This window comes from Chelonia mydas, chromosome 17 (assembly GCF_015237465.2).
Source record: "Chelonia mydas isolate rCheMyd1 chromosome 17, rCheMyd1.pri.v2, whole genome shotgun sequence".
Classification (NCBI taxonomy): domain Eukaryota; kingdom Metazoa; phylum Chordata; order Testudines; family Cheloniidae; genus Chelonia; species Chelonia mydas.
Window position 1 is genome coordinate 1313737 of NC_051257.2, and position 136103 is coordinate 1449839.

The window sequence follows — 136103 nt, forward strand, 5'->3', positions numbered from 1 at the left end:
TACTTTTCACTATACTTTTCTTTTGTGCTTTGTAATGCTTCCATCATTAGTTTAGTTTTCTGGTAGTTATACACTAACAGAAGACTGGGCTGCAAATACCGTAACGGAATGTTTAAATCCGAACAAGGCCCAGCTCTTCATTAAAAGGTTTCTAGTGGTGCTGTAGAACACCACACTTCCATGCTAAAGCGGAATAATACACCATTCAACGCAAAGAACCAAACCACCATTTTTAGGATCAATAATTTACCTTTAATTTTTTTAAACATTTCGCAGTTTGTTACAGGAAACAAAATACTTGCTAATGAAAGATACACATTTTAACCCCTTTTCCAAAATAATAGAAATATTTAAGCATATTCCCTAACCTAAATACTGATGACTGAACTGGCAATATTAAATAGCTTTGAGTGAGCGAATTCACTCACTATTTTGACTCCTTGTGTTCATTACTTCTAACATCTACACTCCTACCCCCTATAGGGAGACCTTAAAATCATATTCTAATTTTCTTTATTCTGAATTATTCTCATCCGTCTCCTCCCCCGCCGCCCACAATTCAGTCTCTGCAAACAAATAAAGCAAACTAAGTGCTCAAACCAATGCCAGTCAGGTGGATTGACTGCCAGGGCTTAAATTCTTCATGGCAACTTGCTCAGTTTCCCTCAATTCCAGAAGGAAAAACAATCCTAATTCTTCCAACCCCAGGTTCTCTGCATGGCAGTGCAATGCGTTTCTACTAAGCGAGCTACAGTGGATGTTCTTACTGCAAACTGAAGTTAGACAACTAACAAGATACAAACATTTATAAAATAAACTTGATAAAAATGTTGCTAACATTATCCCAATGGAATTATGCCTAGATTTTTACTTTCCTTCCACCAAAAATATATTTTTATTTTATAAATACATATTTTAATAGACAATCCAATCTGATTTTATGCAAAAAAAGTCACATTCAGATAGGTATTCTCAGTGTAGCATTAAAGTAAAAGCAGACATTACAGTAGGAAGGCATTAGCACAGTGATTCTAGGGAAGTGTTCACTAAATCATATAAATGGATCTACAAACGTACAGTACCATCTGTTTAAACTATGCCATGATTCAGAAGATAATGCATCTGGCATTTCATGCCCAGCATATCACTCTTGTGTTTGCATGTTGATAAAGAGCTGTCAGAGAATTTAAGTATAAATCTGATTTTAAAATTAAAACATTTATGTAAACTTCACTAGTACTTACATTTGGGGTTCAGAAAAACAATTGCTAACAGAAGCTATGAGCTAAGGTTTTCCTTTAACAGAAAAACAGTTAAAGCTGTCAGGACCTTACAGTTCTTAGCTCCAGTTAACCAAAATCTACCGTGTAGTTTCTCAGTTGTTCCACTTCTGTTTCTTTCAAGTGGTAGCACTGGTTCCTGGAATCCAGCTCCTAGTCAGACCTGGTTAACTGGAGCTATTTGCCAATTCAACTTTTCACAGAGATTACAGAGACTTATTAACAGATTATTTTTACAATACATACGAGGCATGGAGGTTGAATGTCAGGAGCACCAACGAAACGCTAGGTGCTGTTCAACCAAAAACAAACAGTTTCTACAAAGCGTTCACAATTTAAGAGGATAGTTCAATAGACACCCCTAGACATGCACACTCTTCAACAGTGTCTTTTATAACAGTACAGGGTCTTCAAATTTTACAACCAAGGGCAGCACTGGCCACTTCCCTGAGCCAAAGGATTGCATCTAACGGTCATAAAATGGAGCATGTTGCACTTGTTTTCTTCTTTAAGAAAGGTTTGACCCATAGAGACCAGGTTCTGACACACAGTGCTCCATCCTTGATGCAAGTGAGTAGGCAGTGTGGATTAAGATGAAGCTTGCATGTTGGGACTTTTAGCCTGTATCTCTATATTAAAGATATGTGCAGCTGCAGGTTGCACTTTTGCTACCCTGTACGAGCATTTTCAGTGTGACCCAATGGCTGACAGACAAGCCAAGCAGTTCCATCTTACTGATCTGCTCATACAAGACTTTTTATTACAAAAGAGACTGTGAGCAAGAACATTAACATAACATCTTGTTTTTAATCTTGAAATGAAGAGACTGCCTACATTTAATCAGGCTCAAAAATCCTCCCCAGTCAACGATGATAATGGAATAGTCAATTAATGCACAAACCATCTCACAGCATGAAGGACATATACTATATCTGCAGGAGTCTTTTCTCTTGATCATCATTGGTCCAAGGCCAGAGCATGTAAAAATGTATTGGTCTTGAAAGCATTTGTCCCGTTCCAACAATATGTTTCTAGTCTAGCAATCTGTGAAATATTGGACCATATAGTACAGGTATTAATTTAATTTATGTTATTTTTGTTATTTGAAAACCTCCCTATATTTCCAAGGAACTTAAATTATAAAGATCTAGAAAAGAGAAAGTCCAATACTTTGTCCACTTAGAATAACTAAATTGAGACATAATTGATTTCCTTATTTCAAGAAGAGTTATGTCAGTGCAGGTCTGACTAGATGATTATGAGGGTCCCTTCTGGCCTTAAAGTCTATGAACATTAGCAACAGCAGGAACTCCTACAGCATCAAACTTCACTTAAGTGAAGCACAGTGCAGGAAAATATTAACGTGTTCCCAGAGAGTACTAAGGGTTTTACAAAGTTAATTCAACAAATAAGAAAAAAGACATGATCAATATATTAATAATAAGGAACATCTAATCTCTAAAAGCTCGTCATCTTGATTACCCTCTTGCTCTTTTATCTCGCTTCAGTTCCAACATTTAATAGCCAGTGGCTTACAAATCAATAACGTTAGAGATAATCCTTTATATCATTGCAAACTAGGGTCCCAGACTCTCAAATGGTACTGTCATACATGGAATTCTCGATACAGTGGCTATTAAAATCATATGTGGGGCTGGGGAAGAGGGTGCAAGAGGGTAATTAGAACACCCCAATTTTAAGAACATTTTTGTTAGTCTCTAAGGTGCCACAAGTACTGCTTTTCTTTTTGCGAATACAGACTAACACGGCTGCTACTCTGAAACCCAATTTTAAGGTGTACTGTCTTGGCTTGACCTGCTGGGTGTAAAGTGAATGCAATACCCATCTGGAAAGCTAGGATTTCAGAGCCTGGAAAAGGTAAACCCAGCATGGATTAATAGTCAATACAGAGTAACAGCTACAGGGAGAGTAACTAAGAGCCTTCTGGAAACAATGAATGAAAAATGTTTTAATTTCAATTCTACCTTTTGCCAAAAATAAGGTATCAATTTTTAAAAGAAGTCATGGGCCTGATTCTAGAAGAGTGCCAAGTGCTTTTAATTCCCATTCAAACCAATGGTAGTTGAAGGCACTCAGCATCTTATAAGCATTTGGTTTTAAAATGATCTCTTATAGACAGTTTCTTTCATATGTAACTCTGCTCCTTCATATCTCAAAAAAAGTGACCCATCTTAAGATCAGAGGAAAGATTAGAAGTTTGTTACAAAATAAGCCCCAGAAGAAGGAAAAAAATAATAATTTCCTCATAAAATTGCACTAAAACTATGAATATATTGGAAATGCTCCTACTAGATTTTTCATATATATTTCACAGATATCATGTGCAGTATGATTCGATGGATGTTGCATCAATATTACACAGCATATTTCTGCATGAGCAGCCAGAGTAGAAATGGAACCTGTCCATTAGCCAAGGCCTTTCTTTTTCTTTTTGAATTAATCTTAGATTATTTACAAGTTGGAAACAATTTACGACAGCATACAGCTCTCTAGGTGAAAAACTGTTTGCAACTACAGAATGACAGTTACAGTGGACTGTAAAATTCTGTCTTCATAACACTTCTAGAGAAAGCTTCATACTGGTCTAAAGAATTCATAACTGTATCTCAGGCTGTCTTGTAATATTAGCACTTTGACAGTTTTTTTTCCACATTTGATTTTTGAAAAGAATAACTTATAAAGCAGCCATTGAAAACCCAAAGCCAAAAGATAATCAAGTAATTTACTCCATTAATGGCTGAAAATTTTTCTCCTCTATTTTAAAGGATATCAGCATTTTTATTTATAGGACTGGGCAAACTAACTAGCTGTTAAACATTTCTACATAAATCATGATTGGATTTTTTTCTAGCCTGAAAATATAACCCCCCTGAACATGGGTCATGATCAGTTTGCCAAACTAGTCCCAGAATCTGGTCATGAATATTTCATTCTTTTACACACTTAGCCTCCCACTTGCAATAAAATGCAGTGTACCAAGAAGCTCATTCTGTAACTTATTGCACTTCTGGGAACGAAGTACCTTTTCTCTAGCTTCTTGTTCCTATAATTTGATAAAAGCAGGCAACCCCACAGCATGTTTTGTTTAGCCACTTCCCATTTCAAAAGATATAACATTTTTAATCCTATAATCAACTAACACTTCAAGGGAATCTTTAAAAAGAGCAACAAGAGGTCGCAAAAAGAGTGTGAAAAGGAGCTGGGGACTAATGAATTTGAGTGTTTCCCAAATGGCTTGTTACAACATCACATACCAAGAAGATCCTTGAGATGACACCCAATATATGAAAAGATAAGCTAAAAGGTGACATGGAACTGACATCACTTTCACAGCAGTGGACTGAGACATTAAAAGATGATGACATTTTAACTCTCTGCTCCTGGACAGGCACACTTGCTGTATGTAGCTGTTATAATTAAGCACAAAAGAGGTTAATATGGACAATGAATGAGTGATGGAAGATATTAGTATAGGGGAAGTATATGGAGTAATGGCTAAAAAGACTCTACTGTCTCCAAATAACAGTGTATTTTTTATATATTAATACATATTGACTATTTCAAAAGCTGTTCAATATTTCCATGAGTTTGGAAAGTCTCTTGATTTGCAAGACAGTATAACAGCCCTGATGCAAAAAAAATACAAAAAACAATTTTAAATTGTCCAACGTTTTTTGTAAACTGTTTTTCATTTTCGGATGATTCACTGTGCTAAGATACCTGGCTGATCAGACTCGAATATAAAAATAATTGGGAAAATTCCTTATAACCATCTTAAAATGGACAAGTCAGCCCTGGGCTGATTTTGCAGTTAGATACAATACAAAGAAGCGGTCATGATGACCGGTCTCATCTGGGTAGTATTTGCTGTTTTGTTATAGCAGTGAACTGCGTACACACACTTTGGCTACAGTTAATTTTTTAAACTAAGAATGATCTGTGTTGTGTCCCCACCTGCTGCAGTTGCCTCAGAAAACAATCAACTGTCAAACGTAAAAAACAAGCCAACTAAGAGCAAACAGTGACCCTTAGTATTATCACAATCCCACTGATGGCAGCTTTCTCAGACAAGGCCTCCCTTTTCAGGTGATGGACGGTTACATTTGGAATAGTTTGCAATTTTCTTGGTTGAGTAGGCTGTGACTGGAGGAAAGGTGTTAGTAACAACTGGAAATGGTATTTTAAAAAATTATTACAATCGCACCTGTCTGAGGCTAATGTATAATGTTCCACTTAACTCACAGAATTAGACATGAAGACAATGTATTCATAGAAATAGCTATAAACTGCAAGCTTAATTTTTCTGATACCAGTGAACCAAATTTTTTGAGTGAGGGTTTCATGACCATCAGTCGCCTGCAAACAAAAGGAAGAAAGCTTTCTTCCTTTGCTTCTGTTCATTTTGGACCTTTTAATTGATTTTTATCTATTCTAATGTACAGTACAGCAGATTCTCTCTGATTCATTAGCTTGCTTTTGCCTCTCCTCTCAACTTCCCTGCTCCAAAGAGCAGCATACTATGAGAAACTTGGGCAAAACCATTCCTAAACGCCTTACGCAGGACTGGAATGGGCGCCATCATTTTGGCTAACCTGTCTTGTACACTGACCGTAGATGCACAGTGTCAAATTTATGATCTCTGAGACATTAATAGCTGGCCCAAAAAATTTTGGACAAAAACCAAACACACTTGACCATAAAATGCTTCAAATTCAGACATAAAAGAAAAACCAGAAAGTCCATTCGCTCGAATCACCTTTGAGAAACGGAGCTACTTTCCTCTGACAACCCTACTGAAGCATCTTGTCTCTACAGGTAGCTAAAGAAGAAATCTGATTCAGGGAAGAAAAGCTTACACCAGGTACAGGCTGAAAATTAACTGCCTGATAATGCCAAGCTAAACTAAAAACATATCTACTTCTTGACTGGAAGATTCAGCAAAGAACACAGAAGCTGAAATGAAAGAGGACAACGCTTGTGGGGACTTGCAGACCCTCAATAATAGGTTTCTAACAGAGGCAGAAAAAAAGGGCAGTTTAAGACAGACCCGTCATTGAATTACTGTCCTTCAGTGTGAGTTTCATTGTTTCCAGGATACCTTACAGGAAATGTTATGTGGAGGTAAAACATGTGCTGAGTTATAGATTTAGAGAGGTGCTCTCTCTCTAAAATCACACTTACATTTTGCTTCTCAGGATTAAAGACAAGACATTTTTATGTGGATGTACAAATGAGTTAGGATTAAAACTGTGCCCTTTGAAACATTCATAAACAGAATCAGATAAAGATATGCATCTCTGTATTTGCATTAGACTTCTGCTTGTTCACAGGCTCTTCCACCCCACATTCCAAGAGAGAGCAATTGTGCAAAGAGAGGCATAATAATGAAAACATGGATCTGGAGAATTTGGGCCCAGAATTCCTGGATTTATACTAACTGGATGATATATCAGGACATTTTTACACAGAACTATTTAAAGAGCCCTAGACTCTGGTGACCAAAGATCACTCATTGGAGTGGAACTGTGTTTAGAGTTCTTGAAGGACTGGGTTCTGCTTCAAAGCTCAGGGAAGATGAAAGACTTCAACAAGTTTAGTCATGAAACTCCTACAAGCAAAGAGTCCTTGGTTCATGGACCTGTGCTCAGCTGACCCTGGAAGTCAACTGCAGGAAGGTGGTAGAATCCCTGACAATTTCTACAGGAAAGGAAAGGCCAGCACGGCTCTGCTGTCCACTCAGTACTCATGGTCCTCCACTGTACGAATAATCTGCCTTGTTGTGCATCACCAGCTTGTTGTCTACAAAGTAGAAACTGTCCGACTGTGTCTCATAGGGGTGAAGGATCATCTCTCGAACTGCAAAAGAAGTTGCACATTGGTAAATTTTTGTTTTTACCTCACACAATCGATAGACTGTAAATCTGGTGTTTTCTTCAGCAGTTATACCAGGATGTATAAAGATACAGTTTACATGGTTGTTCTGGTAACAACTAATGGCCATCCCGAAGCAAGTGACCAGGAGAAATTGTACTGTCTAGGTACTTACCTGCCCTCCGCAGTAACTAAGCGCCTCATGCGTAGGGTGCTGAGAAAAATCAAAGATTTGTTAAAGAAAGTTCACAGCAGTGTCATGGGTCCAGTACTGATTTTCATGAGATATGCATGGAATACAGTCAGCAACAGGTCACTGCTGCATTCTTTTGTATAAAACCGGCCACTGAGTCCCTCATGAATTGCTGCGATTTATTCTGGTGGCTGCAAATTACAATCTGCCTCTCTTCCTATCTCCTACTTTGTGCCCACCCATCTGCTCAGCTGCTCACCTGCAGACGGTTTTCTGGAACATGAGCAGCCACAGCGTAAGTGGGGAGGTGAAGTGTGCACCAGCTGCCAAGTCCCCCCAAACGGCTGCAATTTTCCCATCAGCAGGCACTGGTCTCATGCTCAGTGTGACATCAGAACAGTAGTTTGGGGGGATTCAGTAACTGGTGCGTGTCTCCAGCTCCCCACTCAGGCCGCTCACATTCCAAGCAGTGGCCTTGCATAAAACTAGCTACCAAGTGTGCAGCAGATGAGCCAGATTGGTGCCCGCCCACCCGGCAGAAGAAAGGAAGAAAGGGAGAAAAAAATCTGCAGCTGGCAGAGTAAATGAAAGCAGTTTGGGGGGGAAGCGATTTAGCAGACGGTTTTACACAAGGCAGCACTGCTGCCACTTCCACGGCTGCTCCGACAGGAGGCTGCCACACACCATGAGCTGCGCCAAGCACCAAACTGCACATGCAGAGGCCCCCTCTCTGCTGTTGGAAAAATCGCAGTACTGGACTACTTTTGTGATTTCTGCACAGTCCATCAAACTATAGTTTCTCAGGGCCCTATTAATAAGCATTAATGAGCTTCTCCTTGCAACACTTCTGTGAGATGGAAGAATCATCTCCATTTTACTGATGGACAACTGAAGCACAAAAAAGCGAAGTGATTTGCTCAAGATCACACATAAAGTCTGTGACAGGGCAGGAAGTGAACCATGATCTCCTCGGGTTCCAGTCTAGTGCTTTAAGCATAAAGCCTTCCTTTCTAAGCAAAAGGTTTAAAAGGGAGCTAGGGGTGAGGGGAGCAGAGGGGTGCAACGCTCAAAAAGTGACTAGGGACATTCCATTCTTACTCAGAATTTGCTTCCTGTGAGCACGTCTGACACTCTAAAGTGGATACCATTTCACAGGCAATACAGAAATCTCTTCATATTAAGGTTCCACTTATAAGCTTTTCAATAAGCGACTGGTAGATGTTTTAATAAATGGGTAAACAATTATTAGTGTCGAACAGGTTGCTTATAAACACTTTCCACTGATATGCTGATAACCACCTATATATAACATACTTCTCAGGCCTGTTACATGCTGACAACATCTATCAATCAGACCCTGCACAGCCTGTTTATAACTGAAATTAATATAGTTTGACCAATACATCTACAGAAGAGTGAGCACTCTCTGTTGATCATTGTCAGCGATGGTAAACTCTGAGTGCAGAATCTTATCTCTGAAGAAGAGGTAGAAAAAAAAAATACTGCTCCATTTTTGAGTCCTAGGTAGTTTGCAGAGCTGGCATTTAGGCAGAAAAACTCAAAACTTGGCACATTTGACATGACTGTTGTTGAAAGAATAAACATGAAGCTACAACCCCCTGCCCCAGAGTTACTCTTTTGCTGATAGCCAAAGCCCCAGAGACTTGGGCCAAATCATTTACATCTAATGTGCAACAATCCTGATTTCTACAGCTCAGCTGCACTAAGTTATACAGCAATGTTAAGTGATTTTGTAATTACTTAGGTCTTCACAGTTTGATGGAAATAATTCTAAAAATGCACCACAAAACGAAATGTTGTAGCCGCATCAATCCCACCATATTAGAGACACAAGATGGGTGAAGTAATATTTTTCATTGGACCAACTTCTGTTGGTAAGAGACAAGCAGAGCCATTTCGGCGGTGGCTGTACATCTGGCACAAGAATATGATTTCTCTATTAACACTGATGCTTCCAAGTAGTTTTTGTACTCTCCCATTCCCACTTCACAATAAATACATAGATCCATTTGGGATGGAGTCCTTCAAAATACCGCCATTTATCGTCCCTCCCTGGCAACCCATTGACTGGGAGAACTTACTGAGATCCTCCGAGAGCTGTGGGAATTCATAGATGTGTTCACAAGTGTTTTTACTGCTGGGGATGCAGAACCCAAATTCAAAATCAAAGCTCTTGAGCAGCTGATCCCGGAAGTAGTGCCTCTCAATCATGCGGAAGTTATTAATAGGCTTGTCCCCTACTGTGAACTCTACCCTGCAATGGAGAAAAAGGAAGATTGAAACAGGGAGTTTTGTTCCTGGCCAAAAGTTTGCTGCTCACCACCACACACAACTGCATCCTTTTAAACGATGCTGAAAATCTTAAAGTAACTGCTCCTAAAACATGCTTGTATAAAGGCACACAGTGTGATGCTACAAATCAGCCAGGAAACAAAGCAATCAGGATTACACAATGCACACAACTATTTTTCCTGCACAGAAGTGAAATACAAGTGTGAATTTCACAGTTTAAATCACCATCAGAAGAGGAAAAGCTGCTCAAACATACTGCATAAACAGCAGAGCATTCAGCACAGCTTCCTTGGTATAGGTGGATTTTTTTCAAAAGCCATTTTAATTAGGGCTCTCAAGCGATTAAAAAAATGAATCATAATTAATTGCACTAAAACAATAGAATACCATTTATTTAAATATTTTTGGATATTTTCTACATTTTCAAATATACTGATTTCAGTTACAACACAGAATACAAAGTGCACAGTGCTCACTTAATATTTATTTTTGATAAGTATTTGCACAGTAAAAAATGAAATAGTATTTTTCAGTTCACCTAATATGAGTACTGTAGTGCCATCTCTATCATGAAAGTTGAATTTACAAATGTAGAATTATGGACAAAAAAACTTGCATTCAAAAATAAAACAAAGTAAAATTTTAGAGCCTGCAAGTCACTCACTTCTACTTGTTCAGCCAATTGCTCACACAAACAAGTTTGTTTACATTTGCAGGAGATAATGCTGCCCACTTCTTGATTACAATGTCACCTGAAAGCGAGAACAGGTGTTCACATGGCACGGTTGTAGCTGGCATTGCAAGATATCTACGTGCCAGATGCACTAAAGATTGATATGTCCCTTCATGCTTCAACCACCATTCCAGAGTACTTGAGTTCATGCTGATGATGGGTTCTGCTCAATAACAACCAGAGCAGTGCAGACCGATGCATGTTCGTTTTCATTATCTGAGTCAGATGCCAACAGCAAAAGGCTGATTTTCTTTTTTGGTGGTTTGGGTTCTGTAGTTTCTGCATTGGAGTGTTTTTCTTTTAAGACTTCTGAAAGCAAGCTCCACACCTCGTCCCTTTCAGATTTTGGAAGGCACTTCAGATTCTTAAACCTCCAGTCGAGTGCTGTAGCTATCTTTAGAAATCTCAGATTAGTACCTTTGTGTTTTGTGAAATCTGCAGTGAAAGTGTTCTTAAAATGAACAACATGTGCTGGGTCATCACCCGAGACTGCTATACCATGAAATATATGGCAGAATGCGGGTAAAACAGAGCAGGGGACATACAATTCTCCCCCAAGGAGTTCAGTCACAAATTTAATTAAAGCTTATTTTTTTAAATGAGTGTCATCAGCATGGAAGCATGTCCTCTGGAATGGTGGCCGAAGCACGAAGGGGCATATGAATGTTTAGCATATCTGGCATGTAAATATCTTGCAATTCCAGCTACAAAAGTGCCATGCAAATGTCTGTTCTCACTTTCTGGTGACATTGTAAACAAGAAGAGAGCAGCATTATCTCCTGTAAATGTAAACAAACTTGTTTGTCTTAGCGATTAGCTAAATAAGAAGTAGGCCTGAGTGGACTGGTAGGCTCTGAATTTTTACATTGTTTTGTTTTTGAGTGCAGTCATGTAACAAAACAAAACAAAAATAAAAATCTACATTGTCATGAAAGTGCAACTTACAAAAGAGATTGCACTACAGTACTTGTATGAGGTGAACTGAAAAATACTATTTATTTTGTTTATCGTTTTTACAGTGCAAATATTTGTAAGCAAAAATATATACACACTTTGATTTCAATTACAACACGGAATATATACGAAAATGTAGAAAAACATCCAAAATATTCAATAAATTTCAATTGGTATTCTATTATTTAACATTGCAATTAAAACTGCGATTAATCGTGATTAATTTTTTTAGTTAATCGCGTGAGTTAACTGTGATTAATCAACAGCCCTAATGTTAATGCTTTTTAATGGTGCTAGATGAAGAGCTCTAAACTAGAAACTCACATCCTCTGTCTACAAAACAATCCCAGAAGAGAGAGAAGCAGGACAAGCTTCTGATCACGGCTCCTCACTGTGCTTCTATCCTAACCAGGAGGCATGACCACTTAGGGTTAGAAGGAAATTATTCACGTAGGCTCAGCTGTATGCAACGCTGGCACACTTTACCCTGAGTGCAATCAGACAGCATGTCCCCACCCCAAATGAAAGTGAGTATTTATTGCTTGAACAGAGTAGCAGGCAACAGGATGAAGAGGTTGGCAAGCAACTTTGATTCTTTGTCCCAAACAGTAAGGATGTGGATTCTCAACCAAAGCACAACGTTGGGGGTGCTTGTTTTAAGACTCTAGAGGCAGAAACCTTCACTTTGTTCCTAAACCTTCTACCTATAAGTTCTCATTCTTTAAAATTCAACCTTTAATTAGCATTTAATCAGACACCCTAAGAGCATCAAAAATGCTGTTTGTCTTCTTTAAAAGTTAGATTAATGCAAATCTCTTATTAGAATAGCCCTGCTTTGAAACTGGAAGAGTTTCCCAAATTCCAGTCTGACATGAATCCAGATGAGTGACTTCTACACACCTGAAACATGGGATTGGTACTGAAACAGCAGCTGCTGTTTATTTAATTAAAGTATTGTAGATGTGATGCTATAATACTGATGGGCATGAAGCACTTTGCTGTACTAATTTATACGTAAGTGAACATGGAGAAAACAAGGAAAACAAAAGGATCAGACACAGCCTGTTCTTCTTCGAGTGATTGTTCATGTCCATTCCAAGCAGGTGTGTGCATGCCAAGTGCACGCCAGCTGGAAGATTTTTCCCCTAGCAGCGTCCATAGGGTTGGCCTGGGCGCACCCTGGGGTGGCGCCTTCATGGCGCCCAATATCGAGCCCCGCCGACCCCCACCCCCTCAGTTCCTTCTTACTGCCCGTGACGGCTAGCTGGAACTTTGCTCGCTCTTGCGGCAAGCGCCTTAGCAGTGTCTTTGTTCTTAGTTTCAGAGTAGCAGCCGTGTTAGTCTGTATTCGCAAAAAGAAAAGGAGGACTTGTGGCACGTTAGAGACTAACAAATTTATTTGAGCATAAGCTTTCGTGAACTACAGATGAAGCATCCGATGAGGTGAGCTGTAGCTCACAAAAGCTTATGCTCAAATAAATTTGTTAGTCTCTAACGTGCCACAAGTCCTCCTTTTCTTTTTGTACTTATCACATAGGTAGTAGTGTTTGGTAGATCGTTAGTTTCCCCTCTGGGGGTATGCCCGGGTCTCCAGGGTTTAAACTCTGAGTCCTGTGGCAAGTTTATGCCCAAGAGTGATCCTCACTCATCCTGCCTGCGGTGCCTTGGTGAGACTCACCAAAAGGACAAGTGCCGCATTTGCAAAGGTTTTCCGCCCAAGAACCTTTAAGGACAGAGAGCAGAGACAAACTCCTGCTCCTGGAGACAGCTCTGAGACCGCAGTCCGAGCCGGGACCCAACGACCCGGCACCGAGCACGTCCTCTTCGGTGCGCAGCACTCTGGCGCCTACGGCGTGCGAATCGGGCCAGACTAAGGACTCTAAAGCCCACCGGCACCGCCACTCTTCGGAACATAGGGCGTCGGCATCAGTTCGGCACCGTTCTCCATCTTTACCGGCACCAGAGAAGAGGCCAGTGAGGGGCCAATCACCCTCCCCGAAGCCTAAGGGGCCAGTGCCATCTGCGAGTGGCTCAGCACAGACCGCTTCCACCCAGGGTCTCGTCGACTCCTGCCCCGGCCGGGGTCCAGTCGAGGCTGAACCTTCCTCAGTCCCTGGACCATCTGGTGGACATACAACCACCATTGACGCCAGAGGCATTCGAGGCGGCAATGGACCTAATGCGCCTCCCGGTGCCGGCCTCCTCCCAAAGGAGGGACAAGTCCCCGGTGACCGCACGGCCCCTGATTCACTCCAGGGGCAAGCCAACCACGATGGCTCGTCGGTCTCCATCTCCGGCACCGCCTGCACAGACGCAGGAAGCGCGCCGCCCCCCGGAGTCGAGTCGTCGTTCGTTGGCGACCCAGGGGACTGCTCCTCCGTGGTCTTCTTATTCGGAGACCTCGGAGGCGGAGGTAGACTCGGCTCGATCGAGCAGATTGCGCAGCAGAAGATCCCAGTCCCGGCGCAGTCACCAACCATACCCGGCACAGTGGCAACCACCTGCTCAACGGCCCTTCTGGACACCCTGGGCGTACCATCAGAGCCAGGGTCAAGTCCATGGTCCGCGCTCCAGAACGGTGTCGGTGTCCTTGGCGTCGTTTGTGCCACAGTCAGTGCCGGCACGGACGATGATGGCGCCGCCCTTGACTGGAGTGGCTCTGCCGACTCACATGATTTCAGCACTGATGCCTCAGCCAGCCCTGGCTCCGGCTCCCCAGCTGATGGCACCGGTGGAAGCCTCAGCTCTGTCCCTACCAGCCTCGACGGTCTCGGTCCCACCAGTTTTACCTGCCTCGGCTGCAATGGAGAGTTCTTCATCGGCGCCGGTTCCTCAGACAGAGTACCACATGCCGAGGGACGCTGGGGGGCTGAAGGCAGTGAACTGGGTCCATCTCCGGTTCTCTCTTCCTCGTCTTCACCCAACGAAGCGGTCGCGGGGACTTCACCGGCCCCAGCTTTGGAGGACAACCAGGTTCTTCAACAGCTTTTGAAGCGGGCCACCCAAAGCCTGGGGATTCAGGCAGAGGAGGTAGAAGACGACTTCGACCCGGTCATAGATATCCTGGCTCCCTCCGGCCCATCCAGGGTTGCATTGCCATTCATCAAGTCAACAACTGAAACATCTAAGAACTTGTAGCAAACCCCTGCTTCTCTGGCACCTATGGCCAAGAAATCTGAGCGCCGCTACTTTGTTCCCTCTAAAGGGTATGAACACCTTTATACCCACCCTCCTCCGGGTGGTCGACGTGGCCAATCAGAGAGAACGTCAGGGGTTTCAAGGCTCCACCCCTTAAAACAGGGATGCCAAGAAATTGGACCTGTTTGGCCAGAAGGTCTACTCCACAGCAGGTCTACAGCTTCGATTAGCCAACCAACAGGCCATAGTAAGCCGCTACGGACATAACACCTGTTCGTCCATGGCAAAATTTACGGAGCTTCTGCCCCAGGAAGCTCAGGGGGAGTTCTCTGTGCTCGTGGAGGAGGAGAAGTTGGTCTCCCGAGCGTCTTTACAAGCGGCCCTGGACGCGGCAGATGCGGCCTCTCGCACTTCGGCCACAGGGGTGGTTATGAGGAGAGGCTCCTGGCTACAGGTCTCTGGTCTTCCCCACGAGGTCCAACAGACCATTCAAGACCTTCCCTTCAAAGGTGTAGCTCTCTTCTCCGAGAAGACAGATAAGAGACTTCACAGCTTGAAGGACTCGAGGGCTACCCTTCGTTCGCTGGGGCTTCACACGCCTGCTACCCAGCGCAGACAGTTTAGGCCTCAACCTGCTCCTCATCCTTATCAACCCCGGAACTGCCAGGACACTCCACATAGGCGGAACAGGAGCACTCTGAGAAGGCAACGTCCTCCCTCTGGGCAAAATTCAGGCCACCCTAGGGCCCCACAGGGCTCTAGACCACCCTTTTGAGGGTACGGTCGAGGACAGCTTGCCAGTTCGACCTTTGGATCATTCCCATCTTACTTTCTTATCCCGTCTCTCCCCTTTCTACCGTGCCTGGTCTCAAATTACTTCGGATCGCTGGGTGCTCCGCACAGTAGAGGTGATATTCCATCCAATTCTGTACCCTCTGACCCCCCCCAACCCCTTTCAGGGACCCCTCTCACGAGCAACTTGTGTGTGAAGTGGTGCAGTCCATCCTCTCGGTAGGGGCAGTGGAGGAGGTTCCTCAGGAGCTAAGGGGCAAGGGTTTTTATTCCCAGTACTTCCTAATACCAAAGGCCAAGGTGGGGCCTCAGACCCATACTGGACCTGCGACAACTCAACAAGCACGTAAAGAAACCAAGTTTCGCATGGTCTCGCTAACCTCCATTACCCCTCACTGGATCCAGGAGACTGGTACGCCGCCCTCAACTTGAAGGATGCGTATTTTCATATCTCAATAGTCGCACATCACAGACGCTACCTCAGGTTCGTGGTGAACATAGGCCACTACCATTTTGCCGTCCTCCCATTCAGACTGTCGACTGCCCCGCGAGTATTCACAAAATACATGGCAGTCGTCGCGGCGTTCCTGGGCAAGTGCCAGATACAGGTCTTTCCATACCTCTATGACTGGCTGATCAAGAGTTGCTTGAGGGCCGAGGTGGAGGCTCAGGCCGAGTTTATAAGGAGGACCTTCCTCGACTTAGGTCTCCTCCTGAACGAGGAAAAATCCACTCTGTCCCCGATGCAGAGGATAGAGTTCATCGGCGCGGTCCTGGACTCTACTCAAGCCAGAGCATACCTCCCGGAGGCCAGGTTTCGCTCACTTCAGGACATCATACAAGGCCTCGGACAGTTCCCCACGATATCTGCAAGAAACGGTCTAAAGCTGCTGGGACACATGGCCTCCTGCACTTACGTGGTGCAGCATGCCAGGCTCAGGCTGTGCCCACTCCAGTCTTGGCTGACGTCAGTGTACCGACCAGCCCGAGATGCATTGGACAGGGTAGTAACCCTGCCCCGCCTGGTACTGGACTCCCTCCTATGGTGGCTCAACTCTCGAATGGTTTGCACAGGGGTACCTTTTGCCAGCCCTCAGCCCTCGCTCACCTTGGTGTCAGATGCCTCAGATCTGGGTTGGGGGGCTCACCTAGGGGACCTCAAGACCCAAGGCCTCTGGTCTCCGGTGGACCTCGCTCTTCACATCAATGTCAAAGAGCTGAGGGCAGTGTGTCTGGCCTGCTACGCTTTCAAAACGCACATAACGGGGAGATGTGTTTCAATCCTCACGGACAACACCTCTGCGATGTTCTATACCAATAAATGGGGCGGGGGGGTTGCACATTCATTCCTCTCCCCTGTGCCGAGAAGCCCTTGTGCTGTGGGACTTCTGCACAGAGCACTCGATCCACCTGCAGGCCTCATACCTCCCATGGGTGCGAAACACACTGGCGGACAGCCTCAGCCGCACCTTCAACAGCCACAAGTGGTCCCTTTGGCCAGATGCGGTGAGCTCAATCTTCCGGTACTGGGGCTCTCCCCAGATAGACCTGTTCGTCACTCCAGACAACAAGAAAAGTTAGACATTCTGTTCTCTAGGGAACCACGGTGAGGGGTCCATCGGGGACGCCTTCCTTCTCTCGTGGGAGGGCGGCCTGCTATATGCTTTCCCACCCATCCCGCTAGTCCACAGGGCGCTCCTCAAGATCCACAGGGACCGGGCCCGAGTCATACTAACAGCGCCGGTGTGGCCGCGTCAGCAGTGGTTCACCTCGCTCCTGAAAATGTCCATAGCGGCCCCACTCACCTTACCGCTGGTTCCCGACCTGATCACACAGGACAAGGGCCATCTCCAGCACCCGAATCTGGAGTCGCTCCATGGCTAAGTGCCACAGAGCTCTCTTTTGTTCGCACCAGGTCAGGCAAGTCCTCCTGGGAAGCAGAAAGCCCTACACCAGGGCTACTTACCTGGCCAAGTGGAAAAGGTTCTCCATCTGGGCAGAGCAACGTAGTTAGCCACCGCTCCTCGCCCCCATGCCATTTATACTGGACTACCTCCTTCACCTAAAGCACCAGAACTTGTCCCGGTCGTCAGTAAGGGTCCACTTAGCCACTATCTCCGCCTTCCACCCGGGTGCAGACGGTCTCTCGGTCTTTACAGACCCTATGGTCAGTCGTTTTCTCAAGGGTTTGGACAGGCTCTTCCCACACACGCATCAGCCTGTCCCTGCCTGGGACCTCAATTTAATCCTCTCCAGGCTTACAGGCCCGCCATTTGAACCTCTGGCCACCTGCTCCCTGCTATCTCTCTCATTCAAGGTTGCGTCCCTCATAGCAATTACCTCAGCCCAACGGGTCTCAGAGCTCAGGGCCCTCACGTCTGAGCCCCCTTACACAGTTTTTCATAAGGATAAGGTTCAGCTGAGGCCTCATCCGGCTTTTCTCCCGAAGGTTGTCTCCCATTTTCCCATGACCCAGGACATCTTCCTCCCAGTGTTTTGTCCCAAGCCACACTCCTCCAATAGGGAGCGCAGGCTGCACTCACTGGACGTGCGTAGGGCCTTAGCCCTCTACATAGAGAGAACTAAGTCGTTCCAGAAATCCGTCCAACTCTTCGTAGCCGTGGCAGACAGAATGAAGGGCCTTCCAGTATCATCTCAACGCATATCATCCTGGATAACGTCCTGCATTAGGGAGTGCTACCCTGGCAAAGGAGCCCGCTCTGCAGATAACCGCTCGCTCTACCAGGGCCCAGGCCTCCTCTGTGGCGTTCCTGGCACAAGTCCCTATTCAGGAAATCTGCAGGGCAGCCACGTGGTCCTCGATACATACATTTACATGGCACTGTGCAATTACACAACAGTCCAGGGATGATGCGGCTTTTGGGCGAGCTGTGCTCTTTTCTGTGGATAACTCCCCACCTCCTGAGCTCTAGCTTGTGAATCACCTGCTTGGAATGGACATGAACAATCACTCAAAGAAGAAAAAACGGTTACTCACTTTCTCATAACTGTTGTTCTTCAAGATGTGTTGTTCATGTCCATTCCAATACCCACCCTCCTACCCCTCTGTCGGAATGGTCGGCAAGAAGGAACTGAGGGGGTGGGGGGTCGGCGGGGCTTGATATTGGGCGCCATGAAGGCACCACCCCAGGGGGCACCCAGGCCGACCCTACGGATGCTGCTAGGGGAAAAATCTTCCGGCTGGCGTGCACACACCTGCTTGGAATGGACATGAACAATCACTCGAAGAACAACCGTTACGAGAAAGTGAGTAACCGTTTTATCCAATATCCTGCCGGCAATCTCCGAGGAGAGCAGAAAGGGGCCTCCCACCCAACCCAGAAGGGAAGGTGTGGGCATCTCAGCCAAAACCTGCACCTCTCAACACCCCACCACAGATACATTGCTACCTGTAAGGGAAGGACACATTTTGAACGAGCTAGGCTCAGCTGGAATAAATTAATACACAACCAATTCCCTGCACCAGTTGGTTTTTTCAGTTTCAGGATATGCCCCCCACATACTTGCACATCTGCACTTTACAATGTAAAAGTCAGCGGCGATATTCCTCGACTGACGTTTTACAGAAAAACCTGTTTTACTGGTGCTGCACATAAGCATCACTTATTGACCCGCACCAGGTCCTACCAGACCCACCAAAGGCAATGCAATGGTGCAAATGCTGATGTGCTTTAAATGTTCTCATTGGAATTCATGATTCCATTCACATCCATGGAGTGAGGCTGGGAACGAGGGAGGCTGCAGAGTCCTCTTTCAAAATCTGAGCAACGGGGACAGCAACTGCCAAGCCACACTTCTCCGAAGAGCAGCTGGGATACCTGCATGTAGCCTGTTGGTTCTGCACCGCCGCATGAGACCCTAGCGTTAGTCTCTTAGGCCCCATTTCTCGATACGGTACAAGCACTGGGCAGGCTGAATGTTCAAACCTCAAGGTGTTAGGAGATCCTTGTCACAATCAGCAAAAAGCCCCTACGAAACTGACTTAAGTTGCAAACCTATCTGGTACCTACAGCAAACTAAAGACGCTTTCACCCCAAACAGTAAGAGTGCAACCGCTTTCAGTACTAGGAAGAGCAGCATAATACCCCAGGTACTTACGTGGCTCCAACCTGCCGAAGTCTAAGGAAAGCTGGGGTGAACTGATAGCGAACAAAGCGTCCGGCATTAGGGTCAACATCCTTTTTATCACCATGTTCACGTTCTGGAATGGTACAAATCAAATCTTCATAATTGTGGACTGAGAAACAGGAACCTAAGGAGAGCACCTTTATGTGGTACCCTGAAGTCCGCCCTCCCCCTCAGAGATCCTCCATTCCTGATACTGCCTGTCTCCTCAGTTTGAAAGCCCAGCCAAAGACTGCGTAAGATGTTTGTGGACAAGTCAGGCAAACTCAGGCACTGAAAAGTTAACTATCTGCAGACAGTGGCTAATGTTTACTTACCTACTAGGGGTCCTGTGCTGTGTATTTTCTGTAAAGAGCTTGGAGAGCCTCAGGTGGAAGGTAATACACAAGTACAGATTTAATAATTTTATTAAGGTAATGTTGCAGAAAAAATGGCTATGTTCAGTATTACACATCTACCCTAAACACTTCGAGGTCACTGCTGCTATGTCAGCTAATCTATTTGCTAGTTTGTATCCCTAACGAGTATGAATACATCCAGAAAACTAAAGACAGATCTACCACCTGTCTGCTTCTTGAGGGAAATGTAGTGACAGAGATAGCAGAGTCCACCTTTGCAGCAGGAATTTCTTTGTGAAGGAATCAAGTCAGTTGGGGCAGTAGAGAATGTGGGGGGCCTCTCTCTGGATCTCTGCAACACGTTCTCATTATTGTATTTTGGTTCTTCAGAGTTGATTTCATCATGGGGCGATCAGTGTGGGGCTGTAGTGTTGCTTCAGAGCCATAAAGTTTGGCTCTTCAGCTCTGTCCTCCTCCTCATGCCATTCCATAGGGATAGCATCCCTAGCAGAAAGGGGTAACGCACACACTGGATTCCAGCTCTATAAACATGGAAGAATCTGAAAACAGTTACACAAAGTACATGTTTGCAGAAGAACCTGGACAGTGGAGGCCAGATCACTAGCTTCTCTCTCCCTCTCTCTCAGGAGTTGGCTCACAAGTATAAGACAGTCACAGTTTGGAATGACTGGCAACCTCTGCTCAATGGAGACTTGCTGCTGGAACAGTAGGAGAGTTGAAGGCAAGGACCCAGGTGATTTAACAGTGGAAAGTAAGGCCCAGAACTGGAAGAACCACTGGGGCTGCAAGTGTGTTAGCAAAGACACATATGGGAAGCTTGCACAGCACCTACCCACACTATCCCTGCCTAGAGCCAGACATAAGAAGCCTATTACTTTCCATAGCACCAAATTCAGTAACATTTGGAGGGTTTGGGGGAGGAGCAATAAACACACGATGGGAGCGGACATGCAGAAAAGTCCAGGAATGCTAGATTTCCCAATTCCCATTTTCCTTCTGAGTGGGCACAGACTTGCCACTTCTGCCACATCTGCTGTTGATTCTGTCCCTCACAGCGTTAAGATTGCCCTGCAGCCAAGCACAGCAAATTGGCCTGCCTGCCACTTCTGAACAGCTCCCTCTATTCACTGGCTGCTGGGAAAACTGTTTACAGGTTACGTTCGTTCTCTGTCACTGAGCAGGTAAGAGCTTTACATTCAGGGAACAATATTTTAAGTTATTTATATGACTGAAATATAAAGGATTTGTTCCTCAAATGTAAACGTTGATCTCAATCCCAGCTGCAAAGTCATGCTGCTAGCCAGCGCTGCTCTACCCTGGCAGGGGGAAGGATGGATCTAACTTACGCCATTTCAGCTACGTGAATAATGTAGCTGAAGTCGACGTACTTAGATTTACTTACTGCAGTGTCTTCACTGCAGCAGGTCGACTGCTGATGCTCCCCTGTAGACTCCGCCTACGCTTCTCACTCCGGGAGAGCGCTCGGTGGTCAATTTATCGCATCTTCCCTAGACGTGATAAATCGACCCCCACTGGATCAACCACTCCAGAGGTGAGAGTGTAGGCAAGCCCCCATTAGTGTCCCAACTCTTACACTTCTGTGTCAGTAAAGATTTGAGAGTGTTTGGAGTCACTTTGCTGTCTCCTGTAGAGCATAAGAACGGCCACCGTGGGCCCGACTAGTGGTCCACATAACCCAGCATCTTGTCTTCCAGCAGTGACTGGTGCCAGGTGCTTCAGAGGAAAAGAACAGAACATGGCAAATATCGAGTGACCCATCCCATCACCCAGTCCCAGCTTGTGACAAGTCAGAGGTTTAGGGACATCTGGAGCATTGGTGGTGTCCCTGACCATCTTGGCTAATAGCCATTGATGAACCTATCCTCCATAAACCTGTCTAATTCTTTTTTGAACCCAGTTATACTCTTGACTGCAGGACACTGAACGAGCCATTTCAGCTCTGTGCTTCACTTTCTCCACCTGTAACATAAAGAAAAAACTCCATTTCACGTGCAGGGAGACAGAGGTTCAAAGGGACACAACTTAAAATATAAGTCATGCTTCTGTCTGAATTGTCATCATCATTTATGGTTACAAGTAACACCAAAGAGCCGACAGAGATTAAACAAACCCTGTGTGTTTCAGTTTGCTTACTTTGTGCCTTTGATAGTACTTCACATACACTCAGTTCCTCCTCTACAGAGAGTCTCCCTTTGGAGAAGTGTCTCTTCACTGCTGCTGCGTGAAAGACATTTTAAGCGATAGGAAAATAGGATTGTGAAACCACAGAAACTGGCAGGGGCACTGAGAAGCTGGTGTCAAATCTGAGACTACTGCTTCCAATTATGCGAACCAGTGTCACCAGGACCTCATATCGCCGCTCTCCCATTTATGTGCAGCATCCACCTGTCGCCTCTTGTCACATGTAGCGAATTAAGAACACTGTGGAAGGGACTTGCTTTTTTATCACGTCCGTATTGGCACAACGGGCACTGATGAAGGCGAATGCCTAGAGCAGGGGAGGGCAAACTATGGCCAGCGGGACAGATCCGTCTGGTCAGGGCTTTCAATCCAGCCCGCGGGATTGCCAGCTGCGGTGCAGCGGGGCTAAGGCAGGCTCCCTGCCTGCCCTGGCCCCGTGCCGCTCCCAGAAGCGGTCGGCACCATGTCCTTGCAGCCCCTGGGGGAGGGGGGGGACAGAGGGCTCAGTGTGCAGCCCCTGGGGGAGGGGGGACAGAGGGCTCTGTGCGCTGCCAGGCACCGCCCCCTGCAGCTCCCATTGGCCAGGAATGGGGAACTGTGACCAATGGGCGCTTCGGGGGTGTTACCTGCAGGCGAGGGCAGAGGGCAGCACGTGGCAGAGCTGCCTGCCCCATCCCACCCCCAGGAGCCACTGCCGGACATGCTGGCCACTTCCGGGAGCAGTGCGGGGACAGGGCAGGCAGGGAGCCTGCCTTAGCCCCACTGCACACCACTGCCACCCCAAAGCTGCTCGAGGTAAGTGGCACCGGGCTGGAGCCTGCACCCCAACCCCCTGCCCTGAGCCCCCTGCCACACCCCTCCTGCACCCCAACCCCCTGCTCTGAGCCCCCTCCCACACGCTGCACCCCAACCCCCTGCCCCAGCTCTACATTCATGGCCCTGCATACAATTTCCCCACCCAGATGTGGCCCTTGGGCCAAAAAGTTTGCCCACCCCAGCTTAGAGACCCAACTTCGATAGGAAGATAATTTTCTTTGAAGTGACTAGATTTCAAGTTGACAGTGTCTCTTTGCTATTTGGGAAGTGCTTGGAGAGAAAGAGGCCGGAGAAAGGCAAAGGTTATTTCTGAAGAAGAGAGGTATGAAGTGGCATTTGTTTATTAGTGACAACATTCTCTGCACTCACCTGAGGCAGGTGGTTTGGTGATTTCAAACAGTACCGTGCCAGACTCCATGTCTCGGATTTTAAACCTGGTGAAATCTATCTTGTACACATTTTCCTCAGGAGTGCACAAATAATCTGTGGAAGGAAAGCAAATTCAGTAAGGAAAGGGTGTGTTGCATTGGCTTGGACTTCAGACTGCTCTCTGGGATCACAACCAGCAGTGGGGGTGGCCAAATGCACCCCAAAAACCCCTTTTCTTTAATACAGAGCTGCAGCCTACAGAGGCTACAATTCCCAGTTTGCAGCGCTCCATGTTGATCTAAATGGAAAGATGAAAAGATGGAAAAATGCCTTCTCCGAAGGCATGGAGGAGTCATTGCCATGCCCTGACCCTGGCCCTCCACCTTCTGGATCCCTTTTCGTCCAGGGCCCTGAAAAGCAGGCAGCAGTCGATCGAGCTCTGGCCTTTTCCATTTAAGAAGTCTGCCAGAGTGCAAATGCTAAACAGCTTCGCAGGCACTAAGCTGACTTCATCTAAACAGAACAAGTATTCCCAAGACACAATACTGCCTCACCTCGCCATTCACACTAGTCTGGGGGTGAGTTCTGCTACCTTTTCCTCAGGGCTCATGGAAGCTAACAGCAACCGGCCTGCAGCTATTTTTAACTAGAGGTGGATCTTGACTAGACTGTGGTCTGCTAATGCGGCCCTTTCCTGAGTCAACCACTGCTAAGTTCTGTGGCTGAACACCACTCTTTCCAACCCGTGTCTTGCTTTGTCTTGGGACCAATTCCAACTCCCTGCCACTAGACAGCAACTTTACCTTTGTGCTGGGTGCGGGAGGGGAGATCATTAGTCCTGTGGTTACTCTCCATGTTACAGAGGCACAGAGTAAAGGCAGCTCTGAAAACCTATTTTATGCTGGCAAAATCTAAATCAATTTAGACCACCAATATACATAAGTGAACTTAGCTTGCAAATGCATGAGTGAAGAACAGTGTCTGGGGCATTTCTGAGAGACCTGCTCTAGAGCAGTGGTCCCCAAACTGAGGAGCGTGGAGGAATGTTCTCCACCCCCAGGCCAGCTCCACCTCCTCCTCCTCCATCCCCAGTTCTGCCTTCAGCCCAAGCTCCTCTGCTGAGCTAACTGTGCAGTAATGGCGGGGGGGGACGGGGACGGACAGATTCCATTACTAGTGGGGGCGGGGGGAGTGACAGGAAAAATTTGGGCACAACAGGTCTGAGGTTTGAGCACAGCTGGAATCTATAATTCCTGAGTTCTAATCCCAGCTCATCACTTAGTGGCTGTGCCTGCTTCCCCACTTCTAAAATTGGGATCATATCCACCTCCCAAGGGTGTAGTAAGGGTCAGCTAGCTAAGGACTTATCTACACTTACATTGGGAGATTTAGGTTGGATATTAAGAAACACTATTTCATTATGAGGGTGGTGAAACACTGGAATGGGTTACCTGGGGAGGTGGTGGAATCTCCTTCCTTAGAGGTTTTTAAGGCCTGGCTTAACAAAGCCCTGGCTAGGATGATTTAGTTGGTGACCTCCTGAGGTCTCTTCCAACCCTGATAGTCTATGATTCTATAAATGCTGCAGCTGTGTGCTAGTCCATAGTGGAGACTATACCTATGTCGATGGGAGAGCTTCTCCTGTTGGCACTGGTACTCCACCTCCTGGAGAGGTGAGACCTATGTGGACGGGAGAAGCCCTCCCTCCCATTGACATACTGCTGTCTACACCAGAGATTAGTTCAGAATAACTATGTCGCACAAGGGAATGGACGAAGTTATATCGACATACGTTTATAGTGTAGTGTAGACAAAGCCTAACACATGTGAGGGAATTACTGTAGGTTTCAGACAGGAGGAGCGTGCTTTAGAGGAAGCACAAATGAAGTGCGTATACTAACTACTGTGTTGGTCAAATCCTTGGATAGAAAGTGACCGGTGTGATTCAAGACTGCCCCAGTACATTAAGAATGTGTCTTAAATCAAGCACATTGTGACTAGCAGGACAGAAAGATATCCTATGATCTCTGCACAACAAACTGTACCAGAAGCCAGACCACAAAGCCCTCAGGCTGGGATTTGCAATCACAGGAACTAGATCCCAGCACTCTAGAGCAGACACAGACATGTGTTTGATCATTCCCAGGTTGCTAGCCTGTACCATGCATGTAATCTGCGGTTTTGTGTGACTATTTTCAGCTGTTGTGTTACTGAAAGTTAACTGCACATTCTGTGCCTTTCCTCTTCCAGGAGCCTCTTTGCAGATGCTCTATCCAGAGAACTGTTTGAGCACTCAACAGCATAAAGAACATGAGCATTAGACTTACCCTCCACAGGATTTTACTGCGGGGTGCCATCACCAGCAGACAGTGGAAGTTCATAGGAAATGGAGTCCGTTAGGGATGCTATTAAGCACAAAGCTTTCTGTTGGCATGTGGCAGTGACATTTCCCTCTCAGAGTATCAGCACAGAACAAGTGGAAACACTAACAGCAGCTCTTTGATTGTTGGTTTGGCCAAAATAATTTTCTTCCTATCCAAGAGCTGTGCAGAAGCTCAACTATGTCAGTCATTGCTGGTTATCACAAGTCTAGCTGAGGCCCACTGCTGAGAGAAGAACCCTATTAAAGCAAAGCATTCTTTCAGCTGCATAAAACCCCACATTTCCTGGTGACTCTTGAGGCAGAGACAGTCCAGGCATTTAAAGCAACACTTCATTCTGGACTCCAACAAGGAAACCCTAAACTTGAATACGGGGAACGTGTCACGTGAAGATACATGAGGGTTAAGGGTCAGCGCAGGGCCAGGCCAAACTGTTAGCAAGGCTGATCTGGCTGGAACATTCTAGGATACTTACGTAAGTTAATTTGTGCCCCATAGGCACATATTAATATCACTTCTGCCCACTATCAAAGGCTGTGCACCCAATTGCAGAGAGGCAGCTGCTTCTGAAAGGTGTAAGAGCCAGTCAGTAACATGATCAGACCACATGCTCCAGACAAGTGAACTACTTGCTAACAGTCTGGAAGGGGGAGGGGATGCGATGGGCAAGTCCTGTTTGTCCACAAGTTAATAATTAACTGTTTTTCTTCTGCAGAATTCTTCCCCAGCTAGCACCATGGCAACAGTTATCCCCATCCTAGGCAGCGGTGGTTGCTATAGTAACGGTGTCCGTGGATCACCCAAATGAGAGCAGAGCTACGGGCAAAGAGCTACACAGAAGGCCGAGTGCTGGCCACTCCGTCTCTCTGGCACTGAAAAACCTTCGCCACCTTTTCCAGCTCTGCAGGGGAAGTCTTTGAAACACCCTCATCTTTACCAGTACTCTGGTATCTAGCTGGACCACCCCCAGGCAGGTTAGCTGCCAGGGGGAAGGTGGGATTTGGTGTAATTGGTAACAGCTTTCCTGCCCTATCCCCTAGAATGGCATTGTCCAATCTCCTAGTGGAGACACACACACACACGCACTTGACGTGGTATCAACCCAGCTCCTCTCAGAGTCTGCACGGAGATATTTGCTTCCTCCAAGTCCTGCTCAGAAACAGGCTCTTTCCCAACAGCTCCCATTATTAATGATGGAGACACTTGCTAACTGCACAAACACTGCCTCCTCTCCCAAGGCCTGCTGTATTTAAGAACCACCTAGGACATTATGTAAGAAATGTGTTGTCAGAGAAGGAATCCAGCACCTCATGTAAACCACTGGTGAGACCCTACCCTGACCTTCTCTTTACAGATAAATATTTCTACAGAACCAGCAGAAACCCTGTCCACAGCCTGCAGCCACAGAGTCTGAGCTTCGCTCACCTGCAAGCAGAAGTGTCAGGGTGCCAGAAGGCCAAGGTCATACCTAACTAGCCTAGGACAGAGCAGCCTCCTCTCTACAGAGCTAGAACTGGAGACTACAGGCTCCAGCCTGGCCTGCTCCACTACGTTGAAGGGGGAGAAATGGCCACAGGCAACTCTGAAGAACACTGTACATTGCATTTGGCCTACAGTCTGACACCCAAGCTGTAGGGTACTGGCTCCGAGCCATCTACATAAAGTCCTCTCCCTCCTACTCAGTCACTTCTACCAGCTCCACCTCAACCTGTGTGGCTCTACAGGGGGAAGCATCACAAACTGACCAGAATCAGCGACTCCCATTTCTAGACAGTCCGAGAGAGACATCTGCAGCCTCACTGCTGAGCGCTGTCCACAGGTTAAGGCCAAAGGACCACGGCTAGAACCAGGCTCCGAGTCCAAGGCCTGTAGAACCAGAGGCAGCCCAGGGGACCAGCAGTGCTCTCATCGCCACCAGAACTAAGCTCAACTCCTGCAGCGTGGCTCAATCAGCGGCCAGAGCCTGGTGGGAGAGGAAGAGCCACTCCTCCGGGGAGCAGCATGAAGTACGTTTGTCCCAAAGCCCCACGTCTGAGGAGGAGGGTAAAATGATCAAACTGCACCAGAACGGGCTTGGTGCTGAGCCAGCACGAAAGCCCAAAGCAACAGGTGGCAGGGTGAAGGGACGCCAGCGGGCCAGGCAGCCCCACATGGAGGCTGTGTGAGAATAAGCTTTATATAAGCTCAGGTAAAACAGAAAAATGTTTCTCATTCATGACTTTGCCTCTCCAGAGCCCCCCGTAAGGGCGAGATACATGGCCTTGGAAAGACAGGGTGGGAACAGGGGCATCCAGAGGCGTCTCTTCGGCTGGCAATCCACATGCTCTCAGGGTCTCCAGAAACAGAGACCCATCTCGTCAGAGGAGAAGAGCCCACATCCAGGAATTCTTCACACAGCGCCTCACAAACTTCAGAGGCGAAATATTTAATTGGAGGCTTCAGTGCCCCCTACCAAAATAAAAGTCTTTGACTCCTTAAAGCCAGTTGTCGTGTATCCCGTCCTGTCTCTGGCACGGTCCATTATTTGGAATAGGACCGGGCAATACAGTTTGTGCTCCTGTGCCAGCAGCACCTTCTGCCCAAATCCAAAGGGGAAAATCCCCAGGGCAGCACGGTCCTGCGGTGTCGGCAGCCTCGGCACTTCCATGTGGGATTTCATTCTGATGTCAAGTGCTGACGCAACAGGAGGCCATGGCTGGCTATCAGGAGAAGACGGCCGTTTTCACACTATGTCCTAGGGAATCAGCCCACAACTCGGAGCATTTGCATGTGCACACAGCACAAGAACCTGCACACTGCAACTAGAAGGTTGCAGACGGCCAGGAAATACTAGAGTTAGGGGCCCAGCAGCAGTGATAGGCTGGCCATGTTGCAGGTCCTATGTGTTTTGGAGGATGCATTTTATGACCCCAATATACTGAGCTGCATATTTAACAAGAAAAGAATCAGCCCTTGTATATGTGCAGCATAGCTGGGCCAGTGCTGCTCACTGCATTGCCAGTCTAACGGCACCAAATCAACATCGCATTAGCAGGGTTTTGCACCTAAACTCCTAGCTTTAAAATCCTGAGCTTGTCGGCTTGCAAGGCTTACAGATCCCCAGGCCACGACCTGCAAAATTTGCAAGCTCCTTTCTCTACAATACATTATACAAGCTCTGCTCGTTTCATAATCAGTAGATAAGCTCAAAGACACAAAATTATAATGGTTTAGAAATAAATGCAGATCGAGTAACACATAGAAGGAGGGGACTGCTCATGCATCAAGCTAACTGGTGTCTTTTAACAAGATGAGAGCTTCCAATCTTATCTGCAAGACAATTCAGTAAGTCTTTGCTACATGTAACAGATGATGAATGGCTAGATACACAAGACAGCCCAGCCACCATCAAACTGCCAGCTGCAAGCTCCTCTCCTTCCTTCTACAGAGTAGGGAATAGATAAATCACTGAAAGAGAAGTTCAGTGACTTTTGCAGTCCTTCCCCTTCCCCTGGGAGCAGGGCAGGATTGAAAAATTGCTTTCTGCCTTGCTTAGGAAACGCCAGCAGAGGACGCGCACTCTAGTCTGTAACACACAGATCCTGGTGTAAAGTCAGATGTCAGACATCATTAATGCCGAGAGAGCTCTTGCATCTTTGAGAAGGGAAGCAAAACAACCCCTTTGACGGGAATGATGGGTGTCTGGTGCCATTGCCCCTCCCTGCCCCAATCCCATGCTGGCAACCAGTCACCACAAGTCAAACCCGAATAGCACTCCTCGAGGCCTGAGTTATAAAATCCTGCACAGGTCACAAGTGAGATTAAATTTGGGGATCTCTTCTTGATCTAATGTGTTTGTCTTGATTGTTGGTTGGTTCCGTCTGGGTTGCGGAGACGTTCAGACTGCAATAGCAGCTGCTGCTCAGTCGCTGGCTCCCTCTGGAACAAGGAAGGGAGAAACACAAAGCACTTGTGAACCAGAGTTCACCTCGGCAGCAGCGGCTAGAAGAGGGTGTTCTACCGGAAAGCCCAAGGCTGCATGGGAGCCAGCAGCAAAAGAGGCAGCATTAACTTGTGTCTCTAATGCTACTCTGCACATCAGAACTGCTGGCAGCCTGTATCCAGAAAACCCCCAGAGCAGCAGGGATTTCAGCGCCAGGGGGGCAAGCCTGGCTCGGTGGAAGGAGCTGAGTCAGTTTCACAATGGCAGTTCAATGAAGCATATACACATTGTGAAGCCAAGCAGGGCACAGCTTCTGCATCCCCACTCAGCCAAAGCGCTGCAGCGAGCAGAGGAGAGGCACATGTCACTGCCCATCCCAAGGAAGTGAACTTGGTACCCCTTCCCCACCTCACCCGCAGACACTGTCCGGCTCGGGAAACCAACCAGGTGGGGACTGGAACCCTTGCAAGCCTGAAGCAAGTGCGCGGAAGGAGAGCATGTTGTTTTCCTCCTATTTCTTCAGAAAGACGCAATTCCCCAAACAGTGCACGTGCAAGGGTGGAGACACACAGCCTCACTGAACCGAGACAGTGATGGCCTCCTGCTACCCGTTGAGCAGTGCAGAAAAGAAGGTGACTGAGGACATTGCACAGAGGACAGGCTACCTGGCATGTCTGTACATCCCAGTGACTAGCGTGAGAGAAGCCTTAGAGCCCAAGGGGGTGTGCCTGGCTCTGGAGGGAGCTTAATTGGCCGGGCGGTAGGTGGAGAAGCACTGGTCAAATGTAAGGGCATTCCACGTGCTTTACACACGGAGACCCATGCTGTCAGCGAGATGGTCCACAAGGGGAGGGTAAAAGCCCCACAAACCACCCTCAGGGCAGCCTAAACATGAATGTCCCCCCTCCCATGGGCGAGCTGAGGATGGGAACTCCAGGGAGGGGGCTTGGATGGAACGACCCCATGGCAGAAGCAAAAAAGCAGGAAAAGATAGATAAGCGGGTGGCTGGAGCATCTGCCTGGGAATGCTGCCAGTTACCACTTGGTCCCGTCAGAGGGGCAGCCTCATCCCCATCAGAATGCACCTGTCTCAGGGCCACAACCAGGCACAGCTACCTTCTATCCCTAAGTAGCTAAGAACAAAATGGCAATAGACAAGTTAGTATGTGCAGCTACACGAACACTGCCTGTCCTCACCTCCCCTGGGCAATGGTAACCTTGCTCCTGTTCTCATTTCAAGAGACACACTAAGAGCCCTGACGAGGGCACTTCTGCATTCTCTAAGAGATTTGTTCCTTTAGTAACTACTCATTTTAGTCAAGTGGGTGCCATAAATTAGCATGAAAGGCCCCGGCTCCCATGTTCAGCCTACTGTGCTGGTGAGAGCATTTCCTCCAGCATGCACTTCTCAGTGGGAGAGGGATGGGATTACACAGCATTCAGTGCCAACAGTCGGGGGGAGAGAGTAGAGAACAAACCTGGGGCCTCAAGGTCAGCCAAACAGACGTAATTCTCCCATAAAGCCCTGCAGATCACCAGAGCACACTGGTAGACTGCCTCTATTCTCAGCCTGGTGAAAGGCCACACTGGACTTCGGCACCAGCCTGGCCAGAGCACCTTTTATTGGGGCAGCTTCAATGAATTAGTGGGGATCAGGTTCGGGGGGGAATGCTCCCAGCAACCTCCCAATTAAGATCAGGGCCATGAATTTACAGTGCCCTCCATGGTGGTAAAGGGAAAATCCTCTAGCCTCACCAACATTTATTTATAGGCATCTCATCCTTACAGCATCTGAGCTCAGCTTTGGCAGATTTTATTCTAAGCCTTTAATTGTCTGGGGGTGGGGGAGGGGACGCAGAGTGCCAAAAGGAGGAGGAAGGTCTTAGAATCTGAGAAGAGCCCTTGGCCATACAGACAAGGGAGGCAGCAGCAGTCACCTGGGGTGAGCCTGCCTTGCCAGCAGGAGCTGGAACAGAAATCGAGAAGAGGCAGGAACCCCCTGGCTAGCACATGGCTGTTTCCTAACATGCTTTAAGAAACCAGGTCAGAGGCTATTTCGAAACCTGCTCCCAAGAGGTAAGCCAGGTGTAAGACGCAGACACTGATGCTGGACTGCTTGGAGCTGGCGATTAGGAGATAATCAGATTGGAGATTTTCAGGAGGAGGAGGGCAAACATAGCACAGACACACTGAACATGCAGGCTGGTGACCCAGGGAAAGGCACCTTCTGTCTCCCCAGCCCAGAATACAGCCCCCCCCCCCCCCCGCGGGAAGGGGGTGACTCAGAGCACTGGGGTACTCCTGGCATCCAGAGCAATGCAGAACAAGGAAGAGGAAAGAAGACTCACCAGATGGAGCAACATTAAAACCCCCTAGAGAAGAGGGCAGGGGAGACCAAGGAGCAGGATCCTAACAAAGCACTGGAGCAAAATAGTGGGTCCTAGGTGGTTCCAAGCCTCTTGTTCTGGGCTGGGCTGAAGGCTGCCCTACCACTTGATTCCTCGAGTTTATTGTCTTGTAGACAAGTGCGCAAACACTGCCCTGTACGGGTATGTCACGCCCTCCGCCCCACCGCAAGCCCATAGCAGCCCAGGGAGGGGCATGTCTCCGTCCCACATGGGGCGGGGAGCGTGAGGGAAGAGGAACTGACAGATGTTCTTGGGAAGCGTAGCGGGAGAGGGGATGGAGGAACAGGAGGATTTTGAGAGGAAAGGGAACCAGTGACGTGTCCCAGCTAGCACCATGGTAAGGAGGTGGCATCATGGCTTCCCAGGGGGACCAAATCCTCACTCCGGCTCCATAAGAGCAGAGCAGCTGCTGCAGGCTTCCTGTGGCTGCATGTTTCGTGGCACTACCTGCTTGAGAGTACTCTTGGGCCTGCAATTCCACTAACGTTCCTGATGCTCTCAGTCCTCTCTGGGGTTTGTCTCAGCCCTTCTGCAGCACCATATAATGGCAGCCCAAGAGATCCCGCCCCCAACCTCTGCAAAAGGCTTTGCCGGCCTTACAGCTACGTCTACTGGACCGTGGACACACCAGGACATGCCAATCTCACCCACGCTGGCTTCGATGGAGGCCCCGAAGACGTAGATTGTGGCATTTCTCGTCCAATCATTTAAGCAGCAAGGCCTTGCCCAGGCAGTGGGCTAGTGTGCACCAGGTGGGGTGAACCAGGCCTAAGGCAGGTTTTGTGGGGGAGACACACTGGTGTGCACTAACACACTACACACCGCGGAGCCCAGCCTCACACACCATTTGGAGGGTGTGTTCAGTATTTGTCTGAATAAAAATCCCTTCCCCTGGATTCATAGCTTGAGACCTGTAATGTCTCAGTCCTGCCAGCTTCCACGGAGCCTTCCAGGCTAGAGAAGACAAGCCCTGAATTACTAGTGTAAAGAACCTGCAAGAGAGAGCCCCAACCAACCAGACACCACAGTCCCACCCAGGGCCCCTCCCCACGTCGCCTCCTCTCCTGTCCCCGCGGACTAAGGATTTCCAAGGGAGCAAGGCCGCATGCACTGCCCTTTCCTACCGCTTAGGGCTCATCTTCACTAGAGAAACAGCAACTAACTGACCCTACATCTCTACCCAGGAGTCCCTAAACCATGCCTCAGTCGTACTCTGAGCCCTACTGAGTCTGCTCGGCTTCCCCAGAGGGGAAATCTGAAGGGACCCGCACTGCGTCACGAGTGCTCCGAGTGAGGATGTTGTGGATAGAGTTCAGGCTCATGCTACGCCAAGCAAGGTATAGCAGTCCTCCAAGGGCTATCCCACAGTGCCCCAGCCACAGCAAAAGGGCCTCTCTGACAAACTAACCTCCACTGCCAACGGTCAGGCTGGCCTGACACCACCTCCCTGTATTTGCTGCCCACCAGCATGCAGGCGGGCCTCTGCTACAGGCTCCCTAGAGGTCAAATCGCCTCTCCCAGGAAGACGCTGCCAAGCCAGGCTTGACCACAAGCCCCTTACACAGACACGGCTCACTGGGAAGGAACGATAGATTAACAAACCAACGAACAGCAGGAAAGCAACCCTAGAGACTCGCCATGCTGGAAATACAGCGTCCCCTGCTGCCACCAACCAGGTTTGCCAGGAAAGGTGCTGCAAAAGACAATGCAGCAGCAGCCCGGACAGCCTGTGATGGGGCACAAGGCCGGAGAGGACGAGATGCTACGACCACCACAGAGAACCTGTTTTACTGACGAGTCGGACCCTTCCAAGTGCCCTTCGGGGCCGCAGTCAGCCAGCCCAACCAATTCCTCCCGGGCAAGCTCGGTTTGTTAAACTGACCATAAACCTGCCAGCAGAGACGCGAGTTCGCCTGCCCATTCCATAGAATGCACCATGGTAGCTAACAAAGCCACCAGTGGATGATCCCCAAGACAGACAAAGCCTTAGACTTTCACTTGGAAGAGGTGAAATGCTACAGAAGGGAACTAACGGCACCCTGCCTAGATACACATTAGCCCCTGCAACCTGTGTATGCACCCGTCTTCATTATTCCCAGCACCCTGAGCACAGTAGAGCTAGGGTGTCCCCCACAGGCATGGACACCTTTCTGGGCAGGCAGCATGGGAAGGGCAGTGCCCTCCTGACTCCTTGGCCAACCCAGGCTGTGTTCCCAGAGCGGATGTTGGCCCTAGATTTACAGAGGGACATTTCTTCCCCTCCAGCTGCGCTTGTAATTAACTGCAATCTGAAATTAGCTTTGCCCTCTCCCTGGTAATCCCAAGTTAATCAGGCTGTAAGGTTTTCCTCTTGTTGTGAGTGGGGCTGTAAGAGCAAGTGACAAATCCTGCTAATAGCAAAGCAAATGCTACACTCGCCTTCTGTTTAATCCATCTAGAGCAATGCCAGAGGTGAGTTCATGGAGGAGACGCAGGGCTTTAGTAACTGCACCCTGCATTTTCCACACAGCCAGCCCTTGACAGCTCTGGTGCAGGTCAAGGCAATGGAACTTGGGGTGAGTTTCACATGAAGAGGACACAACACACCCAGGAGAGTTTGGACAGCATCTTCCTCCCTTAAGCTTATTAGGGGCAGGGAAACATTGAGAAGACAGGCCAGCCGGCTTTCCTGGCTTCCTGCATACATCAGCAGACAGAAGAAGCTTCCATGAATTGGAAGCAAGTGTTCCTTTGCCACAGGGTTCACCAAATGTTGTACACAGCACCTCTCACGACAGCCAGCCAGCTGCCCTGAGCCATCTAAAAGATTTACCAGTGTCCCCTTTGGGAGCAGAGACCTCCTTCCACCCACGTGTGGTTCCATAACAGGCTCCCACAGTGCACTCGCGGCCGGCTCAGCACTAAGCCGGTTTCTAATGTCAGCGGGTATTTCTGTGGTAATTGCTGAGTAACCAGCCTGGACGTTGGAGAGAGCAGCTGTTCCTCTTACATAAAACCACCACATTTTAGACACCGAGTTCTGCCGGCTCCGCCCCCAAGCTGCCAGCTCCACCACGCCAGCCCCTTCCTGGGGGGTGTTTCAGTGCCAATCCAAAGGGCACTCAAGTCCGAGGGCTTGGAAGAGCAGCACCATGCATCCTGCATTCAGACTCACGTTTTTCCCAACCCAGGGGCTAGGGATTCTGAGTTCAAAACACCCGCACACAGCAGCCGGGAGAAGTCCTGGGGCCTGCTTCCCGCCCCCAGCATCACAGGACATTAACGCTCAGGGCCCTGGAGAACTGGCTCTTCCAGCCTTTGCCATGGCTGGCAAATTTCACAAGTGCTTCAGGAAACCCGGCGAGTCTCTGCACAAAGCAGAGTGGCCAGGGGATGAACAAGAAGGGGCACTGCTGGCAATGCGATCACAGAATTCCAGACATGTCGCCTAGTCTCTAAAGCCCGTGTCACTGCAGCATCTCAGCACCTAAGCCAGTCTAGCCCATGCTGGGCCTGGACCCGTTAGAACCGGGTTAGCAGAAGACTTCTTAGCCTTGCTCTGCCACAACCAGGATCCCTCAGCACAGCAGACGAGTGAATCTCCACAGGGCACAATGGAAGGCCCATGCTTGGACCGGATCTACCCCAGGCTATTCACTCTGATAATGGCTCTGTCCCAGGTGAAAGGCTGATGCTCCGAAGTGCCCCAGATGAGGAGGCACTTCAATCATCAAAGGGTTTGACTTATAAAGGCCTGCACAGCCTCTTGCTATAGCCAGCGGTCACCATCCCCACACCCCTGACCTGCACTCGGACCAGCGGGCCTTGGGCCTCGCCACCGTCTCGGAGAAACGAGAGGAAACTAAACTGCAAAGCACTGAAGGCCCCGTAGCCCGAGGTACATTTGTAGCAAGGGCAAGGGGTAGCTCAGTGGTTTGAGCATTGGCCTGCTAAACCCAGGGTTGTGAGTTCAATCCTTGAGGGGGCCATTTAGGGCTCTGGGGCAAAAATAAGGGATGGTACTTGGTCCTCCTGTGAAGGCAGGAGACTGGACTCAATGACCTTTCAAGCTCTATGAGCCAGGTATAGCTCCATATATATATAAAATGCCTAATGACAGCGTGTACTGTGATGAGTCAGATCCCAGGGCCACAACACCGCAGACAGAGCTCCAATGGCCAGACCAACACTGTTTCAAATGACTTCATGGCAACAGGAACTTAGGCCCTCCAAGGGGTGGAATCAGTTCAGTATTTTCCCCTCTGGAATCTGGCTGATCACGCCATCTCCCCCGCCGCCGCTCAACACTCCCCCCAGCAAAGCCACTGCGACTCACACGCATTAGCAAACATATGTCACTGGGCCAGAATGGAATCGTTCCTTGCTAGAGTCACTTGTTCTCCTGACCCTGGAGCTCAGGCCGGCAGAGCCCTGTTTGCTGACCTCATTTCTGAGGAGCAACCCCCATTATCTGGGCCCCTTCCCTGTTTTAGGGCTTGCTGGGCCCATCCCATTTGCCAGGGCCAAGCCATGCACCACATGCAGGATGGTACCCTGGCTGAGCGCCCCAAGGCCAAGTCACTGCATCCACAGGATATTAACAGAGTATGGGGGCTGGGCGGGGGGGGAGACAGCCTCATGCTTCAGGGTTTAAGTCAGTCACTAACTCCTAGGGGTTAGGCTGAGACCTTCACAGGACAGATTATCCCACATCTCTCTACAGGGGGGTAGTTCTTGTACCTTCCTCTGGAGCATCTGGTGCTGGTGACTGGGTAACAGGACACTGGCGGAGACAGACCCCAGGTCAGGTCCAGCCTGGCTCCTGCTGCATGCGTTGGGTCTGCATGAACACTGCACACTTCACGGATTCCCTGGGTTGGGATTTTCTAAGCCTTACACTAAAGCATGGGAGGAGAGTTCACCTATCATCTAGAGTCAGCTCTGGACTGGGACAAGCACCTAAAGCAACAAGGCTGGTCCACATGGCCTAGGGGAGCTTAACTTGAGAACAGCTAGGACAGGAAACAACTGGGAGCACTTGCATTTCATGCTTACCCTCAGAGTAAGTTTCCCTGCCAAACCGGCTCACCTCAAGCACCCTCTGCGCCCCACCAGCGGGAAAGGGCTGAGGCTGGAGGAGCTGTCAGCCTCCCTCCCACAGCCAGTGCTCCTTCCCATCCTTGCAGCGCCTTGCACAGAATGGCTGGATGTTTTCGGCATCTGCTGCAAAGGAATGGGCCCTGAAAAGTGCTCTTCGAAAAACCATCCCTCTGCCCTTCCAGGGGCCAAAGGATGGTACCGCAGGCAGGACCAATGCACCAGGACCTGAGTCTGCAAAACCACTACATTCCACATGTGCCTTCACTGCGGCCCCCGCCCTGCAAAGACACTGCCCAGCACGCTCCTTAGGTGCCCGGGGCAAGGCCTGGCACCAGCCAGCTACGATATTAGTCCCACATCAGATCAAATGGCGCGTTCACACAAACTGGGGTCAATCTGCACAGCCTAGCGATGAAGAAACAAGGCCCTGGAAGTGAGGGTGGGCTCCTGCCAGACACAACACACCGCCAGAGCCAGGGACGGGACCAACCATGCAGCAGTTGGGTTTTTCCTCTCAAGCTGGAGAGCCCATCATGCCACATGCGCAGCGACAGCACCCTGAGTGGGAGCCAAACAAGGGAAGGGGAGTCACTCTCTCTGACTGTTAGCAGCCCCTGCCTGTCTGCTCTGGAACATGCCACTAGTATGCAAGGTTGGGAACCCCTGTGCTGTGCGGGGCCGGGGAAGCCGATGGGCACAGGGAGAATACGCCCTCTCTACACACTGATGCATGGTGTCGAGACGGGAACGTGCACACGGCCCACAGTGCAGCAGGGTTCTGGCACGTGGACACCGTGGGGATGGCAGGGGAACATTCTGCAAAAGTAAAGCTCTCAAGGTCTCCCAGGGACCTGCTCAAGAAGCATCAAGGGACAAGGCCATCGAAGGAGGTAACTAAACGGTTTGTTTCTGGGACTGCTGTCCCGTAGTTAGAGAAGGTGACTACAAGTGTGGGCTCATCATTCTGTTCCCAGCTTGATATGCAACCTTGGGCAACTAATTAAACTTCCCAACATTGCAGTAGACTGCTAGATCTGGGACAGAAGAACGCTTTACAAGCGCCAATCTACAGTGGGAAGGATCATTTATGTTAGTGTCAGACTGCAATATATGTTCATGTGTATTCCCTTTAAAACTCTACGTGAGAGAGCATGCATGGACATGTCAACCACAGATACACCCAGACGTGGCTACCAAGCAGCAGCACCAGTTACATGGCCTATCACAAAATATTTTAATGCTTGTCCAAACACCGGCACACTTATCTGGAGCAACTATATCGGTGTTTGCCAAACCACACAATGCACTTCATCCTGCATGGCACAGTTGCTCTTACCATAGGACGCGAGAGCCGTCCTCTGTGCACAGCATGAGAGGCCAGAAAGTCACCCACAGCACTCCACCCAAGTGTCTTAGCTGGGCACTGGGGAGGAATCTTTCCCCCAGTGCCGCAGAGTGTTAACAGCCACGCCCCAGAGGAGCCTCGAGACCCCAAATGCTCCTCCCGCAAGAGCAGAGGATGTGGGCGGGACCTCTCCTTGCCCCTACTGCCCAGGGAGCACTCACAGGGGATACACCCCACCCCCTGCACAGCCTCCCAAACCCTACTTCCCCAGAGCCATTGACAACACTCAGGTGCCGTTTTAGCGCCAGACTCTTCAGGGCTCCTGTTCCAAACGCCATCAGCCAGGCACAAGGCTTAGCATGGAATACCAGGAGTAAAGTGGCAGATTCTTGAAATTACAATTTACAGCCGAGATCAGTAGCAACGCAGTGATTGTGAGAAATGATTGTTTTCATTTCTTGCAAAGAGAGTGAAGCCCACCTGAGCTGGGAAACAGCACACCCTTCCCTTGGGATCAGCCTCCAGCAATGCCATCATGAGCCCCACGGTGCCCCCGTTCTAGCTACAGGTGTGGGGGTGGCCTAGTCCTGCATTATAAAACCACTCGCGCATTGGCACTAGCTGGCCCCCGTGAGGCAGAGTCAGAGGCCAAGGAGACCGAACCCCCAAGTCCCATCACAACATGCTTGAGGCGTGCTGATGGAGAGCACAGCAGCCTGTTCCTCGGAGAGAAAAATGTCAGTCAGCAAGGCTAATAATTCAGTACCTTTCCCCAGCTCTAATGGGGGGGGGGGGGGAGAGGAAGGTCCTTGCAAATCTGTTCAAGGGGAGACCTGGAAGTACTCCCCTCCCCTCCCCAGAGGCCCCTGCTAGAGAGACCTGCAGCCCCATGGACCCTCTCAGTACATGGAGGAACAGAAGCTGGGACAGCAGAGACTCCCTTCCACAGCCACAATCTGCCCCTTCTCTTGCAGCAGCGACCCACCTGGGGCGCGAGGGCTCCCAGCAAAGCCAGCTGTGCAGGAGAGGAGTGTTTAAGCACAGACTCTTTATGATAGAACCATAAAATGATTCAGCAGGCTCAGAAAATCCCACCTGAATCTATTTTAAGAGACAGTCCTGGGTTAGAAGCTCAGCAAACAGTGTTTCAGTTTCAGCTCCTGCCCCTCTTCCCCACCCGAAGCCGAGTGGAAGACGGGGCAGCCACTCCAGCTGCCCCCGTCCAGAGACCTCCATGCCTACGCTATAAGAAGTTGCAGAAGTGTCCCTAGCCTCGGACTAGCAAGGCCCCGACTCCACAGCCAGGCACGCTGGTGAGAGGTACCCCTGCCACTCAGCAGCACCCAGGGCACTCCGCCACCCACAGGGCTGGCTCACGTGGGGTCCTCTCGCAAACACAGAAACCAGGCCCCTGAGCGTCAGACCAGGGCTGGCTCCCGTGCTTGCGTGTCTGGGTGCCGAGCTAAGGAACATGCAGCACAAAGCCACCAGCTTAAGCTGCCCCACAGTCTGTCCACTGGGGCAGAGGCCCATTGTCCCCCCGCTGGAGCGGTCCTCCGCCTCTGACAACGCTAAGTGGCTGAAGGACCAGGGCGCTGCTGAATTCGGAGACCTAGCTGGCCCTGCATTTTCAGGGTTCAAGCACCAGGTCGTCAGCCTCTATCAGTCAGTGCCCACTTCTCGAGAAGGCGCTGTCCTGCATAGTCCTCAGACGGCCCACCCAGCGACACAGACCCACAGCGACGTGGCCCGCGGCCTGAGCCGGGTGCTGGCAGTAAAAAACCACTGGTGGGGGCTGCACCTTGGGGAGGGGCGGCAGAGAACGGCTATGGAGCTCGAGAACAGACATGCAATCCAAGGGGTCTCAGACATCCCGCCCCGTCCCCAACTGCACAAAGCAGGGGCTCAGCCCAGGCACAGAACCCAGCAGATGAAGAGCAAATACTGCGACCACCCCACTGCCCAGGCAGATCTCAAAGCGAAGGGCCAGGCCCCAGCTGCTGAGACCTTAGGGAACAAGGGGTCACTGGAGCCTGAGCAGAGAAACAGCCCTGACTCCCAGATAGGGAGTGGTGATGGGGCAGGAGCCCTGGACAAGCGCTGCACCCCTGGGCCACAGACAGACCACAGTGGGATGGACATACCTCCCCCTTGGAGGGGCTGGGACCTCACGAGGGCAGGGAAAATGGGGGGCCGGAGATGCTCTCCAAGGGCAGGCCGGGACCCCACGGGGGAAGGGAAGATCGGAGGGCCGGGGCCCCTCTCCAAGGGCAGGCTGAGACCCCACGGGGGGAGATAAGACGGGGGGCCGGGACCCCACGGGGGGAGGGAAGATCGGAGGGCCGGGACCCCTCTCCAAGGGCAGGCCGAGACCCCACGGGGGGAGATGAGATCGGGGCCTGGGAACCCACGGGGGGGAGAGGAGATAAGAAGCGGGGCCGGGCCCCCCACCGGGGGGGGGGAGATCAGAAGACGGGGGGCTCAGAAGCGGGGCCGGGCCCCCCACGGAGGGGGGGTCTCAGAAGCGGGGCCGGGCCCCCCACGGGTGGGGGGGGCTCAGAAGCGGGGCCGGGCCCCAGGGCGCGACACGGGGCCTCTCCCCGGGGCCGGGCCCGCACTCACCGCCCGTGACTTTCTGCAGCCCCAGCACGTCCTCGGGGCCGATGAGCGGCTTCCGCAGCAGCTCGTCCTCGGGGCCCGCGGCCGCCGCCGCCCCGCCGCCCTTCTTCACCCGCATGGCCGCGGCCGCGCCGCCCCGCCGGCCGGAGCGAGTGTGGGCGCGGAGAGCGGCCCGGCTCATCCCCGCCCGCGGCCGCGCCGCCTCTGCCGGCAGGGCCCGGCCGCCTGGCTCCGCCCGCGCGGGGAGGGGCCGCCCCGCCCCGGGACAGGCCCGGCGCCCCGGCCGCCCCCGCACACCCCGCTCCCCCCGCGAGTTGGGGCTGCAGCCTCCGCGGAGCCGGCGGGCGCGGCCCTGCAGGGCACAAACATCCCGCTCGGCCTGGGGGCGTAGAGCAAAGCGGGACCCTGCGCGGGGCAGGATCCAGGGGCTTTCTCCGGCTCGCAGCCAGCGCCGAGCACGGCGACAGCGCCGCACCTTGCGCTGCAGGCTCAGATTTCCAGAGGGCTGTGAATCAGCTGCAGAACAAGACAGAAGGAACAGGAGGCCTTGTGCACCTTCGAGACTAAGCAATGTATTTGAGCATAAGCTTTCCTGAGCTACAGCTCACTTCGTCGGATGCATGCAGTGGAAAACACAGGGGGGAGATTTATATACATAGAGAACATGAAACAATGGGTGTGACCATACACACTGTAAGGAGAGTGATCAGGTCAGGTGAGCTATTACCAGCAGGAGAGAAAAAAAACCTTTTGTAGTGATAATCAAGGTGGGCCATTTCCAGCAGTTGACAAGAACGTCTGAGGAATGGGGGGGTGGGGGGGGGAGATAAAGATGGGGAAATAGTTTTACTTTGTGTAATGACACATCCACTCCCAGTCTCTGTTCAAGCCTAAGTTAATTGTATCCAGTTTGCAAATTAATTCCAATTCAGCAGTCTCTCGGAGTCTGTTTTTGAAGTTTTTTTTTGTTGAAATATTGCCACTTTTAGGTGGCCAGAGAGATTGAAGTGTTCTCCAACTGGTCTTTGAATGTTATAATTCTTGACGTCTGATTTGTGTCCATTTATTCTTTTACGTAGAGACTGTCCAGTTTGGCCAATGTACATGGCAGAGGGGCATTGCTGGCACATGATGGCATAGATCACATTGGTGGATGTGCAGGTGAACGAGTCTCTGATAGTGTGGCTGATGTGATTAGGCCCTATGATAGTGTCCCCTGAATAGATATGTGGACACAGTTGGCAACGGGCTTTGTTGCAAGGATAGGTTCCTGGCTTAGTGTTTTTGTTGTGTGGTGTGTGGTTGCTGGTGAGCATTTGCTTCAGGTTGGGGGGCTGTCTGTAAGCAAGGACTGGCCTGTCTCCCAAGATCTGTGAGAGTGAGGGGTCGTCCTTCAGGATAGGTTGTAGACAAAGGCTAGAGCTTGCAGTCAGTGCCTGAGACCTCCCCACTCCCACAGATTTTATTTTAAGCAGTGGGGAGTTGACGGAATTTTTAATATAGAAACTTTTCTTGTGCTTCTAGTTCTCAAAAATAGCTTTGTTTAGACCCCCAAGGATGCTAGCCCATCTCCTTATTTGAAATTGGATATATCATAAACCGAAAGCAGAAATAGGCATTCCCTAAAATGTAATAGGAATAAGTAAGGTGGATAGATCATGACACTCCCGCCGAGCAGAAGGTGCACGTTGTAAAGAAGCAGATAGAGGTAGTTGCAGGTTAGCTATTTCACGGTACCCACACAAACACGCTGCCTCCCTTACCCGTTCAGCTAGCCCCAGCACCGGACCTGGCCTGGAGTTAGAGGCTGCGGATGCAGGGACTGCGCAGGCCGCACAGCATCATGCTGCCGTTCAGAAAGCACTTGCTGGTGGTCTGCCATGAAGTGAGGGGTACATGGCCTTGGCTCCTCCTTTTCAACAGCTAAATGGTACTAAGTATTTTAACAGACTTCTCGCTGCTGGGTCAGCTCACGCGGGAGGAGTTAGCTCCGTTCTAGGCTAACACCCAACACTTCAGACTAATGGAAATACACCAAATCGCATGCGGATCCAATTCACCCTCCCCTCTCCCCGCCTTCCCCATTATCGACACAGAGGTGGGGTTGGCTTTTGGCAACAGGGCTTCTCATGACGTCTGAGCCTGGAACGTCGCGGACATATGGGAACTCACTCTGCCTGGGACGCTCAGGCCCCGTCCAGAGGGAACAGTAAGAGGTGCAGCAGGGCAAGGTGTTTGCAAAACTGGCTGAGGGGACCAGGATGAAACAGCAGGGGGTGGACTGAGGTTGGGGGCAGTGGAATAGCAGGGGGGATCTGGTAGGAGCTGCAGCCTGTGGCTGAAGCCCCAGTGCCCCTCATTACTACTCGACAGCAGTAGTCAGGGTACATCATTAACTTGCCCACATTGCAGCACGGCCGCGGCACCACTGGGATGGGGCAGCGTGGGGAGAGCTCTCCCAGCGATAAAAAATAACCACCCTGCCCGAGGCTCCTGGCAATACAGCACCGTCACTACTGGCGCTTTTCAGCGCTAACACTTTTGTCGCTGGGGGGGGGGGTTCACACCCCTGAACGACTGAAGTTTTAGCGCTGAAAGTGGCAGTGTGGACCCAGCCTTAGGTACCATCCCAGACAGCGCTGACCCAACAGCAATGGCTTGAGACACCCTGCCTGCCACAGCTGCCACTTTCCGGGTGAACGTGCTGGCTAAGGGAAGCAGACCAGGGTGGCTATTACAGTCAGACAGTATGAGGGGATCTATTTGCTGACATGTCAAGAGGATTTCAAGCTAAAAACAAAACAAGACTCTCTAGTCTAGCGCACTGCCTGGTGCCTCGGAAGTGCCTGCTTTGATCGCCCATTTAAAGGAAGCTTAGTTAAGGAGAAGAGCCTGTAGCCTGGGGCATAGAGAGAGGAAAGGCAAGGAAGGGGCTTCAGGACAAGGAGAGTAACAGCTCAGACTGTTAGTGCAGAGAGAATATAACCAAGGCACGCAGCAAGCTAAGGCTCACACATGAAGCCTGAAAATCTACCCGAGACCATAGCAAGAAGGCAAAGGGTTACGTTAAACGTACTGAAGGGGGCTGTTACAGATGATGGGGCTCCCAGCAGAGGAGGGGGAAGCCAAGCAGCAGAGACGTATTTAAGCAGAAATGGGACACTGATGTAAGAATTTTATCAATGGCCAGGGAGCTCGTGGTCACGCTTTGGAGGACTGGGGCACTCTTTGGGAGTCAAGAGGGAATCTAGTGCTGAGCATGTTGCACCCCGGATTGGCTATGGTGGGGAGTTTGCCATTGCCTAGTAGAATGCGGAGAACTGCACAGTCAGACCCCTACTGCCCCACAGGGCTCCGAGGCCTACTGAGCATGGTACCTGGTGCTCTCTGGTAGGGCAGCGGACTGTCCTTTCACCCGGGTTTTCTTGCCCACAGACCAGGCCCATCCTGTTGCAAGGTCCCCGGAACCACTGGTTGTAGCTCCTGAGATACAAGCAAGTAGTGCAGAAACCTCTCAGGCCCTGCTCTCATCTCCAGGGAAGCACTTCCCCACAGCCAGCTCAACGCCCAGCAAATGCTTTCCCTCCCGCTCCACTTAGCTGGCACAGAATTGGACAGCTTCCAGCGGCACCTAGCTCCCTGCAGCACTCCTCTCCCACAGCACAGAGCAGCCAGCTCCTTCTCTTTGAGAAGGACAGGGACAGATGCTGGGCAGGAGAGAGACTGGAGCGAGACAGCTGGCCAGTGTGAGCAGCACGACACTCTCCACACTGTCGGAGAACCTGGATTTCCCAGAACCTAGCCCATCTGACAGGAAACCCTCCCAGGCCGACGCACACACAGGAGCCATCCCGTGGGCCACCCTGAGAAGCTCCTAAGGGGCAGGATCTCCCCCAGGCCAAGCCGGCCAGGGTGGCACAGGCTGCTTGAATTCCCAGGAAAGGCACACTGCCCCTCAGCAGAGTCTGGCTTTTACTTTTATTAAAAGGAAACCTTGTTTTGTTCAGCATTCATCAGTGCATCACTCATGTCTGGCCCCCACCCAGCCCCCTTGTAACACAAGGCCCCAGGCTCCCTCCACAGAGACCCACAGCAGTGGTAGGAAGCTAAGAAACCCAAGACCCACTTTCTGTACCTCCCTGAAGTACGAGCAGCACTCACCTGCTGCAGACGCTGCGAGGAAGCCCTGCCCCAGTGCACAGGCTGGCCTGTATATCCCCCTACATTGAGGAAGGTGGCAGGGTCACACTTGTGGATCAATAGCTCACGAGGGGAGGGACCCGGGTCCAGGCATGTAAGGGGGGCCCTGCCAATACCAAGGCTCTCAACAGGAGTAAAAGGAAGGTGCCCCACCAGTCTCACTCCTGCTAAACTAGGCAGTCCCAGGGGCACATCCTGTAGTGGCTGGGCAGGAAGGGTGCACTTCAGACTGCTTAAGCACTCAGAGGGGACAGAGACTCCAGAGCATCTCCCAGAAGCTAACGCCAATCCTTTCGATTCAAAGGAGAGCCCCTTAATCCAGGCACCTTGGGGGGGGTGAGTGAGCTGAGGGGGGAGAAGAAAGGAAATGCAAGCTTGATTCATGCCTCCTCTGCTGTCTGGTGGTGGAGCTGGCTGCAGTAACTAGAAAAAGCAGAAGTGGCCCGAGCTCATCCACCGTGGACCCAGCTGGCAGGGGCATTTTTCTCAGGTGGCCAGTCACATGCAGCTGTAGCCGCTCTACACTCCTTGGGGGAGGTCTACACTGCAATTAAAAACCCACAGCTGGCCCATACCAGCTGACAGGCTTGTGGAGCTCTTGCTAAGGGGCTATTTAATTGAGGTGGAGACATTCAGGCTTGGGCTGGAGCCCACACTCTGGTCCCCTCCCATCTTGCAGAGTCCTGGAGCCCAGGCTCCAGCCCAAGCCCAAAGAGCTACACTGCAATGAAACAGCCCCTTAACCTGCATCGGCTGGCACGGGTCAGCCACAGGTGTCTAAAAGCAGCACAGAAGTCCCCTTTAGAGTCCCCGCTAACCCCTAGGTAAAGGCGAACCCAAGAGCTCCATGCTGGGAAGTAGCCGTGGTGGTTCTAAACCTTGATTTCTGACCCAACACCCTATTTTTGCCAGACTTTCCACTCTTCCAGGATTCATAAAGAATCATCCGAGTCCAAGCCCTTTAACTGGGCCCTGACTGTTCCTACAGACAGGCTGTCACGAGGTGGCTTTGAGCTCCCCTGCCCCATGAGGCAGCTGCAGAAGGGCTCAGTCAGTTTTCGTGGGCTCCTTCTTGCTCTGTTTGGCTTCCCGGAGGATCTTCACCAGGGACAGCAGGATGGGCACCGCCATAGGCAGGAAGAGTGGGATGTAGATGGCAAATTTCTGGTCATCAGGGAAGTAGAGGAGATGTAGCAGCGAAGGGTCAAAGAAGGCCCGCTCCGAGGAGGTGACCGCCTCTTTACTGGCCTGGAATGCTGAGCCCAGATGGCCAGAGGCCAGCTCCAGCATAGCAGTCTGCGCTGATGCTACTGCATGGTAAACCTGGATGGGACCACACAAAGAGTCAGTGCACAGCAGCCCCCCGTCTGGCCCAGGCAGGTCAAGGGAGCTCCAGGCACCACACTTGAGGCCTAGGAGTGCCAGAAGCTGAGCAGATCCTGGATTGTCAAGTCTGGATCTGCTCTAAGAAGTGACACTGGCCTCTGCATATTCCTTCTCAGCACCCCACAGCCAGGGGGGCTCTGAGTGTCAAGCCACCTACTCCTACGCCTGTTCAACCCCACTGCTTTCTACGCTCTCAGCTACACCTGTGCAGTCCCATTCTCTTCAGTGGCTCGCACACTGAGTAACCGGGGCAAGATGTGGGCCTGCACCAGGAACTTAGCTACTGCTCCATTGACGCCGCAGGGGAAGGAAGGGCTGGAGCCCGCTCGCTGCCCCAGAGCTGCGTTGGCTCCAGGGTTACGACATACACCCAGGGAGTGGATCTGCCACTTGTACACTCACTTTTCAGCGCAGGCTTTCGCTCAAAGGCACCAAGGGGTCTCAGCCCAGAGGGAGGGGGGATGGGAGGATTTAGAAGGTCTCTCCCCAGTGAGGCTGTGGCCGTTTCTATTAATTATAGGCCCAGGGCATAAGGGGGCAGTGATGCTGCAAAGGCAGAATTCTCAGCCCGGGAGAGGGCGCCCTCGTGTCCTCTAGCTGACTCAAGCAGCCAGGCCCTGGCCAGCCCTCTAGGTTAAGGACCACAATTTTCAGAACCCTTCCCCCTCCCCAAGAGGGGAAATAAATACATAAGTCTGGGCAGACAAGGTCCCCAGCAGCAGCAGCAGCATGTAGGGCTCCTATGTGATGCTGGCAGCCCCCAACCTCTCATAGGGACCCTCCCAACCCCCACCCACCTCAGAGGCAACATCATCCTTGATGACGATGTTCCCGATCTTGTCTAGCAGTTGGGCCAGGGAGGTGAGGGTGGTGGACACCGTGGCGATATTCTCAACTGTCCGGGTCCACAGCAGGCGGTCCAGCTCCCAGTCAGTCAGCCCGTCGTTCCCAGGGCTCTCCAGCAGGAACTCCTCTGGGAGCGACACCTGGGAGATCCCAAACAACAACCTGTGGGGGAGAAGGGGCAGATCAGGTCTGAGCTGGCAGGGAGGTCACCGGGCCAACTCTTGCCTGTGCTCACACCCCCTGCAGCAGAGGAATGGAATGGGGACGTGGCAGAAATGTTCTCGTTTGCCTTTCCTGACGCGAGCTCAGCCCTGGCACAAGGCGCAGGTCTGAGTCCTGCTGCCCAGGGGGTAGGTGCGAGTCAGGCTTTCCAAACACATTACTGCCGAGCTAGGGCAGAAAGAGGACGGTCCATGACACCGTGGCTGAAAAGGGGCAAGTTAGTGGGATTGTGGGCTTTGTGGTCACCGGGCCTTGGTCCAACACCCACCAACGCTACTGAACAGCCGTCAGACAGGACAACTCCAGCTGCCACCACCACCCTAGGCCAGACTGACCCAGAAGCCAAGGGGAAACTGGAGCCACACACCATGGCCGACCCCCCAAGCCAGCCAGTGACCCAGAGAGTCTAGGAAAAGCACAGAACCAGCCCCAGGGTGCCAGAGCAGGGGGAGCCAGAGAGGCAGCGTCTCTGCCCTGGCACACACCTCCCAGGGCAGGCACAGCCCCAGGGGCCACAGCCTCACGCTGCTCTGGTGGAACTGAACGTAAGGAATGCAGAGAATGGAACGGCTGGGGCAGGGCAGAGAAGAGAGCAGTGTCCTCACCGTAGCTGGGCCAGGAACACCTCCATCACTCGCACCATGTCCACGTCCACCCAAAGCGGGAGAGGGGCCTTGTCAGCAACTGGGTGGTCAATGTTGTACACCTGCCAAGAGAGTGTGTCCAGGGCAGGCCTGACACAGGCTATGCCTCACCACACAGGGGTCCCCCAGTCCCTGTTCTCCAGTCAGCCCACAGCTCTGGGCTATTCTGCAGTGCTGAGCAGCGCTGTCTCATTCAGGGAACAGCCATGGGGCTCAGGCCCAGGCCCCATCCAGCCCAGCCTTCCATCTCTGAGAGTGGCCAAGACCAGCTGCATCACAGGAAGGGGCAAGAAACTGGCACCAAGTAGACAAAGGCCGTAGGGTGCAGTGGGCGTTGTTGGGGCTCTGGCAGGACGCTGCTGGGGCTGGAGGAGCTGGACCAGGAGCTCTCAAGCACAGCACAGGGCTCCAGCTGGTCAGCCCCTGCCAGTCACAGTCCCAGCACGGGGGGAGGGGACCAAAGGGACTGCCTAGGCCCTCCAGCGGGAGCAGAGCGGTGCTCTCCTCATACAGGGCAGGGCTGTGCCAGGCCAGGCCCCTCCTCCTTACCATGATCCCACCCCAGCGAGGGCTGTGGAAGGCGTTGGTCCCCACAGCGGCGCCGTCCGTGTCCTGGATGTAGAGAGGGGAATGGACGCGCTCTGGCACGTACAGCAGGAAGTTCAACACGGGGTAGAGCGAAGTGGCGCTGGAACCTGCAGCAGTGCACAGTGAGCACCACACATTTCTGGGGCAGACCCTGGCCTGCCAGGCACTGGCGGGCAACAGGGAGGCTGGGAAGCTGCCTGCAGGAGCTCAGCATCTGGAATTTACTGGGGCAGGGCGGGACGGACCCTCTCCTCCCCTTGCCAGGGAGGCCAGACTCCACCTACTCCTGAGAACGGGTCAGTGGCCTGGGGGCTACATCGGTGCTTTCAATATGAGCCGTATGTTGAGATCCCACCCGGGTCACAAACAGCACGAATTTTGCTGGATCTCAGCCTATGCCTCTCATGGGGATCTGCCCTTCTAACTAGCCAGCAGTATGGCAGCCTCCCCGGAGGGCGGTGCAGGGCTGGTAGCGAGGGCTCTGGGGGGGCAGAGCCTGTGCTGTGTCTGCCAGCACAGGTCTCTGCCTTTACCCTCAGCAACACTAAACTCTCAAAGCAGCCACCACAAGGACGCAAGGTGGCACTTACCCAGCCTGGCTTCCACCGGGTTAATGACGTGGGGGAGACTGAGCGCGCTCAGGATGAAGCTGGAGGAGGCCTTGTCAAAGCGGGGCGAGACCCCCAGGACAGCATAGTACAGGATCTGAGGGGATCACCAAGGAGATGGATGTTGTTGGAAGACCACCCTATGGCCAGCCTGGGTGGGGGCACCCTTCCCCCTCCTACTGCACCTCTCACCTGGGAGTCCACAGAGAAGTTGGCCACTGAGCCCAGCTTGTCGAGGAAGGGCTGTACGTAGCTGTTGACAGCGGCCTCGATGTCCCAGTGCACGTTGTGGGACTTGGGGTCTGGGTTCAATAAGCTGAAGGTGATTTCGTACCCTGGGAAGAGCAGAGAACAGAGGCTGCCAACAACATCCCTCTGCAAGGAGAAGCTGCCAACTGCCCAGGATCAGTCTGGCCATCCCCAGGGCAGGAGTGCATGAGCAATGATTCCAGAGCAGAGCAGATGCCAAGTGGGACAGAGAGAGAACAGAGCAACGCTCCAAGGAACAACTGTGGGACCCAGCCTCACGCTCCTGAGCTAAGGGGCTCCCAAGCAGTGGCACAAAGCACCAGCAGATGGGTTGATGGGGTGCACAGAGGACCCCAGAGAGTTGGTTACTAAAAGGGAGGGGGTGCCTGGGAATCCGAGGGTGGGGGAGAGGTATGTGGCCCTGTGCTGCCCCAGCCCTGCCCAAGGAAGACAACATGGTGCAGAGAACCATGGGAACAGCCTCTCCTGGCAGGCACCCAGCACGTCCTACCCAGGCTGGATTTGAACGGGCGCCTCGTGTCCGTGCCGAGCTGGTCCATGGGGACGCGATCAGACAAGGCGGTGGCGATGGAGTCAGTGGTGAAGGACATGGCCTGCACAATCTGCTGCACCCAGGCACTAACAGCAGCCAGGACATCCCCGGGGCCCTGCGTACACCTCATCACGGCACTGCGGTGCTTCCCAATGTACACGCCAACACCCTGCAGAGAAGGCAGGGCAGTGAGGACTCTGGGGAGGGGCAGGGTGTGCACACCTCCCCTGCTCCTGGGCACAGAGCAAACAGAGCTCAGTGCTCCCAGGGCAGCATGCTCAGCCCCTGGCAGGGGTTGCCCCTGACTGACCCCTTCTTGTGCCTGGACCCAGGATAACAGGGCTGGGGAAGCTCCATGGACAGCAGCCTCAGACAAAGAGGGTCTTGGATTGTTCTGCAGTCACCCCACTGAAGGGCAGGGGATAGCTCACAAAATACACAGGAGAGCCATGCCCCTTCCTGCCTATGGGGCAAGCAACATGGGAAGCGTCTCTGTTTCTGCAGAAGGGTGTCCCTTCCAGCAGTGCCCCCTCCCACTCAGATCATCCACCTGCCAAGGCCCAGCCACATGACTCTGCCCTTTGTGCTGTGCCTGGAGAAAAGAGCGCGACAGGGGAATAGGGTATCTTTCTGGGCAGGTCTCTGTCCAGCACAGTCTCTCTGGGGGGCATCTGCCTGCTCTCTTACTCCAGGGGCACAGCTCTTTCATGGGAAGCAGCAGGCAGCCACAGGACACTCCAAGCCACACTACTGGTCCCAGAGCAAGGAGGTGGGGCACTCCCAGCAGAGGATGCGGTACCTGAGGCAGTAGAGGGGAGGTTTCCGGGATCACGTATACAGTCAGAGCGCCCAGCGAGTCCTGCAGTGGGAGCAGCGCAGCGTCTGCCTCTGAGGAAGAGAAGGGAGAGAAGGCATGTGCCAGGCAGCATCCCATGGGGGGATGGAGCAGGCATTACCAACTGCCCAAAGGAAGTATTCCAGAGAGGGGAAACCCTCATCTCTCTCCCAGCCCATCTCCAGCCGGGATCACCGGGCTCCCTCGCAGCCACCACTACAACACAAGTCTGTGTCCACAGTCACCCCTAGGTCCCTGCCCCACCCCCCCAGCTCCTGGAACTCCCCCCTGCCCTGGAGCAGCCCATTCCTGTGCTCCAAGAGCTCCATGTGGTAGTCAGCAGCAGCAATCCAAAACAGCTCCCCGGATGACACGCCCCCGTGCACCCTCAGAATGCAGGCCCTTTGCTCCCCACAGCCAGTGGCGTTTCTGGGCAGGTACAGCAACAACTTCACTGGCTGCCAAACTAGCACCCACCACCTGCATCCTATTCAGGCCTGGAGACCGCAGAGCGGCACCTGCAGGGCACGGCCAGCTGCAAGCATCCCAGGAGAGCCAGGACTCCCTGCTCTTTGCCAACTCTACCCCAGGGCAGCAACCTAGAGCGTCCTACAGACTCTGTACCTTTCACAGTGGCCAAGGCCAAGGCTGCCTGCTCCGTGACGGTTGCACTCCGGTAAGTCGTCTCATAGCGAGACGTAACGCTTGTTTTTGCTGCGGGGAAGGGAGAGAGAGAGCAGGTGAGGCCAGCTGGCCATATGTGCTGTGCTCTCCAGCACCAGGGCCCTGCGCTGGTGACCTGATAAGGAACCAGGCCGAAAGGGATACAGCAGCTTCTCCAAGCTGTGCGCATGCCATAAGCCTCCCCTGAGGCCAGAGCTGAGCAAGGCCTCATGGTCCGGCTGGTCCATCCCTATAGGCAGGATGGTTCACTGGTCCGTGTTCCCTAGGGTTTGCCCAGTCTGATGTGTCACAAGTGATGAGGCTCCCCTCCCTGGGAAGATAACTTCAGCGTGACCTACCTAATGGGCAGGGAGCTTCCTTCCCTTTGTTTCCTCTGATTCTCGTTACCCTCCCACGTGCTCCCCTCCCACCTCATGGTGTGCGCCCCCAGACACTCGGGAACATTGTGCTCCCAGCTACCCTCAGCTCTCGGAACCTTCCCTCCTCAGTGGCTCCCCCCAGACCCGGGTATTTGGGCTGGGAATGACTCTTCCTCGCTCCAACGCTGCAGGCTGGGGTGCACGGTGGGAAGCAGCCCAGAGGGCAGAGGCGGGAAGCAGTCAGTGCCTCCTGCTCTTCACCCTCCACGCCTGTGTCTCACCAGCCAGCCCCTCTCTAGCCCAATGCCTAACTGCACTGGGGTCACAAGAGGCTCATGGTTGGAGGAGAGTTGCTCCAGCCTTTCACGGCTTGGAACAATGTGAGGAACTTGTATCATGAGTCGCCACCATGACTAATCTGTGGGGGACAGTCCCAGCCCCAGAGCGGTCTTAGCTCCTGCAGCTGGAGGGGAGAAATGGGGACTCGGCTTGCCTACTTGAGATGGTACCTGCAGCGCCATGGGGGTGTGGGTCCCGATGGACAGGGCTGCTGGCCTCCACTGCAGCAGCAGAAAGCATCTGTAGGGGGCAGCGAGTGCAGCAACAGCCAAGGGGCGAGAACAGGGACAGTGGGGAGAGTCACGAGATTAAAGAAAACAAAGGGGTTACAGCTAAAGCAGCCAGAGGTTCTTACAGTTTAACAGGCTCTCCTCCTCCTTTGTGTCTGCGAAAGGGAGCCTCCTCTGTTGAGCTCCTGGCAGAGCCCCCTTGGCAAAAACCACGGAGACAGGCACAGTCAGCTGGAACTGAGCAAAGAGCCGTGTTACCTGGCAGCGTAAGCCACGTCCCCTGCCACCATCCCAGCCTCCGCAACCCCCCCGCACCTCCTCACAGCCCTTCTGCGAGCCCCAGAACCACCCACAGCCCTTGGGGCCCCCCGAGAACTTCAACAGTATCTGAACCCTGTGAAGGGAGACCCATGAATTGCTGCTGCCACCAGCTGGAAACTCCTGTGCCTGCATCAAGAGTCTGTGCCAAAAAGGGCTGACAGGTGTGGGACATTCAGCCCTTCCCAATGGGGAATGGCCCCCGTAGGGGCAGCAAACTCCTGCCGGGGCGAGCCGGCCCCCAGGCACAGGGCTAGCAAAGCAAGCCAAGGGCGTTCAAGTGGCAGAGCTCTCCCGTCACGGCACTGGGTCCCAGAACCACCAGCCAGCAGGGAGGCCTGCACCAAGGGCTGTGCCGTGGGCGGGCGGGCGGAAGAGGTGCCCCCGCCAGTCCCACCGCTGGGAAGGAGGGCACGCAGCAACCAGGCTCCCATCGGGCTGCAGCTGTCACAGGCCAGCCAGCGCCAGGCCAGGGAGAACCCCACGCTGCGGACACCCTGCTCCCTGTCAGTGTGGGGCTCGGGCCGGGGCGTGGGGGGGGAGCGGGGCCCGGGCCCGGCTCTTCCCCCAGCACCGGGCACGTGGGGGGCACTGACCCGCGGGCCAGCCCTGAGGCCGGAGGCGGAGCAGGCTGCAGCCAGCCCGGGCTGGGAGCGAGGGGCTCCGGGCTCCACCCAGGTCACGCCTCGGGCCCCTCCCCGCGGGGCGCAGCCCTACCCGGAGCGAGCCCAGCGCGCTGATCCCCGCGTAGGGCAGCGAGGCCCGGTACGTCTCCGTCGTCTTCCACCAGAGCGGCAGCCCCAGCACCAGGGCCACGGCGGCGAAGGCGAGAGCAGCGCGCTTCCCCCGCGCCTCCTCTGCGGGGCACAGGCGGGCAATGGCGCGGGGGGCCGGGAGCTCACTGCCCGGCCCCCTCACCGCCCCCGGCTCCCGGTCCCCCCCCGCCTCCCCCTCACCGCCCGGCCCCCCGAACCGCCCCCGGCTCCCGGTCCCCCCCCCGCCTCCCCCTCACCGCCCGGCCCCCCGAACCGCCCCCGGCTCCCGGTCCCCCCCCCCAGCCTCCCCCTCACCGCCCGGCCCCCCGAACCGCCCCCGGCTCCCGATCCCCCCCCCGCCTCCCCCTCACCGCCAGCCCCCCTCACCGCCCCTGGCTCCCGGTCCCCCCCCCGCCTCCCCCTCACCGCCCGGCCCCCCGAACCGCCCCCGGCTCCCGATCCCCCCCCCGCCTCCCCCTCACCGCCCGGCCCCCGAACCGCCCCCGGCTCCCGGTCCCCCCCCCGCCTCCCCCTCACCGCCCGGCCCCCCGAACCGCCCCCGGCTCCCGGTCCCCCTCACCGCCCGGCCCCCCGAACCGCCCCCGGCTCCCGGTCCCCCCCCCGCCTCCCCCTCACCGCCCGGCCCCCGAACCGCCCCCGGCTCCCGGTCCCCCCCCCGCCTCCCCCTCACCGCCCCCGGCTCCCGGTCCCCCCCCCGCCTCCCCCTCACCGCCCGGCCCCCGAACCGCCCCCGGCTCCCGGTCCCCCCCCCCGCCTCCCCCTCACCGCCCGGCCCCCCGGTCCCCCCCCCCCGCCTCCCCCTCACCGCCCGGCCCCCCGAACCGCCCCCGGCTCCCGATCCCCCCCCCGCCTCCCCCTCACCGCCCGGCCCCCGAACCGCCCCCGGCTCCCGGTCCCCCCCCCCGCCTCCCCCTCACCGCCCGGCCCCCCGGTCCCCCCCCCCCCCGCCTCCCCCTCACCGCCCGGCCCCCCGAACCGCCCCCGGCTCCCGGTCCCCCCCCCCGCCTCCCCCTCACGGCCCGCCCGCCCCCCCCCGGCTACTCCGAACCGCTCCCGGGCCCACCCCCGGACCCCGCCAGCCCGCGACTCCCACGCGCAGGACGCCTGGGTTCGGCTCCGCACCTGCCCCGTCAGCCACCATCCTCCCGTCCGACCGCTCCTCCCGGACCCCACGGGGCGGGGCTAGAAGCCGGGAAACCAGCCGGCGGCCAATTGGGAGAGGCCAAAGTCCAGATGACGAGTTAGACCGACAGCAGCGCTGACCAATCAACGCTGACTAAGAGCGCCGGGGGTGGGTCGCGAAGGCGCCAATCTGGTACGGGTCCCTCGGAGGGACAGCGCAGGAGGGTGCCCCGTCCCGCGCAGGGCCCGGCCGAGAGGGAGGTGGGCGGGTCCAGGGCTGCGCACAGAGCAACTGCAGCGGGGCCCTGCGAGCCCTGCACCCCTCCCCCGTCACTGCACCCACACCCCAGCCTCCTCGGCTCTGCACCCCTCCCCCGTCCCTGCACCCACACCCCGGCCTCCTCGACACTGCACCCCTCCCCCGTCTCTGCACCCCCTCCCCAGCCTCCTCAACACTGCACCCCTGCCCCGGCACTGCACCCACACCCCGGCCTCCTCGGCACTGCACCCCTCCCCCGTCACTGCACCCACACCCCGGCCTCCTCGGCACTGCACCCCTCCCCCGTCACTGCACCCACACTCCGGCCCTGGACACTGCACCCCTCCGCCGTCACTGCACCCCCTCCCCAGCCTCCTCGGCACTGCACCCCTCCCCCGTCACTGCACCCCCTCCCCAGCCTCCTCAGCACTGCACCCCTCCCCCGTCACTGCACCCACACCCCGGCCACCTCGACACTGCACCCCCTCCCCCGTCACTGCACCCACACCCTGGCCTCCTCGACACTGCACCCCCTCCCCCGTCACTGCACCCACACCCTGGCCTCCTCAGCACTGCACCCCTGCCCCGGTACTGCACCCAAACCCCTGCCTCCTCGTCACTGCACCCCCTCCCCAGCCTCCTCAGTACTGCACCCCCTCCCCCATCACTGTACCCACACCCCGGCCCTGGACACTGCACCCACACCCCGGTCTCCTCGGCACTGCACCCCCTCCCCAGCCTCCTCGGCACTGCACCCCTCCCCCGGCACTGCACCCACACCCCGGCCTCCTCGGCACTGCACCCCTCCCCCGGCACTGCACCCACACCCCGGCCTCCTCGGCATTGCACCCCTCCCCCGGCACTGCACCCACACCCCGGCCTCCTCGGCACTGCACCCCTCCCCCGGCACTGCACCCACACCCCGGCCTCCTCGGCACTGCACCCCTCCGCCGGCACTGCGCCCACACCCCCGGCCTCCTCGGCACTGCACCCCTCCCCCGTCACTGCGCCCACACCCCCGGCCTCCTCGGCACTGCACCCCTCCCCCGTCACTGCGCCCACACCCCCGGCCTCCTCGGCACTGCACCCCTCCCCTGTCATGCACCCACACCCCGGCCTCCTCGGCACTGCACCCCTCCCCCGGCACTGCACCCACACCCCGGCCTCCTCGGCGCTGCACCCCTCCCCCGTCACTGCACCCACACCCCCGGCACTGCACCCACACCCCCGGCCTCCTCGGCACTGCACCCCTCCCCTGTCATGCACCCACACCCCGGCCTCCTCGGCACTGCACCCCTCCCCTGTCATGCACCCACACCCCGGCCTCCTCAGCACTGCACCCCTCCTCCGGCACTGCACCCACACCCCGGCCTCCTCGGCGCTGCACCCCTCCCCCGGCACTGCACCCACACCCCGGCCTCCTCGGCGCTGCACCCCTCCCCTGTCATGCACCCACACCCCGGCCTCCTCGGCACTGCACCCCTCCTCCGTCACTGCACCCACACCCCGGGCTCCTCGGCGCTGCACCCCTCCCCCGGCGCTGCACCCACACCCCGGCCTCCTCGGCTCTGCACCCCTCCCCCGGTGCTGCACTCACACCCCGGCCTCCTCGGCTCTGCACCCCTCCCCCGGCGCTGCACTCGCACCCCGGCCTCCTCGGCTCTGCACCCCTCCCCTGGCCATTGTACCCACTCCCCGGACCTGGGCACTGGGCCCCTCCGCCGACACTGCACCCACACCCCAGCCTCCCCAGCCCTGGGTACTGTGCCCCTCCCCTGACATTGCACCCACACCCCAGCCTCCTCAGCATTCCACCCCTCCCCCAGCACTCCACCCACACACCACCCTCCCCAGCATTGGGCATTGTGCCCCTCCCCCGACACTGCACCCACACCCCGGCCTCCCCAGCCCTGGGTACTGTGCCCCTCCCCTGACATTGCACCCACACCCCGGCCTCCTTGGTACTGCGCCCCTCCCCCGGCACTGCACCCACACCCCATTCTCCCTGGCATCGGGGGCTGTGCCCCACCCCTGACACTGCACCCACACCCTGCCCTGCCCAGCACTGGGCACTGTGCCCCTCTCCCAACACTGCACCCACACCCTCACTGCACCCCTTCCCTGGGCACTGCACACACACCCAACCCAGCACACACACCCCGTCCCCGAGCACTGCAGCTCTCTCTCCTCCTGGCCAGTGTCCCCTATCCCCCCCACCAGCATCGGGCACTGCACACCTCCCCCCAACACTCCTAATTAACTCAGAATCCAGCACCCGTGCCTTAGCGACTGCTTTCCCGCAAGGTGATTCTCGGCCCAGGAACCCTGAGCAGAGCCTGGGACTGGCCCCACTCTTCTCTCGCTAACTGCCACTCAGACCTTGTAGGAAGGAGGCATTTGACCTTTCTGCCTCCATTTCCCCAGCTGTAAAACACAGCTACCATTCCTGCAGGCTGGCGAAATTGGCAAGAGCCCTGCGACACCAGAGGATTAACACTAATTCCCTTGGTGGTAGAATGGCACTTTACCCATGACAAAGATGAGGAAGATCCAGCCCTTAAGGAGCAGTCAGTCACCTTCAGCCAGGTCAAGAGGTGCGGATGGCTGGCCAAGGAAAGCACCAAGAGAACTCAAGAAGAGTGGACTGGAGCACATTCCAGCTCTACCACTAAGGACAGGCAGTCCTTGCAGTAGTAATGGGGATGGAGCACGGGCGACCAAAACAGCTTAAGGGGAATCTTAGCTGCATCAGAAAAAGCTGAACACCCCAGTCCTGTTTTACTACAGTTCCGGAGCAGGCCACACTCCACCCCTACAGGAGGGCAGCAGCTGCCTTCCTTGCACAGGGACGGAAGAGTTCTACTGAACTGAGCATGCAGCAAGAGACTGGTAGAGCTAGCCCTGGGCAATTGATGGAGGAGCTTCACCCACCACTGAAGCAGCGCCACCTCTGGGGTGGAACTTGGCAGCTGTTTTAGCAGCACAAGACAGTTCAGCAGAGGAAGGGAGGAAAGCACCAGTGTCCAGCTGAAGCCGTAGGGGGGTGTGGAGAGGAAGTTTGTAATGGACAGCAGAGACCCGGAGCTTTGGGAGAGGAAGGGCGGGATTTGGAAGAAGTCTCCATGTGGGTTTCTTGCTCCAGAGTGCATGGCTGGAAGCAGCTACTTTGTCTTCTTCACCCCAACTCAGAATACCCATGTTAAACAGACCGCCACCCCCTGGAGAGAAAGCAGCTAGCCCCCATCCCTACCACCAGATGGAAGCAGCAGTCGCTTGTCACTTTCTCTATGATTTATTTGTTAGACTATTTGGTACATCAGGTGCATATGGAGAACACAACACACGGCAGGAACCGGCTCCCCTACCATCGGCTGCTCACGCCTGACTCGGCCAGACGCAGCGGTGGTGGCATGATGGGGCGGGGAGCACACAATCAGAACTGCAAAGCTACAGCTTCACACCAAGTGCAGCCTAACGCAGCGCGGGTCCCACGCGGCCAGGGCGCTGAGACCACACAGGGCAGGTGGAGAACGGGCACTGGAGCACCAACAACACGGAACGCTTCCCGCAGGCAAGCGCCCCTCGGGAACGGGGCCTCCTGCCCCAGAGTCAGGCATGGGCCCAGGGGACATCACCCCTCCCCACCCCTGCCAGCCTAGCTCCCCTCCCACCTCCACACAATACCCTTTAAGAAGAACTGGAGAATTAAAGGGGAAGGGACGGGGTCTGCAGCCTGCCTGCACTGTCTGGCCAGTCCCTCACCGGAGGCTCTGGCAGGGCACCTCCCCCGCCTCTTTCACAGGCACAAAGTCGGTAGCAGTTGAAAGAAAACACAAGACTGGGGCAGTACGTCCAGGTGGGGCTCGCTCCTCCTCTCCCCCGCCCCGGAGGCGGCTACGTGGCTCCTGTCGGCGGCTACAGTAGAAAGCTGGGGGTGACTCGTGGCTGATATGGAACGTAGCAGAGTGGGAGACTGGTTGGTCAGTGGGGCTGGAACGCCCGGCCGGGGGCTCCAAGCCAGGGGCTCAGTAGGCATGGTTAGCCACGTAGAGGGACTGCCCGGCAGCACCGGAGTCATCTCCGCTGCCCTCATACTTGCCAAGAGCGGCCAGACTGTTCACCTAAGACACAGGGAGAAACCAGTTAGCATCCTGGTCCCTGGCTGTGCCCCCAGCCGTGGCCCTGGCACGACAGGGGACATGCCAGGTGCCACACTGGGGAAGAGAGGAGCGTCCCCCACCCACCCCACCATTCCCGTTTTCACTGCTCCCTTCACCACGTGTGCCAGACACCATTTCTAGCCCGGACGTGGAGATTCCAGACACACAATACACACGCACTCCCTCCTGGCGTCTCCCGGCAGCCCTGCCAGGACGCACTGGGCTCATCCCAACACTTTGCTGGACACAGGGGCTTGAATGGACAATTCCAGGAAGCTTTAGATTGCAAGTGGCCAAACAGATCTTTCACCACGACACCTCGGGCTGGGGGCAGGGCACCTCCTGGTCCTTGCTGCCCAGGAGTTTCCAGGGCAGGGAACTGGGGAAAGGACCCTTCGCAGCGCACCCCGACCTCCGGCTCAGTACCTCGGCACGCTTCATAAACGCCTCAGTGGCAGAGCTCTCGTTCTCCCTCTGGCCACGCCAGGCGTTGAGCGCCGAGGCCTGCAGGGCACGTCCGTAGGAGAAGGTCAGAGCCCAGGGCCTGGCCAGGGGGCAGTTGTTGATGGCGTTCAGATTAATGGAAGCTTCCTCCTCACTCTGCCCCCCAGAAAGGAAGGTGACACCTGAAAACAAGGCCAGGAATTGAGGGAGGGCTCGAATCCTGGGCTCAAACCCAGATGCGTGGACACCCAGGGCCTCCCACACCCACCTCCTGCACAGCCCCGAACCTCCACTGCAGAACAAACTGCAGCACCCACAAGCTGAGAGAGCCGGGCTTTGCCTGGCCCGGGTAGCAGCGAGCTCCCCTCTCCCAGGCCTGGCCTACACTTACAAATCAAATCGAGCTAGCTCCGTCGCCCGGAGCACCAAGGATGCCTCGGTCGCCAGAGTAACTGCCTCGAGGGGGCCATTTACCACAGCAACAGACACCGCTTCCGTCCACGCAGGACACGTGTCCACACAGTGTACCAGGGTGCAGCGGTGCTGTGCAGTGTGGACAGCCTCGCACCCCCTGCTCTGCCAGCAGACGAGGGTGCTACCGCTTGAGCGCGGCTGTCCCAGCAGTGGCCGGGATGCAGGGAGCACCAGCCTCTCCCATGAGCTCAGCACTGTTCCCTTCCCGGGCAGGGACGCCTCGGGACCAAGCGACTCCACCATCTGGGGGTGGGGAGCTCAAAGGCAGCTGCTCTGTGCCCTGGCTACCTGGGACGGCGGGAGGCACGGTGCGGCGCAGCGCTGTCACCGTGGCCATGGCGATCTCCTCGGCGCTGTACTTGGTTGGGCAGGCGTGCCCTGGGGTCACCATGTTGGGTTTCAGTAGCGTGCCCTCCAGGTAGACGTGATGGTCACTCAGGGCCTTGTACACAGCCGCGAGCACCTGAAAGCAAGGCAGCAAGCGCCTAGGTCCCACGTCTGCTCTGCGCCCTGGGGAACCCAGGCTCTAGGGTCTCCCCACGAGCCCAAACCATGCCCCGAGCCCTGCTCGGAGCCCAAACCATGCCCCGAGCCCTGCTCGGAGCCCAAGAAGCTGCTGGGGATGTCCCACGTGCCCCAGTGCCAGGTGCAGGGCAGGGCCTGGAGTGCTGTGGTGACGTCCCAGCATGGCGCCTTCTGCCCACCAGGGTGGCAGTTAAGACTGCAGAGCCCTCTGAGTGCAGGCGACCTGCATGGGGGATAACGGGGCACGCAGAACAGCGGCTGGGGTGGGTACATTTCCCTAGGCAGCTCCACTGACACATCGTCCCCTGGTCTCGCTGTGCGCCATGCCCCCCAACGCCCCGGCACTGCTGGGGCAGGGCTCACCTTCTCGGTCACATACTGGCAGCGCTTCAGGTCATGGTCTCCGTCGGGCAGGATCTCCGGCTCCACAATGGGCACGATGCCGTTCTGCAATGGGGAAGGTGTTATGGGTAGCACCCTGTGTGGCAGAGCCGGAGGGAACATGCCAGACAGGTCTCCTCACCCAAGGGTGCTCTGCAGGGGACGATGGGGCGGGCAGGTTTGCCCTGCAGGGCAAAGGCCTCGCCAAGCTTTCACCCCCTGGCACCAGCGCGCACAGGTTCCCTGGTCAGAGAGGGGCCCCACAGCTGGGTCTAGCAGAGCCACGGAGCGTTTAACGCAACTGGGCCCTGGGATCCGTGTGAAAGGTGCCATCCAAAACCACCCCCAGCTGGCGACGGGGACACCTCACTGCCCTAGGGACTGAGCGCCTGGCCTGCCAGCCAGAGGCCTCCTGGCCCCCCCGAGCGAGCCCCTGCACCACCGGGGCTGCTCAGTGCTGGGGCGGGGGAGCGGGAGAAGACCCCGCAGGGCTCAGGTACCACTGACTGGATGGGGCCAGCGTTGCGCCCAGCCCCCTGTGACCCGAGTGGAAGCTCTCTGGGGCAGGGCCCTGCACAGCACAACGCGCAGTCAGAGCGACGCTGGGCCCCACAGCATAGAGCCGCCCAGCCCCAGTCTGGTGCCCCACCGCGCTGCCCTCACCTGCTGGCAGATGCTGGCGTAGCGGGCCAGGACGTTGGCGTTCTCCAGGATGGCGAGGGCCGAGGGGGTGTTCTCACTGATCTTCAGCACGCAGCGCCACTTGGCAAAGTCCGCGCCGTCCTTCTTGTACTGGGCACAGCGCTCGGACAGCCCGTCCAGACCTGCCCCGACACACAGCTACCCTCAGCCAGGCTCAGCCGAGGCCTCTGGGCCCACCCCACCCTCTGGTGCCAACCACTCCCCGGGCAAGTGGGAATCCCATCCTGAGGGCACGTGGCAGCTGCCCCAGCTCCACCCATCAAGACGGGGAATCGCCACCGTTTCCAGACAGGTCTGAGGGGTTTGTTCAGCATTACAGATCTCAGCTCGCCCAGCCCACGCACAGAGCAGCCGTCTCGTACCTTGGGTCGTGGTTTCTCCATCTGTCCCAGCCAGAGGCACGACGCCCTTGTCCACCTGCAAAGGGAGCGGCGGGGCACAGGTGAGGCCAGACCGCAGCGCCCCGGTAGCCCCTCCCCGGGACTGGCTGGAAACCCAGACACACACCCGCCCCAGGGAACGCAGGGCATGCCCAGGAACAGGACAGGGGCCTCGGTGTCTGGGAAAGCAGCCCCGGCCTGAGCTGAGTGAAGCCATGGCAATGGGAGCAGAGCCTCTGAGCTGTCAGGGTGAACAGCTAGTGCGCCTCCCTGCTGAGTCCAGACACCCCGAGGGCACGTCCCGGGGCAGCCACGCGCACGGGGCCTGCCACACCCCGGCATCGGCCGCCAGAGGGTGCAAGTGCCCCACACCACCCCAAGCAGAACCGCTCACGGTAGCCCCCAGCCACACACCTTGATGCCCACCACGATGCCCTTGTCTTTGATCATCCTGACGAAGGGGGTGCCGTCGTCCCCCTGCTGATACATGGTCTCGTGGAAGAAGATGACACCTCCGATGCACTTCTTCACCCGGTTGTCGGCACTGAACAAGATCTGGCGGTAGAGCCGGCGGTTCTCCTCTGTGTTCTCCACCCCAATCTGGTTCAGACGCTTGGCCATGCTTCCTGGAGGGACAGAGGGGGGCATGGATGACGCATGGGATGCGTTTCCCTGGGGGAAAGAGGAGCCCAGGGGAACGCTGGATTTGCCACTGAGCACTGGGTCTCAGCACCAGCCACACCCGATGGCCGGGGAGCGAGTGGCAGGTGGGGGCAGCAGCTGCCTGGGACACCAGTGCAGGGAACAACTGTCTGGCTGTAGCTCTGCGAATACCCATGAAGGAGCAGCAGGCGCAAAGGCTGGTGTGGTTCTGAAGGGAACGTCACCATCTGCGGAGAGGAGATAAACAGCCCCCAGTGATCCCTGGACCACCACAGCCCAGGACCCCTTGGCGTGAGCCTTGGACTCTGGGATCACGAACGCCTTTGGGGCCAGAGGTTGCAGCAGGAGTTGTGCAGAGGGAGCCTCTAAAGAGAGCGCAGCACGGCACACCGGGTTTTCTTCCTGCCAGCTCCTGAGCCAGCTGTGCTCGAGCCTGGGATGTCAGCCCTGGAGCTGACAGCTCAGCACCATTTCCAGAACCTCAGCGCCCCCCGTCACTGATGTGCCAGGCCAAACCCCAAGCTGGATGCCGAGACCAGCATGGGGGGCTGCAGGGAGGGAGCAGGAGCCCAGAGGGGTCATTCTCCCCAACAAGGAGTTATTCAGACCAACCTACGGACTCATCCGCTGCCAGGATCCCCTTGCCTGGGGCCACGATTTGCAGTGCGATGTCAGACAGCTCCTTCTTCTGCTCAGCCGAGAGCGCGGGATACTGGTGCGTCATCGTTACGGATAGCTGGAGTCTCCTGAACTGGGGGTGGGGTGAGCAAGGAGTTAGCCCATCCCCTGCTCTGGGGAGCAGGGACAGATGGAAGTCTTCACCTCTGCCACGAAGGCAGAGTCCTGGTCCCCGTTCCCGCCCCCGCAGCACTGACAGCACTCAGCGGCCTTCCCCACTGGTCAGCGTGCACCGTGACCCCCTTCAGGAGCTCCCCTTCTGTAATACACCCACTTGCCCACCAGGAGGCACTGCGGCAGCGCACCGACTCCAGCCCCAGGCTCTCCATGCAGGAGTGTTGGCTGGGGGTTATGTTTGTGCCAGTCCCAGGCTTCCCCGGAGGCGCCGTGTCGGGAGCAGGAGTGGACAGAGTGCTGGCTGGGGAGCACCTGCCCCCTCCATCGCAAACACCGCAGGAGGCTCCCCCCAGACACGGCAGTGTTGCTGCTTCCAAAACTCCAAGGTCATTTGCTAAACCTGGTGCCCCCCCAACGCAGGGGCACCGAGTCTGCAGTGACCCCTCGGCTGCCCTCTCCCTGCACCGATGGGGGAATTGAGCCCATCCAGGCTCCCGAAACCAGCCGAGACCCCCCCAGCCCGGCATCCTTGGGAGGGGGGGGGGAGGGGACCAATCCCACCCTCTCCCTCCGTGGCTGTGGTACAGCTGGGTCAACACGCCAAAGACAGGGAAGCAGCCCATTGCCACCCTGCCTCGGTCAGCAGCCATCTGGCCAGAGGCTTCTCTCGGATTGTCCCGGAGACAAAGGGCCAAACCCATCCACCTGACTGTCCTAACCCGAACGGGGCCGGTTACGTAACGGGCAGTGCTGCCACCCCAGGCACGGGCCCAGCCTCGTGCAGCACGACCCAGCCTGCTCCTCCCCCTCCCCCCCCCCCCCTGCCATCTCAGGGCTCTGCTGCACAAGCCGAGAGCCAGGATTAGATACTGGGTCCACTGTGCTCCTGGCACGAGCCTCCCCCAAGCAGGGGAGATGGCCCCCGCTCCCCTCCGCACAGCGTGGGGCCTTCTCTAGTCACATCCCGAGGTGGGGGCAACAATCAGACCAGACCGGGGAAATGCCCAGCCCAGCCGGACGAGGTGGGCTATCAGCTCTCGCCCCACCCCTTGCGCTCCAGGCCGGGGCAGCGTACCAGCCCCCTTCTACTGTGGGAAGCTGGCCGGGGAGACTCACACTCACAAAGCGAGACTGAGGCAGAGCCGGGAACAGGAGCCCCGATTCACAGTCCTGAGCTCCAACCCCAGGGAGAAGGGAGCCTAACAGCATGAGAGTCCATTTCAAGCTCCCTGTAACCCCCACGGAGGCCCGGTCACGGGGCTACAGGGGCCCCCAGTGCATGCAGCCGACTTCCCATGCAACCCACAGAAATGCTGCTCCAGCAGGGAGCAGCCGTCGAAGCCCATGTGCAGCCCATAGGAACCTTGCAAGTGGGGACTGGCTGGTCAGGACAAGCCTGCAATGCGCCATAAGCCAGTTAAGGCCGGTTACCAGCCTGTCTGCTCCAGCACAGCGCCCAGGCAGCCCGATGAGCTCAGAGGCTCATCACGCAGCCAAGACCCAGCCAGGCTTGTCAGCTGGGTGCTGGGGTGACCACTCTGCAGCCAGCTGGGGCCAAGCCCCCTGCTCCCAGAGCCAGACGGACCCCTCCAGAGAGGGGCATGAGCCAGGGTCCCCAGCCTGTCTGCCGAGCCTGGCACCAAGGTTTGCCATGGGGACAGCACAGAACTCGGCTGCTCGGGACCACGGACCCTAGGGTCTTCTGGGCGTCTGGGGGCACTCAGCTGGTGTCAGCAGATGGCCTCTGGGCAAAGGCCCCCCCAGCAACCGCCCCTCCCAGCCTCTCCCCCGCACCATCGACCCCCCAGCATCCCCCCGCACCCAGCCCCCCCAGCATCCCCCCCGCACCGCTCCCCCGCACCACTGGCCCCCCAGCATCCCCCCCGCACCCAGCCCCCCCAGCATCCCCCCCACACCGCCCCCCCCAGCATCCCCCCCGCACCACTGGCCCCCCAGCATCCCCCCCGCACCACTGGCCCCCCAGCATCCCCCCCGCACCACTGGCCCCCCAGCATCCCCCCCGCACCGCTCCCCCGCACCACCGGCCCCCCAGCATCCTCCCCCGCACCACCGGCCCCCGAGCATCCCTCCCGCACTCCCAGCCCCCCAGCATCCCCCCCGCACCGCCCCGAGCCACCGACCCCCCAGCATCCTCCCCGCACCGACCCCCCAGCAACCAGCAACCCTTCCGCTCCCCCCCCCCAGTATCCCCCCGCACCGGCCTCCCCAAGCCACCAGCCCCCCAGCATCCCCCCGCACCGCCCCCCCCAGCAACCAGCAACCCTTCCGCTTCCCCCCCGCACCGGCCCCCCCAGGAACCCTTCCGCTCCTCCCCCAGCATCCCCCCCGCACCGCCCTCCCCAAGCAACCAGCCCCCCCCGCATCACCGGCCCCCCAACATCCTCCCCCGCACCACCGGCCCCCCAGCAACCCTTCCGCTCCCCCCAAGTAATCCCCCCCCGAGCCTCCCCAAGCCACCGGCCCCCCCAGCATACCCCCCGCACCGCCCCCCCGCATCACCGGCCCCCCATCCTCCCCCGCACCACCGGCCCCCCAGCAACCCCCCCACCAGCCTCCCCAAGCCACCCGCCCCCCAGCATACCCCCCGCACCGCCCCCCCCCGCATCACCGGCCCCCCAACATCCTCCCCCGCACCACCCGCCCCCCAGCATCCCCCCGCACCGGCCCCCCAAGCCACCGCCGGCCCCCTCAGCATCCTGCCCCGCCAGAGCCGGGGGCGGCGACCTCGCTTCGCCCTTCGGCGCGGCGCCCCCGGCCAGGAGCCCCTCGAGCCGCCCCAGCTCCGGCCCGGCGGGGGCAGCGTCCCGGGCCGCCCTTACCGGCAGGCTGGGCTGGGCTCCCCGGCGCGGCGCGGCGGCTCTGCGGGCTGCGCGGCTCGGGCGCCGGTAAATGAGGCTGGAGCAAGTGCCGCAGAGCGACGTGACTCCGGCGGGCGGGGCCGGTGACTCAGCCCCGCCCGCGGCGCCGGGGGGCGGTTGCGAAGCGGGGGAGGGGGGCAGTTCCTAAGGGGGGGGGCGGGGGGCAGTTCCTAAGGGGGGCTATGGGACCGGGGGGCAGTTCCCAAGGGGCAGGCCAGGGGGCCATTCCCAAGAGGGGGGTAGGGGGCAGTTCCCAAGGGGCAGGCCATGGGGCTATTCCCAAGAGGGGGGTAGGGGGCAGTTCCCAGGGGGGCTATGGGACCACAGGGCAGTTCCCGGGGGGCAGGGGGCAGTTCCCAGGGGGGCTATGGAACCAGAGGGCAGTTCCTAAGGGGGGGGGCAGGGGGCAGTTCCTAAGGGGGGCTATGGGACCGGGGGGCCATTCCCAAGAGGGGGGCAGGGGGCAGTTCCCAAGGGGCAGGCCATGGGGCTATTCCCAAGAGGGGGGTAGGGGGCAGTTCCCAGGGGGGCTATGGGACCACAGGGCAGTTCCCGGGGGGGGGGGCAGGGGGCAGGGGGCAGTTCCTAAGGGGGGCTATGGGACCAGGGGGCAGTTCCCAAGGGGCAGGCCATGGGGCCATTCCCAAGAGGGGGGCAGGGGGCAGTTCCCAAGGGGCAGGCCATGGGGCTATTCCCAAGAGGGGGCAGTTCCCAGGGGGGCTATGGGACCACAGGGCAGTTCCCGGGGGGGGGGGGCAGGGGGCAGTTCCTAAGGGGGGCTATGGGACCAGGGGGCAGTTCCCAAGGGGCAGGCCATGGGGCTATTCCCAAGAGGGGGGTAGGGGGCAGTTCCCAGGAGGGCTATGGGACCACAGGGCAGTTCCCGGGGGGCAGGGGGCAGTTCCCAGGGGGGCTATGGGACCACAGGGCAGTTCCCAAGGGGGGAGCAGGAGGCCATTCCCAAGGGGGGGCAGGGCGCAGTTCCCAGGGGGGCTATGGGACCAGAGGGCAGTTCCCAAGGGGGGATAGGGGGCAGTTCCCAAGGAGCAGGCTATGGGGCCATGGGGCAGTTCCCAAGGGGGGCTATGGGACCAGAGGGCAGTTCCCAAGGGGGGGAAGGGGGCAGTTCCCAAGGGGGGGGGGCAGGGGGCCCTCTCCGGCACTGCCTGCCCTGCTACCTGTGCCATGGCTGGGGGCGCAGGGCCTTAGGCTCTGCTGCACCCCCTGGGAGAGCCAGGGCCTGGCTGGAGAACGCTTGTGGGCTCCAGCACCCGACCCAAGCCGAAGCACCTGACCCAGTACGTGACAAGCAGGGAGAGCATGGGGCCTGGCTGCCAGGGCACCCCCGCAGAACCCCCCGGGGGGGCCTGAGGCCCTCAAACTCCAAGGGCCCTGGCACTTGCATGGACCCCTATCCCCATGCTGCTCTTACGCCCAAGGCAGGGAGGCCAGGCAACCTCCCTGTCCTCTCGCTGTCCAGGCCCCCCGTGGGCCCCTCGCAGTACCTGACCCTGCCTTTCCCCCTTCCAGGAACCACTGCCAAGTCCTCTCCATTCAGTCTCCCATTGTCTGGCCCTGAATGGCTCCTCTTAGCGAAGGGGAAGTTTAGCGCCGTAGGCCCTGCCTGGCACACACTGCCCAGCTCTTCCCCACCGAGATTCACAGCTTCTCTGCGCTGCCGGAGGCCTGAGCCAGGAACCAGCCGTTGGCCAGTCGGGCGTCTCCTCCTGTCACCCCACGTGGCATGGGGCCTCCATCTTCCTCTAGAGCTGCAGCCCAGTCCCCTACAGCAGCTCCCAGGCTCGAAGATGAAAATGGGTCTCTCTCTACTTGCTGTCCTAGGTAGGGCAGAAGGGGCTCTGTGGGGCCCATGGTAGCATGTGGCAGGGAGGTGGTTCGAGGGAGAGGAGCACAATCCTGAGAGGGAGTGGAGGGACAGGCCCCCATGCTGTCCCTAAGGCCACTCAGCCTTCACAGGGAGTGAAATCGCAGCTCCCTGCTGTCCCTCTAAGCAGCAGAAGCGGGATAAGGACCAGGCCATCTGCTCTGTGCCCTGCACTGCAGGGCAAACGTACCCAGCCGGGTTAATTTTCCAGGACCGTGGGCTGAGTAGCAGCATAGGTGGTGTCTGCTCACAGCAGGTCCTAGAGGCTCCTTGGCAGGATGCCTAGCCACTGGATTGCAGCTGTTCAGAGGCTGCTGTTTATGAGACCTGTCCTTTAAGCTGAATACAGGAGGGGGAGGGGAGGGAAGCGAGCCTGGTTCCCAGCACCTCCCATACTCCCCTCAGCTACAGCTAGGGGCAGAGGCAGCTGTTCCACAGCTGAAGAGAGAGGCAAGGTGACCCTGCCACCCAGCTGAGAGGCGGGGACAGCACCAGGGAGCGAAGCCATTATGGAAACAAAACGCTCTGGTTTTTATAGCTGCTTTTGGGCACATTCTGGTTAGTGTGGTCACAAGCAAGTGCTGTCCTGGCAGCAGCTCTGCCCTGGGAGGAGCTCAATAGACCCATGCAGCTACAACCCACCGATCCAGAGCAGAGGACAGCATGGCCCATAGGAGCCCGCACAAGGCTACGTCCTGCAACAGCATGGAAGACTCCAACTCAGGGCTTCCCTCATGCTTTCAAGGCAGGGAGATCCTGCAGATGTTTGACAAAGGGGGGAGGTGGGAAGGAATCAACATTTGAGTGAAATAGAAAGAGGTTTTCAAAGCAAGCCCCCCGTCGCAGATCTGTGCTCAGGGAAGGCCCAGCATGCGTGCTCCCCCCTCCCCAGCAGGGTTGCTGGGGAGAGGTCAGGAGTGGCAAGGGGCTCTGCTCCTGGAAGCCCTGGGCTGGCCAGAGGGACAGTGACAGGAGATTAGACCCAGCTGTGTGGTCCAGCTCTGCTGCATGCTCACACCACCAGACAGCTTCCCCTTCTCACCGGGCCCAGGCTGCACTTCCACATCACCCCATTACTGCTGGGTCCTGGGAATCTCTCACACCACCCCCAAGAGCCGGGGGTCCCAAGGACAAAGCAGCCTCAGGCTACCGCCTCTGCAGGAGGCTTTCACCCTAAGAAAGGATCACCGGAAGTTAGATCCGAGGAGCAAGGAACTGAGAATCTAGGACACCAAGAGCAGGAGCTGCCTCTGAGGGGAAACTAGGTCAGCTCAGCCTTGCTGGGTTCATGCGTGTGCAGTTCGCAGGAGCCCTGGGAACGTGAAGATCAGCAAGGCTGCATACGAACTACAGAACACCAGGCAGAGGAGCGACCCCCTGCCAAGGAAGGGGGGGCTGTCACAACGCAGGGAGAGGAGGCAGTGGTGGGGAAGTCGTCTGCCCCGTGATAAGCCCAAAGGAGTCCGGCTGCTCTGACCGGGGCAGCAGGTATCATGCCAGGTGCCCTCAGACAGTTACTATGAATGCTCCCCTGGCAGGCAGCAGAGAACCCAAAGAATGAACTCCAGCCTACCTGGGCAGTTAGCCTGTTAGTGAGCCCCAAGAGAGGCTCTCGGATCAGGCAAGAGGCAGAGCAATGCAGGGTGTCACAACTTTAATAAATATATATATATATATACACACACACACACACACACAGCGCGCTACGGAGCCCAGCCCACCTGCGTTCCAGACAGGAACGGTAACACTCAACCGGGCTCAGTTAAAATACAGGGGAAGCTAAGCAAGGAGGCTTCCAAACACTGAGTGAATCACACCTCACGGCTACGGTGTGTCCCCAGAGCATCTGTCGCCATCCACCAGCTTCAGCCCAAGGTAGTGCAGCAGGTTCTGGAACTCCCAGGAGCCGGCAGTCACCGCAGCAGGGATGGAGGAGAGCACCTGGGAAAGGAAGAGGAAGAGTTCGAGGAGCTGCAGCCAAGCTGGAGGTGGGGGAGCAGGACCCCAGCAGCTAGGAATGGGACAGGCAGGCCATGCCAAGTGAGGGTCTCCATCTATAGCTCTCAATCCTAACACCGAGGGCCAGGCAGCTGTGTGAATGGTTCTGGCCCGCCAGCCGGGGCAGTGCCTAGGCCTTGGCAGGACCCAGAAAGACAGGACAGGGAGCAGCCGTGGGTGCAGAAGTGGTCGTTTCAGTGACGGCACACAAGCCACTTACTGCCCTCAGCATGGGGCAGCAGGTGGGGAGCCCCTCAGGGACAGCAGCAGAATAGGATGGAGGGGCCCTCCCTGGGCTGCAATCCCACCACACTCCAGGGCCCCAGCCCTTCCACAGCAGTCACATCACTCATGTCCTTTGCCAGACCCCTGCAGCTAGACCAGGCCCTTCTGAAGGCAGCCTCACCTGCGATGCTTTCAGGTGGGGCTGGGCTGGGCCCATCCCTGAGACCCAGCTGTTCTCCCAAGGGCTTTGTGCATAGCAGTGTGGAAACAGGCTGTGTGATGGGAGGAAGGGGGACAGCCCTGGCTGTTTGTCAGTTAGCCATGCCAAGAGCCTTATCAATGATACCATGCAGGTGTAGTGAGAGCCCCGCCCCAAAGGGCCTCACCTCTTTGATCTTCTCTTCCATTTCCTCACGGCTCCTTAGCATCATCTGGGCGTGATGGAGTTTCCCCTCCAGGATTCTCCTCTGCAAAGGAGAACACAGAGCTGTGCAGAGGGATGGGAGCAGAGCACACCCCAGAGCCCGCATATTTTAATGGCTGACCACAGGGGCAGGCAAACTTTTTGGCCTGAGGATCGCATTGGGTTTTGGAAATTGTATGGAGGGGTGATTAGGGGTGGGGGTAGTGGCCTGGCCCCCACCTCCTATCCTCCCCAGAACCCCTGCCCCATTGAACCCCCCCGTTCCCTGACGGCCCCCCCGAGACCCCTACCCCATCCACACACCCCCCACTCCCTGTCCCCTGACCGCCCCCAGACTCCTGCCGCCTCATCCAACCCCCCCCTCCTCCTTCCCCAATTCAACCCCCTGTTCCTGCCCCCATCCACATCCACACTCCCACCCTCTACCACCCTGAACTCCCACCACCACCACCACCTCCCCGAACTCCCCTGCCCTCTATCCAACCCCCCCTGCTCCCTGCCCCCTTACTGCGCTGCCTGGAGCGCCAGTGGCTGGTGGTGCTACAGCTGCACTGCCCGGCTGGAGCTGGGCCAGGTCACCACGCAACACAGAGACCGGGTCAGGCCGGGCTCTGCAGCTGCCCTGCCCCAGGAGCTCGCCCGCAAGGTGAGGCTGCGCGGGGGGCGGGGGGGAGGGGCCTGGGGCGAGCCTCCCGGGCTAGGAGCTCAGAGGCCAGGCAGGACAGTCCCGTGGCCCAGATGTGGCCCGCGGGCTGTAGTTTGCCCACCTCTGGCTTAGCAGCTGGGTGGGGAGAACGCAGAGCGGGAGCAGGCATGAGAGAGGCTCCATAGCAGTCAATCCTGAAGCCTCCGGTGAGGGGACAATGCAGCCAGACACCCTGCCCCCCCACCACACACGCGTGCCACCCTAGGCCCTGCCCCTTACTTGGTCCTGGTAGTCATGCTGCGTCTCCAGGAGTAGCTCCCTCAGCTTGTTCACCTGCAAGACAGGGGCACAATGCAGGGGCACAATGCAGCTGGATGCCCACAGCCAGGGCTAGAGCCTGACTCAGGGATGGGGAGAGAACAGACCCCACCAGCCCCCGAAGAGCTGGCTCCCTCCTTGTGCCAGCCGCTCCCAGCCAGGGCATGTACTGCCTCCCCTTCCCTGCCATTAGCCAGCCCGTGCCCAGCATGCGGACCATCTCGGGCCTAGCCATGCCCAGCACTCCCCCTCCTGCCGCCAGGCTGGGAGCGCCCACTGTCTAACCCACTACTGAACCACCAGCAGGGCTGCGGGGCCTCTCCCTGCTCCCTTTCCATAGCACTAATAGAAAGGAGCCACAACGTAGCAAGAAGGGGCCCATGGGTGGGGGAAAACAAATGCCAACAGCCCCGGGGCACCTGTCTCTTGGCAGTTAGCCCCATGCTATATAACTGCCCTAGGCCAAGAGCGACCCCCCACCGAGCCCCTCCCTTCCTGCACCAGAATCTGCCCCTGCCCGAGCACTGCTGGCTTCACCTCCTGTCGTAGCCAGACTTTCTCCTGGACAGTGTCAGCATCCAGAGGTGTCGTGCTGGGGTCTCGTCCCCTCACCTCCTCCCACAGCACCTCAGCCTCCGTCTCCGCACGCCGGAGCAGGTGCGTCAGGTGAGAGACCTCTGCCTTCAAATTCTGAGGGGAGAGAAGCCAGTGAGATGCTGGGGAGTGCAGCAAAGGACTCCGTCCCAGCCTCTAGGGCCCACAGGGCAGCTCCTGTCCTGTACGTGGCACTGTACTGAGCACAGTGGGCAGCAGGGCCGAGCCCATTCCAGGATCTAACCCGACATGCCCCCAGCCTGCAGAGGTGGGTACCGTGACTTCCCGGCTCCGGTCAATGAGCTGCAGCATCTTCTCCTCCTGTTGCCGCACGATGTCCTGCAGCTCCTTCTCGCTCTGAAGAGAGAGAGGACGGCAGCATTTAGGACAGAGCCTCCCGGAGTGGCACCACCCTTGCAGCAGAGTCATAGACATGCTGCTCTCCCAGGAAAGGAGCAGGCAAAGAGGGAGCCCGGGCCCAGTACCGAGGGGAGGCAGCTGGTGGGTTTTTGTCTGTTGCAGTCACTGTGACAACAGCTGCCAGCGGACACTCAGCGGGACATGGACAGTGAGGACAGGGCGGAGGCAGGCAACAGGATGGGCACAAGCCCCCAGTTCACCAGCAGCTTCAGTCAAGTGAGTCCCAACACCATTCCCCTGCCACCAGGCTGCACACAGAGCCGGGGTTATCCTGCCCCATCATCAGAGGTAGCAAGGGGTCAGTCACACCAGGGTCCCAGCCTGCCCCAATGCAGACATTACAGTTGGACATGCACAGCCAGATGGGGGCAGTTCTCTTAGGCTGGAGCAGTCCTGACCCAGGAACACTCAGGACCCAGCCAGTAACGTGCCCTCAGCCTGGGACGCTGGGGAGCCACACAAGTGCCGCATTAGATCAGGCTAGCGAGCAGCTGCAGGATATGGAAAAAACCGGTTACCCAGATTCTCCCGTGTCCTAGAATCTGAGCCTGCCTGGTCCACGTCCCAGATCAGCTCTGCCCTGGAGTTCATACCTAACCCAGTTCTGGCGCCTGCTCACCTGAAACCTGACTCCCAGGGTCTTGTTTAGCTTGGCAAGGTTTGCATCCCGGGCATCAATCTCTGCCTGGAGCCTGGATTCCAGGCTCTCCAGCTGGTGCTGATGGTCAGAGCTATGAGAAGAAGAGCCAAACTGAGTCTTCAGAGGGCACAGAGCAGATGGAATGTGGGCTGCATAGCCGTGCTCTCAGGGTGACCCTGCCTCCCCGGGGAGCCGGGTGCTGCCCAGCAGCCACTGGGCCCAGCTCATGCACCCGCTGCTCCAACCCGCCCCCTGGACTGTACATGAGGGGAGAGTAATCAATCAACATACCAGCTGTGCCTGGCATCTAGGGCCATGATAAGGGGACCCTCCAGTCCTGCTGAGGGGGTGCCAGCTGGGCTGGGAAGGGACCCTCTGTGTATGGAGGGCTGGAGGTTGACAGGGTTAGCTCCTGGGGGTCGCAGGCCTAGACGTGTTGCTCAGCTGCACAGGGATGGGCAGTGGCCAGTGGGGGAGCGACAGGTCAGCAAGCATCAGTGGTACTGCCCAGAGCCCGCTGGGCATTCCCATCACATCTCCTTTGACTCAAGGGCCAGATGCTGAACTCACAGTTTAGCCTGCAGCTCCTGAACCTCGTGCTGTGCCGCCTTCTGGCTCTGGACGCTCACAGTGATGAGATGAGAGACAGCAGCTCTCAGCTCCAAGACAGTCTCCCGCAGGCTCTCCTCGATCTCTGGGGGCAGAGCAGACACCAGCCATTTGCATGGCAGGGGAGCAATGGCTCACAGTGCATGGGGCTAGCCCACAATGCCAGGGTTAATGGAGAACCCCTCACAAGCCGAAAGGAAACAAACTTGTGTGTTATACTGTGCTCAGGTTCCAATTACCCAGCAAGGTCCAGGGCAGCGCCAGGCCAGGAACAGACACCAGCTGCTATGCCTGGAACAGCAGGCAGCTTTAGCCCACCTGCATAGCCACTGCCCCCGGCCCGGCCCCCTGGTGCTCAGCAGTTACAAGAGGGAACCTGTTGCTGAGTCAAACCTGGATGAAGGGACAAGCCAGGTTCCCTGGGAAAGCCTAGTGCACTCAGGTGTTTGCACCTGCCCTGCTCCAGGGCACCTCCTGGGACCAGGCCAGTGCCCTTTGCACTGGGGCCCAGCAAGGCCACGTTAATTGGCAAGGGAAGAGAGGGCAGACACCAGGCCATTACCTGCTGGCATCTGAGGAGTAGCAGGTTCAACCTTGGTGAACGTGGTCGAGCCTTCAGCAGCTTCTTCATCAATGCCTGTAACAAAGCAGGTCAGATGGGCTTGATGCTGGGTTATCAACACAGGTTACCCCTTTCTATGACCCTGACCCACTGCTAGGCCATGGTGCCTGCATGGATCCGGGTACTTCCCTTCTCCTCAGGGGAGTCCCTCGGGCTTGGGCCCTGAGAGAGGGGACTGGTGCTGAGGCCCCTCGCCACGCCCCATGTGAGGAGCCCTGGGACAAGGCCATCCCAAGACAACTATGGTTCTGTGCTTTCTGGCCCTGCGGTGGGTGATCCTGCCAGCCCCGGGGAGGAACAGCACCAGCCTCGAAGAGCTGAACCATCCCCTGTCTGCAGGCTGCGTGGGAAGGAGGCCTAACCGGAGACAGGAAGCCCTGGGCATCGAGGGGCCTGTTTGCCACGGAAGCGCCGACACTCCTCACTGAAGCAATCTGGCTCTGGGGTCAGAGACAGCCCACGAGGCGGCCGAGGGCTGTAGTGTTCTGGGCAGAGCTGGTTTTCTGTGGCAGGTTCATCAGAATTCATCCACCACCCCGGCTGAGGCCTAATGCAGCCCGACCAGTCACAGGAAGGGAGAGCAGAGGCACAGAATTTGACAATAAAGCGGGGGGCACTGGAAGCTTGACGGCTCCTTCCCAGACACGGGAGCAGCCTCAACCACTGGCTGGGAAGCTGTAACCACTTCTGTCTTGCTTCAGTGTCAGCAAGGTACTTCTGGCCCCTGAGCACGTGGCAGAGCAAAGCACTATGGGCAGGTCCCCCACTCACTGCAATGGCTGCATCTCCAATACCAAGGGGAGGGTCACTGTATGACAGGCCTGCACAGTGCAGAGGGAGGCCCCCCACACTACCGGGGCGATGGGAGGCTCAGCCCCGGGTTTGGCTGGTTTACAGAGCACTTCACGCCCCTCCTTGTCTGTGAAGCACTAACCAGCCCCCTCCACACAGGCAGGGTTTCTGGAGCAACAGACAAGAACCAGAGCCAATAAGCAATTTCTGGCAGCCACATCCTACCTTTTCCTGCCATAGCTTTCAAGACGCTGCCCACGAAGGAGCAAGGAACGCTGCGAGGGGTACACACTCTGCTCCTCGATGCAGCATCAGCAGCCTTCAATGACAAAAGAAGGTCAGAGTGGCTGTACCACAGATGCCAAGGCAGCATTACAGACATTGCTCTGCTTCCCCAGGGCAGACAGGCTGCAGAAACCCATGCTACAGAGGGTTCTGTGATCAACAGCCAGACGGCAGTTCCCTGGACTCCTACCTCTCCTGGCAGGGCACCTTGGAGAACATCAGTGAGGTCCAGCAGCCTCTCCTTGGTCTGAGCGAGCTCCAGGGAGGACTTCAGGAGTTTGTCCCTGATGAGCTGCAGGCCCAGGGCCTCTGCCTTGCTGCAGTCGAGCTCCTCGCAGAGGGTGTCCCGCTCCTTCCTGGGGAGAACAGGGGGAAGTCAGAGCTTGCTCAGTGCCCATCGAGGTCCCATCTTCTCAGGGTGGGGAGGGGAAACGGGAGGCATGTCATGGCAGCCTCATGGTCTGGCTGTGATTGACTTCCTCGGTTCGGTGGCCAGGGCACAGGGGGACACTTGGAGGTGCCTTTTGAATAACCAGAGGATGAGACCAGCTGTGCCCAGCCAGAGTGCCCATGGGTTTGCCACAGGGACTGGGACAATCAGGGATGTACTAGGGTGCACTGAGGGGCTCGTTCACTGGCACCCTTTGCCTCCCAGCCATGGGTGAGGTTGGGAGGGGACCCTGCCCGTCAGGAGCTGAACAGAGACATGCCAAGCTCCTTCCCCTGGATGCAGGGCTTTTCAGACACAGCAACGAGTTGGGGAGGGAGGCACACGAAGGGCTCAGAGAGGCAGAGTGCAGCTGCTGGCTCACTGGAGGTGCTGGTAGGCGTCCTTCAGGTCCTCGTACTGCATGCTGCGCTCCCGCAGGACTGCAAGGGTGGCTCTCAGCTCATTTTCTGTCTCTGTCAGCTGCTCCCGGGACACACGGTTCTCCTGGTCAATGAACTGGGGCAGAGGGAAGATTTACTAGTGAGGAGTGGGAGTTGGTACAGCGGGAGGTGCTCAGCACATCCAGGCCAGGAACGGCTAAGGAGGGCCATGTTCACACCAGGAGCTGGGGAGCAGTTAGCTCAAATCCCACTCTACTTTCCTGCAAGCGCCCAAGCGGAGACTCCTCCCCAACCCCATTCTCATTTGAGGGGCTGGTGAGGCCTGCCCCCAGGTATCAGGGGGTCTTTCATCTAACAGGCCTCAGAGCCCTGCAACAGTTCTGTAGTCTTTCCCCCTTCTCACCAGAGTGCTTGGCAGATCAGAGTTCCACCCCCACACCTCACCTGCCAGCAGACTCTGCTAGGAAGTACGGGATGGGCCGACTCGCCCTGCACTGGGGTGTGCAAAGGCCAAAGCTGCAGCAGCCAGGCCGATTCCCCAGGGGGATTGGAACAGTCAGGCATTCAAGTGCATGGAAAGGCCCAGCCAAGTCTCACCCCCAGAGTAACTGCACAGAGATGGTTGGGAAGAGCTGACCACAGGGATCACAGGACCGAGCACAGGGTCAGCAACAGGCAGTTGCTCCCCACAGCATTTATACGCTTGTTCAGCCCTTGCAGCTTGTGAAATACCAGACCTTCCAATGCCCATCTTGCTTTCCACGCTCAGCCAGTTTTTCCATGACTTCAGCCATGGCTTTCTCAAGAACTGCTGGAGCGGGAAGTCTGCCCTTTGTACTCGGAAGTCACCTTGGGATTCCAGCCTCCACAGCATCACTAGCTGACGCACCTGGAGTATCAGATACCAGAAGGTTAAGGAGTGAAAGAAAGGGCAGGATGAGTAGCGAGGAGGGCTAGGATCCAAGGCAGAGAGAGAGAGAGAGTTCCTTTGAGAGATTTAGCTGCCAGGGGGTTTTATGGCACTGGTCTGGCACCGCATATAGCAAGTCCTGGGCCAGTAGGATTTGCACCCGCAGTTAGGATGCCCAGCTTTTTCTGTGTCCCTCTAGGAGGGGTTTTGGAAAGGACATTTGAGCGGTCAGGGGGCCTGGCAGCTCCAGGCCTACGTGCAGGGAGGAGGCGACGTTAACTGGTCCTGGTCTACGGTTTAATATCATGGTCTGTGAAGGCTGCCAAAGGGGTCAATGGGATGGAGCGCATGCCACTAGCACAGCGAGTGTCCTGTGCCCCTAACAGAAGGGTTAGCCCATCCCCCACAGCCTCTACCTCGTGGCACTCGGTCATCTCACGCAGCTCCTGACGCACCCGGTCGTGCTGCTGCTGGAGAAGCTCCTGCTCCCTGGTCAGCCTGAGATAGGAAGGAGGGAAGCAATTAGTGTGCAGCTCAGCTGCCAGCTGCAGGCTCTGGGCCCAGGAGGGGCAGCTGACGGGATCTGCCCAGGAGATCCACTCCTCTTACAGTTTGTGTGGCAACTTCCACCTTCTCTGTATATATTTTCTTACTATATGTTCCATTCTATGCATCCGATGAAGTGGGCTGTAGCCCACGAAAGCTTATGCTCTAATAAATTTGTTAGTCTGTAAGGTGCCACAAGTCCTCCTGTTCTTTTTTCAGAACAGAAGTGAATTTCGGGGAAGGGGAGGCAGCAGAACGAGGATTGTCCAAGAGCCCCCCTTAGAGCATCACATTTTGTTCCTCATTATTCAGTCTCTGGATTGCACAGCACTTTGCTTCTATGCCCCCCAGCCTCAGCACCCGGAGGCTGGAGACTCACCGCGCCATCTCTTCCGACAGGTCTGCATGCTTCTCTCGCAGCTCATCCCGCTCGCGCTGCAGGCTGGCCAGGTCCCTCAACAGCGTGCTGAGATCTAGGGCACAGTGCACAGCACGGAGGTTAGCTGCACAGTTGGCATCAGTGAACGTGCAAAGCTGAGAAGGCAGAGGAGCCCTTGCCTGCCCATCCCCCAGAGCAGGTCTTAAGCAGCAGCCCAGATACTGGAGTATGGTGGGGGTGCACACATTAGTCTTATCCAGTTGTCGGAGCTGTCAGCAAGGTGGCCTCCAAGAAATCTACAGGGCACTGACATGCAAATGGAACAGGCAGCTACTGTTACAGGAGGAGCCCTCTAGCCAATGTTGGAGGCTCGGGATGCTCAGCTCCGTCCTCAGCATAGCAAGACATGGTCTGGGCTTTGTGCCCTAGCACGTGACCAGCATGCAGCAAGATGCAGCTGTGCGAGTGTCTCCCAGCCTCTTACCGCAGGAAGGGCCAGCTGCTGCCACCTCTTGGGCCTTTGCACATCCACACAAGACACCGAGAGACCCAGCCTCACATGCAGACATACCTGCTCCCAGCCGGGAGTTTGTCACCGTCAGCTGATCCACCTGGGCTACAGAATCCTGCAGCTCTGCAGTCACTTCCTCCAGCCTCCCGAAAGCCGCCTCCAGCTCCCTGGAAGCCTGCAACAGAGCACAGCACCTGGCTCACTGCTCAATCCTGCCCCTTGGGGGCTTCTCTGGCCCAGCCCAACAGGCACCGAGAGCTGGACGCTGCTGGCATCCACATCCCAAATGGGACAAGTGCTCAGGGGTTTCTAATGCCCTCCTAAAGATACAGGAGGAGGCAAGGCAGCAGTTCTGTACCAGACTGCGATGCTGGAAAAGGGGCCATGTTCTGACCCCTGGATGGCAAATGCCCACCGTGCCCCACTCATCTGCCTCTTGGCATCCTTGGGTCTGCACCAGACATCTGACAGACAGGCCTCCTTGCAGCTACACTCCAGCCATTGGCTGCTAAACATGGCATTGCTCACATGGCCATCTTGCACCAGGGTCATCCTGGAGGAAGGAGGTGCTCAGCCCTCGGCATTTGCTAAGCACCAGCTAGCACCACCCCCGCCAGGTGTCCCAGGGAGCCCTGACAGCCCCACTGCTGAGGGATGGTGCAGCCCCAGCACACATTAGCAGCAGGACCCACCCGTGGGAGATTCAGCTGTTGATGTGGCGTGGCTGCCGCTGAGCTGCAAGGCTCACCCCCGAGACACCAGCAGCATCCCCAGCACTGCAGAGCTTGCAGCGAGAGTGGGGCTGAAGTCAGCCCTGGCATGCAGAGCCCCGACCACCAGGCCCAGGCTAACCAGTCCCGCCAGCTGCTCTTGCTCCTACCCCACTGTTGGGGCAGGGCACGCTCTGGGCCCAGCACCACCACAGCCCTGCCCTGCCCTCTGAACAGCATCCCACAGGGGTCTGAGCCTGTTACCGCTTCTTTAGCCTTGAGTGCCTCCGCCGCTCGGCTCCGCATCTCATCCCGCTCCGCCAGGCAGCTCTTCAGTTTGGCTGCCACTTTGTCCAGTGAACTCCGGTTCCGGGAGAGCAGGGCCCTCATCTGGTCTTGCTACAAGAGGAGGAGGAGAGCGCCCCTGAGGACGGCCTGGAGTCCCTGTGGAATCCCAGAGGTTCCAGGCCCAACACAGGCCTGCCCCATGCTCCTTCAGAGGCACCGTTCAAGCGGCCCGTGCATTGGGCACGAAGGCTGCCAGGCTGGACCCCCCTCCCCGGGGACCCACCCCACCCAGAGCCTTGGCAACACATGGTGTGACCAGCTCCACAGGGACAAGTCTCACGAATTAGAGCCATCTGACATCCCAGCCACTGAGTGCTCCAACGAACCCGGGGCACCACGAGCCAGGCCCGGCCCTCTCCAGGGTCTCTCTGAGCACGGCTGTTGGAAGAGCCGAAGGCACATTCCGAGGGCTGACATACGCCTGCTAGCGCTCAGAGGCTCAGCCACAGATCATCGCAGAGCTGGACAATCTCACCTGTTGGTTTAGGGTTCCTCGGTCTTCCTGCAGATTCCGCAGGGAAGTATTTGCGGCGTCCAGGAACAACTGAGACTCCACGGTCCAGGATCTCTGCAAGACAAGAGGGGCGTTAGCATTGCCAATGCGGATGCTGGGAAGTGGGCAGTGGCCAAGAGTCCAAGACCTTCTGGAGAACTGATGGTGTAGACAGTCGCCCCCAATGGAAGCGCAGAGGAACTGGTCTTAGGCAGCCTCATGCCTTGAGACCAGGCCAAAGTAGCGGCAGGGGAAACTCCCAGCATCACTAATGGCAGAGACAGGAGAACACTGCCCCAAGCTGCAGCATATCAAATTGAATCACAAGTTCAGCAGACCCCTGGCTGAGCCCGTGCAGTGGGCAGCACACAAGGTTTCCAGCAAGCTGGCTGGGCCCACAGGCTAAGAAGGTCAAGAGCAGGGCCAGACACCCACGCAGAGCCCACTACCCTTCCTTACCTGGTGCTCACGAGCCTCCTCAACAAGGGTGCAGAGCTCGCACTGGGACTCCAATCCCTGCTCTAGGGTTCTGATCCGAGCGCTGGCATGGACACGGAAGGCCTCCAGAACCAGATCACTCTGGGGAGGGGGAGACACGTGCACGTGGGGATTTTAACAGTGATCCATCAGCCTAGTGCCACCATTGCCAGGTGCCCCAGGGAGGGGTGGCACAGCCCCAGCACACATTAGCAGCAGGACCCACACATGGGAGATTAAGATGTTGATGTCACAGAGGAAGCACCAGTGCTACACTCAGGCTGCAGGGCAGGGCTCTCCCTCATGCCCCTCTGCTGAAGCACTGGGGAGGCCTCAGCCAAGTCCTTAACCCTGCCCCCTTGTATATGCTGGCCCGGGGCACAGCTCCCTGCCGACAGGTCACCCAGCACCCTCTTCAAGGGCCAGTGGGACTGGCTGAGAGGGGGCTGTCCAGCACTCCCGCAGAGAGAGGCAACTCCACCCGTCCACTGGCGTGGCTGCCACTGAGCTACAAGACACCCGCCCCCCGGAGACACCAGCAGCATCCCCAGCGCTGCGGAGCTAGCAGCGAGAGTGGGGCTGAAATCAGCCCTGGCATGCAGAGCCCCGACCACCAGGCCCAGGCTAACCAGTCCCGCCAGCTGCTCTTGCTCCTACCCCACTGTTGGGGCAGGGCACGCTCTGGGCCCAGCACCACCACAGCCCTGCCCTGCCCTCTGAACAGCATCCCACAGGGGTCTGAGCCTGTTACCGCTTCTTTAGCCTTGAGTGCCTCCGCCGCTCGGCTCCGCATCTCATCCCGCTCCGCCAGGCAGCTCTTCAGTTTGGCTGCCACTTTGTCCAGTGAACTCCGGTTCCGGGAGAGCAGGGCCCTCATCTGGTCTTGCTACAAGAGGAGGAGGAGGAGGAGAGCGCCCCTGAGGACGGCCTGGAGTCCCTGTGGAATCCCAGAGGTTCCAGGCCCAACACAGGCCTGCCCCATGCTCCTTCAGAGGCACCGTTCAAGCGGCCCGTGCATTGGGCACCAAGGCTGCCAGGCTGGACCCCCCCCCGGGGTACCCACCCTACCCAGAGCCTTGGCAACACATGGTGTGACCAGCTCCACAGGGACAAGTCTCACGAATTAGAACCATCTGACATCCCAGCCACTGAGTGCTCCAACGAACCCGGGGCACCACGAGCCAGGCCCGGCCCTCTCCAGGGTCTCTCTGAGCACGGCTGTTGGAAGAGCCGAAGGCACATTCTGAGGGCTGACATACGCCTGCTAGCGCTCAGAGGCTCAGCCACAGAGCATCGCAGAGCTGGACAATCTCACCTGTTGGTTTAGGGTTCCTCGGTCTTCCTGCAGATTCCGCAGGGAAGTATTTGCGGTGTCCAGGAACGACTGAGACTCCACAGTCCAGGATCTCTGCAAGACAAGAGGAGCATTCACACCGCAGATGTGGCTTTGGGAACCCTATTGAAAGGCCACTGCTGGGACTTGGGCACCAGCCAAGGGTCCAGGACCCACTGGAGATCTGGTGGTGTAACCAAATTGCCACCATTGGTAGCAGAGGAACCTGTACAAGTGACGACCCTTGTTAGGCAGCTTCCTGCCTTCAGAGACAGGCCAAAGTATCTGAATGTGCAGATGAGCAAGTAGACAAGCCATCTGTCCCGAGAGTGGCCATTCTCAGAGGACCCACTGTACATGGAATCGATCCCTAAAGCAGGGGCCCTGCTTGTTACAACACCTGGGATGGGGAGCAGAACGTCCCACCTGTGGACTAGCCCTGCCTCCCTGTAGTGGATGACTCGTTGAGGAGCACAGGGAGGAGTCAGGAGTCCATTTGGCTTAGCCCCCCAAGAGACAGCCCTGCACGTTTAACCAGCTCCAGCTGTTCTCACTGGAAGCCGCACTTGGACAGCCAGCCCTGGAAGCACCCACCCCCTTGAGGACACTCTACCCTCCTTTCAGAGTAGCAGCTGTGTTAGTCTGTATCCACAAAAAGAAAAGGAGTACTTGTCGCACCTTAGAGACTAACAAATTTATTTGAGCATAAGCTTTCGTGAGCTACAGCTCACTTCATCGGATGCTTCATCTGTAGCTCACGAAAGCTTATGCTCAAATAAATTTGTTAGTCTCTAAGGTGCCACAAGTACTCCTTTTCTTTCTACCCTCCTTGTACACAAACCCCTCCAGGACCTACCATTGCCTCCCTGGCCTGTTCCAGCTCCTCTTTCAGAGCCTGCTCATCCTCCTGGGTCCGCTGCAGGGCCTTGAGTCTCTCTCTGGTTGCCATGTACAAGTCATGATAAAGCTGCTCCTCCTGGAAGATATTCCATCCCCAAGCCATCACTCACAGGGCTAGGAGAATTGTTTCTCACAGGGGTAAGGTGGGCAGGGCTTGAGCCAACTCTGCCCGTGTCCTGGGGGCTCAGTAGAGCCAGACAGGCTGAACACCTCGTCTTCTTCCCCCAGGATCACATGCACCAGGCTCAGCCTGAGAAGGGGCGCCTGGGGCAGCATCTCTGCCCAGCAGGGCTAGATTTAAGCAATTGCTGTGACATTTGCATCACCATTAGTCCTGATAGCTGCAAGCTTCCCCCAGGTGCTGCCTTTTCCCAACCCCCCCTGCCACCCACCAAAGGATGCAGCCACACACTCCCACACACTGGCTGCAGACATGCTCGTTTGCAGCTTCCTTCCTGGACGAGCTGGTGGTCAGTGGTGCAGTCAGGCGAGTGTAATCAGGAGGCCAGGAACAGCAAGGACTGCTGCAGTTCTCCAACTTGGCAAGAGCCGGACCAGCCATGCGCATGATTTGGTTAGCCAGTGCTGTAGCAGCAGGCGACCATGGGACCAGGTTTCATCAGCTCTGAACTCAACGATCGCCGTTCAGCCCACATCACTTCCGCTCCATTTACCCTCAATGGGACCTTGTGTACTTTGAGTGGCCTGTTGATCTGGAACACTGGAGTCCATGCACTAGCTGCAGTGGGGGAGTCACAGCAGCACTGGCCAGGGAGCGCTCAAGACCTTGATTGCTCAGCACTGCCCAGCTGCATACCTAGCAGAGGTTCTGGACACACCCCACAGAACTGCAGAACCACTAGCTAGCTAATGGATTTGTGCGGCCCCTACCTCTGCAGCACCTGAGCACCTCAAAACCTTTAGTGTCTCTCTCCTGTGAGGCAGGCAGGGCTATTGTCCCCATGGCACAGCTAGAAATCAGAGGCACGGAGAGGGTAAGTGACTTGCGCAAGGTCACACAGGAAGTCTGGCAGAGAGGGAATAGAGCCTGGGGCTCCCAAGTTCTAGGCTAGCACTGCATATGGGGGGCTGCCAAGCACCCCTTTGCCTGACTGCAGTTACGGGCTCCACTACTGTCATGGAGACCCTGGGCAATGCTCTGGAACTGCTTCCCACAAAGCCAGTCGGGACTCTGGGGAAGTCTCCTTTCTGTGAGCAGCCTGTCTTCAGGACACACAGCTCACACAACTTCCTCCTTCCTGGGTCTGACCTCAGAACACTCAGCATCCTCTGCGCGTTTCCCACAGCGAGTCCGCCCAGGCGGGGTCCTGAGGAAGCCAGAGGGTCCTGCCCCCCAACTCCGCAGTCAGACGTGACTCTCAGCCAGCCAGCAAAACAGAGATTTATTAGATGACTGGAAATGGTCTAAACCAGAGCTTGTAGGTGCAGAGAACAGGACCCCTTTGCTTTGCAACAATTACACCCCCTTATCCCACCACCTAGAGACTTAAGAAATGCACAGGGGAAACTGAGGCACCCCTACAGTATTCTGAGGAAACATTAAGAACAGTCCCGCTTTGTCACAATTACCTAGTGCAATTAACTGATAGGCAACAGGGGAAGTTTCTGATCTACTCAGTCAGAGGGGAGGCAGGCACAGCTCATGGCCACACCTGCCATCATCCTCTGCTTCGGAGCATCCCACTGCAACCCAAGACGCATGTGATCTCATCTCTACAGTGGGCCCCTCTTACTGCTTTGGGGTGGGTGACATCAGTCTGCGTGAGCACGTCTCTCTGGTCTGCCGGCCCCAGACGAGGAACTGGCCACTGGCTCTGCTGCCAATCCCGCAGCTGGCACGAGAGGGCTTCAATGATGATAAGCGTGCTCTCCAGCCGCCCCTCCAGCTCTGCCCGGGACAGGGCACTCAGGTGCTCTTGGGAACAGCTGGTCAGAGGAGAAGATATTTGTGAGGGGCTTCAGGAGCACAGACCCCTGTGAACTACAGAAATGGCTCCCGGCTCAGGAACATCGACTAACCCCAGGGACCTGGGGATGTAAGGATAAGGCCTTTTCCTATAGCCATATTAGAAGAGAAGCAGCCATTAGCTAAGAAGCAGGAAGTTAGATCCTCACATTCCATCTAAATTACATTAAAACAATGTAATATCGGGCTGTTAAGAAGGTCCCTGTCCTAATAGCACCCACCATCACCAGATAAAGAAACAGATCTTACGATGGTTAAAGAAAAAACTTAGTTTGATGGCATTCTGTCTGGCAAGAAATCACTTGACAGTTATGGTTGTGAAATCCTCATTTCTTTATTGTTTTATCTTTATAGTCTCCTTTTCTCTATTGTTTGGCTGTATGATCTGTGTGTTAATTAATTTTGTTAGGTGTAAATTAAGGTGATGGGGTATGATTAGGTTAGAAAATTTTGTTACAATATGTTTGGATTGGTTAATGAAATGACTGGTTATGGCACAGCTAAGCAGGACTCAAATTTCACTGTATAAACTGGGGTCCAAGAAGGAGAGCAGCAGAGAAGGAAGAGGAGGAAAGACCTGGAAGAATTCACCCCCAAGACACAGCCCAAAGCTGATAAGAACCCTCAGCACAAGCCTGACGTGCAGCAGCCAGAATCCAGATGAGACCGACCTTGCCTGGCCAACAGGAAAGTCCGCCTGCCTGGCCAAGACTGGGGAGCAGAGCACTTTATGCTTAGCATGTGTATTCTGCCTGGTAATCGTTGAGAGGATAAGGGTATTACAGTGTAAGGCTCTTTCATTAGTAAAAGGTCCTGCAAACCCGCAAAGAGTACGCCCCGAGCCCTAGGAATTGGGTAAAGGTGGGTGCACCTAGAGTGTGAGAGTAACAGAATTGTGTGTGGATAACAAGGAAACTTACTGCCAGAGAAGAGAATCTGTTTCTGCAGCACTGTCCTTTGCGCAGGCAGGCCATTCCGCAGAGGTGTTCATGCTCTTCTCCAGCAGCGCTCGGGGAGTCATCCAGGTCCCCGCAAAGCAGGTGGAGACTGGGGTGACACTTGTGCCTGCATCTTGCTGCAGAGCTGGCAGTGGCAGGCTTTGCCTCAAGGACTCCATCACAGCAGAGGTGCCCATGTTCTTCTCCAGCCATGCCAGTGGGGTCATCCAGGAGATGGTACCGGCCACGTTGCACCCAATCTCATGAGAGGGCACTGGGGTTGTGAGAGCTGCTGCTCCTCCCTGCAGGGAAGGCTTCTGAGCAGAACGTGAAGCCACATCCTTCCAGACAGAAGCCTGAGGGGAGCCCTCTTCAGTCACCAGCAAGCTGGGCTGGTCACCACCAAAAGGGAGGGGGCAACTTCCCGATTCTGCTCCCCGTGGGATAGGCAGGGTACTGCTACGTCCTTCCGTTTCCTTCAGGATGGCCAGGATGCTGGGAGGCTGCAGAGAATCAGCCTCAGGAATCACGGCCCAGATGCCATTCTCCTCGGAGAGAGGAGGGCTGCCAAGCGCCTGTGTCGCTGACAGCTGCTCAGGGTCACACCCCTCTGCAGACCCTGCTAGGAGCAGGCACGGCCTCTCAGGAGAGCACACAGAAGGGACTAATGAGATCATCGTTACAGCAGCATGGCTCTGCTTCTCCTGCACCCCCAGCTCAGCAGCAGTGTCTTGGATGGCCCTGGCGTCCGAAGGGTCACTGTCCAGGCAGGGCTCGTTCTCTGCCATTGTCACGTGGGCCTGATCCTCATCCAGCCTCACTGTTACTTTAGAAGCCTGAGATGTCTCAGGTGTACATGGCCAGTCTGCCTCATTCTTCTCCACCTCTCTCTCCAACTGGGAAGTGTCTGCAGCATCTGCCCTCCTCCCCAAAAAGTTGTCCTGCAGGGTCCCGACCTCCCCCAGCACAAGCTCCCCCCCAGGCTCAGCCCCAGGAAGAGAGCCGGCAGATATGGCACTTTCCCCCTGACCCATTTCCTGGGGGCTACCAGCTGCCTCAAAAGCCTTTGGTGTGGAGCTATTTGGAGCCAGACCCAGCTGTTGCTCTTTTGTATTGGGCCAAGCTTTGTTTTCCTCCACAGTTTTGGGGCTGAATGTTGTGTTTGGCAGGGAGTCTGCCCAGATTTTTATAGCTGGTGACATCTGTGAGCCAGGCAACGTGCTTCTGCCATCCTGCATGGAGGGGGAAAATAATGAGGTCAAGAACCGCAGAATCCCTGCCCCCTGCTGTTCCGCACCCCCCCAGACACATGGATGCCTATCCTGCATGTTGGGCTTTGACTAGCTTGACCCCAGAAGGCCCCTTTCCCAGCTTCCTTCCTGTCTCCAGAGACAGCATATAGGGAACATCCTTGTGTTCAGCGCAGAACGGGAGGCAGGAGAGCCCTACTAAGCTCTCTAGGCTATGTGGAGGAACCCCCTTGCCTTCTTCCATGGCAAGACACCAGCCCCTCCCAACTGCTGTTTCTCCCTCTCCCACCCAGCTCTGCGGGACCCATGGAGTCAGAACCATGGTGCAGACGGGTTCCAAGAACTAGGCTAGCCAGCGTGACTCAGGAGAAGGCTCCCTTCACCCCGGGCCTACAGCTGCGTGAGGTCTATGGGGTCAGTGCCCCGGGAGATTCCAGACTCTCGGCCCCACTGGGGCTGTATTTGGCCATTGGGGTCAGCGCTCTCCAGCCCCACGAGATTCCAGACTCTCGGCCCCACTGGGGCTGTATTTGGCCATTGGGGTCAGCGCTCTCCAGCCCCACGAGATTCCAGACTCTCGGCCCCACTGGGGCTGTATTTGGCCATTGGGGTCAGCGCTCTCCAGCCCCACAGCAGCAGCCCCCACCTGCAGCCGAAGCCTGCAGAACAGCGGCGTAAGAGACGAGGGTTTCGCAGACTCCATCGCGCTTTGAGGAAACTTCTGCTTCTGGGGAGCAGCCGGCTGCTGGAGCGAGAGGTCCTGGAGCGGGGCCCGGCCGGCTGACTTCCGAGGCTGGACACAAGAAACCCTGCGTGTGACCCCTACAGGCTGCCCCCCCCGCCGGGCTCTGCTTGGCCAGGGGCATCTCTGGGATGTGTGTGGGGGACGGACGGACGGACGACGACACCCAGGGCCCGGGGGCGGGAAGGAGCCCCAGGGTGGGGCCCGGGGGGGAGCGGCCGGTGCCCGAGCCCGGGGGAGGGGGAGCCAGGGCCCGGGGGGGGGAAGGACACCCAGGGCGGGGCCCGGGGGAAGCCAGGGCTGGGGGGAGAAGGACACCCAGGGCAGGGCCCGGGGGGGAGGCCAGTGCCCGGGGCGGGAGCCAGGGCCCGGAACGGGACGGGGGGGGGGAAGCCAGGGCTGGGGGGAAGGAGACCCGGGGCGGGGCCCGGGGGGGAGACTGGTGCCCGGGGGTGGGGGGGAGCCAGGGCCCGGAACGGGACGGGGGGGGGAAGCCAGGGCTGGGGGGGGCGGGGGGGAAGGAGACCCGGGGCGGGGCCCTGGGGGGAGGCCGGTGCCCGGGGTGGGAGCCAGGGCCCGGAACGGGACGGGGGGCGGGGGGGAAGGAGACCCGGGGCGGGGCCCGGGGGGGAGACTGGTGCCCGGGGGGGGGGAGCCAGGGCCCGGAACGGGGCGGGGGGGAAGGAGACCCGGGGCGGGGCCCGGGGGGGAGACTGGTGCCCGGGGGGGGGGGGAGCCAGGGCCCGGAACGGGACGGGGGGGGGGGGGGAGCCAGGGCTGGGGGGGTGGGGGGAAGGAGACCCGGGGCAGGGCCCGGGGGGGAGACTGGTGCCCGGGGGGGGGGGGGGGGGGAGCCAGGGCCCGGAACGGGACGGGGGGGGGGGGGGAGCCGGGGCGGGGGGGGGGGAGACACGGGGCAGGGCCCGGGGGGGAGGCCGGTGCCCGGGGCGGGAGCCAGGGCCCGGAACGGGGGAGCCAGGGCTGGGGGGGCGGGGGGAAGGAGACCCGGGGCAGGGCCCGGGGGGGAGACTGGTGCCCGGGGGGGGGGGGGGGGAGCCAGGGCCCGGAACGGGACGGGACGGGGGGGGGAAGCCAGGGCTGGGGGGGCGGGGGGGAAGGAGACCCGGGGCGGGGCCCTGGGGGGAGGCCGGTGCCCGGGGGGGGAGCCAGGGCCCGGAACGGGACGGGGGGGGGGGAAGCCAGGGCGGGGGGGGCGGGGGGGAAGGAGACCCGGGGCGGGGCCCGGGGGGGAGGCCGGTGCCCGGGGGGGGAGCCAGGGCCCGGAACGGGACGGGGGGCGGGGGGGAAGGAGACCCGGGGCGGGGCCCGGGGGGGAGACTGGTGCCCGGGGGGGGGGGAGCCAGGGCCCGGAACGGGACGGGGGGGCCAGGGCTGGGGGGGAAAGAGACCCGGGGCAGGGCCCGGGGGGGAGACGGGTGCCCGGGGGGGGGGGGGGGAGCCAGGGCCCGGAACGGGACGGGGGGGGGGGAGCCAGGGCTGGGGGGCGGGGGGAAGGAGACCCGGGGCAGGGCCCGGGGGGGAGACTGGTGCCCGGGGGGGGGGGGGAGCCAGGGCCCGGAACGGGACGGGGGGGGGGGGGGCCGGGGCGGGGGGGGGAGCCCCGGGGCAGGGCCCGGGGGGGAGGCCGGTGCCCGGGGCGGGAGCCAGGGCCCGGAACGGGACGGGGGAGCCAGGGCTGGGGGGGCGGGGGGAAGGAGACCCGGGGCAGGGCCCGGGGGGGAGACTGGTGCCCGGGGGGGGGGGGGGGAGCCAGGGCCCGGAACGGGACGGGACGGGGGGGGGAAGCCAGGGCTGGGGGGGCGGGGGGGAAGGAGACCCGGGGCGGGGCCCTGGGGGGAGGCCGGTGCCCGGGGGGGGAGCCAGGGCCCGGAACGGGACGGGGGGGGGGAAGCCAGGGCTGGGGGGGCGGGGGGGAAGGAGACCCGGGGCGGGGCCCTGGGGGGAGGCCGGTGCCCGGGGGGGGAGCCAGGGCCCGGAACGGGACGGGGGGCGGGGGGGGAAGGAGACCCGGGGCGGGGCCCGGGGGGGAGACTGGTGCCCGGGGGGGGGGGAGCCAGGGCCCGGAACGGGACGGGGGGGCCAGGGCTGGGGGGGAAAGAGACCCGGGGCAGGGCCCGGGGGGGAGACTGGTGCCCGGGGGGGGGGGGGGGGCCAGGGCCCCGAACGGGCCGGGGGGGGGGGGAGCCAGGGCTGGGGGGCGGGGGGAAGGAGACCCGGGGCAGGGCCCGGGGGGGAGACTGGTGCCCGGGGGGGGGGGGGGAGCCAGGGCCCGGAACGGGACGGGGGGGGGGGAGCCGGGGCGGGGGGGGGAGACCCGGGGCAGGGCCCGGGGGGGAGGCCGGTGCCCGGGGCGGGAGCCAGGGCCCGGAACGGGACGGGGGAGCCAGGGCTGGGGGGGCGGGGGGAAGGAGACCCGGGGCAGGGCCCGGGGGGGAGGCCGGTGCCCGGGGGGGGGGGGAGCCAGGGCCCGGAACGGGACGGGACGGGGGGGAGCCGGGGCGGGGGGGGGGAGACCCGGGGCAGGGCCCGGGGGGGAGGCCGGTGCCCGGGGCGGGAGCCAGGGCCCGGAACGGGACGGGAAGGGGGGGGAGCCGGGGCGGGGGGGGGGAGACCCGGGGCAGGGCCCGGGGGGGAGGCCGGTGCCCGGGGCGGGAGCCAGGGCCCGGAACGGGACGGGGGAGCCAGGGCTGGGGGGGGCGGGGGGAAGGAGACCCGGGGCAGGGCCCGGGGGGGAGGCTGGTGCCCGGGGGGGGAGCCAGGGCCCGGAACGGGACGCGGGCGGGGGGAGCCGGGGCGGGGCGGACCCCGGGCGGAGCTGCCCAGCGATCCCGACACGGGCCCCCGACTAGGAGACCCGGGCTCGGGGCCGGGGCCCCCCCTCACCTCGCGCGCGGCCGCGCGGGGCCCGGCGGTCTCCATGGTGACCCGCGAGACCCGACCTGCTCCGCCGCCTCTGGCCGCCAGCCGCCGCACCCGCCATTCGAACAGCGCGCGCGAACGCCATTGGCTGCAGCGCCAGCGACGTCATTACGCCAGGGGGCGGGGCGACGAAGCGTCTCATGCCAGCCCTGCGCCCCAGCGCGCAGAGACTAGGGCTCCCCCTGGCGGTTTGGTCTGGTTCCCCCACAGACGCCACGCAGACAGCCACGGGAAATGCCCTTTATTGCTCGGCCACGTGCAGCCCGGCGCTCCCGTCCAGCTGGGGGGTCCCGCCGCCAGGCCCCGGGGCACGCACGAGCCCGGCCCGGGGGGGCGGCCCGCTGGCACAGCCTGAGTCTAACCTGAGGAAGGGGGGCGCCCACAGCCTGGCCTGGGAACGGGGCGCCAATGAGGGGAGCCACTGCTGGGGAGGAGGCTGGGTGCCCTTTGCTGCTCTCCCTGAGACGGCTGGGGCTGGGCTGGGGCGCTGCACAAGGGGGGTTCCTGAGCACACAGAATGGTGCTCCTGGCTGGCCCACGGGGGGCCTGGTCACAGCCTGCAAACAGTAAGGAGATGGAGCCTCAAACGGGCCGGAGCTCCAGCAGGGCCAGAGGAGAGGGTCAGCTCTGCCTCAGCCAGGCCAGGGGCGGCTCAGGGAGGCCACAGGTCACAGTCAAAGTCTGCAAAGGCGACGGAGGGTTCCAGGGCCGCCTGCTCCGCCTGCCGTGCGGCCAGGACGACGTCCACTGGGTGCTTCTGCAGGAGCTCGGCGTCCCAGGTCGCTCCCCGGAAGAAGAGGTGGCTCTTGAAGTGGTGGAGGTAGTGCAGGCGCCGCAGGGGGTTTCGGCACAGGAGCTGGGGAGGGAGAGCCTGACCGTGAGACCGGGGATAGACTCAGCCAGCCTGCCCTGCTGGAGAGGGGATGGGGCAGGAAAGGGGCACCAGGAGACCGGGTGCAGGAGGGACTGGAAGGAGTTACCTCGCTGAGCAGGAGGGACAGCCCCCGGCTCAGGGAGCTCGGGCTCTCGTAGCTGCAGCGGTTCACGCTCGCCAGCATGGCCAGGTGGTCTCGCTCGGGAGGAACCGGGAACTAGGGGAGACAGGAGCGGGCTGTTAGTCCCCCGGAAGGATGCATTCCCAAAGAGCAGCGGGCGCAGAAGGGGCTGCTGCCTCCCTGCCTCTGCACAGGCCCAGCAGCTGCAGCAGGAGCCCAGCCCCAAGATCTAGGCTGGGGCAGCTTAGGGCAGGAGCCAGGCTGCAGCATGAGCACCACATGTTGGATGCAGGTACCCATCAGACACCCCCTACACCATCTTCCAGCCCTCAGCAGGCCCGAGCCCCTCTGGGCTCAAGTCCTTCCCTGATCTATTGCACAAGAGCCACAATCCAGACCATGGGATAGAGGCTCCAATGCATGCGCCGGGGATGGGAAGCAGGGAACCCGCCAGCAGACGCCAGCAGAGCTCGCGGAAGTGCTGCAGAGTGGAAGCAGCCTTCAGACAAGGAGCAGGGGGGCCCAGTGACCCTTCCAGCTGGGATCTGGGAGAGATGGGGAACACAGGTTTCTCCTCTGCCCCCGGACCCTCCCACTGGCCAACGTGGCTCCAGGGGATAGCAGGGCTGTGTGTCCAGACCAATAGGGATGCTGCCCCAGCCCCTCGCCTCCCAGTGATAGAGAATCTGACCGCTTAGCATCTCTCCCCGGCCCTGTCACCTCACCTTCCCAGTAGCCAGGGTAAAGAGCAGGATGCCCAGAGACCACCAGTCAGCAGAATGGCTATAGGGGCCTCCGCTCAGCACTTCTGGGGCTGTCAATCCCAAGAGAAAGCAGAGTCAGGGTTTGTGCAGTGCCCCGCCCCCCAGCCCCATTGCCCAGCAGCAGCCCGTGCCAGCCTTACCCATGTACTGCAGGGTCCCACAGATGGTGTAAGCCCGCTCCCCTCGGCGCAGATGGCGCGAAAGGCCGAAGTCTGTCAGCTTTAGGTGCCCTGTGCACAGACACACACTGTATCTCTGCCCTGCAAGAGCCATGCCCCCATGGAGCCAGCCCGCAGCCCCCAGACTGCAAGCCCAGTATCCCCCCCACCCAAGCCCTGTACACAGACACGGCCAACCTGGCATTCCCTCCACCCCAGACGCTGCCAGTCCAGCATCCCCCCTACCCAGGGAACAGAGGCTCAAGTCCAGCACGTTCCCAGCCCCTAGTGCGGGGGGTGGGGGGGAGCAGTGCACCTACCACGTTCGTCCAGGAGTATGTTCTCCATCTGAAAAGGAGAGAGAGGTCAGAGATCACATTACATCCTTGTCCAGGGTGTACTCAGCCCAGCGAGGCTGCCCGGCCAGGACACACCAGCTGGCCTGGAAAGGGCCATATTCCATCAGGCTGCTTGCGAGGGCGCCCTGCGGCTCACACTCCACGTCTGCCTGTGTGAGGAGACCAGCCCCTCCTCTAAGAGCCGCCCAGGGTCCGCAATGGGCTGGATCAGGCCTCGGGCAGCACTCACCCAAACTAGTGGGGGAAAGGGCAGCTGCCCACTCCCGCCACTGAGCGGAGCAGCTGAATCCAGCTCCCACCCCACCAGATGTGAGTTTGGGGTCTGGGGGGAGGTGAGGTCCCCCCACCACAGAGGAACTTGCCACCCCCAGCTCCCCTGCTCCTGCCAGCCAGCACTGACTCAAACCCAGCAGCAGAGCAGCCGCCCAGAGCCTTGCAGTGGAGCCCATCGCCCCAAGCATGTGTCTGACTCAGTCCGGGGAGGGGCAGGACAGGTCAGACCCCCTCTCCCAGGGCACTCATACCTTCACGTCTCGGTGCACAATGCCCAGGTCGTGGAGATAACCTGGAAGAGGAGAAAGGAGGAGAGTCACCAGAGTCCCACCAGGCATGGCGAGGAGGACCATAGGCCTGACCCAGTCCAGGGGAAGCTGTCTGACCAGCAGCTCCTAGCAGGCAGGGAGGAGCTCACATCTGGCCCCTCTGCCCCACACAGAGCCTCCTCCCCAGGGCCCAGAGATCCCAGGGTGCTGGCAGCATCAGCCACACAGCACCAGGGAAACCCATAGGGACTCCCTGCCCCAGCACAGGTTTCCATGCAAGCGCTTCTCAGCAGGTCACTTACCCAGCACCAGCACCAGCTCCGCTGCAAACAGGCGAATGGTGGCTTCCGCAAAGCGCCCCGAGGAGGCCCAGAGCGCGTACAGGTCTCCGGTGCTGCAGTATGTACACACTGCAGAGGGAGACAGACACTATAGCTGTGGGGGGGCCAGCACACACAGCCCAGCTGGGGAGAGCCAGGGCTCCAGGCAAATGCCATCCCCTCTCCCTCCCCACAGATCTACAGACCCTGCCTGCAAGGGGCCTCACCTACTGGGGAGGCAGGGCACAGAGCGGGCATGGCCTGGGCTGATATTTACAGTAGAGTTGCTTCCCTTTGCTGCCAATCCCTTCATTGCCCGAGGGCCGGGAGAACCGTACCAGCCCAGGCCTGCCAGAGGGAACTGCCTTTATCCTGCTCACATGACCCAGCCACGGTGGACATGGGGGAGGGGAGCGAGCCACAAAGCAGCTCCTAATCCACAGGGGATTGCGGGTGGCAGAGCCAGGCTGCACTCCAGCTGCCAGAGGAGAGGTTTAATGTCAGTCAGATGCACAGAGCCGTGTGTACGGGAGGAGCCCCTACTCTAGGGAGACCCCAGGGGGGCAGATGGTGACTCACTAATGAAGAGATGCCGCTGTCCCTGCCAGCTGTCCCCTAAGCAGTGAACAAATGGGTGGCTGACCTGCCTCTGGGGACAAAGAAAAACAGGACTCATGAGTATCTGAGCTGGGGATGGGGACACCCAATGGGAGAAGTCGAGGAGGAGGAGAAGGGGATGAGGCGGGGAGGAGCAGGAAGACTCAGGACATCCCTCTTGCCAACGTGCCCTAACCCAGCCCCCCTGGGATACAGCCCCAACGCCCCCGGGCATCTCTGGAGAGGGCTCAGAAGAGCCAGCCGGGTAACTTGGGTAAGAGGCACATCTGCAAACCAGATGCTGAAGCTGTGGTGCCAAGGAAGGTACGGCCTGCCTGGGACTCTGAGCCAGGAAGGCTAGGTGACAGAATGAGCTCAGGGCAGCTGGCCAGGCCCCTGCAGCAGGGCAGCTTCAGCAGTCTATTCTCTTCCCCAAACCATCCCTCCCGAGGGATCCCCCTACCCCTCCTATGTGCCCCATGCCCCCAAGGAGAGCGGCAGCTACCTGGATGCTGACCTCCTCTTTGCACTGCTTCAGGGTGTCACGCCGCAGCACCTCCACTTTGGGGACCACCTACAAGAGAAGGAGCCATGGCCCCAGTGAGTCGACACAGGGGAACGGAGCAGCGCCCTGGGGAAGGGGGGCAGTGTGACGGGCACCCACCTTCACAGCAAAGACCTTCTCCCGCCCGCAGTCCAGCACTTTCAGGACCGTCCCGAAGGAGCCCTTGGCAACAAAGCCCAGAATCTAAAAGGAAGGAACCAGTGAGTGTGGGGTGTGACTGCTCCTACCAGCAGGGCCAGGTCCCACGAGAGCAGCCTGGGTCTCAGCTAGGACAAGCTCCAGGACTACCCAGGGCAGTGTCTCCTGGCCAGGCTGGACAGAGCCCTGAAGTAGGTGTGCGGGGGAACCATCCCAGCCTCCCGCCCCCTTGCTGGGATCTAGACGGGCTCCCGAAGGATGGGGGGGTGGGAGAATCTCAGGGGCCTTTTCTCTTTCCAGCATACTCAGAGAGGAAAGGCGTGTAGTCGCCCAGGGGCCGGAGGGAGAGCAGGAGGCCGGGGAACAGATGCTACCTGAGTCCTAGTTGGAGACCGGAGCTTGCCGCGACACTCCCACGCGTGGGATCAGCACTGGCAGACGTGAGCCAGCACTGCTGGGCTCCTCGACTCCGGCTTGGGCCCCCAAAGGACCACGCAGGCCACAAGAGGCCAGTGAGCCCTAGCCATGTCTTGTTCCCAGCCCCAGCCACCCCCCAAGGGCTGAGAGCTGGGCATCGCACCTTGAGCTGCTGCTGTCCCAGGGGGGGCCGGATGGGGAACTCCGGGAGGAAGAGCGAGACGAACTGCGGCACTGGCCAGCCCGTCACCACCTTCTCCCCCAGCCGGGGCAGCTTCTCGCCCGGGCCCCGCTGCGGCTGGAGGCGCCTCCTCGCGGCCACGTTGCGCTCCAGCCCTGACACCGTCACCCCGATGCCAGCCAAGACGCTCTTCCAGGTCCGGACCCAGGAGACCTGGGCGGCGAGGCCGCCACCCTGCGGAGCCAGCAGAAGGATGAGCCCCTGGCCCCCGCTGCAGCCAGCTCTGGGGCCGGGCGCAGAAACCACAGCTGTGCGGGATGGGGCGCGGACACGCGTGGGGGGGAGACCCGCGCAGGCCCCCCCACGGCCGGGCGGGGGGGGACCCGGGGGGGACCCGCCCCCAGCCAGCTCCGCCCCCGTGACCCACCTTGAGGGGCCCCGGCGGGGGCTCGGGCTCGCTGCTGGCAGCTCCCATCGCCTCCCCTTCCTGCGCCGGCCGCGGTCCGGCCCCGGCCCCGGCCCCGGCCCCGGCCCGCCGCGTCCCGGCAGCAGAGGCCGCTGCGCCCGGCCCGGCTAATCCCCTCTGGGCCGGTTACGTAAACAGGCGGGATCTCGACCCCGCTTCATTGCCCTGCGAGCCCCGCCCCGCCCCGCCCCCGGACAATGCAGAGCCCGCTACCCCTTCCTTGCCACGCAACTCCCGCCCCGCACCCGGACAATGCAGAGCCCGCTACCCCTTCATTGCCCTGCGAGCCCCGCCCGCACCCGGATAACGCAGAGCCCGCTACCCCTTCATTGCCACGCGAGCCCCGCCCCGCACAATGCAGAGCCCGCTACCCCTTCCTTGCCACGCGAGCCCCGACCCGCACCCGGACAATGCAGAGCCCGCGACCCCTTCCTTGCCACGCGAGCCCCGACCCGCACAATGCAGAGCCCGCTACCCCTTCCTTGCCACGCGAGCCCCGCCCCGCCCCCGGACAATGCAGAGCCCGCTACCCCTTCCTTGCCACGCGAGCCCCGCCCCGCCCCCGGACAATGCAGAGCCCGCTACCCCTTCCTTGCCACGCGAGCCCCGCCCCGCCCCCGGACAATGCAGAGCCCGCTACCCCTTCCTTGCCACGCGAGCCCCGCCCGCACCCGGACAATGCAGAGCCCGCTACCCCTTCCTTGCCACGCGAGCCCCGCCCCGCACCCGGACAATGCAGAGCCCGTGACCCCTTCCTTGCCACGCGAGCCCCGCCCCGCCCCCGGACAATGCAGAGCCCGCGACCCCTTCCTTGCCACGCGAGCCCCGCCCCGCCCCGCCCCCGGACAATGCAGAGCCCGCTACCCCTTCCTTGCCACGCGAGCCCCGCCCGCCCCCGGACAATGCAGAGCCCGCTACCCCTTCATTGCCCTGCGTGCCCCGCCCCGCCCCCGGACAATGCAGAGCCCGCGACCCCTTCATTGCCACGCGAGCCCCGCCCCGCCCCCGGACAATGCAGAGCCCGCTACCCCTTCCTTGCCACGCGAGCCCCGCCCGCACCCGGACAATGCAGAGCCCGCTACCCCTTCATTGCCACGCGAGCCCCGACCCGCACCCGGATAACGCAGAGCCCGCTACCCCTTCCTTGCCACGCGAGCCCCGCCCCGCACCCAGATAACGCAGAGCCTGCTACCCCTTCATTGCCACGCGAGCCCCGCCCGCACCCGGACAATGCAGAGCCCGCTACCCCTTCCTTGCCACGCGAGCCCCGACCCGCACCCGGATAACGCAGAGCCCGCTACCCCTTCCTTGCCACGCGAGCCCCGCCCCGCCCCCGGACAATGCAGAGCCCGCTACCCCTTCATTGCCACGCGAGCCCCGCCCGCCCCCGGACAATGCAGAGCCCGCTACCCCTTCCTTGCCACGCGAGCCCCGCCCGCACCCGGACAATGCAGAGCCCGCTACCCCTTCCTTGCCACGCGAGCCCCGCCCCGCCCCCGGACAATGCAGAGCCCGCTACCCCTTCCTTGCCCTGCGAGCCCCGCCCTGCCCCCGGATAACGCAGAGCCCGCTACCCCTTCATTGCCACGCGAGCCCCGCCCACACCCGAACAATGCAGAGCCCGCTACCCCTTCCTTGCCACGCGAGCCCCGCCCCGCCCCCGGACAATGCAGAGCCCGCGACCCCTTCATTGCCCTGCGAGCCCCGCCCCGCCCCCGGACAATGCAGAGCCCGCTACCCCTTCATTGCCACGCGAGCCCCGCCCCGCACCCGGACAATGCAGAGCCCGCTACCCCTTCCTTGCCACGCGAGCCCCGCCCCGCACCCGGACAATGCAGAGCCCGTGACCCCTTCCTTGCCACGCGAGCCCCGCCCCGCCCCCGGACAATGCAGAGCCCGCTACCCCTTCATTGCCACGCAACTCCTGCCCCGCCCCCGGATAACGCAGAGCCCGCTACCCCTTCCTTGCCCTGCGAGCCCCGCCCGCACCCGGACAATGCAGAGCCCGCTACCCCTTCCTTGCCACGCGAGCCCCGCCCCGCACCCGGACAATGCAGAGCCTGTGACCCCTTCCTTGCCACGCGAGCCCCGCCCCGCCCAATGCAGAGCCCGCGACCCCTTCCTTGCCACGCGAGCCCCGACCCGCACCCGGACAATGCAGAGCCCGCTACCCCTTCCTTGCCACGCGAGCCCCGCCCGCACCCGGACAATGCAGAGCCCGCTACCCCTTCATTGCCCTGCGTGCCCCGCCCCGCCCCCGGACAATGCAGAGCCCGCTACCCCTTCCTTGCCACGCGACCCCCGACCCGCACCCGGACAATGCAGAGCCCGCTACCCCTTCCTTGCCACGCGAGCCCCGACCCGCACCCAGATAACGCAGAGCCCGCTACCCCTTCCTTGCCCTGCGAGCCCCGCCCGCCCCCGGACAATGCAGAGCCCGCTACCCCTTCCTTGCCACGCGAGCCCCGCCCGCACCCGGACAATGCAGAGCCCGCTACCCCTTCCTTGCCACGCGAGCCCCGCCCCGCACCCAGATAACGCAGAGCCTGCTACCCCTTCATTGCCACGCGAGCCCCGCCCGCACCCGGACAATGCAGAGCCTGCTACCCCTTCCTTGCCACGCGAGCCCCGACCCGCACCCGGATAACGCAGAGCCCGCTACCCCTTCATTGCCACGCGAGCCCCGCCCCGCACCCGGACAATGCAGAGCCCGCTACCCCTTCCTTGCCACGCGAGCCCCGCCCCGCCCCCGGACAATGCAGAGCCCGCTACCCCTTCATTGCCACGCGAGCCCCGCCCGCCCCCGGACAATGCAGAGCCCGCTACCCCTTCCTTGCCACGCGAGCCCCGCCCGCACCCGGACAATGCAGAGCCCGCTACCCCTTCCTTGCCACGCGAGCCCCGCCCCGCCCCCGGACAATGCAGAGCCCGCTACCCCTTCCTTGCCACGCGAGCCCCGCCCCGCCCCCGGACAATGCAGAGCCCGCTACCCCTTCATTGCCACGCGAGCCCCGCCCCGCCCCCGGACAATGCAGAGCCCGCTACCCCTTCCTTGCCCTGCGAGCCCCGCCCCGCCCCCGGATAACGCAGAGCCCGCTACCCCTTCATTGCCACGCGAGCCCCGCCCACACCCGAACAATGCAGAGCCCGCTACCCCTTCCTTGCCACGCGAGCCCCGCCCCGCCCCCGGACAATGCAGAGCCCGCGACCCCTTCATTGCCCTGCGAGCCCCGCCCCGCCCCCGGACAATGCAGAGCCCGCTACCCCTTCATTGCCACGCGAGCCCCGCCCCGCCCCCGGACAATGCAGAGCCCGCTACCCCTTCCTTGCCACGCGAGCCCCGCCCCGCACCCGGACAATGCAGAGCCCGTGACCCCTTCCTTGCCACGCGAGCCCCGCCCCGCCCCCGGACAATGCAGAGCCCGCTACCCCTTCATTGCCACGCAACTCCTGCCCCGTCCCCGGACAATGCAGAGCCCGCTACCCCTTCCTTGCCACGCGAGCCCCGACCCGCACCCGGACAATGCAGAGCCCGCTACCCCTTCCTTGCCACGCGAGCCCCGACCCGCACCCAGATAACGCAGAGCCCGCTACCCCTTCCTTGCCCTGCGAGCCCCGCCCGCCCCCGGACAATGCAGAGCCCGCTACCCCTTCCTTGCCACGCGAGCCCCGCCCGCACCCGGACAATGCAGAGCCCGCTACCCCTTCCTTGCCACGCGAGCCCCGCCCCGCACCCAGATAACGCAGAGCCTGCTACCCCTTCATTGCCACGCGAGCCCCGCCCCGCCCCCGGACAATGCAGAGCCCGCTACCCCTTCCTTGCCACGCGAGCCCCGCCCCGCCCCCGGACAATGCAGAGCCCGCTACCCCTTCCTTGCCAGGCAAATCCCGCCCCGCACCCGGACAATGCAGAGCCCGCTACCCCTTCCTTGCCCTGCGAGCCCCGCCCCGCACCCGGATAACGCAGAGCCCGCTACCCCTTCATTGCCACGCGAGCCCCGCCCGCACCCGGATAACGCAGAGCCCGCGACCCCTTCATTGCCACGCGAGCCCCGCCCGCACCCGGACAATGCAGAGCCCGCGACCCCTTCCTTGCCACGCAACTCCCACCCCGCACCCGGACAATGCAGAGCCCGCTACCCCTTCCTTGCCACGCAAATCCCGCCCCGCACCCGGACAATGCAGAGCCCGCTACCCCTTCATTGCCACGCAAATCCCGCCCCGCACCCGGACAATGCAGAGCCCGCTACCCCTTCATTGCCACGCGAGCCCCGCCCCGCCCCCGGACAATGCAGAGCCCGCTACCCCTTCCTTGCCACGCAACTCCCGCCCCGCCCCCGGACAATGCAGAGCCCGCTACCCCTTCCTTGCCACGCGAGCCCCGCACCCGGACAATGCAGAGCCCGCTACCCCTTCATTGCCACGCGAGCCCCGCCCGCCCCCGGACAATGCAGAGCCCGCTACCCCTTCATTGCCACGCGAGCCCCGCCCCGCCCCCGGACAATGCAGAGCCCGCTACCCCTTCCTTGCCACGCAAATCCCGCCCCGCCCCCGGATAACGCAGAGCCCGCTACCCCTTCCTTGCCACGCGAGCCCCGCCCCGCCCCCGGACAATGCAGAGCCCGCTACCCCTTCATTGCCCTGCGTGCCCCGCCCCGCACCCGGACAATGCAGAGCCCGCTACCCCTTCATTGCCCTGCGTGCCCCGCCCCGCCCCCGGACAATGCAGAGCCCGCGACCCCTTCATTGCCACGCGAGCCCCGCCCCGCCCCCGGACAATGCAGAGCCCGCGACCCCTTCATTGCCCTGCGTGCCCCGCCCCGCCCCCGGACAATGCAGAGCCCGCTACCCCTTCCTTGCCACGCGAGCCCCGCCCATTTGCTTGTTCGCTCCTTATGGGACGCACCCACTGGCTGTTTCTTCAGGACAATTTGCCCTAGGCTACGCCCACCTCCTGGATATTAATCAGCTTGCAGGAGCCAGGCCAAGCAGGGCCATAATGGGCCCCAGGGTGATGGGCCCCAGGGCAGGCGTGGGCCCTGCTGGCTCTGGCTTTAGCTGCCCCAAGCACTGCAGCAAGGGCAGGGACATTGCTCAGGTCATGCTGTACAGACTGAGTTCCATGGTTCATCCTCCTCCCTCAGCCACCAGCTGCTTCTGCTGCTCATCGCAAGGAGGGTCTCAGCCCCTGTGGACACAGGACCCAGCCAAGGCCCCCAGCCCACAGACAATAACCAGCCTCCGGAGCTCATGCTCTCTCCTGGGCGCCTGCTGGCAGGAAGATACTGTGGGAAGGAGAGCCTCTGACCACCGTGATAGATGGGAGGGATGGGTGTTACTGAAAACGGAGCTGCAGGCTAGTCTGGCCCCAGCAAGGTCTGCTCCTGCGCCCAGCTGCAGAGTGCAGCATGGGGCTTCCCTAGCCAGAACAGCACTGAGAGGCCCAGCACAGAGCAGGGGGAATGGACTGAAAAAAAAGCCACCGAGCTCCTGTTTATAAAGCAGCCAGAGCAGAGGCAGGTGATAGGGACAGCGCCACAGCTGGGAGAATGGAAAAGTTACATACAAGCAGGGTGAAGCCAAGGGGTGTTCATGGCACCTAACCCAGGGGGCAGCTCGCAGGAAAGGTTCCTACCCCTAGGCAGTAATCTGGACTCAGGCTGGATAAACAATCCAGGAAAGTGGAGGGTGGGGGGTAACAGATCAGCTCAGTCACTTCCAGCTGCGCCTCACCCCCAGCCATCCCCCCGCTGTCTGGGGAGCTGGGACTCTCAGACCAAGCAAACCCTTGTACTGCACAGCAGGGCTGCAGCACGGACAGCAGTGTCCTGCTAGGGGCTCGGAGGAACGAAGCAGGCCAGGCTGCAGCCTGCACCAGAGAGCAAGGGGAAAACGAGGGGAAAGCCGCTCAGCGAGCTGTGAGGCCCTAGTAGCCACCAAGTGGTAGGCCTCTGGGTGGGGGAGCAGGCCCAGGCGCTGGTGGCATGCTGGTAGGCCGCTGGGCCCTGGCTCCCGCCCTCTCCCAGCTGGGGAACTGATCAGTAACACCAGGACAGAGGTGGGTCCAAATTAAAAGCTCTTATTTAAATTCTCCTCAGTGCCCACTTCCCAACAGTAACCAGACTGGAGCGGCCGCGTTGCAGTGCGGACAGTGCTGCTGGCCCAGTGGCGCCAGTGCAGGACACACCAGTAATAATGAGAGTGCTCCTCGCCACCCAGGCTCTGTGCAAACGAAGGCAGCCCCGGCTCTGGGTGACACCACCTCCCCAGCTCCCGCGGCTGGGGAGCCACTTCACGCTGCGCGGTGTCCCCCTACCACCATGCCGCTCCCTGCCTGGACAGGGCTCTGCCCGTGCCATCAGTCCATCAAGTTCTTGTGCCATGGCTGGGCTGTGCCACCAAGGGCCCCCCACCTAGACCTGTTTGTGCCAGCTCAGGCCTGCAAAGGGGCCATGTGCCCAAGAGGTGGCAGGAGCTGCCTGAGTCCCTTCCCAACCAGACGGGTGCTGCCCTCATTTGCGCCTGCCAAAGATGGACTTCTTGCTGGGGTTCTTCTCGCCCACACTCAGGCCAATGAGTAGCCGCGCCTTCTCATCCTCCTCCTGCTGCTGCTGGATGGTCCCGTCAGATTTGCTCTCCAGCTTCCCTCGGGCCTCAGCACCAGCAGCTGGCTTCAGGCGCAGCTTCTCCTTGATCACCTGCGCGGCGGAGAGAGAGTCAGGAGACAGCACGGGCGGGGGAAGGCCAAGGCTTGTCCTGGCTGCAACAGCTCAGCCACAGACCTGACTAGGGTTCATGGCCTGGGGCTCCCCTGCACAGCCTGCCCCAGAGGCAGGGACTTGGCAGCAATCTGGGCGAGCAGAGTGAGCCTGGCAGAGACAGCAGTGCCCACTTCAGCCCGGGCATTTCCAGCAGCCCCCCAGACAGCTCATCTGCAGCCTGTCATTTAAATCCGCTTCTGTACCAAGTGACTGGCGGCCAGCTAATGTGAGGCTGATTTTCTGAAAGGCCCCAGCGGTGACCCCGGCAGTTACAGGCCGGTCAGCCTGGCTTCAGGACCGGGCAAATGAGTTGAAACTACAGTAAAGAGCAGAACTGTCAGACACACAGAGGTGAACATGATTTTTGGGGGGAAGAGTCAATATGGATTGTTTAAAGGGAAATCATCCCTCACCAATCTGCTAGAATTCTTTGAGAGGGTCAACGAGCATGTGGACAAGGGGGACCCAGTGGATAGAGTGTACTTAGATGTTCAGAAAGCCTTTGACAAGGTCCCCCCTCACCAGAGGCTCGTAAGCAAAGTAAGCTGTCATGGGGTAAGAGGGAAGGTCCTCTCATGGATTTGTAACTGGCTAAAAGACAGGAAACAAAGGGTAGGAATAAATGGTCAGTTTTCAGAAAGGAGAGAGGTAAATAGTGGTGTCCCCCAGAGGTCCGTACTGGGACCAGTCCTAGTCAACATAGTCATAAATGATCTGGAAAAAGGGATAAGCAGCAAGGTGGCAAAATTTGCAGATGATACCAAACTACTTAAGATAGTTAAGTCCCAGGCAGACTGCGAAAAGCTACAAAAGGATCTCACAAAACTGGGTGACTGGGCAACCAAATGGCAGATGAAATTCAATGTTGATAAATGCAAAGTAATGCAAATTGGAAAACATAATCCCAACTATATGTGTAAAATGGTGGGGTCTAAATTAGCTGTTACCACTCGAGAAAGATCTTGGGAGTCATTGTGGATAGTTCTCTGAAAACATCCACCCAGTGTGCAGCGGCCGTCAAAAAGCGAACAGAATGTTGGGAATCATTAGGAAAGGGATAGATCATAAGACAGAAAATATCCTATTGCCTCTATATAAATCCATGGTACGCCCACATTTTGAATACTGAGTGCAGATGTGGTCGCACCTCTCAAAAAAGATATATTGGAATTGGAAAAGGGTCAGAAAAGGGCAATAAACATGAGGAGGAGTATGGAACGGCTTCCATATGAAGAGAGATGAATAAGACTGGGACTTTTCAGCTTGGAAAAAAGACGACTAAAAGGGGATATGATGGAGGTCTATAAAATCGTGACTAGTGTGGAGGAAGTTAGGAAGTGTTATTTACTTCTTCTCATAACACAAGAACTAGGGGTCACCAAATGAAATGAACAGGCAGCAGGTTTAAAACAAACAAGAGGAAGCATTTTTTCACACAATGCACAGTCAGCCTGTGGAATTCTTTGCCAGAGGATGTTGTGAAGGCCAAGACTATAACAGGGTTCAAAAAAGAAACAGATAAGTCCATGGAGGATTGGTCCATCAACGGTTATTAGCCAGGATGGGCAGGGATGGTGTCCCTAGCCTGTGTTTGCCAGAAGCTGGGAATGGGCGACAGGGGATGGATCACTTGATGATTCCCTGTTCTGTTCATTCCCTCTGGGGCACCTGGCACTGGCCACTGTCAGAAGACAGGATACTGGGCTAAATGAACCTTTGATCTGACCCAGTCTGGCCGTTCTTATGTTCTCTGCCCTGCCCAGAGAGAGACTCACCATGGGCACAGGCCCAGCACAACTCAGGAGAAGATGAGGAGGGAGGGCAGCAAACTGGAACCAGACAGCAGCAGGCACCAGCGCGGGAGGGGGTATAACTCAGTCCCCAGGGCTAACAGTAAAACCTGGAGCAGATCTCCCCCCTGCTCCTTCAGTTCGGGGCCCCCCCTTCAGCGGGGGGAGGGTCCGGGCCCTCACCTGTGCTACCAATGCCTTGCGGCTGTCCCGCTTCACTGCCATAGCGAAGTCCAGCCACGTCCACGTGTTGTTGTGATACTCCAGGCACGGCAGCACCAGGTTCAGGTCACCCCAGTCCACGCTGTTCTTCTCGCCCTGCGCCAGACAACGTGTCAGACCCCGCGGCCAGAGCCAGCCGATCATGGGCCTGCGCCGCTGGCCGTGTTCCTACAGGCTCGGAGCGAGACCCAGCAGCCAGAACCCCTGGGCTCAGGGGAGCGGAGACGGGCAGAGGGGACCCAGAGCAGAAACGGGGACGCCGGCCCCCTGCTGAGGGCAGTGTGCTGGGGCCCAGGAATGGCCTCCTCCCCTCTGCCCCACGGCTCAGAAGAGTCATGCATCCCAGCCAGCCAGACGGCAGTGACAGTGCACAGGAAGAAGGCAGGGGCTCCCTGTCCCAAGAAGGTACCAGGCACCCTGTAGTACCCACGGCCCATGGGGCAGAGAGGAGAGGCAGAAAGTGAACTTCAGCTCAGCCCAAGCGGGCAAGGGAAAGCCGTGAGAGCAGCCCCTGGGCAGCCCTAGGGATAGGGCCAATCAAAGGGCAGGACAGCCCCTCACACACAACCCTTCCAACTACACCCTCCGGGGCCGGCCCCACCTCATCCCACCCCAGCACATGCCAACGGCTATCCCCTCCCTCTCCAGCACCCTCCGGGGCCGGCCCCGCCCCAGCACACGCCCACGGCTGTCCCCTCCCTCCCTGGCACACGACCACAGCTGTCCCCTCCCTCCCCAGCACCCTCGGGGCCACCCTGCCCCAGACACCATGCTGGAGGCAGGCACTGACCTTGTAGCTGACGCAGAGTGGCACCTGCGGGATCTTGATGTAGATGAAGGAGTTGTTCATCGCCGCACGCTCCTTCATCTTGTCAATGTCGTCCACGGGGTGCTGGGAGGGACAGAGCAAGAGAAGGGGGAAGAGATGCACAGCTGGCCACTGGACCAGTGGGAAGGGGGCGTTGCTCATTCAGGAGAGCAGCCAAGGCTCATCTCTCTTCCCTGCCACGTGCCAGGGGACCCAGGATGGCACTCCCTGGTCTGCACCAGCTGCTCAGCATGCAAGGGGCAGCTTGGCTGACAAGTGTGAGGGTAAGTGGGTGAATCCCTCACAGCCCTGGGGCAGGACTGCCCAGCCCACTGCCCCCTGGCACTGCGGGAGCAATCGCTGGCTCTAGGCTGTCTGAGCCTCAAGACGAGCCAAACAGACGCTCCTGGGGAGGCTTTAAAGGAGACTCCCCGCAAAAGCAGTGGGGTGGGTACCTCGGGGGCTTTCCGGAACGATCTCCTGACTCCTGACGTCCGGTTCAGTCCCTGAGCGACTCCTTTCCCTGGGCCCAGTGAGTCTTCAGCCACAATCAGCTGCCTCGGCTTCACCACGGGCATCCCTGAGAGAGAAGGGAGCACTGTGGTTATCCAGCCTGACCCACTGCAGTACCCCCACACTGATCCCTGCAGCCAGCCAGAACCCTGGCTGGGCTAGGGCAGAGCTGGTAGAAACAGAGACACTCCATGGAACAGAGTGCACCAGGTCCTTCAGCTGGTCCAATGGTCAATGACCCTCACTGCTAAAAGTGGGCACCATATTCCCAGTGTGGCTTCAGCTCCCAGCCCCTGGGTCTCGTTCAGCCTTTGTCTGCTAGACTGAGGAGCCCTCTCCGCTCACATACCTTCCTCCAGGTAGGTATTTACAGACCGCGATCAAGTCACTCTTCCTCTTCTCTTGCCTAGCACTGGCTGAGCTTCTCTCCCGTCACCGTAAGGCAGGTTTTCCAGACCTCGAATCGCTGCAGCTCCTTTCTGAGCCCTTCCAGCTGGCCCACGTCCTTTCTGAAGTGTGGACCCCAGCACTGAGCACTATCCCCATAATGGTCTCCCACGGGCCGTATGCAGTGCAATCACCTCCCTACGCCTGCTCCATATTCCCGGGCGGATCGAGCCAAGGATTGCATTTGCCCTCTTAGCCAGCACATTGCTTCAGCTGGTTTCCACCATAACCCCATGTTCCTATCAGAGTCCCCACTTTCCAGAACACAGCCCCCCCGTAAGTGAGAGCTGCATTCCTGGCTCCTAGCTGGAGGACCCAGCCTTTGGCTGCATTAAAATGCAGGTTGGCCAAAGGCGCCCAGCTTCCCCAGTGATCCACATTGCTCTCAAGAACTGCCCTCTCCCACCATTATCCACCACTGCACCAGTCTGGGCCTCAGCTCCAAACTTTACCCCCAGGGATTTAATATTTTCTTCCACACCACTGACAAGAGACTGAATAGCGTTGGGTCGAGATTAGACCCAGGGGACCCCACATGACGAGGAGTCCCCATTTACAATCCCCGTTGGGGGTCTCTTGGCCAGCCAGCATGTACCCCATCACTGCACTGAGTTCAACTGGGGGGTTGAGCTGGCCTGTGCTAGGCCCCTCCCTTCCTCCCCACAGGGCACACTTACCCGTCGTCACCAGCTTGGATTTATCCTCCTCATCCCCCACCTCCTCCTCCTCCACACTGCGGCCAGGGAAGAAGAAGCCCATCATCCTGTGGAAGAACTGGTGCGTGAGCTGGATGGTCAGGGGCACCACGTTCACCTGCAAGAGGAGCAGTACGTCAGGGGCCAGTGCACAAATCCTTGTGCCGCCCTGCAGCCCAGGGGACCCTGGCCCCATCACCCAGATATCCAACCAGCATGGGTGCGCCTGCCCTGTTGCCTACAGCACCTCCTACTGGGGACACAGAGGAGCGGAACACCAGCCCCAGGCCTGCCTACCGACCCCTAGGATCCACCCGTAGCCTCACCTCAAAATGTTCCTTGATAGAGATGCCTCCCACTGGCGGACGGACCTTGCTGAATATCCGCAGAGCCAGCTGCCGGCCCGACTGGCAGGAGCTCTGAGGGCGCAGCACCACCTGCAGGGCATAGATGGGGAGGCAGAGATGGTGGGCACAGCCAGCCACAGGCCCAGCTGTACCTGGTTACGCCTCTGAAAACCCCACCCACAGGCTGGCTGCTTCCACTCCCCCTCCCCGGCCAGGGCCCACTCAGCCTCCCGCTGGGCTGGCACTTGCCTTGTAAATGGCGTTGGGCAGGAGGTTGTTCATGGTGACCCAGCCCAGCTCCAGGAGATGCTCTGCCGTGTCGTCCGACTTGTTCACCTGCAAACAGAGCCATCAGCCTATGGACCCCAGCGCACCCCTTGCCCCTCCTCCTCAATGGCGGAGCCTGAGCGCCTCACAGAAGGGAGCTGGTGCCGCCCGCTGGGCCCGGTACCTTGCTGTAGAGGAAGCGCTGCAGCTCCAGCTCAGCGATGCCCAGCTGCCCGTCTTCCTCGGTGAGGCGCCAGCGCGCCTGAGCGAAGTAGAACTCGGTCCGCCGGGCCACACTGATGTCCTCCAGCTGTTTGCGCAGCTCCATCTTGTTTGCCCGCTGCAGCTGGAAATCTTTAAAACACCTGCCCAAGCAGGCGAGGGAAAGCCGTGAGAGCAGGCCCTGGGCAGCCCCGGGGCTAGGGCCAGTCGAAGGGCAGCCCCTCAGAGCAGCCTGGGGGAGAGGAGGCCTGGGAGCCCCAGGGAAGCAGAGCGGGGGTGCAGTGGCGTGGTGGCTTTGGAAGGCGGTGGGACTGGGCGGCACCGGGGGGGCAGCAGGTCTTGGGCAAGCTGCCTCCCTGCTCTGCACATCAGGCTGGTGGGGGCTGGTACCTGATGAGAATGTTCAGCTCCTCACTCTCCAGCTGCAGATCAGCCTTCTCCTGGCTCAGCTGCAACTGCAGCTTCTGGTTCAGCTCGAGCAGGTTCTCGTTCTTACTGTCATCCTGCAGGGACTGAAGAGCCAGCACCAGTCAGCACCTCCCCAGCCTAAGCAGGCCCGAACCAGGGACCTGCAGTCCGCACGCTGAGCCAACCCCAGCCCAGGCCTCACCTTCATGATGGAGTACATCTGCTTCTCCAGCTGGCGGATCTGGGCCACGTGCTGCCTCACGGCCTCCTGCAAGTGCAGGATGCTGCTGCGCTGCTCCTCAGGGTTGCTGGAGATCTCCAGCTGGAACCGCACCCTCTGCTTCTTCTCGCTGTGCTCCTGAGGCCAGAGAGAGACAGGAGAGGTGAGGGGTCTCTGGGGAACTCGCTACGCCTGCGCGCCGCTCAGGCCCACGGGTACCTTGCGCTTGGGCTCCACATGCAGCAGCAGGTTGTTGACGATGTCCAGGATCATGGCATATTGCGCCGGGTTGGTCGAGATCTCCAGGTCGTGGTGGATCAGCGTGAAAGTGTCGACGGCTCCTGGGGAGCAAGGAGAGGAACGGGCGTTGGGGCAGCCCCTGTGACAGCCAGGGAGTGCTAGGAGAGCACGTGGGGGGTCGGTATAGTCCCTGGGAGCTGCAGAGGGAACCGCCTACGGGGCTAACACACAAACAAGGGCCAGGGCTGGGGAGACCAAGTCCACCCCTGCCCCCCAGGCAATGACAGCTCAGAGACGCTACACAGGCCCCAGCAGGCACAGACAAACCCGTCTCTCCAGCCCACAATGCTCTGCCCCCCTGTGCCGGGCTTTGCTGGAGCGCGGCATGAATTGTGCACTTGGCTGTGAGTGCCGTTCCCTGGCCTCCGAGAGCCAGGCAGAACGAACCGGAGATCAGCACCAAGAAGGGAAAGCAGAGACTGCACCCGGTGCCAGACACCCCAGGGCCCCACTAAACGGAGCCGGCAGCTGCCCAGCTCTGACCCAAGGGAGATACAGCCCCTGCTAAGGGTTACACAAGAATTCGGCATGTTGAGGCCTGTGGTCGTGGCCTGCCCCCAGGAGCTCCCTCCCAGAGGGGAGCAGAATGACCCAGAATGCGCAGGGCCGCACCCTCCTGTTTCTTCAGCAGATCCTCCTTCTCCTGGTTGGCTGGGGCGTCGGGTGGCTTGATCTGCGTGGCCAGCTCCGGGTCAATGTCGTGGCTGTAGCTGATGTAGTACATACGACAGCTGCACCGGGAGATGATCCTCTGCACCTGCTGGGTCTGCTGGGCTTCTGAGGGGTGATTCCAGTCTGGGGGCCAAACATGGCAGCTGTCAGGGCCGGTGCTGCCACCCCCAGGTGTGAGGGCCCCGATTCTCAGACAGTCTGATGCATCAGAGTGCAGGGGCAAGGGTGGGGGGCAGGGGGGAAACCTCTGGGATCTGAACACAAGGTGGGGGAAGGGATGCACGTAAGTCCTCTGCAGAGATACCCCAGAATGTTTCCTTGGGCAGGGACCCCAAGCCCATCCCAGTGTGGGGCGCTACAGGAGAGGGACAGAGCTCTCAGCTGGGCTGGCTCTGCTTGTCCCTCAGGTGACACACAAGGACCAAGGGTAAAGAGAGGGCCCAGCAATCCCCGGGTGCTGGTGTGAACGATTCTCAGGCCCGAGGCTGACCTGTGGTGGTGCTGACCATGCCGCCCACGGCCTGCCCACTCTCCATCAGCTCCTGCACCGAGTCCAGGCTCCTTTGCCGATGCTCCTCGATGTTCTTCACCTGGGGCAGGAGGGACATTGGTGACTCCCCAGGCCTCGGGCCCAGCCCAGCCAGAGCTGGCCGTCCCTGGGCTTGTCCCTGGGGGGCTTGTCCCTGGGGCTGGCTTGGTACCCTCTCCCCCAGCTGCCTGGCACTGGGATCCTGCCCTGCCATGGATTTAGGGGGCTCCAGGGCTGCCTTCACTCTTAGGCCTCTGCCTCTCAGCACCCTGGGGCTGTGGCTGTGATAAACCTCTCCCGCATGGGAGCTAAAGAGCCGCGGCCCCCCTACCCCACCTGAGTTCACCCCGGCCAAGCAGCCGGCCAACAGCAACCAACCTCCAGCCACAGCTGGCCGTCCTCCCTCTCGGCGGGGCTGCTCTCAGTGGTGGCGAAGTACTGCATGCCGTCCAGCAGGCAGGTCCATGAGGTCTTCTGCTTCAGGGTGTCTCCGTACCAGGCGGGGTGGTGCAGGCACTGCAGCAGCTGGGCCTTGGCAGCAGACACGATCACACAGCCCTCGGTTTCTGCACCACGCAGCACCATCTGCAGGAGAACAGGCCCCTAAGTGACCCTGCCAACTCCAGGATGGGGCAGCCGAGCCGGGAGATAAACCAGAGCCAAGAAGGCCTGCAGTGTCTGCCCCAGCGGCAGCGCCAGGGAAAGGAAGACACAGCTGAGTCACCACCTCTCCCAGCAGGGGGCGCTGTAGGGAGCGGGGCAGGAGCTCTGGCTGGCCTGTCCCAGAAGCAGCCTGGCTGGGACCGGGGTACCTGGCAGTTGACCAGCTCAACGAGGCAGTTGCGGGTGAAGATGTCGTCGGTCTGGCAGGCAGCGATCCCACACAGCTGCTCGCTGGCCCCCGACTCCTCCTCCGTGAAGACCACGAATTTATCTGTCTCCTCAATGAGCTTCTGCAGCATGTAGGCCCCTGGGAGCAGATGGGGGTGGGGGTCAGGGCCGAGGGAGAGGGAGCCAGCCCTTGGCCAGCTGGCTGTGACGGGTGCTGAGGTGGGTCAGTACAGAGGGAGGGAGGCCCCTGGGAGCAGACGGGGGGGTCGGGGCCGAGGGAGAGGGAGCCAGCCCCTGGCCAGCTGGCTGTGACGGGTGCTGAGGTGGGTCAGTACCGAGGGAGGGAGGCCCCTGGGAGCAGATGGGAGTGGGGGTCAGGGCCGAGGGAGAGGGAGCCAGCCCCTGGCCAGCTGGCTGTGACGGGTGCTGAGGTGGGTCAGTACCGAGGGAGCAGACGGGGGGGGGTCAGGGCCGAGGGAGAGGGAGCCAGCCCTTGGCCAGCTGGCTGTGACGGGTGCTGAGGTGGGTCAGTACCGAGGGAGCAGACGGGGGGGGTCAGGGCCGAGGGAGAGGGAGCCAGCCCCTGGCCAGCTGGCTGTGACGGGTGCTGAGGTGGGTCAGTACCGAGGGAGGGAGGCCCCTGGGAGCAGACGAGGGGGTCAGGGCCGAGGGAGAGGGAGCCAGCCCCTGGCCAGCTGGCTGTGACGGGTGCTGAGGTGGGTCAGTACCGAGGGAGGGAGGCCCCTGGGAGCAGACGAGGGGGTCAGGGCCGAGGGAGAGGGAGCCAGCCCCTGGCCAGCTGGCTGTGACGGGTGCTGAGGTGGGTCAGTACAGAGGGAGGGAGGCCCCTGGGAGCAGACGGGGGGGTCAGGGCCGAGGGAGAGGGAGCCAGCCCTTGGCCAGCTGGCTGTGACGGGTGCTGAGGTGGGTCAGTACCGAGGGAGGGAGGCCCCTGGGAGCAGACGGGGGGGGTCAGGGCCGAGGGAGAGGGAGCCAGCCCCTGGCCAGCTGGCTGTGACGGGTGCTGAGGTGGGTCAGTACTGAGGGAGGGAGGCCCCTGGGAGCAGACGAGGGGGTCAGGGCCGAGGGAGAGGGAGCCAGCCCCTGGCCAGCTGGCTGTGACGGGTGCTGAGGTGGGTCAGTACCGAGGGAGGGAGGCCCCTGGGAGCAGACGAGGGGGTCAGGGCCGAGGGAGAGGGAGCCAGCCCTTGGCCAGCTGGCCATGGTGGGTGCTGAGGTGGGTCAGTACTGAGGCAGGACATGTGTGGAACGAGCTGCGCAGCTCTGGGGGACGGGGCTGTGTGCCGAGCGGCATCCCGAGGGTCCCACCCAGGCGGCTGGGCACTCACCCCCCGAGGAGCCTCGCTCGCTGGTGGTGCCAGTCCCCCTCTGCGGGGGAAGGGCAGCGGACAGCAGGCGTTGTTTCAGCTTCTTAGCTTGCAGCTGGGTGTCGATCTTCAACCCCTTCAGCGCCTCGGTGGACAGGTTCCGCTTGAGCACAGCCGCCTTCTTGTAGCCGTCGTAGAGGCCAAAGGCGATGTCCCGGTTGGTGGTGGTCCAGGACGCCCGCAGGTCCACCAGCTGCAGCTGGTGGGTGTGGAAGGCGTCGGCCCCATCCCGCATGGTCAGCTCCTGGAGCCAAGCCGGGGTCAGACAACGGCCAGGGCAGAGCGACTCCCCGCTCAAACCCGCCCACCAGCAGGGAGGCCCCGTGGCCAGTGGGGAGCACCCTGGGCTGGGAACACCCGGCGTCACTCCCAGCGGGGTGGCCTTGGTCATGTCACTGTCCCTCTGGGCCAGCTGCCCCGCCCATGCTGAGCTCTTCGAGAGGGTGATCAGCGGCACCCAAGGCTGCCGAGTCTGCAGCCAGTGGGGCCCTGTTCAGTTTCTCCCTCATCCAGGCTCACCCTGCAGACAGCCAGAGAGCTAGTCGCTCCCCCACCCCAGTCAGTCGCTGGCCTGTTCCCTGCCTCGGCGTGGGAGGGGTCTGCGCGCAGCACGAGCCGGTGGGTACCTCTTCGGCCGTGCGGTTACTGTGCCGCTGGTAGGTGAGGGAGGACAGGCTCAGCAGGTGGGTTTTCTTCACCAGCGAGCCGAGCTGGTGGTCGGCGCTCTCGTCGCAGGTCGACGCCATCAGGTGCACGGTGACGAAGCTCAGGTCGCTCACCATCTGCGTGATGCTCCACTCCGAGATGAGGCGCCGCATCACCGTGCCAGCTGGGGGCAGGGGAGAGCCATCAGTGGGGGGACCCTGCCCCTCGCCCCCACCCCACCCTGCCAGGCAGGGCCCCCAGCCTCACCTTGGGGAATGAGCCGCTGAGTCCCTCGCGTGAATATGTGCCCCTGCCCACACTCCAGCTGGATCCCCCGCTGCTGGGCGAAGGAGGCCCAGTAATGCACCTAAGGGAAGCACACACAGGGCGCTGAGCGGGGGGGACGCAGGAGAGAGGCAGCCGACGGACCTCGCCACACTGAGCTGGTGGCGGGAGGGAACGCGAGGGGCCGCACCAGCCGCAGGGCCAGCCTTGCGCCGCACAGGGGCCCGGCCTCACCTGCAGCTGGGGGAAGAGCGCCGTGTAGGAGAGCTGCTTGTAGTGCTGCCCCAGCTTCTTCTTGCCGGGCTTCATGTTGCTGAAGAGCTTCCCGCGGCAGATGGGGCGCGTCACGCTGGTCCAGGTGGCCCAGAAGTTCTGCATCCAGCGCAGGGTGCTGCTGTAGAGCAGGATCCGGGGCTGGCACAGCTCTGAGAGCAACACACGTCAGCACTGTGCACACGACAGCCGCTGCCCGGCCCCCCAAGGCCTCTCCCTCGCCAGGAGCCCGCCCTCCCTGGGATGGCAGAGCCCACGAGCGCTCAGCTCGTCACCTGGCCAAGGTAGGCAGTGGGGGAGGGATACAGGGGATCTCCAGTGACCCCCCGCCTCCCAAACACAGAGCCCCAAACCAGCAGCCACCAGAGCTCCTAGCAGGAACGGCCACGCCCCAGTCAGTGGCTGAGCAGCAGCTGGCACGGGGCCACGCTGGGTTCCAGCAGCTCTGGAGTGCCCTTGCGGGGCAGCGCTCACCCCCGCCCGGCCGGGTCAGGTCCATCCGGATGGAGAGGTTGAGGTTCTCGGAGCGGAAGGCCCGGTACGAGTCATGGTGCTGCCCCACGGGCACCTCGGGCACGAACTCTGGGGAGCGCAGCACCACACTGTGATGGTCGTGCGGGTTCCCATGGCAAAGCCACTGCAGGTCCAGTGTCATGCAGAGCTCGGGCAGGTGGAGGAAGCAGCAGTCGTCGTACCTGCTCAGGGAGAAGGTGCTGGGTTGCTCTCCAAGGATCACAGCCCCCACCCCCTGCCCCCTGGGCTGACACTCACTTGGAGGCCGTGCGGACGTTGATGTCCAAGTCACCCTTGAAGACGAACTGGCCAGGTCTCCAGAGGAAGGCCAGGTGGCTCCACTCCCAGTGCATGTTCTCGGTGGTGTTGTACGGATCCTGCAAGACACAGGCGGAGCGTGAGGCCACCAGGCCGTGGGGGGCCCAGGTGCCCTGGACGACCCCACGCGAGTCTCACCTCGGTGGCCAGCTGGTGCAGGTTGGCCTGCTCGATGTCCAGGTGCCAATCCCCGTGGAAGAGAAGGCGGCTCTTATCCCACCAGGGCAAGGTGGGGCTGGGATCCTCCGAGGCCTTGGTGAGGAGATCCACGGACTGGCCAATCAGGGTCCAGGCCGGGTCCCAGCATGGCCCCCAAACGATGGTGTACTGCAAGATCTCCGCTAGGGACACAGACAGCGGCTCAGGGCAGCTCCCGGGCCCTGCCCCAACCAGATACAGCCTGGCCCAAAGTTACTTTCTGCACCCTCCCTTCCACAGCGCTGCCCCAGGACTCCCAGAGCTACCCAGCGCAGCCCCACTCCAGCATCCTGACCCCAGGGGGCAGGATCCCAAACCCCAGGCACTGCCCAGTCCCTGGGCTGGGGGGAAACCTGGGCCCATCGCCAATCCTCCCCCCACTCAGCTCAGAGGGGAACAAGCCTGCTTCGCACTGACCAGCCTCAAGGAGGGCAGCACCTGCACCTCCCCTCACAATTCCCGGTGTCTTAAGCCTGGCCCAAGCTCACAGTCCAGAGTGCCAGGGATAAGGCCACCCCCAAATCAGTGTGACCCTGACAGGAGAGCGGTGCTCCTCCAGTCCCAACTGGAGCCCACATGGCCCCCCAGCCCCTCTCAGCCAACCCAGCCCAAGCTCCTTCAGCAAGAGCCAGAAGGAGCCCCAGTCTGGACCCCAGCCGCATGCCCGCCTGTAGGATCGGGCCCCCCAGAGCCCACTTACAGTGGAAGTCATGGTAGAACTTCAAGGGAGGCATGTTCCTCTCCACAGCAGCATCCCCCCATGGCGCTCCCAGCTTCAGCAGCTGGCGGCGGCGAGAGCAGGCCTGGCCGCTCTGCTCCGTCCCGATCAGCCGACCCGAGAGCTGCCAGTCCCGGATCTCAAACAGGTAGCGTGGGTAGTCACGGATCCGCACTGTGGGGCAGAGCCAGAGACCACGCTGACTGCTGGACCAGAAGGGAGCCTGGGGAGGAGCCATGCATTCAGTGGTCTCCACTCTCCCCAGCCTCTGGGCAAGGGGCCGGGCAGGCGACACCCCCCGCTAGTTCAGAGGGACCCTACGTGGGGGAACCACAGTGCTTCCCACTGCATGTGGCCCGGGTGCCCGTCATGCCCCCACTTTCATGCCAGGGAACCAGAGCCCAGAGCTGACATGGCCATGGGGGCTGAGGAGCCCCATAGACACACTCACCGAAGAAGGTCTTGACGCTGCCCTTTAGCATGCGGCACCACTGGGTGACCAGTTCCAGCCCCTCGGGTGGGAAGGGGCTGACGCTGTCCAGGTCCCTCATCTGCTCCAGCACGCGCTCCACGCCGTGGAAGGACTCATCGGCCAGGGCCACCAGCTCCAGGCTGGAGAGGGTCCAGGTGAGCAGAGCCTTCCGCATAGGCATGTTGGCGTACAGGCGCCGGGAGCGCTGGATGTAGATCTCAATGTTCTTCCTCTCCAGTGAGGCATAAAGCTCCTCGATCTTGCGGGCGGGCAGCAGCTCGCCATGCTGCTTGCGCAGAGCCGCCACCTTGGTGTCCAGCAGCTGCAGCCGCTTGGCGCTCTCCTTGCTCTCGTCCTTCATCAGCTCGTAGTTGTCCCGCAGCTTCACCTCAAAGACGTCGTCCAGGAAGACCCAGGAGAAGTGCTGCACCTTGAGCAGGAGGTCCGGGGGCAGGGCCAAGCTCGGGGGGCGGCCCTGCCGGTGCAGGCTCTTCAGCCACTTCTGCACGCCCATGGCCTCGTCCAGCGTGCGGGAGAAGTCGTACTGGTAGGGGAGCTCGATGACGACGCTGGCAAAGGAGAAGGCCCAGACGCGGTTGCGCAGGGTGCGCAGGGTGGGGAAGGGGCTGCGATGCAGGATCATCTCCTCCAGCTCCGGCAGCAGCTGCACCTCCACCTCCTTGAAGCTGAAGATGCTGTGCTCGTCGAAGCCGGCGGCCAGGTCAGGGCAGTAGGCGTGGAGGGCACTGCCGTGCCGGCTTATCGAGACCCGCTCCGCCACCAGGCTGATGTAGCTGGCCTCAGAGACGAAGGCCGTGACCTTGGCAGAGCTCATCTCCAGCGTCAGGTTGAGGACTCTCTTTGGGAGACCCTGGGCTGGGCTGGGGGGCTTGCTGGGGCTCGCTGGCTCAGCGGCCTGGAGCTCCGGGGGGAAGGAGGGAGCACCCCTTCGGCCCAAGGTGCTCTGCAGCATGTCACGGCACTGGAGTGTGGCGAGGACGTGCTCATACAGATACATGTGGTCAGGGGGGCTCCACAGAAGGGTCAGGCCCTCGCCACACTGGACCTAGGGCACAGAAAGGGGCAAGCGGGCCTGGGTCTCTGCTCTGCCAGCGGCTCTTAGCACGCCCCGGGGCCAAGAGAGCCCACGAGGGCCAGAGCAGGCAGGGGCCGAGCGAGCTCCCCCACTGCTCTGCTGGCCACCTCACTCCTGACCCCCCCTGAACCCCCCCAGCCCTGCTACGTGCTGCAGCAGAGGCCTCCGGCCATGAGGCAGGGTGTGACACGGATGCACAGGGCCTAGGCTGAGAGCCCATCGCTCGCCCTCACCTGATGGCCCCACTGAAGTCCCAGTGTGAGTGGGATGACGAGCAGGTGCCCTGACCTGCTTGGTCACTCAGCCCACGGGCACATCTTTTGCCTGGCACTGCCGTCCCAGAGTGCCCTCTGCCAGCACCTACCTCCAGGGCGTGGACGCTACTGTGGTAGGTGAAGGAGAGCATGGAGATGCTGAGGATGGGGCAGCGGATGGCTGGGGCTTTGCAGCAGGGCTGCATCTTCTCAGAAATGCTCTTCACCAAAGCCAGCGCCATGCCCTGGACGCTAACCGTGCAGCTCTCGGCACTGCCCAGGGCAATCAGCGTGTCCAGCCTCACCTCCAAGGAACCTGGCAGAGACAGGAGGTTACCTCTGGGGGCAGGACAGGGGACAGCCCTCGAAGCCTCCCGCACGGGGCAGTGCAGGGAGGACCAGCAGCTGCCGACAGCCAGGACAGGACAAGGACACCCTCCCCTGCAGCAAAGGGCTGGTCACATCCCAGGAGCCCAGGGAGTGAGGGCTGCCGAGAGCCAGGAGGCCCCAGGAGGGACTGTGGACAGCTGCAGCGATGCGGCAGTCAACGTGGGAGTGTGGGAGGCTGAGAGCCTGGCTGGGTGTTTCAGGATCTCCGGGGAAGGAAGGAGCAGTCTGTGGGTTTGTCCTTCAGATGCCTGCACAGAGGGCTACTGCCTCCGTCTGGCTGGCGCAGCAGGTCCTGCGGGACGGCTGCCCGCCCATGGTGCTGCCCGCTGCCAAGCAGCCCCACCTGGTCACTTACCCACCAGGCTGGACAGTGTGAACAGGTTCACATCCTCCACCTTCAGGTCCACCTTCCAGAGCAGGCCTGCGGACTCCCCCAGGGAGGGGGCTGGCTCCACCGGAGGCTCTGCTGGGCTGGCCCCTGGGTGCAGCAGGGACAGGACCCTGGAGAGGCACTTGGTGCAGGTGTCCGACGACTCCACCTGCAGCCCCTGGATGGTGCAGTCCAGGAAGAGCGTGTCTGCCTGGGCGCTGGACATGCCCAGGGGCTGGTTGTAGCTGCCCTGCAGGGGGCACAGTCCAGTCACTGGCTGGCAGCTCGGAAACTGCCACATTCCCACTCCCAGCCCAGCCCAGGCAGAGCCCCTCCCCACTGCAGGATCCGGGGGGGAAGGAAGCGCCCCCCCACTGCCTCACATGCCTGCTGATCCTCCCTCCCCCGCTCTGGCGGGCCGCCTCTCTCACCTGCAAGTTGAAGGAGTCAAGGATGAGGGCCTCTCCCCACACATGCATGTTGGGCGGGTGCGGGGCCCTCTGGATGTGCGAGTCGTTCCCCACACGCCAGCACAGGTGGTCGATGGCCAGCACTCCCCGCTGGTGCACGCTCTGGGGGCGCAGGTGCTGGTAGTCTGAGGGCACAGAGCAGGAGGTGAGCATGGGCGGGGGCTCTCCTGACCCCCCGCTGTAGTGTGCGAGGCAGGGGCCAGCGTGCTCCCCTGGGGCTGGGGACCAAGCTGCTACCTCACCCCCAGAAACAATCCTGACCCAGACCCAGGAGCTGAGAAACTGCTGCAGAGCAGTGCCCATCCAGGCCTCCCCGCCAGGCTGGAGCACCCATTCCCATCACCTTCTGCCCCTCCACGCCATGCCAGAGGGCCCCAGCCCAGACCTGCCTCTTCTCCGTCAGCTGCAGCTGCAGGCACTGCCCTGGAAGCCACAGAGCCCTTTCCAAAGCAGAGGAGGGGCCCCACGGGCATGGCTGCAGCCAAAGCCCGGGCCGTGCTCTGCCCAGGCTGGGATGCATCCACCCTGTCACGTCTCAGGCTCCTACCTGCAGAGACGGCGTTGAAGCCCAGCGCGAAGGGTGGCGTGTCCCCCAGCTGCACAGAGATGCTGACGTTGGATAGAGAGGCAGAGAGGATGATGGGAGCCAAGATCTGGGGGCAGCTCCTGCCAGAGGGTGAGGAGGGCCATGGGATTAGTGAGCCCAAGCCCCCCTGCTACAGAACAGGCCCTGGAGAGAGCTCCTGTCCCAGGGCCACAGCAGGCCACATGCCAGCCCAGCCCCAAGGGCTGTTTCTCGTCTGCAGAGAGGCCAAGCTGCGCAGCTCCTGCTGAGTGGAGGGAGCCAGGCCATGCTCTGGGCCAGGGCAGGAATGCTCCATGGGGCAGGTATCGCACCGCACGCGGCACCTCTGGGGCCCGCCCGGTACAGTTTCTGGCTCACCACTGGCTGGGATTGGCAGGCAGCTCCACGGGGGTGGGTTACCACGGCTCCTCCCACAGGGCTCAGCGAGGTGAGTCCCTCAGGCGATAGTCCCCGGGGGGCTGCATTTACTGCTTCCCAGAGCCCAGCACACAAAGAAAGGGCTTTTTGCATAAAGGACCCCCAGGCCTGCCTGTGACTCGGAGCCAGCCAGGGCCCCACAATGCGGCAGGGCTGGTAAGGGTTTGGCTAGGGCCCCTCAGGCTGCTGGCTGACCCAGGCACGTGGCCCAGACCTGGGGTGGATTGATGTTCTCTCAGCACTGCTTTTCCCCTACGAAGAAAGGCATTCGCTTTGTGGGGGCTGGCTGGCGACTGGCAGACATCCGTGTGGCCCCTGGAGAGAGGTAGCCCCGTCTGGAGGGTGAGACCTGGGCCTCCCCATGGCTGGGAGCCTGCAACCTTAAGTGGATGCCCCGGAGGAAGCTGGCGGGGAAGGGAAGGTGCAGTTAACCCTCAAACCGCGGCACTCCGTGTGCTCTGCCCATGCTCCGAGGGAGGTGACCGCAGCTTCTGAGCACCCTAGCTGGAGACCAGGGGGTGGTTAACGACACCAGCCATCACCCTCCCTGGGTCCATACGTACCTTCGCCTGTGGCTCTGGAGCGGGGCCGGCACTCCTGGGCCCCGGCACTCCTGGGCCAGCGCGGTGAGCCAGTGAGAGAACTCTTGGTGGCGATAGTGGACAATGCAGGTATTGAGCAGAACAGCAGCTGACAGGTCTATGGCCGTGACCTAGAGATGGGGACAAGGGAGGTGTGAGCGAGACCTCTTCCCCGCTGCTCACGCGCATGTCAGCAGGCCCAGCCAGCTCAGGGCCTGCAGGCATCGATGGCAGTGTGGCTCGGTAGGTGCCAGGACACAGCCGCCAGAGTCACGCACTCACCTGCACGCTGGCTTTCAGGGAGTTCAGGCACACGATGCGCTGGCGGCTCTGGGACAGCAGCAGGCCATCTGTGGGGAGAAGGGGCGGCCGTCACCAAGCAGAGCTATGGGCGTTAGCCAGCCACCCCCACGCACGTGCTGCGGAGCTGGAGTACCCAGCCCCACCCATTGGGGCAGAGAGTGGTGTGCATCTCCCCTCCTCCTCCCGCAGTCCCCTGGACAGAGCCACTCCTCCCGCAGCAGCCCCCGCACTCGCCTTCCAGCAGCAGCTCGGTGCTCATCTGGCCCAGGTCGGAGGTGGGCGTGAAGTTCCGCAGCGGGATCTGCTCCTCGTCTCGCTGATACAGGAACTGCAGCAGCTTCAGGGTCCACGTGAGGTGCCTGAACCCACAAGAACCGGAGCCAGGCAGAGTCACAGGACACCCAGAAGGGAGCCATAGCTCCACCACCCAGCCCCTCCTGCCCCGCCCACTGGTGGCCAGCATGGATCCCGGGCATGGCCCAGCCCTGCCCCATCACTGCCAGGCCCAGCCCGTGGCAGAGCGCTCCTCACGGCCTCAGAAGGGAGGGGCGACCAAGGGAGCCCAGGCCATGCTCATTCCGCCCCCACTCCAGAGCCACCCGGAGCCTGGCCCATGGCCTTCTCACCCACAGCAATCCTGCCTCCCCCAGGGGCCACTCACATCTGGACCCTGCTGGCTGGAGGCCCTCGGGGAGGGGACACCCAGCAGAGGGCAGCCAGGGGAGAGGCATGGGCCTCACGAGAGCGCCTGCAGGCGGGAGGGATAGCAGAGCAGCTGGGCTGGGCATTCGGGCCTGTCATGGTGCCAGCTCCCCATTACCTCTGCTGGCTGTTCACAGACAGCACCACGTTGGTGTTCTCCAGCTCCACCTTCACCTTGCTGGGGATGAGCTGCAGAGTGCGCAAGCTCAGCAGGGGCAGAGACTTCGGGGCCTCCCCGGGGCCTGGGAGCAAGGGATAGACCTGGTCACAGGCAGGAGTCTCACCCCAGAGCTCCCCACTCCCCCTAGCAGGAGGCAGCAATGGCCTGACCTGCCCAAGAGGATCCCCTGGCTGGGACCCAAGACAGCATAAACTACCCCATGCCCATTCTGCCAGACGCATTCTCAGAGGTGCAGGGAACATGGGGGTCCTAGGGCACCCTCTCCCTTCCCCGCAGCCCCCCGAGACTTCCCAGGGAACGTGGCTGGCCGACCTGGGGCCAGGCAACCTGGCTGGTCCCCTGTGCCGCTGCGTCTCACTCCGTTGGCTGCCCGGCGCAGCAGCTCGCTGCAGAACAGCCCCTCATGCAGCTCTGCGTGTAGGGTCCACACGCCCAGGGTGATGCCCACCAGCTGCCATTTGCTCACGTTGACCTCCATGGAGAAGGCGAGAGCCAGCGCCAGCTCTGCCAGGCACGTGTCATCCTGTACGGGGAGGCAGAGGGTCAAGGAGAGCGAGATGACATCACAGGGGAGGGAGCCCATGGTGATGGGGGCAGCTTCTAGCCACTCCATTTATGTGCATCGGGTGCAGCCCTGCAGCCCACAACCGGTGCCCACAGGCAGCCTGGTCACAGTGCAGAAAGCAGGAGGTTGCAGTGTCCTACGCCCCCCCGAGGCTACAGCCCCATCTGTCAGCATCGCTCGCCGGGCTCCAGGGCTGGCCAGCGTCTCCAGCTGGGAGCCCCTGTGGTTCACGCCAGGCCTCCTGGTGCCACACCGGGTGGGCTCAGGCGACGGGCAGCACGAGCTCCCCAAGAGCAGGCGCTGGGCAGCTGCAGGGCCCCCCACCCTGGATACTCACCAGCTGGCTGCTCTTCAGCACCTTGCTGTTCACCTGGGACAGGGTCACCTCACAGTCCAGGCTGGGGGGAGAGCAGAAGAAAGCTCAGCCCAGACCTGCCAGGCACAGAGGGGCCCTGCTGCCCCCTAGCCAGGTCTTTCCAACTGGGGGTCTGTGCTACAGCCCCTGGAGCATCCACCCTAGAGTTGGACCATGCAGCAGGAGGCTGCCATCTGCAAGAACCAGGCATCACACAGGGGTTGGGATGGTCTCAGTCCCAGGAGGGAGAGGGTTAGGGTGCCATGCTCCTGGGGCGCCCTCCAGTGGCTACAGAGAGCTGCTGACCAAGAGGGAGGGGGTAGAAGATGAGGATTTTAACAGCCCTTGGGAGGGTGGGCGGAAAGGATGTTGCCAGGCAGGAGTCCCAGGAGCAGGCCCCCAGCCCAGCTCTACAAGGCACGGGGCGGGAATGGTCCCCCAGGACAAAGGCCACAACAGAGCTCTCGTGAGCCAAGGGAGCGGTACGTGGTTGTTACCCAGCCCTGGTCCCACAGGCCAGAGCAAGGGTAGAGTTACCGCTTCCCGTCGCTGTCCAGCAGCAGGCGCGTCCTGGTGAGCTGGATGTGCCACAGGGACTCGGAGGTGGCCACGTGCAGAACCATGATGTTGATGGACTCCACGTGAATCGAGAAGAGCTGGGAGCAAGGGGGCCATAGTGAGGAGCGTCTGCCAGGAGCTAGGCCTGCGCCCCGCCCACCCTCCTCCTAAGATCCAGCACACGGAGACTCACCTGGCTCAGGACTCTCAGCAGGGAGGGCTTAATGGGCAGGTCCCCCTTGCTCTCTTCTCTGCCGCCCTCAGCTGGAGCCTCAGGGACTGGGGGCCCTGCCGCCGGTGCCTTCTGGAGATCCACGCGGACCCGCACCTCGCCGAAACACAGCGCGAGGTAGCGTCTGCACAGAGGAACAGCGACCGCAGGCATTACTGCAGCTTAACACAGCCTGGAGTCCCTCCCCTACATCAGCCCAGCCACCCATAGTGCCCCCATGTCCTGCCCCCACACAGTCTGCACAGCCAGGGGAGTCTGAGCAGTGCCCAGAGACAGCTGGTCACTCCTTACGGCAGAGAGCAGGAGAATGTGACCTGCCGCAGCAGGCCGACGCCTACGGGCAGAGCTGGGGGACCCTGGCAAGGCAAGTGGGGTCAGGGTCTAGCCACGCTCCCAAGCACAGAAAAGAGAGCGAGGAAAGAGCCAGGGTGGGTACTTACGGCAGCTCATGGCTCAGGAGTTTACTGGAGATCCAGACATTGTCAATCTCCTGCAAACGGACAGACAAAAAAGTCAGTGGAGCTAAAGAGCCTAGCCCCACCCTGTAATGCTCACCCATCTTGTGTTCTCTCCCCCCACCCCCAGCACCCATCCAGCTTGCCAGCACAAGGACTAGCTGGCATCACACTGTGCAGATGGGGGAGCATCGGGGTTTGAGTACGGGGGGAGGAAGGGCCTAGGGCCAGCAGTGGGGCTAGGTGGAAAGGACTAGCCACGTGGGGATTCACTCAAGTGGCTGCATGAGCGGTTGCCATGGGATGTGAGACCTCAGCGGGTCACTGAGGGGGAAGGCAGAGGCCTCGCACACCCAGAGGAGCTGATCCCCGTCACTCTGAGCGCCTCTAGTACTACTCCTAGGGGAATTCTGCACCACTAGGTGTGCACAGAATTCATGTTCCCCGCAGATTTCTTTGCTTCCCTGCAGAAAAATGACTTTCTGATGGGGAAGCAAAGGGAAGCTGCAAGAGCAGTCACGCACCACTCCCTAGCAGAGCAGATTCATCATTTCAGGCACCCGGAGCAGCCAGCGGAGAGGTAAATCACTGCAGGGCTGGGGACACCCCAGCCAGTGGCTCCCATCCTAAGCTGGGATCAGCTGCTGGTCCCAGCTGCGCTGGAGGCAGAAGAGGACAGGATTTCCTCTTTCCCTGCAAGGAGTGGCTGGTGCTGGGTCAGACCCACCCCCAGCTGCAGGAAGCTCAACATCCTCCCCTGCTTCCTGCCCCCATTGCTTCTCAGCTGCGGGGGGGAGGGGTCACTCTTCAGCAAGTTGGTCCCCCATCCTCCTAACCCCTGTGCATCCAGACCTCCCATACTCAAGACACCACTGCCAAGCCAGAACCCCCCTAGCCCTCCATACCCGAACCCCACCCTATTGAACCTCAACCCCTGCCTCTGGCGCCCCCTGCACCCAGACCCCCTCCCTCACGACCCCCACCCCTGCACCCAGGCCACCCTGCACTGAGCTCCCTGCACTCAACCCCCCACCCTGATAAGCACCCTCCTGCACCACCCTGAGCCCCCACATCCAGACCCCCAGGCCGCTGACCCCCAACTAGCTGCACCCAAAACCCCATCACACCAAGCCCTATCCCCCCAGCACCCAGACCTCCCTGCTGAGACCCCCACACCCAGACTCCTCTGCTGAGCCCCAACCACGTTCACCTGGAAGCCCCTGCAGAGTCCCATTGTCCCTGCACCTGGAACCCTTCCAACGAGCCTCTGTGCATCCAGATCCCCCCACACCTAGACCCCACACTGAGCTGCCTGGCCCCAGATTGTCCCACACAGAATCCTCGGACCCCACACCTGCATTCCCCCCACACTGAGCCCCTCCACACTTGGATCCTGCCTGGTTGAGTCTGCCCACCCACACCTGGTGTCTCTGGCACAGAGGGACAGGGCCCCAGAGTGTTTCTGGGGCAGGCCCAGGCCTTGTGCTGTGTCAGGGTCAGGTGCAGCCTCACCGCTGAATCTGTGTCCCCGGGGTGGGGAAGCTGCAGGGTGATCTCCCACCTTCGTGCAGCCAGTGGCCTGTGCTCCCCATTGCCATGCTGGAGCCTCTGCATTTATTTATTGACAAATAAAACTTGCAGGATTTTAAAATATTGTGCATAGAATTTTTAATTTTTTGGCGCAGAATGACCTCAGGAGTATAGTACCCACCACCGTCTGCTGCTCCTGCTGGAACTTAAGGCTGATGTTTTGGAGCCAAAAGAACCCAAAGGAACCAATCTTCAGCTCTGCCCGGAGCCTCTGACGACACCAGTTAGTGGCCAGTCGGCACACAAGCCACCTGCAGGCAAGTCAAAGAGAGATCGGGTAAATGCCAGCTCTCCGAGCGGGTAAATGCCAGCTCTCCGAGTGCCCCCGGAGGGCCTCCCTGTCACTCCCAATCCGAACACTTGTCCCACCCTGTGCTTGCAGCTCAGGAAACAACTAACCTCGCTGTAGGTCCAGCAGCAGCTGGATTAATCACAGCCCCATGGAACAAGCCCTGGGCAGGGACTGGATCACTGAGTCTCTGCAGCACCCACTGCCACTGGGCCCTAATCCTGAGTGGGGCACTGCCACAATATAAAGAGTAAATACTGCGTGCCAATGCGGGAGTGGCACAGAGTCTGCGTTTGAACACGCCATGGCCTGGGCAGTGCCAGCCGGAGGGGGAAGCAGGGGGGCCACGACATACAATGGCCTGGACAGTGCCAGGCAGGGTGCTTGGGGGAGCCTCTGTCGGTCTCTTCTGGGGGGGCGCACACAAACCCAAGTCCAGGGTGTCTGGGGCAACGGACAACTCCCCAGCTGCACAGTCCTGGCCCCCAATGCACATCTGGGGAAATGTGCTGGGGCCTCAAGGCTGGGGGGCCTGGTTCGTGGGGTGATGGGGGCCCCCAGGGAACCCACCCCAGCCACTAGAAACGGCAGCTGTTCCAGTGCAGCAACTACATGCTGGGGTACCCGGGCACCAGCACCTGCCCCCCTTAGCGCCTAACGCTGCCCCCCACTCACTCCCCAAGTCCTCTGTTCCCCCACCTATGCTTGCCCCACACCCACACGCCAGCCCCCCGGCTCACCCCACACGCACCCCAGCCCTGGCTCACCAGCCCCCCAACACCGCGCACACACCCTGGCCCCCCACTCACCAGCCCCCACGCTCACCCACACACACTCCGCCCCCCCCCCCCGCTCACCGGCACCCCCGCCCACCCCACACCCCCTAGTCACCGGCCCCCCCGCTCACCCGCACACACTCCAGCGCCCCTCCACTCACCCCACACCCTCCCTGGCCCCCCGCTCACCGGCCCCCCCCCCCGCTCACGGGCGCCCCCGCCCCCCCCGCTCACCCCACACCCCCTAATCACCGGCCCCCCCGCTCACACTCCAGCCCCCCCCGCTCGCCCGCTCACTGGCCCCCCCCTACACCCCCGGCCCCCCCGCTCACCCACACACACTCCAGCCCCCCTCCACTCACCCCACACCCTCCCTGGCCCCCCGCTCACCGGCCCCCCCGCTCACCCCACACACACCCGGCCCCCCCCAGCCCCCCGCTCACCGGCTCCCCCGTTCACTCACACACACCCCCGGCCCCCGCTCACCCCACACCCCCTAGCCCCCCCGCTCACACTCCAGCCCCCCCCGGCCCCCGCTCACCGGCCCAGCACCAGCGCGCCCAGCAGCAGGGCGAGCAGCGCGGCGAGCAGCGGCAGCATCGCGGCCCCGGCTCCTTGCCCCGGCGCCCGGCACCGGCCCTTCCCCGTCCGCGCCCCGGGCCAGGAGCCGCCTCTGCGGGGCCGACCTGCCGCGAACCCGGAGGTGGGCGCCGGGAAGGCGGAGCTGCCGGGCCGACAGGGGCCTTCCCGGAGTGACGGGCCCGGACCGGCGCCGGGCGGGGCGCTGGGGGGGGACGCGGGGGGGGACGCAGGGGGGGCCGGCTCCGGGCGGGGATCGGCTCCGGGGGGGGCCTCTGGGGGGGTCGGCTCCGGGGGGGGGCGCTTGAGGGGGTCGGCTCCGAGAGGGGACGCAGGGGGGGCCGGCTCCGAGGGGGGGGGCGCTGGGGGATCGGCTCCGGGGGGGGGCAGGGGGGTCAGCTCCGAGGGGGGACGCAGGGGGGGCCGGCTCCGAGGGGGGGGGGCTCTGGGGGATCGGCTCCGGGGGGGGCGCTGGGGGGGTCGGTTCCGAGGGGGGGCGCTTGGGGGGGTCGGCTCCGGGGGGGGCCGGCTCCGAGGGGGAGCGCTGGGGGGATCGGCTCCGGGGGGGGCGCTGGGGGGGGTCGGTTCCGAGGGGGGGCGCTTGGGGGGGTCGGCTCCGGGGGGGGCCGGCTCCGAGGGGGGGCCGGCTCCGAGGGGGGTGCTGTCGGGAGCACTGTGGGCTGAGGGGATCTGCTCCGACAGGGTGAGGGGTGCTGTGGGCTGGCAGGGGGGTCTCTGTGCCTGGGACACCACCTGGGGTGTGAGCCTCAATGCCGCTCGGCCACCTCCCTCGTCATGTCACCACCCCCAACCCAGGGTCCCAGCAGGGGAAAGACCATCCTGCGGCCACCCCCAGGCTGTCCTGTCCAGCCCGGGCACGCACAGCACCAGGAACAAGGGTGCGTGGATCACAACTTTGCTCTGCCCAGGTCCGATACCGCACCCGTCATCATGGTGCCCCAGTGCCTATATACCTGAACATCCGTCATCATGGGATCTGAACAGCCATTGCCATGGTGTCTGAGCACCGGTCCCCACAGGATCTTAGCACCCTCCATGATGTCCAGACATCTGTCACCATGACATCTGAATGCCCATCACCATGGCATCCAAGTCACCATGGGGTCTGAGCATAGAGCGTCTATCCAGGACAAAGCATCCACTGCCATGAGATCCAGGCACCTCTTTCACCCAAACTCAAGGCTTAATATGATGGGACCCTACCCCTTTAAAAAGTCCGCATTTTGTGTTTGGCCATCTGTGCACTAACCCATGGTTGGAGCATACATTTTTTCACTTCTCTCTCCAATTCATGTGAATTTGGGGCTGAAAACTGGAATCCTGCTTATCCGCAGAATAGACACAGGCTGGGGAGCAGGGTAAGCTTGCTTCTCTCCCTGACCTGGAGGAACCATCTCTCAGGGGAGAAGTTTCAGAGTAACAGCCATGTTAGTCTGTATTTGCAAAAAGAAAAGGAATACTTTTGGCACCTTAGAGACTAACCAATTTATTTGAGCATAAGCTTTCGTGAGCTACAGCTCACTTCATCGGATGCATTCAGTGGAAACTGCAGTTTCTTCTGCAGTTTCCACAGTATGCATCCGATGAAGTGAACTGTAGCTCACGAAAGCTTATGCTCAAATAAATTGATTAGTCTCTAAGGTGCCACAAGTACTCCTTTTCTTTCAGGGGAGAAGGAATTTCAGTCCCTATTTGTAGACCTTGGCCTCTGCTGAGGCTGCCAATAAATGCCAATTCCAGCTGTGACTTTGATGACATTGGCTCCTGGCCATTGAGAACTGGGTTTAGAACTCTTCCCCCAACCCCATTTCATTAAACATCCACCCAACAATTCTGCATTTTTGATGCCAGCATGTCTCAGCTGAAGCCGGGCTACAGAATGGGGCAGGTCAGGTCCCCCCACATCCCCGCTGTTCCTATTCAGTTTGATATGCACTCTGTTATATAACTGCCTTTACTTGGAACAGGAGAGGACAGGGAGTTTGGCTGGAGCTGAGAGAACTGGCGTAGAGTATCACTCCATTCCCTCTCTGGTGTCTAGTCAAGTTCTGCATCAGAATAGTTCAGAATGCCAACTGAGTTTACAGTGCAGACAGGACCAAGTGAGCAATACCCTGCTAACAGGATGGGACAGTGGTAATGCCCTGGGAATATCAACAGCAGCCTTTGAGGACTCGGTGAAGAGCTGTTCGCAAACAGTGCTTTCCACACTATGGAAGCGGCTTGAAAAGCTCCAGAGAAGTGGTCTGCAGCACTCTGTGTAACTGAAGCAAGAGGGGTTAGAGCAGCATCCTGTCCCCAACCTTCCCATCTCTCCTTTCCCTGATGAAATCACAGCTGCTTGTTAATGGAGGCAGGGTGCAGGGGAGCCAACACAAACTAATGCTTCTTGGAGAAATGACAGGAGGGCCTGGGGCTAGAAAGGACAAAGAATAATACAGCAGGTGGCAGCAGCCTGCACTTCTCCCACCCTAGAACTCCAGCCCCACAGCCAGGCTTGGGGCATGGCTTAGTGAATTGAGTGGCTGGTGAAAGGTGAGGGATCAACAGCCCTGCAGCCAGGCAGCTTCCATTCATTTCTACAAGAACAGGCTAGGGAACAGCAGGGCAATTCCCCTTCCATGCACTGCCACCATCCCACCAGCCTCGGCCCTTTGCTGGAGGAAGCATTGGTGGGGTAGGAGGGTTGGTCAGTGTCCCTGCCTCACTCACCTCTGGGCCTCTGCAGGGATTGCCCTGAGAAGTCAGTTCAAACTGGAGGAGGTGGATTTATTCTGTGGACACCCATGCATTAGGAACTGCTCTGAGACCTACATACAAGCCAAGAAATCACCATCCAAAGGGAATACCTTGCCGTTTCTACTGCTCCAGGTGGCATCTGAACCAGCAACTCAGGAGCTGTTTATCCAAAGTCACCCCAAAATGCAACTGACAGCAATAGAGCTGGACTGTTTTAATTAAGAATGTGCCTGTCCATTTGAGGCACACTTCCCTGGGGTATCTGAGTCCCCCACCTCTCACCTGAAAGGGTGGGTGATGCTGTGGGGAGTTACAGGGTCATGGCCAAAGCAGTTCTTTTATTTTCGTACATCTCTGCAGCTCCCTGGGCCCGGCCCTCTACTCATGCACAGGCAGAAGCCAGAGGGAGCCTGCTTGAAAAAGCAGAAACCAAGCCCCACCCAAGCCTGCAGCAACGTGAGTGTCCGTCCCATAAGGAAAGGGGAAAGGCTAGTTCAGGACAGAGAATTCTTCCCCCGCACACCAGGTCCTTCGGCAGGGGCAAGACTTCAGCACAAACCCACGCTCTGGCTCGCCCTCAGCTCCAGCTGGGACAAGCCCACCCAGTGGTTCACCAGAAGCATGAATTCTTTAGAGACAAGGGAACGGATCTGAGGTGGAGAAGGAATTTCCCCCAGGTCAGACTGACAGCGGTTTTCACCTTCCTCTGCAGCATGGGCTGTGGATCACCTAGGCATAGCTCATCTACCCAATGGCTTGCCATTGTGGGGGCCTGGGCACTGGTGGCAGCGCGGGCTCTGCCTGGGCAACACCACAGCCCCTCCCCAACTGGTGCTGAGCTGCCTCTGACCTGTACAGGCTGGAAAGCCCTGAGGAAGACATGGTCAGACTTTGGAATCCCAGAAGCTGTCGGGAGTCTCCCCCGCTTAAGCCTTCAGAGACAAGCAGCCCCGGACACCCTCCATCCCTGTGTTCAGACATGGGAGCCGTGGCCACGCCTGCACGAGACAGTTACACTCTCCTACCTGGGATTATCAACAGAACATTTTCATTCCCTTTTGGATGAGAAGGCAGAACAGACAATTGCTATTTACTGGTTTAAACCCAACTGACTATATTCTCCTCATCTTGTACTCTGGCTCTTGCCAGCAACAGCTGGCCATGCCTCTGCTGGTGCTCAGATGATGACACAAGTGGTCTGGGGCTTTTTTAGTTCCCAAGTGCTATTAGTTTGCTGGCTGATCCGTTATTTTTTAATCTGTGCCACTTATCAGCGGGGGTGCGGCGACGTGGATGTGTCTTATCAGTGGGGGTGTCAGTGGGGGTGCGGCGACGTGGATGTGTCTTATCAGTGGGGGTGTCAGTGGGGGTGCGGCGACGTGGATGTGTCTTATCAGTGGGGGTGTGGCGACACTTGCCCGCCCCCTGGGAGGTGCTGCTGATTTCCACGCCTGTTGGAGTAATTCAGTCGGTAAGCAAATATGAATGGGAGCAAGATAAAGTATCACCCACTCTTTGACAATTGAATTCTTTTATGAGCCCAGTCCTAGTCAGCAGCTCTCTCCCCCAGGGCACATCTGAGCCTGAATGTCAGCAATATGGAGTTTACAGGGGCAGCAGGATGTCAATGTGGTAGATGCTCAGGGTCGTTACATTGAGAACAGACTCAGTACAAGATGATAAACACAAATCATTAAAAGTCCCTTCCTGCTTTTCCTGTGGAGGGAGAGTTTCTCTTAGCCCCACTGCAGGGAGAAAACCAACCGCAGTAGGACCCTGCAAGAGACAGAGCCCTAAATAATACAGAGAATTAGACACACAACGAATAACCAGGAGGCCAAGGGCTCTGCTCCTTGGCCTGTGCCAACCAGTGCAGGAATAGTCTCTCTCCAGAAGAATTTAGAGACAGACTGGTTCCTTCAGGAGCTGAACACTGTGTGGTAGAGATATTGAGGAGCCCCAGCGCAGTCCATCAAAGCTCAGCATGATAGGAGTCAGTCTTCAACAACTCACTGGGTTTCATGAAGATCCCCTCCATCACCTTCCAGTTGTTGTTCTGGTTGGAGTAGGACATGCCATGGACTTCCTTTTGGCCATGGATAGGTCGCCCATACTGCTCCCCAGTCACAGACAGGAGCATGTCAGTAGATGAGTGCTTGAACCGTACCTCGCCATCCTGCACCCAGTAGGTCCCACTGCACAGAACAGTCCAGTCATCCAGGTAGTCTCCCTCGCCATCCTCCCCAAATGCGCTGACTTCCTGCAAGAGCAGCAGAAGGAAACACCATTTAAATGGGCCTCTGAAAACTTCCCGGGGAGACAGAGTGAGCCGCACAGAGAAGAGCTAGAACATGGAATGATTATATTCTTGGTACAGGTTATATATTAGCCTGAAGAAAAACCTCCAATCATGAGCACTGAGCAGGGATTTGGGCCTTTGGATCAGAATTAAGGAGCATACCTCCATGTCCCCCTTCTCCTGAGGAATCACATCGTGTCAGATTTGCAGGACTCACACAGAGAACAGCTTCCCACTGGAAAAGGGGGCAGGGACCTGCAAGTACTTGCCTTTTCTTGGCAGTGACTTATAGACAAGTCTCTCCCTGCTGCAGTCATTCACACAACACCTTTCTCCTCTCTCAGGCGCACAGAACAGGGTAGCCAGTGTCACTGTCTCAGGGAAGCAAAAGCCCAGTTCTCAAGCAGACAGGTCAAGATTTATCCTGTCCAACCCCCTCAATGAAGTACTGACCACTCAGTGAGCCGAGAAGTGTGCCAAGGCTGATGCTATACCATAGATCTCCCCACAGAGGAGGGAAATAAGTGGGAGCCACTCCCGCAGCTGTCTCCACACAACTCTAACTCCAGGGATTACCTGGTTCCCTGAGAGAGGCGATGTGAAGTGATGGCTGTGCAGGTTTCGCCCTGTGTTGATGTGGGTCAGCCGGATGGACTGCCCACATTTCACAGGAGTCCCCCTCTCGCAGACCGTGGATGTCTTTCCCCGAACCCTCCAGTAACTGTTACTGTCGTCCACAGCAGAGACGCCCGTCACTGACTGCTGCCCGCTACCTGCGTGAACAGAAAAGAAGTCAGAGAGCGTGCAACTTGCCCACAAATTCTTAACTACTGCAGAAGGCAAGAAACACTCCAGAAGGCTGCAGACAGACTTCGCCAAGAGCAGGAATTTGCCCGTCAGGCAGTTTGAGTTCAACAAAATATTTTGACCTGCTGGGTCCCTTAAAGCCCTGGTCTACACGGGGGCGGTCGACCTAAGATACGCCGACCTCAGGTATGCTATTCGCGTAGCTGAAGTTGCGTATCGTAGGTCAACTTACCTGGCCGTGAGGACGGCAGCGAGTCGATGGCTGCCGCTCCCCCGTCGACTCCGCTTCCGCCTCTCAGGAGCTGGAGTGCTGGAGTCGATGGGGAGCGAGTTCAGGGATCGATTTATCGTGTCTAGACAAGACGCGATAGATCGATCACTACGCACCGATCCAGCGAGCACGCTGTAGAGCAGCACGCAAACCAGGAACAGGAGCACCTTCCTTCCAAAGGCTTTTGGGAGCCACACAAACTGCCCACGTGCAGCCAGAGTACAAGGCGGGCAGGGACCCCAGGTTGCGCCAGAGGAGACAACATACCCAGCCTTCAAAAGAACTTTGGGGGGTAACAAGGCTCCCAGAAGCCTGCCACAGATGCAGATGTTGTCACAGGGTGGATGGGGGAGAACAGATTCTGTACCAAAACTATAGATTTCTGGGATGGGAGACCAGGCAAGGGACTCAGTTCCAGACCAAGCTCGGGACAATATGTAGCAATAAGGAAGTGATGGGAAGAGAACAGGCGAGAAAGCGCTTCAGTCCATGGAGGCAGGTCCCAGTCCAGGTGTGGGAGCCAAGCCAGGTGACCAGGGTTGGGGTGGGCGGGAGCCAGGCCAGGCGATTGGGGCTGGGGGGGCGGGAGCCAGGCCAGGCGATTGGGGCTGGGGGGCGGGAGCCAGGCCAGGCGATTGGGGCTGGGGGGGCGGGAGCCAGGCCAGGCGATTGGGGCTGGGGGGGCGGGAGCCAGGCCAGGCGATTGGGGCTGGGGGCGGGAGCCAGGCCAGGCGATTGGGGAGGGGGTTCCCGGGGGCGGGAGCCAGGCCAGGCGATTGGGGCTGGGGGCGGGGGGGGGGGGCGGGAGCCAGGCCAGGCGATTGGGGCTGGGGGCGGGAGCCAGGCCAGGCGATTGGGGCTGGGGGGGGCGGGGGTTCCCGGGGGCGGGAGCTAGGCCAGGCGATTGGGGAGGGGGTTCCCGGGGGCGGGAGCCAGGCCAGGCGATTGGGGCTGGGGGGGGCGGGAGCCAGGCCAGGCGATTGGGGCTGGGGGGGGCGGGGGTTCCCGGGGGCGGGAGCCAGGCCAGGCGATTGGGGAGGGGGTTCCCGGGGGCGGGAGCCAGGCCAGGCGATTGGGGAGGGGGTTCCCGGGGGCGGGAGCCAGGCCAGGCGATTGGGGCTGGGGGGGGGGCGGGAGCCAGGCCAGGCGATTGGGGCTGGGGGGGGGCGGGAGCCAGGCCAGGCGATTGGGGCTGGGGGGGGGCGGGAGCCAGGCCAGGCGATTGGGGCTGGGGGGGGGCGGGAGCCAGGCCAGGAGACTGGGGCTGGGGGGGGGCGGGAGCCAGGCCAGGAGACTGGGGCTGGGGGGGGCGGGAGCCAGGCCAGGAGACTGGGGCTGGGGGGGGCGGGAGCCAGGCCAGGCGACCGGGGAGAGGGGATTCCGGATGGGGGCCCGGCCCGTTACCGGATCCGTAGCGCACGTCGTGCGAGTGGAGCCGGACGTTGTGGCGGACGTTGAGCAGCTTCACTACGGAGCCGCAGGTGACCAGGCCGGGCTCGGAGCCCGCCGCCGCGCCCAGGCCCACCACCAGCATCAGGAGCCGGGGCCCCGGGACTCGCCACCGCCGCATCCTCTCTACCGGAACCGGAAACCCACCCAAGCGGAACCATAGAGCAGTGCCCTCCGAGCCTGTCGTTCCCCTGTACTCTCCGCGCCTAGAGAGGCAGGAAATGCGCCTGTGGGCCGGAAGCGGAAACATTCCGAGTGACGCTCTGAGCGCCCGGAGGTCGCGGCTCTTCTGCTCCCACCTATCTCCGCCGCAGCGGCGGCCTCCATTTTCCTTTCGGCCCTGAGCGGCGGCGGCGAGAGTTTCGGAGCCCAGCGGGTAAGTCCGGGCGCCGGCCCTCCCGAGGCCGGGCGTGGGGGCGCTGGCCGGGCCTCTGGCCTGGGGGCCGGGCCCCCGTCGCTCGCGGGCGTCTCTGCGCGGCCGGGCAGCGGCGGGCGGTGGGGAGGGTCCTCCTGGGCCGCCGCCCCATGCCCCCGCCGCCCCATGCCCACGCCCCTCGCTTTCCTATCGCCCCCCCCGCCGCCCCCCCTCTCGCTTTCCTATCGCCCCCCCCCGCCGCCCCCCCTCTCGCTTTCCTATCGCCCCCCCCGCCGCCCCCCCTCTCGCTTTCCTATCGCGCCCCCCCGCCGCCCCTCCTCTCGCTTTCCTATCGCCCCCCCCCGCCGCCCCTCCTCTCGCTTTCCTATCGCCCCCCCCCGCCGCCCCCCCCTCGCTTTCCTATCGCCCCCCCTTCCCTTTCCTATCGCCCCCCGCCGCCGCTGTCCCCTCCCACCGCCCCCATCACAGTTGCCCTGTGGGCCCTCCCCTCCCCACTCTCCCCTCCTCACTGTCCCGTCTTTCCACCATCTCTGCTGCCTCCTCCCCCCACCTCAGCACGCTCCCCCGCACGCCCCGTCACCCTCCTCGGCGCCCCCGTTCCCACAGCCCGCGTGTGGCCATCAGCAGCACACTGGTCTCTGTACGAATGGCCACCACACACCGGTAGCCCTGGGAATGCTGCAAAGACGGGACTGCAGCAGCTCCTCGCCCCGGGCGGAAACGCTGGGGTATA

General features: G+C 59.0%; 8 protein-coding genes across 19 annotated transcripts in view; 1 reads left to right on the forward strand and 7 right to left on the reverse strand.

Moving 5' to 3' along the window:
* Window positions 1-229: 229 nt before the first annotated feature.
* On the reverse strand, window positions 230-41162 carry UNC119 (unc-119 lipid binding chaperone). The gene is made up of 5 exons (XM_037880371.2): window positions 40945-41162; window positions 23188-23301; window positions 19415-19517; window positions 9468-9640; window positions 230-7157 (listed from the first exon to the last, which is right to left on the reverse strand). The coding sequence occupies exons 1-5, from the start codon at window positions 41120-41122 to the stop codon at window positions 7045-7047; spliced, it is 681 nt and encodes a 226-aa protein (XP_037736299.1). The 5' UTR covers window positions 41123-41162; the 3' UTR covers window positions 230-7044.
* A 3738-nt stretch (window positions 41163-44900) lies between these two features.
* On the reverse strand, window positions 44901-55044 carry PIGS (phosphatidylinositol glycan anchor biosynthesis class S). Its single transcript, XM_037880590.2, has 12 exons — window positions 54901-55044; window positions 53720-53859; window positions 52810-52921; window positions 51697-51786; window positions 51037-51125; window positions 50196-50406; window positions 49628-49770; window positions 49418-49532; window positions 48789-48934; window positions 48201-48301; window positions 47325-47535; window positions 44901-46464 (listed from the first exon to the last, which is right to left on the reverse strand). Exons 1-12 carry the CDS (start codon window positions 54917-54919, stop codon window positions 46189-46191), a joined length of 1653 nt encoding a protein of 550 aa, XP_037736518.1. The 5' UTR covers window positions 54920-55044; the 3' UTR covers window positions 44901-46188.
* A 3391-nt stretch (window positions 55045-58435) lies between these two features.
* ALDOC (aldolase, fructose-bisphosphate C) lies at window positions 58436-66670 on the reverse strand. 3 transcript variants are annotated; one of them, XM_037880512.2, is made up of 9 exons: window positions 66524-66670; window positions 63501-63634; window positions 62640-62851; window positions 62208-62262; window positions 61807-61967; window positions 61126-61209; window positions 60526-60700; window positions 59746-59945; window positions 58436-59280 (listed from the first exon to the last, which is right to left on the reverse strand). In XM_037880512.2, exons 2-9 carry the CDS (start codon window positions 63610-63612, stop codon window positions 59185-59187), a joined length of 1095 nt encoding a protein of 364 aa, XP_037736440.1. In that variant the 5' UTR covers window positions 63613-63634; window positions 66524-66670; the 3' UTR covers window positions 58436-59184. The 3 variants fall into 3 exon arrangements, with proteins under 3 accessions (XP_037736440.1, XP_043386923.1, XP_043386922.1); XM_043530988.1 differs by having other exon boundaries at window positions 63501-63639; window positions 66524-66569; XM_043530987.1 differs by lacking the exon at window positions 66524-66670 and adding an exon at window positions 64806-64907.
* A 2890-nt stretch (window positions 66671-69560) lies between these two features.
* SPAG5 (sperm associated antigen 5) lies at window positions 69561-91405 on the reverse strand. Its single transcript, XM_037880511.2, has 24 exons — window positions 91280-91405; window positions 88280-88426; window positions 86366-87615; window positions 85213-85405; window positions 83415-83534; window positions 82541-82633; window positions 81977-82111; window positions 81208-81327; window positions 80731-80823; window positions 80172-80306; window positions 79258-79372; window positions 78687-78780; window positions 78178-78259; window positions 76833-76966; window positions 76211-76376; window positions 75961-76054; window positions 74884-74958; window positions 74283-74406; window positions 73692-73803; window positions 72929-73009; window positions 72596-72748; window positions 72020-72073; window positions 71057-71137; window positions 69561-70388 (listed from the first exon to the last, which is right to left on the reverse strand). The coding sequence occupies exons 1-24, from the start codon at window positions 91313-91315 to the stop codon at window positions 70272-70274; spliced, it is 3804 nt and encodes a 1267-aa protein (XP_037736439.1). The 5' UTR covers window positions 91316-91405; the 3' UTR covers window positions 69561-70271.
* A 136-nt stretch (window positions 91406-91541) lies between these two features.
* RSKR (ribosomal protein S6 kinase related) lies at window positions 91542-97014 on the reverse strand. Of its 6 annotated transcripts, none has more exons than XM_037880514.2 (12): window positions 96779-97011; window positions 96334-96585; window positions 95715-95798; window positions 95568-95624; window positions 95033-95102; window positions 94436-94543; window positions 94116-94156; window positions 93553-93580; window positions 93215-93304; window positions 93036-93124; window positions 92296-92406; window positions 91542-92171 (listed from the first exon to the last, which is right to left on the reverse strand). In XM_037880514.2, the coding sequence occupies exons 1-12, from the start codon at window positions 96824-96826 to the stop codon at window positions 91968-91970; spliced, it is 1182 nt and encodes a 393-aa protein (XP_037736442.1). In that variant the 5' UTR covers window positions 96827-97011; the 3' UTR covers window positions 91542-91967. The 6 variants fall into 6 exon arrangements, with proteins under 6 accessions (XP_037736442.1, XP_037736441.1, XP_043386927.1 ...); XM_037880513.2 differs by having other exon boundaries at window positions 95556-95624; window positions 96779-97009; XM_043530992.1 differs by lacking the exon at window positions 92296-92406 and having other exon boundaries at window positions 95556-95624; window positions 96779-97014.
* Window positions 97015-102880: 5866 nt separating this feature from the next.
* On the reverse strand, window positions 102881-127536 carry KIAA0100 (KIAA0100 ortholog). Of its 4 annotated transcripts, XM_037880488.2 has the most exons (39): window positions 127371-127536; window positions 125886-126015; window positions 124160-124209; window positions 123681-123843; window positions 123467-123585; window positions 122912-122972; window positions 122322-122532; window positions 121947-122070; window positions 121361-121485; window positions 121106-121173; window positions 120806-120954; window positions 119787-119905; window positions 119201-119364; window positions 118755-119019; window positions 118120-118325; window positions 116639-117725; window positions 116170-116361; window positions 115410-115612; window positions 115212-115330; window positions 114915-115135; window positions 114402-114592; window positions 114150-114249; window positions 113864-114066; window positions 113199-113481; window positions 111831-111988; window positions 111397-111603; window positions 110980-111079; window positions 110430-110612; window positions 109737-109858; window positions 109500-109655; window positions 109280-109401; window positions 108852-109032; window positions 108650-108736; window positions 108380-108490; window positions 108036-108171; window positions 106854-106978; window positions 106381-106482; window positions 105552-105686; window positions 102881-103515 (listed from the first exon to the last, which is right to left on the reverse strand). In XM_037880488.2, exons 1-39 carry the CDS (start codon window positions 127427-127429, stop codon window positions 103330-103332), a joined length of 6723 nt encoding a protein of 2240 aa, XP_037736416.1. In that variant the 5' UTR covers window positions 127430-127536; the 3' UTR covers window positions 102881-103329. The 4 variants fall into 4 exon arrangements, 3 of the variants coding, with proteins under 3 accessions (XP_037736416.1, XP_043386928.1, XP_043386929.1); XR_005222639.2 differs by lacking the exons at window positions 102881-103515; window positions 105552-105686; window positions 106381-106482 and adding an exon at window positions 107261-107420; XM_043530993.1 differs by lacking the exons at window positions 102881-103515; window positions 105552-105686; window positions 106381-106482 and having other exon boundaries at window positions 108036-108121.
* A 4146-nt stretch (window positions 127537-131682) lies between these two features.
* Window positions 131683-135288, reverse strand: SDF2 (stromal cell derived factor 2). The gene is made up of 3 exons (XM_037880188.2): window positions 134950-135288; window positions 133044-133240; window positions 131683-132428 (listed from the first exon to the last, which is right to left on the reverse strand). The coding sequence occupies exons 1-3, from the start codon at window positions 135242-135244 to the stop codon at window positions 132141-132143; spliced, it is 780 nt and encodes a 259-aa protein (XP_037736116.2). The 5' UTR covers window positions 135245-135288; the 3' UTR covers window positions 131683-132140.
* Window positions 135235-136103, forward strand: part of SUPT6H (SPT6 homolog, histone chaperone and transcription elongation factor) — a 40412-nt gene continuing 39543 nt past the window's right edge. Inside the window, exon 1 of one of the 2 annotated variants that reach the window (XM_037880184.2) lies at window positions 135235-135370. The gene's annotated coding sequence lies outside the window, so the exon portion shown is untranslated. The remainder of the gene's footprint in view (window positions 135371-136103) is intronic. The other variant, XM_037880186.2, reaches the window with a different exon arrangement.

Bases quoted from the DNA above. Each gene is read 5' to 3' on its own strand.
- UNC119 (XM_037880371.2), bottom strand. From the start codon at position 41,122: ATGAGCCGGGCCGCTCTCCGCGCCCACACTCGCTCCGGCCGGCGGGGC. The intron at 23,302-40,944 runs GTGAGTGCGGGC...TTCCTTCCACAG, and splicing joins GCTGCAGAAAGTCACGGGCG to ATTATTTGTGCACTCCTGAG. The intron at 7,158-9,467 runs GTAAGTTCTCCC...CTTCTTTTGCAG, and splicing joins ACAGCTCTCGGAGGATCTCA to TTCGAGAGATGATCCTTCAC.
- PIGS (XM_037880590.2), bottom strand. The intron at 51,126-51,696 runs GTACAGAGTCTG...TCTCTTCCTCAG, and splicing joins GGCCTTGGCCACTGTGAAAG to AGGCAGACGCTGCGCTGCTC. The intron at 49,771-50,195 runs GTAGGACGTGCT...TGCTCTTCCCAG, and splicing joins CCCGTTCAAATCCAGCCTGG to GGTACGAAATCACCTTCAGC.
- ALDOC (XM_037880512.2), bottom strand. From the start codon at position 63,612: ATGACGCACCAGTATCCCGCGCTCTCGGCTGAGCAGAAGAAGGAGCTG. The intron at 62,263-62,639 runs GTGTGTGGCTGG...CTCCCTTTGCAG, and splicing joins GCATCGTGGTGGGCATCAAG to GTGGACAAGGGCGTCGTGCC. The intron at 60,701-61,125 runs GTGAGCCCTGCC...CCTTGCTTTCAG, and splicing joins GCCAGTATGTGACCGAGAAG to GTGCTCGCGGCTGTGTACAA.
- SPAG5 (XM_037880511.2), bottom strand. From the start codon at position 91,315: ATGGAGACCGCCGGGCCCCGCGCGGCCGCGCGCGAG. The intron at 78,260-78,686 runs GTGAGTCTCCAG...TTCCTATCTCAG, and splicing joins CTGTCGGAAGAGATGGCGCG to GCTGACCAGGGAGCAGGAGC. The intron at 76,055-76,210 runs GTAGGAGTCCAG...TTGTCATTGAAG, and splicing joins AAGGTGCCCTGCCAGGAGAG to GCTGCTGATGCTGCATCGAG.
- RSKR (XM_037880513.2), bottom strand. From the start codon at position 96,826: ATGGGAGCTGCCAGCAGCGAGCCCGAGCCCCCGCCGGGGCCCCTCAAG. The intron at 95,625-95,714 runs GTGGGTGCCCGT...CTTCTCTTGTAG, and splicing joins AGAAGGTCTTTGCTGTGAAG to GTGGTCCCCAAAGTGGAGGT. The intron at 93,125-93,214 runs GTAAGGCTGGCA...TGGGATTGACAG, and splicing joins TGGGACCCTGCAGTACATGG to CCCCAGAAGTGCTGAGCGGA.
- KIAA0100 (XM_037880488.2), bottom strand. From the start codon at position 127,429: ATGCTGCCGCTGCTCGCCGCGCTGCTCGCCCTGCTGCTGGGCGCGCTG. The intron at 115,613-116,169 runs GTAAGTGGGCTC...CTGTGTCCCTAG, and splicing joins GTTCTACCATGACTTCCACT to CGGAGATCTTGCAGTACACC. The intron at 113,482-113,863 runs GTACCCACCGGC...GCTTGGCTCCAG, and splicing joins GTAACCGCACGGCCGAAGAG to GAGCTGACCATGCGGGATGG.
- SDF2 (XM_037880188.2), bottom strand. From the start codon at position 135,244: ATGTTTCCGCTTCCGGCCCACAGGCGCATTTCCTGCCTCTCTAGGCGC. The intron at 133,241-134,949 runs GTAACGGGCCGG...CTGTTCACGCAG, and splicing joins CGACGTGCGCTACGGATCCG to GTAGCGGGCAGCAGTCAGTG. The intron at 132,429-133,043 runs GTAATCCCTGGA...CTGCTCTTGCAG, and splicing joins CGCCTCTCTCAGGGAACCAG to GAAGTCAGCGCATTTGGGGA.